This window comes from Mus caroli, unplaced genomic scaffold (assembly GCF_978045245.1).
Source record: "Mus caroli unplaced genomic scaffold, Mus_caroli_1 scaffold_6, whole genome shotgun sequence".
Lineage (NCBI taxonomy): Eukaryota > Metazoa > Chordata > Mammalia > Rodentia > Muridae > Mus > Mus caroli.
The window spans coordinates 119,166,830-119,292,399 of NW_028227261.1; the positions used below are offsets into that span (position 1 = coordinate 119,166,830).

Below are 125,570 nucleotides of genomic sequence, written 5' to 3' on the forward strand. Positions count from 1 at the left end.
ATTAGGGAAATTACACCATTCACAATAGTCACAAATAATACTACATAACTTGGTGTGACTCTAACCAAGCAAGAGAAAGATCTGTATGACAAGAACTTCAAGTCTCTGAAGAAAGAAATCGAAGAAGATCTCAGAAAATGAAAAGATCTCCCATGCTCATGGATTGGCAGGATTAATATAGTAAAACTGGCCATCTTGCCAAAAGTAATCTACAGATTCAATGCAATCCCCATCAAAATTCCAAATAAGTTATTCATAGAGTTAGAAAGAGCAATTTGCAAATGCATTTGGAGCAACAAAAAACCCAGGATAGTGAAAACTATTCTCAACAATAAAAGAACTTCTGGGGAAATCACCACCCCTGACCTCAAGCTGTATTACAGAACAATAGTGATAAAAATTGCATGGTATTGGTAGACAGGCAGGTAAGTCAATGGAATAGAATTGGAGACCCAGAAATGAACCGACACACATATTGTCACTTGATCTTTGACAAAGGAGCTAAACCCATCCAGTGGGGGAGAAAAACAGCATTTTTAACAAATGGTGCTGGTTCAACTGGCAGTCAGCATGTAGAAGAATGTAAATTGAACCATTCTTATCTCCTTGTACAAAGCTCAAGTCTAAGTGGATCAAGGACCTCCACATAAAACCAGATACACTGAAACTTATAGAAGAGAAAGTGGGAAAGAGCCTTGAAGATATGGGTACAGGGGGAAAATTCCTGAACAGAATACTAAGTTTTAAAAACATGAGGCCAATGACCTAGACAAGGATCCAATGTCAACATAGCTTGAATATACTATTATTCTTAGTTGCAACAGCCCAGGATAATTTGACATGGCTCAAGAATACATCTGCCAAGTTCTACTTGGCCATGTATAAGGGATGACATGACATACTCCCTGCTCCTGGGACAGAGCTAACAGGGTGTGGGCAAAAGGCTTATTTATATAATAATGTACATATTTTCACATTCCTCTTTCAAGGAATATCTTCTCTGCCAAGGTTAATGACCCCAGGACAATCAGAGATTGAGTCTGGAAGACGAAGGTGTGTCCATGTCTCAACAAAATCACATAATGCTGTGACCTTCAGGACAGTCCCTATAGCTGTGAGAATGAACTCTAAAAACATGAGCTAGAAAATATATAATTTCTCAACTATGCAAAATATAAAGATGCAATATGGATTATATGAAGCACTTCTCAAAGTTAGAAAAACAGAGACAACTGCTTATTAGAAAGATACAAATGCAAAGGCAAGAGATTCCTGAGTTCAAGGTCAGCCTGGGACAGAGAGAACTGAGGCCCCGAAGTGGTTGGAATGGTCATTTCAAGACGAGGTCCCACCCAGCTAAGTTTACAAAGGCAAGCAGGTTTCTGACTTCTTTTGCAATTTTAAAAAAAGAAAAGTGCTTGCAGTCTCTTCCTAGGAGTCAAGGGGCTGAGGTCAAAGAATGTTTGTGGAATGATCAAGAGGGAACCTGGAGACCCGCCAGCTACCCACGACCCCCGCCGCAGGATTTTGGGACTGCTGGTGAGTGGAACATAGCTTCTGCTCCAATCCAATTGCGCGGGACCTGAGACTGCATTAGTTAGGGAAGCAGAAACCGGCCTGAGTAGGGCCACAGGCCTCATCCGGCCGGATCAGCGCCGGGGTAGCGGGAGCGCAGGGTTGCCTGACACCCGCCAGCTACCCACGACCCCCGCCGCAGGATTTTGGGACTGCTGGTGAGTGGAACACAGCTTCTGCTCCAATCTTTAAACAGTGACAACTATAACAACTAACCCCAGAGATTACCAGATGGCGAAAGGTAAACGTAATAATCTTACTAACAGAAACCAAGACCACTCACCATCATCAGAACCCAGCACCCCCACTTCGCCCAGTCCAGGGCACCCCAACACACCGGAAAAGCTAGACACGGATTTAAAAGCATATCTCCTGATGATGATAGAGAACTTCAAGAAGGACTTTAATAACACACTTAAAGAAATACAGGAGAACACTGCTAAACAGGCAGAAGACAATAAAGAGAAAGCACAAAAATCCCTTAAAGAATTGCAGGAGAACACTGCTAAAGAGTTACAAATCATCGATCCATTCCTATCTCCTTGTACTAAGGTCAAGTCTAAGTGGATCAAGGAACTTCACATAAAACCAGAGACACTGAAACTTATAGAGGAGAAAGTGGGGAAAAGCCTTGAAGATATGGGCACAGGGGAAAAATTCCTGAATAGAACAGTAATGGCTTGTGCTGTAAGATCGAGAATTGACAAGTGGGACCTCATGAAACTACAAAGCTTCTGCAAGGCTAAAGACACCATCAATAAGACAAAAAAATCACCAACAGATTGGGAAAGGATCTTCACCTATCCTAAATCAGATAAGGGACTAATATCCAATATATATAAAGAACTCAAGAAGGCGGACTCCAGAAAGTCAAATAACCCCATTAAAAAATGGGGCTCAGAACTGAACAAAGAATTCTCACCTGAGGAATACCGAATGGCAGAGAAACACCTGAAAAAATGTTCAACATCCTTAATCATCAGGGAAATGCAAATCAAAACAACCCTGAGATTCCACCTCACACCAGTCAGAATGGCTAAGATCAAAAATTCAGGTGACAGCAGTTGCTGGCGAGGATGTGGAGAAAGAGGAACACTCCTCCATTGTTGGTGGGATTGCAAGCTTGTACAACCACTCTGGAAATCAGTCTGGCGGTTCCTCAGAAAATTGGACATAGTACTACCGGAGGATCCAGCAATACCTCTCCTGGGCATATATCCAGAAGATGTCCCAACCGGTAAAAAGGACACATGCTCCACTATGTTCATAGCAGCCCTATTTATAATAGCCAGAAGCTGGAAAGAACCCAGATGTCCCTCAACAGAGGAATGGATACAGAAATTATGGTACATTTACACAATGGAGTACTACTCAGCTATTAAAAAGAATGAATTTATGAAATTCCTAGCCAAATGGATGGACCTGGAGGGCATCATCTTGAGTGAAGTAACACAATCACAAAAGAACTCACACAATATGTATTCACTGATAAGTGGATATTAGCCCAAAACTTAGGATACCCAAGATTTAAGATACAATTTGCTAAACGCATGAAACTCAAGAAGAATGAAGACCAAAGTGTGGACACTGTGCACCTTCTCAGAATTGGGAACAAAACACCCAGGGAAGGAGTTACAGAGACAAAGTTCGTAGCGGTGATGAAAGGATGGACCATTTAGAGACTGCCGTACCCAGGGATCCATCCCATAATCAACTTCTAAACGCTGACACCATTGCATACACTAGCAAGATTTTGCTGAAAGGACCCAAATATAGCTGTCTCTTGTGAGACGATGCTGGGGCCTAGCAAACACAGGAGTGGATGTTCACAGTCAGCTATTGGATGTATCACAGGGCTCCCAATGGAGAAGCTAGAGTAAGTACCCAAGGAGCTAAAGGGATCTGCAACCCTATTGTTGGAACAACAGGATGTACTAACTAGAACCCCGGAGCTCTTGTCTCTAGCTGCATATGTATCGAAAGATGGCCTAGTCAGCCATCAATGGAAAGAGAGGCCCATTGGACTTGCAAACTTTATATGCCCCAATATAGGGGAATGCCAGGGCCAAAAGAATGGGAATGGGTGGATAGGGAAGTGGGGGGGCGCTATGGGGGACTTTTGGGATAGCATTGGAAACGTAATTGAGGAAAATATGTAATAAAAATATTAAAAAAAAAAAAAAGAGTTACAAATCCTTAAAGAAAAACACGATAACATAATCAAACAGGTAGAAGTCCTTACAGAAAAACAGGAAAACACATCCAAACAGATGATGGAAATGAACAAAACCATACTAGACCTAAAAAGGGAAGTAGACACAATAAAGAAAACCCAAAATGAGGCAACACTGGAGATAGAAACCCTAGGAAAGAAATCTGGAACCATAGATACGAGCATCAGCAACAGAATACAAGAGATGGAAGAGAGAATCTCAGGTGCAGAAGATTCCATAGAGAACATCGGCACAACAATCAAGGAAAATGTAAAATGCAAAAAGATCCTAACTCAAAACATCCAAGAAATACAGGACGCAATGAGAAGACCAACCCTACGGATAATAGGAGTGGATGAGAATGAAGATTTTCAACTCAAAGGACCAGCAAACATCTTCAACAAAATTATAGAAGAAAACTTCCCAAATCTAAAGAAAGAGATGCCCATGAACATACAAGAAGCCTACAGAACTCCAAATAGACTGGACCAGAAAAGAAATACCTCCCGACACATAATAATCAGAGCAACAAATGCTCTAAATAAAGATAGAATACTAAAAGCAGTAAGAGAAAAAGGCCAAGTAACATATAAAGGCAAGCCTATCAGAATTACACCAGATTTTTCACCAGAGACTATGAAAGCCAGAAGATCCTGGACGGATGTTATACAGACACTAAAAGAACACAAATTCCAGCCCAGGCTACTATACCCAGCCAAACTCTCAATTAACATAGATGGAGAAACCAAAGTATTCCACGACAAAACCAAATTCACACATTATCTCTCCACGAATCCAGCCCTTCAAAGGATAATAACAGAAAAAAACCAATACAAGGACAGGAACCACGCCCTAGAAACAACAAGAAGGTAATCCCTCAACAAACCTAAAAGAAGACAGCCACAAGAACAAAATGCCAACTTTAACAACAAAAATAACAGGAAACAACAATTACTTTTCCTTAATATCTCTTAATATCAATGGACTCAACTCCCCGATAAAAAGACAAAGACTAACAAACTGGCTACACAAACAAGACCCAACATTTTGCTGCTTACAGGAAACTCATCTCAGAGAAAAGGATAGACACTACCTCAGAATGAAAGGATGGAAAACAATTTTCCAAGCAAATGGCATGAAGAAACAAGCTGGAGTAGCCATTCTAATATCTGATAAGATTGACTTCCAACCCAAAGTCATTAAAAAAGACAGGGAGGGACACTTCATACTCATCAAAGGTAAAATCCTCCAAGAGGAACTATCAATCCTGAATATCTATGCTCCAAATACAAAGGCAGCCACATTCATTAAAGAAACTTTAGTAAAGCTCAAAGCACACATTGCACCTCATACAATAATAGTGGGAGACTTCAACACACCACTTTCACCAATGGACAGATCATGGAAACAGAAACTAAACAGGGACACAGTGAAACTAACAGAAATTATGAATCAAATGGATCTGGCAGATATCTACAGAACATTCTATCCTAAAACAAAAGGATATACCTTCTTCTCAGCACCTCATGGTACCTTCTCCAAAATTGACCACATAATTGGTCACAAAGCAGGCCTCAACAGATATAAAAATATTGAAATTGTCCCATGCATCCTATCAGATCACCATGGACTAAGGCTGATCTTCAATAACAAAATAAATAATAGAAAGCCAACCTTCACGTGGAAACTGAACAACACTCTTCTCAATGATACCTTGGTCAAGGAAGGAATAAAGAAAGAAATTAAGGACTTTTTAGAGTTCAATGAAAATGAAGCCACAACATACCCAAACTTATGGGACGCAATGAAAGCATTTCTAAGAGGAAAACTCATAGCTCTGAGTGCCTCCAAAAGGAAACTAGAGAGAGCACACATTAGCAGCTTGACAACACACCTAAAAGCACTAGAACAAAAGGAAGCAAATTCACCCAAGAGGAGTAGACGGCAGGAAATAATCAAACTCAGGGGTGAAATCAACCAAGTGGAAACAAGAAAAACTATTCAAAGAATCAACCAATCAAGGAGCTGGTTCTTTGAGAAAATCAACAAGATAGATAAACCCTTAGCCAGACTCACTAGAGGGCACAGGGAAAGCATCCTAATTAACAAAATCAGAAATGAAAAAGGAGACATAACAACAGATCCTGAAGACATCCAAAACACCATCAGATCCTTCTACCAAAGGCTATACTCAACAAAACTGGAGAACCTGGATGAAATGGAGAAGTTCCTAGACAGATACCAGGTACCAAAGTTGAATCAAGATCAGGTTAATGATCTAAACAGCCCTATATCCCCCAAAGAAATAGAAGCAGTCATTAATAGTCTCCCAACTAAAAAAAGCCCAGGACCAGATGGGTTTAGTGCAGAGTTCTATCAGACCTTCAAAGAAGATCTAATCCCAGTTCTTCACAAACTATTCCACAAAATAGAAACAGAAGGTACTCTACCCAACTCATTCTATGAAGCCACAATTACTCTGATACCTAAACCACAAAAAGACCCAACAAAGATAGAAAACTTCAGACCAATATCCCTTATGAATATTGATGCAAAAATCCTCAATAAAGTTCTTGCTAACCGAATCCAAGAACACATCAAAACAATCATCCATCCTGACCAAGTAGGTTTCATCCCAGGGATGCAGGGATGGTTCAATATACGGAAATCCATCAACGTAATCCAGTATATAAACAAACTCAAAGACAAAAACCACATGGTCATCTCCTTAGATGCGGAAAAAGCATTTGACAAGATCCAACACCCATTCATGATAAAAGTCTTGGAAAGATCAGGAATTCAAGGCCCATACCTAAACATGATAAAAGCAATCTACAGCAAACCAGTAGCCAACATCAAAGTAAATGGTGAGAAGCTTGAAGCAATCCCTCTAAAATCAGGGACTAGACAAGGCTGTCCACTTTCTCCATACCTATTCAACATTGTACTTGAAGTCCTAGCCAGAGCAATTCGACAACAAAAGGAGATCAAAGGGATACAAATTGGAAAAGATGAAGTCAAAATATCACTTTTTGCAGATGATATGATAGTATATATAAGTGACCCTAAAAATTCCACCAGAGAACTCCTAAGCCTGATAAACAGCTTCGGTGAAGTAGCTGGATATAAAATTAACTCAAACAAATCAATGGCCTTTCTCTACACAAAGAATAAACAGGCTGAGAAAGAAATTAGGGAAACAACACCCTTCTCAATAGTCACAAATAATATAAAATATCTTGGCGTGACTCTAACTAAGGAAGTGAAAGATCTGTATAATAAAAACTTCAAGTCTCTGAAGAAAGAAATTATAGAAGATCTCAGAAGATGGAAAGATCTCCCATGCTCATGGATTGGCAGGATCAACATTGTAAAAATGGCTATCTTGCCAAAAGCAATCTACAGATTCAATGCAATCCCCATCAAAATCCCAAATGAATTCTTCAACGAATTAGAAAGTGCAATCTGCAAATTCATCTGGAATAACAAAAAACCTAGGATAGCAAAAACTCTTCTCAAGGATAAAAGAACCTCTGGTGGAATCACCATGCCGGACCTAAAGCTCTACTACAGAGCAATTGTGATAAAAACTGCATGGTACTGGTATAGTGACAGACAAATAGACCAATGGAATAGAATTGAAGACCCAGAAATGAACCCACACACCTATGGTCACTTGATCTTCGACAAGGGAGCTAAAAACATCCAGTGGAAGAAAGACAGCATTTTCAACAAATGGTGCTGGCACAACTGGTTGTTAACATGTAGAAGAATGCGAATCGATCCATTCCTATCTCCTTGTACTAAGGTCAAGTCTAAGTGGATCAAGGAACTTCACATAAAACCAGAGACACTGAAACTTATAGAGGAGAAAGTGGGGAAAAGCCTTGAAGATATGGGCACAGGGGAAAAATTCCTGAATAGAACAGTAATGGCTTGTGCTGTAAGATCGAGAATTGACAAGTGGGACCTCATGAAACTACAAAGCTTCTGCAAGGCTAAAGACACCATCAATAAGACAAAAAAACCACCAACAGATTGGGAAAGAATCTTCACCTATCCTAAATCAGATAAGGGACTAATATCCAATATATATAAAGAACTCAAGAAGGTGGACTCCAGAAAGTCAAATAACCCCATTAAAAAATGGGGCTCAGAACTGAACAAAGAATTCTCACCTGAGGAATACCGAATGGCAGAGAAGCACCTGAAAAAATGTTCAACATCCTTAATCATCAGGGAAATGCAAATCAAAACAACCCTGAGATTCCACCTCACACCAGTCAGAATGGCTAAGATCAAAAATTCAGGTGACAGCAGATGCTGGCGAGGATGTGGAGAAAGAGGAACACTCCTCCATTGTTGGTGGGATTGCAAGCTTGTACAACCACTCTGGAAATCAGTCTGGCGGTTCCTCAGAAAATTGGACATAGTACTACCGGAGGATCCAGCAATACCTCTCCTGGGCATATATCCAGAAGATGTCCCAACCGGTAAAAAGGACACATGCTCCACTATGTTCATAGCAGCCCTATTTATAATAGCCAGAAGCTGGAAAGAACCCAGATGTCCCTCAACAGAGGAATGGATACAGAAATTATGGTACATTTACACAATGGAGTACTACTCAGCTATTAAAAAGAATGAATTTATGAAATTCCTAGCCAAATGGATGGACCTGGAGGGCATCATCTTGAGTGAAGTAACACAATCACAAAAGAACTCACACAATATGTATTCATTGATAAGTGGATACTAGCCCAAAACTTAGGATACCCAAGATATAAGATACAATTTGATAAACGCATGAAACTCAAGAAGAATGAAGACCAAAGTGTGGACACTGTGCACCTTCTTAGAATTGGGAACAAAACACCCAGGGAAGGAGTTACAGAGACAAAGTTCATAGCTGTGATGAAAGAATGGACCATTTAGAGACTGCTGTATCCAGGGATCCGTCCCATAATCAGCTTCTAAACGCTGACACCATTGCATACAGTAGCAAGATTTTGCTGAAAGGACCCAAATATAGCTGTCTCTTGTGAGACAATGCCGGGGCCTAGCAAACACAGGAGTGGATGTTCACAGTCAGCTATTGGATGTATCACAGGGCTCCCAATGGAGAAGCTAGAGAAAGTACCCAAGGAGCTAAAGGGATCTGCAACCCTATTGTTGGAACAACATGATGTACTAACCAGAACTCTGGAGCTCTTGTCTCTAGCTGCATATGTATCGAAAATGGCCTAGTCGGCCATCACTGGAAAGAGAGGCCCATTGGACTTGCAAACTTTATATGCCCCAATATAGGGGAATGCCAGGGCCAAAAGAATGGGAATGGGTGGATAGGGAAGTGGGGGGGGTGCTATGGGGGACTTTTGGGATAGTATTGGAAATGTAATTGAGGAAAATATGTAATAAAAATATAAAAAAAAAAAAGAGGGAACCTGGAATAAATGACTGAATTGACATATAAATTAAAAACTGGGCCTTTGATCTGCAGGAGATGAGCTATTCAGAGTTTTTAGAATAGCAAGAGAAAGCTGTCTCTACCAGAGCAGAACACAGAGAGCAATCTGGAAAGCCATCTCAAGCAGGCCATCAGCTTGTAACCCACGCTTTGACTTCAAATCCTTTGTTTCACCACTCCTGGACACCCATTCTTTTGGAATTCCTCTCCAAGCCAAGGCTAGTCCTTGGCATTCATGAAATCAGCTTCCTAGTCTCAATCTTATTAATATTTGGGCACATTATTGTGAGGCACTGTCCTGTAGGCTCAGAGAATATTTAATATCATCTCTCATTTCTAATCATGGTTGCCTGTATCAGTCTCCCAGTTATGACAACCAAAAATATCTCCAGATACTACAATAGCTCCTTGGAGGGCAAAGGATAGAAGAGAGATATTTAACCCTGCTGAAACAAAAGAAGAAGCTGGTTTCTTTAAAATAATGATTCCTATTTTAAAGCCTTCCACTAACTGTTTGTATAGGGGTGTTTACATGAGACTTATTTGGTATAGAACAAAGAAAACTGTGAATCAGCCCATTTACCAGATAACACTGGTGGGAACATACCACAGGCAGGTGACTGTAGCACATTACAAACTACAGAGGTTCCAGATGCTATCTGCTGAACATCTCAGCATCTGGACTGATAGAAGTTCATGTATTCCACTGAGAATACTTTTCAAAAATGTTGAAAGCCACAGTGATGTGAGATCAGACATGTATGGAAAGAAACTAAAATTAACTCAACATAATTTGACTCTGGCCTGTAACATTCTAACTCTCCATAAGCATGAAGTTCAATCACTTGGACTTCTAAACTCTTCAGCATACATTTAGCATTTTCTTTTCTCTTTATTTCTGGAGACTTCTGTTTGTGTGGATTGTCAGCCATCCCTTAGGAGCAGTAACAGCCTTTAGGAGCAAGTCTTTGATACTCTTCAAATATTTAAGAGCTCATACTTTGGATGCCTTTTCTGAGTCCTACAGAATGAGCAGTAAGGTGTCAAAGGTCAGCCTGCTGTCAAGTACTGGAGCTCCAATGCAGGCAAAACTGGCCTCTAAAGGAGGCTGTGGAGAAGTGCTCTGGAGAGCTTTCACAATGATTACTGAGAAAAAAAATTCTAAAACTCATTCTGGAAGATATAAAATGTTCGTACACTGCAGAAGGGACCTGAGGATTCAGTGTCTGTTATACCCATGAGAGTGGCTTAGTCTAACACCAGCCATTATCTTCAATTTACTTTGTCAGACAAACCAAACCTTTATTTGGGACCCAGGCCACACATTCTTCACCAAGAAACTTGAAATCAGCTTCAACCATTCCTCATTGGATTGGCATCCAATCATAGGCCATAACCTCCTGTCAATGCTAATCCAACATCTCTTTAGCCACTAGGTAGCCTGAGCCCACTTAAACTCTAAGGATGGGTGGCCAGCACCCTCTTCTCATTCTTACCACAGTAGAACTAGGACCAGGCTCTTGGCCTTTATAGTGTCTAGGCCAGATCTGACCATCAAATAATACAAAAACCCCAGGTATGAGGGGTGTGGGCCACACTCAGTAGATTAGACAGGTTTTTGGTCAGTTTGGGGAGATGCAGTACAAGTTGGCCACCACAAAGCAGTCCAACCCCACTGGAACCACTATAACAACAAGAATTGGAGGTCTTGAAAGACCCCAGAAGAGGGGAGACCCTCACTCAAATCTCAAGATGACATGACCCCCACCCCCCAAGAACTCACGAGAGACTGTCCTTGCTGCAATCACACGAGGTTTATTGATAGGAACCAGCGCGGTGGGACCGACTCTATCCCACACACAGGGGTAGAGGAGTTTACCCCGAGTAGCTGGAAAAGGGTGTATTTAAAGACTAAAAAACACAAGACAAGGGGGTAGGGATGGCATTATTGGAAAATACTGAAAATACCAGTGAAAAATCACAAGGGGAAACTAAAAATCACAAGGGAAAACTCCCTGCTTCTCAAGATTGTTCTCAAGATTTTAATCTAACTTTTGTGATCAGCCAGTTCCTGGGACAGGGTCACTGAACTGGCTAACCTACATTCTTGGCTTTACTTTGTTTGATAGGGGGTCTGAATTTTTCCTGGTCTTTCAGTCTGATGAGGTAATTCACCTCCTTAAATGCAAGGGTTTTTGGACTCTAACCTTTCTTTGAACCCATGCAAAATTCTCATATCAGCTGTGTTGAGATAAAATCATGGCTTTCATGTAGTCTGGGCCATGCAAAAACCTCTCACATGGTGAACCATACAACAGAACTTTTAGAAACAACACTGGATAAAGACCATGTTGTTACATGGCAGAAGGGAGCGAATCACTTCTATAACACATTACAATAATGTCATTCAGTACTCCTCCAAGAGAATGAGAAACTTAGTATCTCTTAAAATCATCACTCTTCATGTTATCTACCACCCTGGTGACCAACACATGGATAGTGTGGATGTACAGAGGACAGAAAGCACACACTGGAACATACACATGAAATGATATTTCAAAAACATGAATATTTACCACCTGGCCTATTGCCTCCTAAATTGACAGGATAAACTTCCAGAAAGGGACTGAAGCACACTGACAATCATTTCTCAGAGCCATGATGAATGTAGGAGCACAGGGGGCTGCTGGGCTCTGCTTGGACAACTGCTCTGGGGTGATCCTTTCTTTCAGTGTGCCTTGCTTAGAATTCAGGTTTTTCCAATCATCCTCCCCACCTGGGATGCAATAAAAATATACCCTAGGCCAGTGACTTCTCATCCACAAAAGTGCTTTCTCAAGTGCCGAAGGGTAGAAGTCCAAGATCAACACCCTGCCAGTTTCAGTGTATTTTGAGGGTTGTTTCCCTGGTACGTGGGTAGACCTACTCAAGGGAGTGCTTTTAACAGGGCACTAAGTCATTTTATGAGGGTTCTGCACTCATGACATATTCTCTATACAAAGGTCACACTCCTAAATCCAGGCATGTGGTACGAATCTGGGGTCCAAAGACATTTGTATATTTGGAGACCATGGTCTTAGAGGCTAGAATTCCAATTCTTGCTCTCCAGATCTGTTTCTCTCTACAGAAAACTTGGAAACAAAAGAGGTAGATCAGAAATTACATTAGAGATGGACTGGGACAGAGGAATCCAAATGATCCTGGGAAATTCCTTGAAAGTCAAAGGATGCTAACTGGACACTGACCACAAAGACACCATGGAAATCCTCATCTCAGAAACAGCAAAGATGATAGGCTCATCCTAACTTGAAGGGTGTGTGGGAGACACTGAATCATATCAGGACCACTTCATAAGAACCAAGTAGTCTGGTATGACATTAGCTTCAAGGATTATACAGGTAACTAGATCTTTATCTAAACCTAGAGAACATCTTCATCAATACAGCCAGAATCTTACACTCTAGCATCAAGGGAGTCCAGGATTCCTAACCATCAACAACCTACTCACAACTTAACATCCAGGGTTTGTTGACCATATGTGTCACTCTTCTGAGTTCAGGCCATCTGTCTTGAACATGTCCTGGACAACATGTACATCTCCCTTGTGAGGTAGGCAAACTCTATACCTAAACAATTTTAACTCACAAAAAGGTTTCTAGTGCAGATGTCTTAGGATTTCCATTGCTGTGAAGAAACACCATGACCAAGGCAACTCTTATAAGGGAAAACATTTAATTGGGGCTGGCTTATGGGTTCTGAGGTCCAGCCCATTATCATCAAGGCAGGAACATGGCAGAATCCAGGCAGGTATGGTGCTGGAGGAGCTGAGATTTCAACATGTTCATCTGAAACCTGCTAGGAGAAGACTGTCCCTTCCAGGGTCTCAAAGACCACCCCAACAGTGACTTCATCCAACAAAGCTACACCTACTAAAACAAGGCGACATTTCCATTTAGCACTACTTTATGGACCAAGCATATTCAAACCACCACAACAGCCGTCAGGGCAAAGGCCATATCCTGATATCAATACTGACTGCACCATTATTGACTATCAACTATCCTAGTCACACATGAGGTTCAAGTGTGTGTTGACTGGACCTTGTTCCATCTAAACTGATCTCATCATCACCTCTATATTGTGGCCCTACTGCTGCCCTAGTCACAATCAAACATCACAAAAACCTGGGAACAACCTTTTATCTAGGGTGCATAGGCTAAATGCACCTTGAAATAATCTGTTCACACCTCTTATCTTAGAGATATTATCTCTAAGTTGGCACCAAGATAATCTTTAAAGTTAGTAATACTAATATCTCATAAGATAATAGATGAAGATCACAAATTATTCTTAACTCTGATCTCCTCTAGATGTTGTACTCTAAGAGGGTAGGTCTAGTCTTAGCAAAAATGATTAGTTGTCTGATACTGATATCAGGAGGTAAGTCTCATCCTGGCAGTTATGGATAATACATGAGTATTGATCAACTGACAGCCTCAGCCCTAGTTCCTTGTTCTGAATCTCTATATGTGAACATACAATCTGGAATAACCACATAAATTAAAAAAGACAAACAGACCTATATAAGCAATAGGGATCTCTATAGATGGCAATAATGGAATATATGTCCTATAAAAGGGGAAATGGGAAAATTTTCCCAACTCTAACTAGGAGCACAGACTCTGGGGTGAGCAATACAGAGACAGGGAAATTCAATGCCTAGACAGTTGGCACCAAGATAATCTTTAAAGTTGGTAATACTAATATCTCAGACTACAGCCACATTTATTCTATAATATTTCAACAACCCTCATATTTCATTTTCGTGATATAACCAAGACATATTTGAATAAATATAGATGGCTATAGGAAGTGACTAGTAGTCTGAACTAGGTCTTCTGAATGTATGTTACATTTGTGAAGCTTGGTGTTCTTTTGGGACCCTTAACAGTGGGGCTATGGGTGTCTCTAACTCTGTCACCTGCTCTTGGGAACATTTTCCTTCTACTGGAATGTCTTTTCCAGCTTTGATATGAGGGGTTTTGCTGAGTTTTCATGGAACTTACTATACTATGTTTGGTTGATATCCCTGGGAGGCCTGTTCTTTCCTGAAGGTAAACAAAGGAGGAATGGATCTTGGGGATGTTGGGGGTGGGACTTGGAACAGTTGTGAGAGGGAAACTTCAATCAGGATATAATGTATGAGAGAAGAAAAAAGTGATTGGTAATATGTAGGGAGTGTGGATGGTGCCACCATATAGGCATGAGACTGGTGAGGTGGAGTATGCTTGAACCCTGAAAATCTCAGAGATTTCTGACAGTAGGGCTGGGGCTGCTCCCTACCTGCCTCCTTGCCTGCTCTGGAACATGGGACCATCAACTAAAGTGACCACAGGAATTCAGTCATGTAGCAAAGCACCTGGAGTGCCTCTCCATGCTAATGAGGCATCTCAATAGCTCTAGCCTTCAGCCAATGACCTTCCCTTCCTGGATAATCTCATGCCCTTCCTCAAAATTATATAACCTCTGGTTCATGCCAAATAAAGCATATGAATTCACATTCACTAACAATAGAGAAATATGAGCAAGCTAAAAATCATCTCAGAGAGATGTTTCATTAAAGATTGTCACAAGGAAGGCCTTTTCTAAACAAGCTCTAACACTAAGACTTCCAAAGAAGGCCTTCTCTCTTCTCTCACCCATACAGCATTTGGAACTCACCCCCAACCAGATAGGATCCTGATTGCCCCAGGCCTGTTCTCCCCTTCCAGCCTGGTATACAATGGTGTTCTGATGTCCCTAAAGGGAAACGGGGACTGTGGACGCCCACTGGGGACTTTAACCAGCCCTCTCTGAGCCAGTGTTGGTGGAGAGGCAGAACACAGACCACAGTAATATAGCAACTGTTCTTCCTAGAACAAGGCTGGTGACCATACCATACTCAGTTACACTCAGAACTACTTGGACCATAGTGCACTTTAGTTTGGACAAGGCTTTGCCTTCCCATTGCCCATGAAAACAATGTATTCACTTTAATTCTATTACTGGGGAAAGACCCTACAAGGCAAACATTGACCCCAAGGATCTTCTTGAGGTCTTCACACTTTTCCACTAAATGAGAGTGAATGCAACACAAAAAAGAAAAAAAAATCCCAGAAGTTTTATCCATGGAACAAGAAGCAAGGTGATCTGGAGCACAAGGGAAAGTGTTGTTGGGGATCTTGTGTCATGGCAGCAGGAGTGTTAATGCCTGGGAAACAGATGCCAGGAGAGAAGAGGGCAGTAAAAGAGAACCACTAAAGAAGACCGAGGATCAGATTGCTAAAACTTGGGTTGGGGAGAAATTTTATCAATAAAAGTTTAGCATCAGCAGGACAACTCATGTAACATGTAATAAAGCCTAGTCACTTGGTAGAAAGAAACACCAAGCAGGTGAGTCTTACTGACTTCCTGATAGAAGAGCTTTCTTAAACTCTTGCTATAAAATGTCTCTTTTATTTCCTCAGATGAAGGAATGAGATGAGAACTGTACCCAAGCTGTGTGAATATATAGCTTGTGCTGAGCCCAGAGTGTTTCTGTCTAACTATCCCTAGACTTAGGCCTAGAAGCATCTAGCCTCCATACAATCTAAACTCCTGCAAGCCTGGACCCTGAAGGCTTCAGCTTCCAGTCTCTGCTAATCTAGGGCAAGAATGTTCCAGCTTCCAAGACTTACTGCTGAATAAGCTCACCCTTTCTAGTTCTTTCTGAACTCTGGCTGGCTGGTTCAACTCAGCTGTTCTAGCTCAAACCTCTCTCCAAGCTGACTGACTCAATCTGGCTTCTTTCGGTGTCTTACTGAATTGCTCTGCTTGGCTTCAAACTAACTCTGGCAATCTGTTCTAATCTTCTGGCTCTTTCTCATTCTCTGACTTGTTCTTTCTTCACCTGCAACCTGTCTCTGTAAAACTGTCCCAGTAAACTGCCTCCTCTCTCCCTGTGCTGAGAGTAGCCTCTCTTTCCGGCCTTCTCATGAGAATTGAGTGTATTCTATCTTTGACTCATTCTCTCAAATCTTTCTCTGAATCATCACTTTTTATGCCCCTTAATTAGATGTCACTTTCAAGCAGGGTTACTCCTTCTATAAATTAACATTACCTTCATTGTTTGGGATTAAAGGTGTGTATAATATGTATATAATATATATAATATGTATATGTTGTATTCTAGCCAGAGCAATTAAAGGTATGTGGCATATCTGCCTTCCAGCCAGATCACACAAATCTAAAAGGTCTTTGGATGTGATCCTTTGGCAGAGCAGTTATCTTGCTGGGTTAGAATTCCTCCTCTTCCTCTTCCTCTTCCTCTTCCTCTTCCTCCACCTCTTCCTCCACCTCTTCCTCCCCCTCCTCCCCTCCCCCCTCCCCTCCTCGTCCTCCTCCTCCTCCTCCTCCTCCTCCTCCTCCTCCTCCTCTTCTTCTTCTTCTTCTTCTTCTTCTTCTTCTTCTTCTTCTTCTTCTTCTTCTTCTTCTTCCCCTTCTGGAACTGTTATAGAGGTAATTAAATAAAAACCATTTGTAACTCAATTCCAAAGGACTCAGACATTCATTTGGTAAAAATGAGCACCAAATAACAAATATTCTTCATAATCTAAAAGATTGGATGGAATTGTAAATATCTTAAAACTGCATTGAAAGCCACACAAAAGGTGTTCCTAGACCGGCCCCTGTTCTTCAGAGAGACTAATATATAAAAGACACAACAAATAAATGTTTTAAAGGATACGCGAGTGGCATTGTGCCCTGGGATCCATTGCTCAGCACTGGAACCAGTGGCTCAACAACATAAACATCTGCTTTCAGAATCCAGGCCATCCAAAAATGTTCCCCATGTCTCTCCCCCTGTAACTCTAAAACAGAAGTTAAGTGCCTCTGAATTCTGTGAAGGGTATGAGCAGTGTGGCTGCTTGAATGGGAGGCAGACACTGCTTTAGGTAGTGGGGAGGGCTGGCGTGGCAGAAGCACTGAGGTAACAACAAAGACACATTAATTAACTTGTCAGACCCTGCCTCTCAGATAACATGAATGCAATAGACTCTTGCATAATGAAGTGTAGTTTCCCAGGAGTACTATGCATATATTTCCTTCCTGTCTCCTTTGTGGTTTGGAGGAACTTCTGAATTAAATCCATTTTTGAAAAGGAAGCAGAGTTGTTTAAATACAGTTTGCAATAGCAAGTATTTCACACCAGCCTTAAATATGCATTGCGTAGATTAACATGTAATATGAATATTGAAGTATTTCCAGTTAGATGGGCACAGAACATAAAAATGTCTAACAAGATTTATTGAATATAAACAAATTAAAAATTCAGATTTATGTAAATGAGTCCATGTTCAGGGTTCACACTTACTTGTTAATTGATGTGTACATTAAATAAGCTTAGTAATACATATTTGATAAATGTGGTATTAGAAAAAAATTAAATCTATAAAATAATTTCATAAAAAATGTATATTTATACTTACTAAATTTTTCATAAAATGTTTTATATACTTTAAGTAAAATAATACCTTAGTTCTTAGCATACTTTTATTTTGCTCCCATAATGAATAACTCCTGGTAGTGCCTTTCGATGGTACACATTTATCATCATTTGTATGTTCTATAGGTTGGAAGTTCATTTGTATGTTCTATAGGTTGGAAGTTCAAAATGGCTTTCACTGGGCTGGAATCAAGAGCTGTATCCATGCTGCAGACTTCAAAGAAGAGTCCAATCTTTGTCATGTCTAGCTTCTAGAACTTTCTCACAGTTCTTGATCATAGCATCTATCCTCTATCTCCAAAGCCAGAAACAACAGGTTGACTCCTCATGTTGCATCTTAATTGTCTTACAAACTCAGCTGGGCAATGTCCTCACTTTTTAGGACTCGTGATTATAGTTGTGCCCATCAGAGTGATATAAAATAATCTTCCCCATTTCAAGGTGCTTAACACTAATCATCACATCTATAAAATCCCCTGACACATAAAAGTGTCTAGCTGAGGGTATGAAGATCTTGTTGGCTTCCTAATCTTTTGATTGTAATCAATGAGAATGAATACAAGCAAATTTTCTAATAGTACACAACTGTGGAAACTGGCAAGATATCTTAATAGTTAAAATAGCTCAGGCTGAAGACCTGAGTTCAGTTCCCAGTACCCATGATAGATCGCTCACAACTGTATATAACTACAGTACAGCTTCATGGGGGAAGCCAAAGTATCTGGTGTCCATGGGCACATACACTCACATAAAAATACACATACACATATATAATTAAAATAAATATAATTTTAAAATAAACATTTTTAAAGCTGTGCACTGGCCTTTAATTTCAACACTGGGGAGGAAGAGGCAGGTGGTTCTCTGTGAATTTGAAGCCAGCCTGGTCTATAGAGTAAGTTCCAGGACAGTCAGGGCTTACATAGAGAAACCCTGTCTAGAAAAACTATTAAATTTTTTAAAAAATATACAAGCATGAAAATCAAAGCAAAAAAAAAAATGCAGAGAAAGAAGAAACATTTTTTTTCTCTCTTTATTCGATTAATTGTCTCAGGTACATATACACATAAGTATATAATATAACCTTCTGAGTCCACTTAGTCTGGGGTTTTATGCATAATTTTAGGGTTGACCACTTGATGTTGGATAACCAATTATTCATCTCCAGAGAAGATTGATTCTCCCTCTTTCTATGGTCATTAGTTGCCTATGAGGTGGGGCCTTAAAAGCCTTTCCCTCATCTACATTGGCATATCAACTGGTGGTGACATTGTTCAGGTGTTGTTTAGACAAGCATATTTATGAGATTTCAAGGGTGCAACTTTCCTACATCCACCCCAGTAGTGACTGGCATGATAGGCCTGGAAAACCTGGAAACAGTCCCGAGGCAAAGAGTTTCACAGAAACTTAGCCTCCTAGAATCTTGATATTCCCATGGCTAGAATGCCCCAGATTTGTCCCTGCGATATTGTAGAGGATCTTACATGCTTTCTTACAGTATTTTACTTGAATAGAGCTAGAAAAGCTCAAGGCTAGTCTACATAGTAATTACTTAAGACAATAGCCAAGTCACACCCAAACACAGGAATACACAATGGCCTAGGAAATAGATGGGTTGTAGTATTATTCATGAAAGGGTTAGTAGAACAGAATTCCCCTTGCGCAGGTTTTTCACTAGACCCAGAGGAATTGCATAATCAGGTATTTACTAAAAGACCCCAGGTGGTGGGTTTAACAATAGACTAGCATTGCATCAGAGCATTCACCTGGCTCCTGTGTTTAACTGATCTTAATTAAGGGTTGTTCCTATTCTCAGTTGTAAACACGGCCTGGCTCCTGCTAACTTGTTATGTATGCATTTTCTTTGTTTTGAGAACCAGTGTACCTTGGCAAATGTATTTGCCTAGCCTTTTTGTTTTTCATTTGTATTATAAGACTGCTGCTCCCTTTGAGAAAATACATCCAGATACAGCACTCCCTTGTGTTCATGTCTGTTTGTCACCCTTTTCGTCACCAACTTCATGCCTGCCTGTAACGGGAACCCTGAAATTATTTGCCCTGGATTGAGAAAGGACAACTGAGGCTGGTCCGTGGCACAACTTCTCTGTCATTTACAGAAAATTATCTCAGCAGACTAACTGGTCCTCTTGCTCTTACAATCTTTCTAACGCCTCTTCCATAATGTTCCCGGAATCTTAGTCATAAGCATTTTGCTGTAGGTATATCAATTGCATTGTAAGAAACTATTTTCCAATTTGTTTTTTTATTGGAACATGCATAGTATGCATATTTATGGGTATATTATGTGATGTTCTAATGCACTGTGTAATGTTCAAATTATTAGCATATTTATTTCCTCAAATTTTCTGTAGCAAAAATAATCAAAGTTCTTCCTACCCTTTTTACAGAATATCTAATACATTATCATTATCTACTGTCACCTTACAATGTACTGGAACACCAGGAAGGATTCTTCCTACCTGAAAAGAACATAGAATCTATTCCTCAACCTTCCCCTTCCCAGCCCCTGCCAACTATCAGTCTATCAAATTTCTAAAGCATCAACTTTAAGATTACACACAAGTGATATTACACCGTATTTTTTGTTTTAAATATTTGTTATTTTTTCAATTTTATTGAAAATAGATTTTATACCATATATTCTGATTATATACAACATATTCAGAATTGAAATATATTCTGTAGTCCCAAAACCCTCTATTTTTCTCTCATAAAAATACAAACGGCATCTGAACAGTAGGAGAGAGACAGAGAGAGAGAGAGAGAGAGAGAGAGAGAGAGAGAGAGAGAGAGAGAAACAGATCAAAACTCATGGCATCCTCATTTTGATAGCTGAGTAGCATTCCAATGTGTAAATGAGCCACATTTTCTGTATCCATTACTCTGCTGAAGGACATCTGGGTTCTTTCCAGCTTCTGGCTACTATAAATAAGGCTAATATGAACATAGTGGAACATGTCCCCCCGTGGCATGATGGGGCATCTTTTGGCTATATTCCCAAGAGTGGTATTGCTAGATCCTCAAGAAATACTATGTCCAATTTTCTTTTTTTTTAATATTTTATTAGGTATTTTCCTCATTTACATTTCAAATGCTACCCCAAAAGTCCCCCATGCCCTCCCCCCCCACAATCCTATACCTGCCCACTCCCATTTCTTGGCCCTGGTGTTCCCCTGTACTAAGGCATATAAAGTTTGCTAGACCAAGGGCCCTCTCTTGTCAATGATGGTCGACTAGGCCATCTTCTGCTACATATGCAGCTCGAGACATGAGCTCTGGAGGTACTTGTTAGTTCATATTGTTCTTCCACCTTGTTGTTGCAGACCCCTTTAGCTCCTTGGGTACTTTCTCTAGCTCCTCCATTGGGGGCCCTGTGTTCCATCCAATAGCTGACTGTGAGCCTCCACTTCTGTGTTTGTCAGGTACTTGCATAGCCTCACAAGAGACAGCTATATCATGGTCTTTCATAAGAATCTTGGTGGTGTATGCAATGGTGTCTGTGTTTAGAGGCTAATTATGGGATGGATCCCCCGGTGTGGCAGTCTCTAGATGGTCCATCCTTTCATCTCAGCTCCAAACTTTGTCTCTGTAACTCCTTCCATGGGTGTTTTATTCCCAATTCTAAGAAGGGACAAAGTGAACACACTTTGGTCTTCGTTCTTCTTGAGTTATATGTGATTAGCAAATTGTATTTTATATCTTGGGTATCCTAAGTTTCTGGGCTAATATCCACTTATCAGTGAGTACATATCATGTGAGTTCTTTGGTGATTAGGTTACCTCACTCAGGATGATACCCTCCAGGTCCATCCATTTGCTTAGGAATTTCATAAATTCATTCTTTTTAATAGCTGAGTAATACTCCATTGTGTAAATATACCACATTTTCTGTATCCATTCCTCTGTTGAGGGGCATCTGGTTTCTTTCAAGCTTCTGGCTATTATAAATAAGGCTGCTATGAACATAGTGGAGCATGTGTCCTTCTTACTGGTTGGAACATCTTCTGAAGATATGCCCAGGAGAGGTATTGTGGGATCCTCATATAATACTATGTCCAATTTTCTGAGTAACTGCCAGACTGATTTCGAGAGTGGTTGTACAAGCTTGCAATCCCACCAACAATGGAGGAATGTTCCCCTTTCTCCACAATCTCGACAGCATCTGCTGTCACCTGAATTTTTGATCTTAGCCATTCTGACTGGTGTGAGGTGGAATCTCAGGGATGATTTTGATTTGCATTTCCCTGATGATTAAGGATGTTGGACATTTTTTCAGGTGCTTCTCAGCCATTCGGTATTCCTCAGGTGAGAATTCTTTGTTTAGCTCTGAGCCCCATTTTTAATGGGGTTATTTGATTTTCTGAAGTCCACCTTCTTGAATTCTTTATATATATTGGATATTAGTCCCCTATCTGATTGAAGATTGGTAAAGATCCTTTCCCAATCTCTTGGTGGCCTTTTGGTCTTCTTGACAGTGTCTTTTGCCTTACGGAAACTTTGCAATTTTATGAGGTCCCATTTGTCGATCCTCGATCTTACAGCACAAACCATTGCTGTTCTATTCAGGAATTTTTCCCCTGTGCCCATATCTTCAAGGCTGTTCCCCACGTTCTCCTCTATAAGCTTCACTGTCTCTGGTTTTATGGGGAGTTCCTTGATCCACTTACATTTGACCTTAGTACAAGGAGATAGGAATGGATCAATTCGCATTCTTCCACATGATAACTGCCAGTTGTGCAAGCACCATTTGTTGAAAATGCTGTCTTTTTTCCACTGGATGGTTTTAGCTCCATTGTCAAAGATCACGTGACCATAGCTGTGTGGGTTCATTTCTGGGTCTTCAATTCTATTCCATTGGTCTACTTGTCTGTCTCTATACCAATACCATGCAATTTTTATCACAATTGCTCTGTAGTACAGCTTTAGGTCAGGCACGGTGATGAAACCAGAGGATCTTTTATCATTGAGAAGAGTTTTTGCTATCCTAGGTTTTTTGTTATTCCAGGTGAATTTGCAGATTGCCCTTTCTAATTCGTTGAAAAATTGAGTTGGAATTTTGATGGGTATTGCATTGAATTTGTAGATTGCTTTTGGCAAGATAGCCATTTTTACTATATTGATCCTGTCAATCCATGAACATGGGTGATCTTTCCATCTTCTGAGGTCTTCTTTGATTTCTTTCTTCAGAGACTTGAAGTTCTTATCATACAGATCTTTCACTTCCTTAGTTAGAGTCACACCAAGGTATTTTATATTATTTGTGACTATTGTGAAGGGTGTTGTTTCCCTAATTTCTTTCTCAGCCTGTTTATCCTTTGTGTAGAGAAAGGCCATTGACTTGTTTGAGTTAATTTTATATCCAGCTACTTCACTGAAGCTGTTTATCAGGTTTAGGAGTTCTCTGGTGGAATTTTTAGGGTCACTTATATATACTATCATATCATCTTCAAAAAGTGATATTTTGACTTCTCCCATTCCAATTTGTATCCCGTTGATCTCATTTTGTTGTTTAATTGCTCTTACTAGGACTTCCAGTACTATATTGCATACGTAGGGAGAAAGTGGGCAGCCTTGTCTAGTCCCTGATTTTAGTGGGATTGCTTCCAGCTTCTCACCATTTGCTTTGATGTTGTCTAAGGGTTTGCTGTAGATTGCTTTAATCATGTTTAGGTATGGGCCTTGAATTCCTGAACTTTCCAGACTTTATATCATGAATGGGTGTTGGATTTTGTCAAATGCTTTCTCAGCATCTAAGGAGATGATCATGTGGTTTTTGTCTTTGAGTTTGTTTATATAATGGATTACGTTGATGGATTTCCATATATTAAAACATCCCTGCATCCCTGGAATGAAACCTACTTGGACAGGATGGATGATTGTTTTGATGTGTTCTTGGATTTGGTTAGCAAGAATTTTATTCAGTATTTTTGCATCGATATTCATAAGGGAAATTGGTCTGAAGTTTTCTATCTTTGTTGGGTCTTTCTGTGGTTTAGGTATCAGAGTAATTCTGGCTTCATAGAATGAATTGAGTAGAGTACCTTCTGTTTCTATTTTGTGGAATAGTTTGTGAAGACCTGGAATTAGATCTTCCTTGAAGGTCTGATATAACTCTGCACTAAACCCATCTGGTCCTGGGCTTTTTTTGGTTGGGAGACTATTAATGACTGCTTCTATTTCTTTGGGGGATGTAGGGCTGTTTAGATCATTAACCTGATCTTGATTCAACTTTGTTACCTGGTATCTGTCTAGAAACTTCTCCATTTTATCTAGGTTCTCCAGTTTTGGTGAGTATAGCCTTTTATAGAAGGATCTGGTGGTGTTTTGGATTTCTTCAGGATCTGTTGTTATGTCTCCCTTTTCATTTCTGATTTTGTTAATTCAGATGCTGTCCCCTGTGCCCTCTACTTAGTATGACTAAGGGTTTATCTATCTTGTTGATTTTCTCAAAGAACCAGCTCCTCGTTTGGTTGATTCTTTGAATAGTTCTTCTTGTTTCCACATGGTTGATTTCACCCCTGAGTTTGATTATTTCCTGCTGTATACTCCTCTTCAGTGAATTTGCTTCCATTTGTTCTAGAGCTTTTAGGTGTGTTTTCAAGCTGAGAGTGTGTGCCCTCTCTAGTTTCTTTTTGAAGGCACTAAGAGCTATGAGTTTTCCTCTTAGAAATGCTTTCTTCCAAAACACCATCAGATCCTTCTACCAAAGGCTATACTCAACAAAACTGGAGAACCAGGATGAAATGGAGAAGTTCCTAGACAGATACCAGGTACCAAAGTTGAATCAAGATCAGGTTAATGATCTAAACAGCCCTATATCCCCCAAAGAAATAGAAGCAGTCATTAATAGTCTCCCAACTAAAAAAAGCCCAGGACCAGATGGGTTTAGTGCAGAGTTCTATCAGACCTTCAAAGAAGATCTAATCTCAGTTCTTCACAAACTATTCCACAAAATAGAAACAGAAGGTACTCTACCCAACTCATTCTATGAAGCCACAATTACTCTGATACCTAAACCACAAAAAGACCCAACAAAGATAGAAAACTTCAGACCAATATCCCTTATGAATATTGATGCAAAAATCCTCAATAAAGTTCTTGCTAACCGAATCCAAGAACACATCAAAACAATCATCCATCCTGACCAAGTAGGTTTCATCCCAGGGATGCAGGGATGGTTCAATATACGGAAATCCATCAACATAATCCAGTACATAAACAAACTCAAAGACAAAAACCACATGGTCATCTCGTTAGATGCAGAAAAAGCATTTGACAAGATCCAACACCCATTCATGATAAAAGTCTTGGAAAGATCAGGAATTCAAGGCCCATACCTAAACATGATAAAAGCAATCTACAGCAAACCAGTAGCCAACATCAAAGTAAATGGTGAGAAGCTTGAAGCAATCCCTCTAAAATCAGGGACTAGACAAGGCTGTCCACTTTCTCCATACCTATTCAACATTGTACTTGAAGTCCTAGCCAGAGCAATTCGACAACAAAAGGAGATCAAAGGGATACAAATTGGAAAAGATGAAGTCAAAATATCACTCTTTGCAGATGATATGATAGTATATATAAGTGACCCTAAAAATTCCACCAGAGAACTCCTAAGCCTGATAAACAGCTTCGGTGAAGTAGCTGGATATAAAATTAACTCAAACAAATCAATGGCCTTTCTCTACACAAAGAATAAACAGGCTGAGAAAGAAATTAGGGAAACAACACCCTTCTCAATAGTCACAAATAATATAAAATATCTTGGCGTGACTCTAACTAAGGAAGTGAAAGATCTGTATAATAAAAACTTCAAGTCTCTGAAGAAAGAAATTCTAGAAGATCTCAGAAGATGGAAAGATCTCCCATGCTCATGGATTGGCAGGATCAACATTGTAAAAATGGCTATCTTGCCAAAAGCAATCTACAGATTCAATGCAATCCCCATCAAAATTCCAACTCAATTCTTCAACGAATTAGAAAGTGCAATCTGCAAATTCATCTGGAATAACAAAAAACCTAGGATAGCAAAAACTCTTCTCAAGGATAAAAGAACCTCTGGTGGAATCACCATGCCGGACCTAAAGCTCTACTACAGAGCAATTGTGATAAAAACTGCTTGGTACTGGTATAGTGACAGACAAATAGACCAATGGAATAGAATTGAAGACCCAGAAATGAACCCACACACCTACGGTCACTTGATCTTCGACAAGGGAGCTAAAAACATCCAGTGGAAGAAAGACAGCATTTTCAACAAATGGTGCTGGCACAACTGGTTGTTAACATGTAAAAGAATGCGAATCGATCCATTCCTATCTCCTTGTACTAAGGTCAAGTCTAAGTGGATCAAGGAACTTCACATAAAACCAGAGACACTGAAACTTATAGAGGAGAAAGTGGGGAAAAGCCTTGAAGATATGGGCACAGGGGAAAAATTCCTGAATCGAACAGTAATGGCTTGTGCTGTAAGATCGAGAATTGACAAGTGGGACCTCATGAAACTACAAAGCTTCTGCAAGGCTAAAGACACCATCAATAAGACAAAAAAACCACCAACAGATTGGGAAAGGATCTTCACCTATCCTAAATCAGATAAGGGACTAATATCCAATATATATAAAGAACTCAAGAAGGTGGACTCCAGAAAGTCAAATAACCCCATTAAAAAATGGGGCTCAGAACTGAACAAAGAATTCTCACCTGAGGAATACCGAATGGCAGAGAAGCACCTGAAAAAATGTTCAACATCCTTAATCATCAGGGAAATGCAAATCAAAACAACCCTGAGATTCCACCTCACACCAGTCAGAATGGCTAAGATCAAAAATTCAGGTGACAGCAGATGCTGGCGAGGATGTGGAGAAAGAGGAACACTCCTCCATTGTTGGTGGGATTGCAAGCTTGTACAACCACTCTGGAAATCAGTCTGGCGGTTCCTCAGAAAATTGGACATAGTACTACCGGAGGATCGAGCAATACCTCTCCTGGGCATATATCCAGAAGATGTCCCAACCGGTAAAAAGGACACATGCTCCACTATGTTCATAGCAGCCCTATTTATAATAGCCAGAAGCTGGAAAGAACCCAGATGTCCCTCAACAGAGGAATGGATACAGAAATTATGGTACATTTACACAATGGAGTACTACTCAGCTATTAAAAAGAATGAATTTATGAAATTCCTAGCCAAATGGATGGACCTGGAGGGCATCATCTTGAGTGAAGTAACACAATCACAAAAGAACTCACACAATATGTATTCACTGATAAGTGGATATTAGCCCAAAACTTAGGATACCCAAGATATAAGATACAATTTGATAAACGCATGAAACTCAAGAAGAATGAAGACCAAAGTGTGGACACTGTGCACCTTCTTAGAATTGGGAACAAAACACCCAGGGAAGGAGTTACAGAGACAAAGTTCGTAGCTGTGATGAAAGGATGGACCATTTAGAGACTGCTGTATCCAGGGATCCATCCCATAATCAGCTTCTAAACGCTGACACCATTGCATACACTAGCAAGATTTTGCTGAAAGGACCCAAATATAGCTGTCTCTTGTGAGACGATGCCGGGGCCTAGCAAACACAGGAGTGGATGTTCACAGTCAGCTATTGGATGTATCACAGGGCTCCCAATGGAGAAGCTAGAGAAAGTACCCAAGGAGCTAAAGGGATCTGCAACCCTATTGTTGGAACAACATGATGTACTAACCAGAACCCCGGAGCTCTTGTCTCTAGCTGCATATGTATCGAAAGATGGCCTAGTCGGCCATCAATGGAAAGAGAGGCCCATTGGACTTGCAAACTTTATATGCCCCAATATAGGGGAATGCCAGGGCCAAAAGAATGGGAATGGGTGGGTAGGGAAGTGGGGGCGCTATGGGGGACTTTTGGGATAGCATTGGAATTGTAATTGAGGAAAATATGTAATAAAAATATTAAAAATAAAAAAAAAAAAAGAAATGCTTTCTTTGTGTCCCACAAGTTTGGGTATGTTGTGCCTTTATTTTCATTAAACTCTAAAAAGTCTTTAATTTCTGTCTTTATTCTTTCCTTGACCAAAGTATCATTGAGGAGAGTGTTGTTTAGTTTCCACATGAATGTTGGCTTTCTATTATTTATGTTGTTATTGAAGATCAGCCTTAGTCCATGGTGATCTGATAGAATGCATGGGACAATTTCAATATTTTTGTATCTGTTGAGGCCTGTTTTGTGACCAATTATATGGTCAGTTTTGGAGATGGTACCATGAGGTGCTGAGAAGTTATATCCTTTTGTTTTAGGATAAAATGTTCTATAGATATCTGTTAAATCCATTTGTTTCATAACTTCTGTTAGTTTCACTGTGTCCCTGTTTAGTTTCTGTTTACACAATCTGTCCATTGATGAAAGTTGTGTGTTCAAGTCTCCCACTATTATTGTGTGAGTTACAATGTGTCCTTTGAGCTTTACTAAAGTTTCTTTAATGAATGTGGGTGCCCTTGCATTTGCAGCATAGATATTCAGAATTGAGAGTTCCTCTTGGAAGATTTTACCTTTGATGAGTATAAAGTGTCCCTCCTTGACTTTTTTGATAACTTTGGGTTGGAAGTCAATTTTATTCGCTATTAGAATGGCTACTCCAGCTTGTTTCTTCAGATCATTTGCTTGGAAAATTGTTTTCCAGCCTTTCACTCTGAGGTAGTGTCTGTCTTTTTCCCTGAGATGAGTTTCCTGTAAGCAGCAAAATGTTGGGTCCTGTTTGTGTAGCCAGTCTGTTAGTCTATGTCTTTTTATTGGGGAATTGAGTCCATTGATATTAAGAGATATTAAAGAAAAGTAATTGTTGCTTCCTATCACTTTTGTCCTTAGAATTGACATTCTGTTCTTGTGGCTGTCTTCTATTAGGTGGGTTGAAGGATTACTTTCTTGATTTTCCTAGGGCATAGTTTCTTTCTCTGGTGAGAAGTCTGGAGTAATTCTAATATGCCTCCCTTTATATGTTACTTGACATTTTTCCCTTGCTGCTTTTAATATTTTGTCTTTATTTAGTGCATTTGTTGTTCTGAATATAATGAATTGACATTCTGTTCTTGTGGCTGTCTTCTATTAGGTGGGTTGAAGGATTACTTTCTTGATTTTCCTAGGGCATAGTTTCTTTCTCTGGTGAGAAGTCTGGAGTAATTCTAATATGCCTCCCTTTATATGTTACTTGACATTTTTCCCTTGCTGCTTTTAATATTTTGTCTTTATTTAGTGCATTTGTTGTTCTGAATATAATGTGTCAGGAGGAATTTCTTTTCTGGTCCAGTCAATTTTGGTTTCTGTAGACTTCTTGCATGTTCATGGGCATCTCTTTCTTCAGGTAGGAAAGTTTTCTTCTATAATTTTGTTGAAGATATTTGCTGGACCTTTAAGTTGAAAATCTTCATTCTCATCTACTCCTATTATCCGTAAGTTTGCTCTTCTCATTGTATCCTGGATTTCCTGGATGTTTTGAGTTACGATCTTTTTGCATTTTGCATTTTCTTTTATTGTTGTGTCCATGCTCCCTATGGAATGTTCTGCACCTGAGATTCTCTCTTCCATCTCTTGTATTCTGTTGCTGATGCTCGCATCTATGGTTCCTGATTTCTTTCCTAGGGTTTCTATCTCCAGAGTTGTCTCCCTTTGGGTTTTCTTTTTTGTTTCTATTTCCCTTTTTAGATCCTGGATGGTTTTGTTCAATTCCATCTCCTGTTTGGTATTGTTTTCCTGTAACTCTCTAAGGCACTTTTATGTTTCCTCTTTAAAGGCTTCTAGCTGTTTACCTGTGTTTTCCTGTATTTCCTTCTTAAGGTCCTCCATCATCATCATAAGAAGTGACTTTAGATCAATGTCTTTCTTTTCTGGTGTGATGGTGTATCCAGTACTTGTTATGGTGGGAGAGTTTGGTTCTGATGATGCCAGGTAACCTTGGTTTCTGTTGCTTCTGTTCTTATACTTGCCTCCTGCCATCTGATTATCTCAAGAATTTGCTGTTCTCAATATATCTGATTGAAGCCTGTCCTTCCTATAATCCCAGTTCGTTCAGGACTCCTCATTGTCCAGCTTTCTCTGTGATCCTTTGCTTGTGGGCTCCTGTGAACCTGAGATTCTGAGTGTGTCAGAGTTCTTGGCAGTCAAGTTCCTCTGAGACACTGAAATACTGGTTTGACCAAGCTCTTTTTATCCTGGAATTTTGTTTTCAAAGATCCTGGGCGTGTTACAGTGCCTGGAAGTGGTGTCTCCTTTGAGGAGCATGGAGTTGTCTGGTCAATGGTCCTAAGATTGCATGGAGTGTCCTCTAGGGGCCTTGGTGGTGTCTGCCGACTTTGGGCCCAAGGTGACTAGGTGCTGGTGCTGACCGGAAGGGACTTGTGACCCTGGTCAGGACGGATTTTCTGCTTCCCTAATGCTGTCTCAGGTCCCGTGCGGTTGGATCCGAACAGAAGTTGTGTTCCACTCACCAGAGGTCCTAAGATCGAGTGGAGAGTCCTCTAGGGACCTTGAGGGTGTCTACCGACTCTGCGCCCAAGGTGACCTGGTGCTCTATGTCCAATTTTCTAGGGAAACTCCAGATTGATCTCCAGAGTGGTTGTACCAGCTTGCAATCCCACCAGCAATGGAGGACTGTTCCTCTTTCTCCACATCCTCACCAACATCTGTTGTCACTGATCTGCTGAGTTTTTTTTTTTTTATCTTAGCCATCCTGACTGGTGTAAGGTGGAATCTGTACCCACTAATAAGTGGATATTAGCCCAAAAAAATCCAGAATACCCAAGATACAATTCGAGATCACAATAAGCTCAAGAAGAAGGAAGACCAAACTGTGGGTGCTTTGGTCCTTCTTAGAAAGGGGAACAAAATATTCAAGAGAGCAAATACAGAGACAAAGTATGGAGGAGAGATACTGAAGGAAAGGCCATCCAGAGACTGCCCCACCTGGGGAGCCAACCCATATACAGACACCAAACACAGACACTATTATGGATGCTGGGAAGTGCTTCCTGACAGGAGCCTGATATAGCTGTCTTCTAAGAGGCTCTGCCAGAGCCTGACAAATACAGAAGCAGATGCTCACAGCCAATCATTGGACTGAGCACAGGGTCCCCAATGGAGGGGTTAGAGAAAGGACTGAAGGAGTTGAAGGGGTTTGCAACCCCATAGGAAGAACAGCAATACCAACCAGCCAAACCTCCCAGGGTGTAAACTACCAACCAAGTACACATGGAGGGATCCATGACTCCAGCCATATATGTAGCACAAGAAGGCCTTGTCATGCATCAAAGGGAGAAGTGGCTCTTGGTCCTGTGAAGGCTCAATGCCCCAGTGTAGGGGAATGTGAGGGCAGGGAGACAGGAGTAGTTGGATGGGTGGGGGCACACCCTCATATAAGCAAAAGGAGGGGGATGGGATAGGGGGCATCTGGGAGGAAATTGGGAAAGGGGATAACATTTGAAATGTAAATAAATAAAATATCCAAACTATCCAATTTAAATATGTATACTATATATGTATATGTATAATGTGTGTGTGTGTGTGTGTGTGTGTGTGTGTGTGTGTGTGTGTGAATGAAGGTCACTTTTACACATTCCTAACAAGAGAGCATGCCTGGTCTCTAAGCTATATGTAGAATGGCAGGATTCTAGACAGCCTTATCTCAGCTCTTCAGCAAAGCAGGATGAAAGATATGATCCAGACATCAGAACATAGTGCAGCTGGGTGTCCCTGCTGGCTTGGCTTATGGATTGCCTGTACAAAGGAATCAGAAAGGCTTAGTTTGTAGAAGAGAGAGAAGGGCATGATTAGAGTCCATGATTCATCAAAGAATGAAACCCCAGACTCAAGTATTATGTGAACGCAAAGAGTGTTATATTCTACAGAAGTCCAGCATGCTGACATTACCAAGATAGACTTCTGAAGTGAGCTTGCAGGCCTGATTTAAAGCACATTAGGGAAATTCCAAGGTGGGTGGAATATGCATTTTACCAGAATCATTGCATGGGGGCTGGAAACTGTTGCTGAAGAAGTCTGGAAACTATTGTTGAGGAAGTCTGGAAACTGCTACTGTCCCATTGTCCTTGCATCAGGCCAGGTGTTGGGGCAGCTTCTGATGGCAGGGCAGTTTCTGACTAGCTGCCTGAAGCCTGGAGTTTTTCTAGTAACTGGTTTATCTTAGCTTGCCTGGACTTGCCCAGTTCTTAGGTATAATCTCCTGAACTGCCAATTTGAAGCCTGTCATGGAATCAGTCAAGCCTTCTCAGGCAGGGGCTGGGAGATAGGCAGAGATGGAGCAGTGAGACCCTGCTGTTTTTAAATTTGCACATTCTGGGAAATAATAACAGCAATAAATGGCTGCCTTGTGTCTGTGTTCTCAGCATCATGGAGCCTTTGACATATGGCTCCTTCTGTGAATGGGGCCCCTTGTTGCATTTCCATCTTTTCCTTCAGCTACACACAACTTAGCTTTTCACACCTCCAGCAGAAGATGGCTAGAGGAAATAAAGTGTGCCAGAGTGAAAACATCCTCATTTGTCTATTTATTACTGATAGTGAGCAACGAAGAAATTGAATATAGTTTGAAGGGGAAGTTTGTCAAACTATTCCCCCCAGTGGTTTATTTAGGTAAGCAAACAAACAAATGAAAAAAAAAAATCTCTGACTAATCTACTTGTACTTCTACTTGTACACCACTTTCCAATAGAGGAAGAATTCAATATTATAAAATAATAATAGCAGCAATGACTATGGCTATTGTGGTTTATAAAACAGTATCCCCTTGAACAATCAAGCCATGTGCCATGCCTAATATAAAAGGGAGTTTATTTGGAACCTGGAGAACGAGTCTTTTGGAAGAGGGTAGACATGGGGCAGCGGGGACAGAGAAGGACAGAGAAAGAGAGGAAAAGAGGGGAAGAAGCCATCCAGGGACACATAGGAAATGGAGAGAAAGAGAGAAGAGAGGAGGGTAAAGAAGAGGAAAAAGAGGGAGAGAGAGGGAGGGGAGTGGAAGGAGGAGAGAGAGAGAAAGAGAGGGAGAGGTTGAACTGTTCAAGTCAGACTTGTACCTGTCTGTTGTTGGGTAACTGTTGGATGGAGCCTAGAGGAAATGCTAACAGTGATGACAAAAGAAAGGCAAAACCCAATGTATAATGAGTACACAAGCTTTGTAACCCACAACAGTACATGAGAACAGGAGCAAGTAGCTCTATGTCTGAGGGGGATATTAAAATCTATAACAACTTGTATTATCTTCTCACAAAAAATGATCATTCTACAAGGGACCCAAGGGAAGATTTTTATGCCACCTGGATTATTGATTACATGATTAGGTAATCACAGGTCTGATGGTGGCTTCATGACTTATATTCCAAGAAGTGTAAAGTTCTTCGGAATTTCCTGAATCCAACACTTATTTTAATCAAACTGGTTCCATTTTGTTTTCCTATATTGGGTTACTATGTGACATTTGACATAAAGAAAGGATTCCACAGCTAGAAGTCTGTGAATCAATAATTTCAAGTTAAATTTCTGTGGCTATACGTATAGCTTAGGAGTTGAATCGCTGTTTAGCATACATTAATCCACCATACAGAGTTGCATTTCTGTGTATTATTTCTGATTTGATTAATTCACATTAAACCATAGCCCATACATAAAGATGATACAGAACCCAGTTTAAAGAGAAAGTATTCTGAAATTCCTTGGCAAGGTGAAACTTGTGTTGCATGTGGCTTAGAACCAGAAATGAACATAAATTCTGAGAGCAGTGTAACTGGGAATAATAAATATTCACTAATGATGCATCCTAAAACTTGAGCTACTCTGAGATGTCCTTGCTTTAATGGCTGTTTTTAAAGACAATTTCATTGTAGTACATTGATAAGTCAGTGCCTAGGAGTATGAAATGATTCTATGATAAGAATATGATATGGTAGATAATGGCACTAAACGAAACTACAAGATGCTCAATTCTTATTGTTCATGGAGTGAGATCAACAGTGAATGGCATAATATATTAGATCACTGAGTGTACATCAATGTTTTCAAGGCTTACTTGTATAATCAATCATAATTTTTCACAGTCGGGCAACTCTCCAGCCAGCCTAAAAGGGACCTACAACAATGCTGGCAATCAGGCATCTTCCTAGTCAGCTCCTGAGGAACTGGAGGGGGCGGGGAGAGGGAGGGACGGACAAGAACTAGTTGCCCAGAGGCAACACATTGTCACCCCTGTCTCATGGTCCTCCTGGGCATGCACCACAGCCAAGATAAAAGGTCATTTCTCCTCCTGCTTCCACCCCTTCTCCCCTTCCTTCTCCCAGAGGCAGCCTGTGTCCCCCTCACCCGTCTTTTTAATAAACCTGCCAAGTGAAACTTGTTGCAGTGTGATTTTTGTTGGAACCCTGCTTAGTTCCATCAATGATATCAAATAAAGAGTTTGGGTTTTTTTTTTTTTAACTATTTTCTTTATTTGCATTTCAAATATTTTCTTTATTTGCATTTCAAATGTTATCCCCTTTCCTGGTTTCCCCTCCAAAACCCTGGTCCTGGCATACACTAGAGCACTGAGCCTTCACAGGACCATTCAGCCTCCCCTCCCATTGATGACCTACAATGCCATCCTCTGCTACATATGCGGCTGGAGCCATGGGTCCCTCCATGGGTACTCTTTGGTTAGTGGTTTAGTCCCTGGGAGCTCTGGGAGTACTGGTTGGGTCATATTGTTGTGCATCCTATGGGGCTGCAAACCCCTTCAGCTACTTTGGTCCTTTCTCTAGTTTCTTCACAGGGGCCCTGTGCTCAGACCAGTGGTTGGCTGAGAGCATTCACCTCTGAATTTGTGAGGCACTGGTAGAGCCTCTCAGGAGACAACTATATCAGGCTCCTGTCAGCAAGCACTTCCCAGCATCCATAATAGTGTCTGGGTTTGGTGTCTGTATATGGGATGGATTCCCAGGTGGGGCAGTCTCTGAATGGTCTTTCCTTCAGTCTCTGCTCCACACTTTGTCTCTGTATTTCCTCCCATGGGTATTTTGTTCCCCTTTCTAAGAAGGACCGAAGCACCTACACTTTGGTCTTCCTTCTTTTTGAGCTTCGTGTTGTCTGTGAATTGTATCTTGGGTATTCTGAGCTTCTGAGCTTCTATCCACTTATCAGTGAGTACATACCATGTGTGTTGTTTTGTGATTGGGTTACCTCACTCAGGATAATATTTTCTAGTTCCATCCATTTGCCTAAGAATTTCATAAATTCGTTGTTTTTAATTGCTGAGTAGTACTCCATTTTGTAAATGTACCACATATTCTGTATGCATTCTTCTGTTGAAGGACATCTGGGTTCTTTCCAGCTTCTGGCTATTATAAATTAGGCTGCTATGAACATAGTGGAGCATGTATCCTTATTACATGTTGGAGCATCTCCTGGGTATTTTTGCATTGATATTCATAAGGGAAATTGGTCTGAAGGTCTCTTTCTTTGTTGGATCTTTGTGTGGTTTTGGTATCAGTGTAACTGTGGTTCATAGAATAAATTGGGTAGTGTTCCTTCTGTTTCTATTTTGTGGAAAAGTTTCAAGAGTATTTGTATTAGGTCTCCTTTGAAGGTCTGATGGAATTCTGCACTAAACTGGCTCATCTGGTCCTGGGATTGCTTCTTCTTTTTTTTTTTTTTTTTTTTTTTTTGGATTGGGAGACTTTTAATAACTGTTTCTATTTCTTTTTGGGTTATGGGACTATTTATATGGTTTATCTGATCCTGATTTAACTTTGGTATTTGGTATCTGTCTAGAAAATTGTCCATTTCATCCAGATTTTCCAGTTTTGTTGAATATAGGCTTTTGTAGTAGGATCTAATGATTTTTTGAATTTCTGAATTTTTTGTTGTTATATCTCCCTTTTCTGTTTTTGTTAATTTGAATACTGTCTCTGTGCCCTCTGGTTAGTCTGGCTACGGGTTTATCTATCTTGTTGATTTTCTCAAAGAACCAGCTCTTGGGTTTGTTGATTCTTTGTATATGTCTTTTTGTTTCTACATGGTTGATTTCAGCCCTGAGTTTGATCATTTCCTGCCATCTACTCCTCTTGAGTGTATTTGCTTCTTTTTGTTCTAGAGCTTCCAGATGTGCTGTCAAGCTGCTAGCATATGCTCTCTCCTGTTTCTTTTGGAGGCACTCAGAGCTATGAGTTTTCCTCTTAGTGCTGTTTTCATTGTGTCCCATAAGTTTGGGTATGTTGTGACTTCATTTTCATTAATTTCTAAAGTCTCTAATTTCTTTGATTATTTTTTCCTTGACCAAGTTATCATTAAGTAGAGCATTGTTCAGCTTTCATGTGTATGTGGGCTTTCTGTTATTTTTGTTCTTATTGAAGATCAACCTTAGTTTCTGGAGACCTGATAGGATGTATGGAACTATTTCAATATTTTTGTATCTGTTGAGGCTTGTTTTGTGACTGATTATATGGTCAATTTTGGAGAAGGTACCATGAGGTGCTGAGAAGAAGGTATATTCTTTTGTTTTAGGATAAAAAGTTCTAAATGTATCTCTTAAATCTATTTGGTTCATAACTTCTGTTAGTTTCACTATGTCTCTGTTTAGTTTCTGTTTCCATGATCTGTCCATTGATGAGAGTGGGGTGTTGAAGTCTCCCACTATTATTATGTGAGATACAATATGTACTTTGAGCTTTAGTAATGTTTCTTTTATGAATGTGGATGTTCTTCCATTAGGAGCAAGAGAGTTCTTCCTGGTATGAAGTGTCCTTCCTTATCTTTTTTGATAACTTTAGGTTGAAGGTCAATTTTATTCAAGATTAGAATAGCTACTCCAGCTTGTTTGGGTGGGGACCATTTGCTTGGAGAATTATTTTCCAGCCTTTTACTTTGAGATAGTGTCTGTCTTTGTCACTGAGGTGGGTTTCCTGTATGCAGCAAAATGTTGGGTCCTGTTTACATATCCAGTCTGTAGGTCTATGTCTTTTTATTGGGGAATTGAGTCCATTGATATTAAGAGATATTAAGGACAATGATTGTTGCTTCCTGTTTTTTGTTGTTAGAGGTAGAATTATGTTTATGTGGCTATCTTCTTTTTGGTTTGTTAAAAGAAGATTATTTTGTTGCTTTTTCTAGGGATTAGTTTCTCTCCTTGTGTTCGAGTTTTCCACTTATTATCCTTTGAAGGGCTGGATTTATGGAAAGACATTGTATAAATTTGTTTTTGTCATGGAATATTTTGTTTTCTCCATCTATGGTAATTTGAGAGTTTTGCTGGGTATAGTAGCCTGAGCTGGCATTTGTGCTCTCTTAGGGTCTGTGTGACAACTGCTCATGATCTTCTGGCTTTTAGAGTCTCTGTCAAGAAGTCTGACATAATTCTGATAGGTCTGCCTGTATATGTTACTTGACCTTTTTCCCTTAATCCTTTTAATATTCTTCCTTTTTTGTGCATTTAGTGTTTTGATTATTATGTGACAGGAGGAATTTCTGGTCCAATATATTTGGTGTTCTGTAGGCGTCTTGTATGTTCATGGGCATCTCTCTCTTTAGGTTGGGGAAGCTTTCTTCTATAATTTTTTGAAGATATTTACTGGCCCTCTAAGTTGGGAATCTTCATTCTCTTCTATACCTATTATCCTTAGATTTGGTCTTCTCATTGTGTCCTGGATTTCCTGGATGCTTTGGGTTAGGATCTTTTTGCATTTTGCATTTTCTTTGACTGTTGTGCCAGTGTTTTCTTTTCTTTTTTTTTTATTAGATATTTTCTTTATTTACATTTCAAATGTTATCCCCTTTCCTGGTTTCACCTCCGAAAATCCCCTATCCCCTCCCCCTGCTCCCTAACCCTCCCACTCCCATTCCTAGTCCTGGCATTCCCCTATACTGAGGCATAGATCCTTCACAGGACCTAGGGCCTCTCCTCCCTTTTATCGACTAGGCCATCCTCTGCCACATAAACAGCTAGAGCCACAAGTTCCACCATGTTTTTGATTTTTGGTTTGGTTTGGTTTGGTTTTGGTTTGGTTTGTTTTTTGTTTTGTTTTGGGTTTTTTTTTTTTTTTTTTGATTGGTGGTTTACTTCCAAGGAGCTCTGGGGGTACTGGTTAGTTCATATTGACGTTCCTCCTATGGGGCTTCAGACACCTTCAGCTCCTTGAGTACTTTCTCTAGTGTGAATGTTTTCTATAGTATCTTCTGCACCTGAGATTATCTCTTCTGTTTCCTGTATTCTGTTGGTGATGCTTGCATCTATGACTCCTTATCTCTTTCATAGTTTTTTTTTTTTAATCTCCAGGTGTACTGGCTAATTTTGTGTCAACTTGACACAGTTGTAGTTATCACAGAGACAGGAGCTTCAGTTGAGGAAATGCCTCCATGAGATCCAACTGTAAGGCATTTTCTCAATTAGCGATCAAGGGGGAAAGGCCCCTTGTGGGTGGGACCATCTCTGGGCTGGTAGTCTTGGGTTCTATAAGAGAGCAAGCCAGAGGAGGCAAGCCAGTAAAGAACATCCCTCCATGGCCTCTGCATCAGCTCCTGCTTTCTGACCTGCTTGAGTTCCAGTCCTGACTTCCTTTGGTGATAAACAGCAGTATGGAAGTGTAAGCCGAATAAACCCTTTCCTCCCCAACTTGCTTCTTGGTCATGATGTTTGTGCAGGAATAGAAACCCTGACTAAGACACCAGGGTTGTCTCCCTTTGTGATTTCTTCATTGTTTCTACTTCCATTTTCAGATCATGGATGGTTTTGCTCAATTCCTTCATCTGCTTGGTTGTGTTTTCCTGTAATTCTTTAAGGGATTTTTGTGTTTTCTCTTTAAGGACTTCTACCTGTTTACCTGTGTTCTCCTGTATTTCTTTAAGGGATTTATTCATGTTCTTCTTAAAGTCCTCTATTGTCATCATGAGATGTGATTTTAAATCTGAATCTTGCCTTTCTGGTGTGTTGGGGTATCCAGGGACTTGCTGTGGTGGGAGAACTGGGTTCTGATGATGCCAAGTAGTCTTGGTTTCTGTTGGTAATGTTCTTGTACTTGCCTTTTGCCATCTGGTTATCTCTGGTGTTAATTGGTCTTGCTGTCTCTGGCTAGGGCTGGTCCCTCCTGTGGGCCTGAAAGCCTGTGTCAGCACTCCTGGGAGAGCAGCTCTCTCCTGGCACGAACCATGCACAGTGGGCTGTTGAACAGCTTCAGCTCCCACGTGCAGACAGCGACCAGAAGGATCCTGCCTCAGCTATTTCACTGTTCCTGTGTCCTGCGTGCACTTTGGACAGTTAGTGGAGAGAAAGTGGCGCTCTCACCTATTAGCCTGGGAGTAAGAGCACTCCTGGGAGACCAGCTCTCTTCTGGCAGGACCCGTGCACAGCACACTATGGAACAGCCTCAGCTCCCTGGTGCAGATGGCCAAATAAAGAATTTCTAATGATGGAGGTGAACTTTACAGGCCCCACTCTCCCATCTCCTAAATAGGACAGCATAAATAATAAATGCAGTAAAATACTAACAGGTTATTCAGTTTTCTAAAGTATAATTTTCCATTAATAATTTATCTCACAAAAGTGATGAATGTGCTGCAATGGCAACAGTAAGCAATTTCTCACCCTCAGGATCACATGAGCATTCCTAAGATGCTTTAGGAAACAATGCTATCAACTTCATCATGGAAATACCGAGAGTGTTCTTCTTAAACTTATGGCCCTTTCAAGTCCTAGATATGGGCATCACTTACTTTTCTATTTCTGTGATAAATTTTCATGGTCAAGGCAACTTGTAGAAGAAAGAACCTATTTTGACTTGTAACTTCAGAGGAATAAGAGTTCATCGTAGAGGGGAGGACTTGAAGTAAGCAGCAGGCACAAAGCAGAGAGCAGAAAACTGGAAGTGTGTTGGGTCTTTAAGCTCCCAAGCCCAGTGGTGTGCTTCCTCCACAAGGATGCACCTCCCAGTTGTCAGTTAAAATAGGGCCACCAACTAGAGAATGGGTATTCAAATACCTGAGGCTATGCAGGTAATTTCTCTCTCTCTCTCTTTCTCTCTCTCTCTCTCTCTCTCTCTCTCTCTCTCTCTCTCTCTCTCTCTCTCTCTCTCTCTCTCTCTCTCTCTCTCTCTCTCTCTCGTTTTTCGAGACAGGGTTTCCCTGTGTATCCCTGGCTGTCCTGGAACTCACTCTGTAGACCAGGCTGGCCTCAAACTCAGAAATCCACCTGCCTCTGCCTCACAAGTCCTGGGATTAAAGGCATGTGCCACCACCGCCCGGCTGCAGGTAATTTCTCATTCAAACCACAATATGGCATCTGTGTTGAAGGCAGCAATCTATAACTGCAAAACTTAAAAGGCTGGGATTGTCTGTGGTACCCTGTTCTTTTAGACTGTAAGTACTGTGGTTATATCCCTAAATAAAACTCACCTCCAGGGACCTCCCAGTGGGGGACCCTAGACAGGATCCTCAGGCTTACGGCTGATGAAACATGCAGTGGATTGCAAAAGGCATTGCTGGGTCTTGGGCGGGGGTGAGGGGATCCACTCCCTCCTTTGGTTAAATCATACAGTAAAGGCACATTCTTCATTTTAGGAGTCAAGTTAAATGCCAGTTCCTATGAGAGAATGCCCTCAATCTGAACTAAGCCCTCATACTATTTGCACCTACTGTTCTTTCTTTTTACTTCCTGTCTGTTCACCTGTTCATCCCACAGTTTAAATCCTATTTTCCCCTGTTTTGGTTTGAACCGTGTTCTCAAAAATAAATAAATTTGTAAATAAACAAATAAATAAGATTCAAGTTCTATTCCTGGTTCCTGTGAATGTGATAGGAATCGAGTTGCAGTGAGGTCAAATTAGTACTAAATCCAATATGGCCAGTCCCCTTATAAAAGAGGGAAATTGAGATACAGAGACAAACTCGATAACAGGGTGTCATGTGACAAAGCAGATGTTGTCAGTAATCACAAGAAGCTAACCAGAAGGCCAGACCTCTGAGCCTCTCCCAAGGAAGCAGCCTGCAAACGCCACAATTGCTGGCCTCCAGCATTTTGCACATAAAAAATAAATAAACAAATCTCTGTTGTTTAAGTCATTCAGTTTGTAGCATTTTTTATGGCATCCTTAAGAAACAAATACATGTTTTTACCTCTGCACTTATAATTTTATTTTGGCTTTACTTGGTGATTCCATGCTTATCTCTTCATCATACTCTCAGCTCAAAATAGTAACAATAAAATAATAATAATAATAACAACAACAACAACAATCCTTAGCACACACTGTTTACTCTTTCCCAGCGCAGTGCCTGGTCCATGATTACTCAGTCCACACTTGTTGACAGAGTGAATGTGCTTATCAAAAGAACTTTAAGTCTATAAAGTAAGTCCCAGGTCCCTAACAGCTCCACTTCTCTCAGTCTAGCATTGCTTGAGCCCTAGGTACGTGTACTTTGTGTCTCCTTCCTACTCCTAATTTTATTTTTAGGCAGGACCATCTCTGTGAGTCCATATAGGCTTCATAATACCTACAATGACCTCACATGCACACACACACATAAACACACACACATACATACACACATACACACACACAAGAGGCCCTATATCCAGGCATGGGGGCTCTTGCCTATAATCTCAGCAATCAGGAGTCTCATCCAGGAGGATGCCACAAGCTCCCTGGCAGCCTGACTGTATAATGAGCTCCAGGCCAGCCTGGGCTACAGAGAAAGACCCTGTATGGAGGGAAAACAAATATCCCAATGAGAAATGCATCTTTATGAGGGTTTGTCATTGTGTGATGTCACAGAGCATACTTACATAATGTTCAATGAATTTATCTGGTAGTACACTGGTCTCTACACCATACAGGCATAGCCTGTTTCTCCTAGAGTCATGATGAGCAGATAAACATGATATTAAATTAGACACCAAATAAATAGGAAGTTCAATAAATATTTTTGATAAGCAACGAACGAAATTGCTACATATCCTAAATGGTTGCAGCTTTATTAAAGTTATTTTTCTGTGTCCTCTGATAATAAGTCCTCTGGAGAAATGTGTGCTGTTGGGTTTCTTTTTAAATATAAGCATGCATGTGGGGGCACAATTTATTGTAGGAATCTGCTTTTGCTTCCTTGCACATAGACCATGGAAATCCCGAGAAACAAAGTACCACCCCAGAGCTAGTTCCTAACACAGACATTTTTAATCCTTGAAGTTTTTCTATGGCTGAGCAATGTTTTCTCCAAGTGCAATAACACTGATATGCAGACATATTTATTGTCCACTCACAAAGTCATTCCTCAATATGATTACCACATGCCTCCCTGAATGCCATTATAAAGCAAGGTCTCATTTTTCTGGGATGGGTTAACTGAAGTTCTGCTTGAGAGAAAATAATAGAAAATAGGATTTCTCAAGCTCCCTTTGGCCCTTCGAGTCTGTTCCAACCTTGCCAGTCTACTTTCAAAGTCAAGCCAAGCTGCTTGCAAACTCTGACATCTTTGGAGCAACTCGTTTTGTTCTAAACATATTCCCAAGAGCTTAATAAATATTACTCTTGCAACGTTCTTGGAGGGTGGGAAAATAATGAGTCCTTGGTGTCAGTTCAGCCTCTGCTTGCTTTGGGATTTGAGAAGACATATTCAAATCATCTTAAACAAAACTCAAGGACATGGAGCAATCTTAAAAACTGTGAAAATTCAAATGTTTTGTAACTGTCTGTGCCATACTATGTATTCTAAAAAAGGCTATTACTTTAAAAGATAAATCACACCTAGTTGAAGAATTTAAAATATAATTGAATATATTAATGACGAAATGTTCCATAGTTTACAAAAAATCTCTCAATGAAATTGCAACCTTGTCTAGCCAAAGGCCTATGGAAGGAGTTTTTAAACCCCTGCTTTGTTTCCTCATATGATCAACAGTAATGTCAGTGTTTTATACCAGCTGAGTAAACTTTCCCCACTTCTCCTGCCTTTCATTTGTCCATATGGCTAGCTCCACTGAGGTGCCCACATGCCCTTTACCTCACACCCTCTGCTTGCTTCCTCACTTCCTCCTTTACCCAGTGAATCTTTGTTTCAGAGGCAGGAAAACCCAATCTTTGTATCCTAGTATCTTAACTTCACATTGTATAATAGACTGAGAGTTCCTATAAAGTCATCAGCTGTCATTTGCATACAATGGGATAATTATCTATCATTTGGGGACATCATCAATATTCAACCGTTGCTCTCTAGTGGACAATGAGTTGTTTTAAAGTGTTGCTATTTTGATTAATGGTTCAATGAACAATTTTATACATCTAACTTTTTTTCTGTTATTTCCTAGAGATGCATCCCAGAGCTATAATTAGTCACAATTGACTCAGCACACAATCCTGATAAGAGAAAAGCAGCTTGAAGTGGCTAATCTTTTCCCTTAATTAAATATTTATCCTCATGTATTGCTTAACAACAAGGACACATTCTGAGAAATGCATTGTTAAATTTCCTCATTGTGTGATGTCACAAGACATACATACATAGAGCTCAATGGTAAATCCTGTGGTACACTGGTCTCTTTGCCATATATGTATGACACAACCTGTGACTCCTAGGCAGATAAATTCATGCCCCAAAACAAATGGTGCAAAGAACAAAGACGCTCGAGGCTGCTGCCCCCATTGCAAAATAACAACTGCTTTAAATTAAATGTTGGTGTTTGTTTGCTTGTTTATGTGTTTGTTTTATAATTATGGAATCCACTTAGCAATGAAATCATTATAATGCAGTAAATATGTAATCCAGATCACAGTCATCCTATACACTGTGAATAATTGGCCACTGGGATGTGCCCAGGAGAGAGGATACTGAGAATCTCGTCCCTTCCTGTCCCTCCTTTTCTTTTCCATCTGTCATGAGGTGGGCAGGCTTGGTAATATGTTCCTCCCATGATACACTGTACCACCACAGGCCCAAAGCAAGAAGCCCAAACAGCTATGAACAGAAGCGATAGCCAAAACAAGTCTTTCCACAGTTTACACTGTTTAGCTTAAAGATTTGGTGCATAGATGGAGAACTAACTGATTCATTTTTTGCCTGAGTGACTGCTTACACCACCTGAATGCACCAAGTTCTAAGTTCCTTTGCACTAGAAAAGATGGTGTGTTCTCCCTCCTCAGTCTTAAATACAAAAACCCATATTAGAAAGTAAATTCACGGCCGGGCGTGGTGGCGCACGCCTTTAATCCCAGCACTTGGGAGGCAGAGGCAGGTGGATTTCTGAGTTCGAGGCCAGCCTGGTCTACAAAGTGAGTTCCAGGACAGCCAGGGCTATACAGAGAAACCCTGTCTTGAAAAACAAAAAAACAAAAAAACAAAAAAAAAGAAAGTAAATTCACGTAAGGTCTTATTAGTAATTAGTAGTGAGTACAAAATGTCAGTATCCTTGCAGTGCTCCTCAGTGATGAGGGCTAAGCTTGGGTCTTAGTTAGAGTTTTATTGCTGTGAAGAGACTCTATGACCACAGAAACCCTTATAAAGGAAGACATTTAATTGTGGTTGGCTTACAGTCCAGAGATTTAGTCCATTATTGCCATGGCAGATAGCACGGCACATGCAGGCAGACATGGTACTGAGGAAGGAGCTGAGAGTTTTATATCCTTGCCCACAGGCTGTAGGAAATGAACTGACTGAGACCTCAAAGTTTGCCCCCACAGTGACACACTTCCTCCAAGGCCATACCTACTTCAGCAACACCACACCTCCTAATAGTGCCACTCTCTATGGGCCAAGCATTCAGACACATGAGTCTATAGGGGTCATATCTATTCAGACCGCTGCCATTTGTTAGTGGATTAAACAAGAACACCATGTGCTAAAAGTGCCCAAGATCAGGACCATCTGATGCTTGGAAGAATTTTATTGCAGAAAAGAGTTTTTAGCAAAAGAGCACATTGAAGAATCCAGTTGATTAACCTACCCAAACAAGGAATCAGCCTTGTAAAACAGACAATGACCTTAGGAGAACACACTTTATAGAACTTAGTGGCTTTAACTAATTGGATGGAAAGAAGAACCCTATTGTAGAATATAGTTACGCTTTAAATGTGGGGTTCTAAAGTAAGGAGCAGCTCATAGTGGTAACTAAGAAGAAAACTAACAGGGTGGAGAGATGGCTCAGAGGCAAATATACTTACTGCCAAGCCTGACCACCAGAGTTTGATCCCTAGAACCCTAGATGGTGAAAAAGAGAAGTAATCCCATGAGTTGGCCTTTGACCTTGGCCCTTGTGTACACATATCCACACACTAATTAATTAGTTAATTAATTGAAATAAACAAAAAGTAAATGCATTTTATTTTAAAAGGTATTACATAAGTTTGAAATTTTCAATATTGAAGAAATTTTACAGAAGGCTAATATTTTATATTGAATGCATTATATTATAAAATTACTGCAGCCCTGTACTTTCTGTTTTTTTGTTTGTTTGTTTGTTTGTTTGGAGTTTTTTGAGAATTTGGAGGCTTTAAAGGATTCTTGGGACCCACAAAGTTGCATGCTAGTCTTAAAATATGGGATCCACAAATTAAAACATACGAATGGAACAAATCCTTATAAATATATTGGCAATACTGAATTTCATAAAATAGAATATAAGGACAAGATCTTTCTTCTTCTTCTTCTTCTTCTTCTTCTTCTTCTTCTTCTTCTTCTTCTTCTTCTTCTTCTTCTTCTTCTCCTCCTCCTCCTCCTCCTCCTCCTCCTCCTTCTTCTTCTTCTTCTTCTTTTTCTTCTTCGATATTTTCTTTATTTACATTTCTAATGTTATCCCCTCTTCTGGTTTCCCCTCTGAAAAAACTCCCTTCTCCCCTCCCCCTGCTTACCAACTTACCCACTCCTGCTTCCTGACCCTAGCAGTCCCCTATACTGGAACATATAACCTTCACAGGACCAAGGGCCTCTCTTCCCATTGATGACTGACTAAGCCATCCTCTGCTACATATGCAGCTGGAGCCATGAGTCTCACCATGTGTTTTCTTTGGTTTGTGGTTTAGTCCAGGAAGCTCTGAGATACTGGTTAGTTCATATTGATCCTCCTATGGGGCTGCAAACCCCTTCAGCTCCTTGGGTATTTTTTCTAGCTCCTTCATTGGGGACCCTGTGCTCTGTCCAATGGATGGCTGTGAACATCCACTTCTGTATTTGTCAGGCACTGGCAGGGCCTCTCAGGAGACAGCTATATCCAGCTCTCATCAGCAAGCTTTTGTTGGCATCCACAATAGTGTCTGGTTTTGGTGGTTGTTTATGGAATGGATCCCCAGGTGGGGCAGTTTCTGGATGGTCATTCACTTTGTCTCTGTAACTCTTTCCATGGATATTTTGTTCCCTCTTCTGAGAAGGACCTAAGTATCCACACTTTGGTCTTTTTTTCTTCTTGAGTTTCATGTGTTTTGTGAATTGTATCTTGGGAATTCCTAGCTTCTGGGCTAATATCCATTTAGTGAGTGCATATCATGTGTGTTCTTTTGTGATTGGGTTACCTCACTCAGGATGATATCCTCCATATCCATCCATTGGTCTAAGAATTTAATAAATTCATTGTTTTTAATTGCTGCATAACAGCTGCACTTTGATGAAGACCTTGTTACATGAGAGGGAGTGTAGTCATAATGGTTAAAAGACTGGGTAAGAAGGTGTGCTATTAACACTCCATCCTTGAAAGTTGTGCATGTATTAACTCTATTTACCCTTAAGATTATCATCTAGTTTGCTCCAATGCTCTTATCAAACATATGAAAATCAGTAAAACCTTCAAAGTCTCTATAAATCAGCATATCGCTGCCTTCTCTATGCTGACCTATGTTCCTAAATTCTTAACATTCCCTATGGATAATCTCTACATGTTGCAGTAACAATTTATTATAGTCAATGCTACCCTTACTGTTTCATCATAGATTACTTATCTCCTGAAAATACAGCACAATTCATGAGTCTAGATTTGAGTCTTTTATTTATAATGTGAGGTCACGGTGCCTCTGTTACCATGCATTCTTTGGCTGGAGCATTTGGAGCAGAACGGCCTTTGTAAAAGCTCACACTTGCTGACCACATCTCCTTGGTGGTCTGCTTTCCCACTCGATTGGCAAAAGATCAGGCTGCTTAATCAACGGAGACTCCACTTCTCATACCAGTGGCAAAGGCACTGTTTTCCATGTCATTTTCTATCCTTCCTAAATACTCAGAATCTCATTTCCTTGCCTTCTTTCATCTTGCTGAGGTGCTGTGACAACTTCTATGCAAGCAGTATGACCATAGGGAATGCATATTACTTGTTCTTTACAAATTCTTTAAATATGACCCTCTCTTTCTTGACCCATATAGCCAGCGGGGAGGCTGTGTGGTAAGGAGCATCAAATGTGAAGTTCAGAGTCTCAATTCATGGTTCAGTTGTGAGGAAACCACTTCATGAGAACAGTCTGAGTTCTACTATATTCGGTGCCTAAGACATGAGTGTTGTGATTATGGTAACCAACACAAATTACATCGACCAGTATAACTTCTTTGTATCTGTTTTCTGAAAAAGTGGAGTACTTTCTACATGTTTCTTTAATACTTTTTTTTTTATATATATTCTATGTGTACTGATTTCTCTTTACCTCATTTCAAAGGGTGACCAAGAGCTAAGATAGTGCTTCCACAGCCAAGTGATTGGCTCCTGTTTTAGGGTTTTATCACCATGAAGAGGCACTATAACCAAGGCAACTCTTAAAAAGGGGCAACATTTAATTGGGGCTGGCTAACAGTTTCAGAGGTTCAGTCCATTATCATCATAGCGGGAAACATGGCAGCATCCAGGCAGACATGGTGCTGGAGGAGCACTGTCTTGATCGTGATCCAAAGGCATCAGGAGGAAACTATCTTCTACAGACAGCTAGGAGGAGACTCTCTTCTATATTGGGTGGAACCTGAGCACAGAAGGCCGGAAAGACTACCTACATAGTGACACACTTCCTCCAACAAGGCCACTCCTCCTCCAGTAAGTCCACACCTCCTAATAGTGCCCATATGACCAAGCATTCAAACCATCACAGCTCAAAACATTTTGAAAATGCGTATTCACGGGTGGTACCACCACAGATGATGCTGCTGTAGGTTTTCAGTTGAAACCCCAAAATGTATATTTTCTATAAAGCTTTCTGTTAGGTCTCAGGCTGTTCACATATCAAGAAATGGGTTCAAGCTGAACTGTAAGAGTTCTGACTGTTATATAAAAGTCATCGGTCCTCAGGAACTTGCAAACCCAGTTCCCATCTGCAAAAAGGAGTCATTCCCTTTACCTCTGGCAGAAGGGACATTCAATGATATATCATTGACATATGACATGGGCCATTGACAGTGGCTGCATATCAAAGCCCATGAGACTTCAGACTCCCTCATCCCCAAATGCTTGTTATACATTTCAAAGCCTCCATGCCAGGTCTCCTGGCCCGTCCCTCCCTGCAGCTACTCACCCTCCCTTTAACTGGCTATTCTCCACTATTCCCACCCTTGCTCTTTCTTATTCTTATCTCTTTCTATGCTGTATTCTCTCTCTTGATACCTCACTATCTCCACTATTTTCTCTCACTCCCCCACTTCTGTAGCCAAGTCCGTGTCCAGTCTGCTGGTCATATCCAGTCTTCTTCTTTCTCTCTGCTCTGGAATCTTCCTCTGGCTTTTCTCTCTCCTATCTACAATGAAAACATTAACCACATCATAAATCAGTCACGTCCACAGTCTCTTTACTGTGTAACCTTGCATGCACTTGCCATGTCATTTTTATGTACAGAAGCTAATTTTTAAAATTAAAATCTTAGCCGGGCGTGGTGGCGCACGCCTTTAATCCCAGCACTCGGGAGGCAGAGGCAGGCGGATTTCTGAGTTCGAGGCCAGCCTGGTCTACAAAGTGAGTGCCAGGACAGCCAGGGCTACACAGAGAAACCCTGTCTCGAAAAACCAAAAAAAAAAAAAAAAAAAAAATTAAAATCTTAACGCTTTTACAGGGAAAAAGTAGAGATTGTCTGGGTGACTTTATCACCAAGGACACTCACTGCCTTGAACATAGAGTCTGTTTAATGAATGCTCACAGAGTGGCAGAGCTGCTAACACATCTGTGACAGCCTCAGGAGAGACAATAAAGGTAGCTCCTTTCCACTGGAACTATTATTCCCTCTCCTTTGTTCTCTTTTGGTGTCCAGGGATCTGTGTTCCCTGGCTCTTGTCAAAATCTAGTCAAAAGCATAACAAAGGGAAAAGCAAAAGGAAAAAGAGATGAGATAAAATCAGGACAGAAGACCCATGTGAAGGCCAATGCTTTAGGTCACCACAAAAATAAATAAATAAGTGCTAAAAAGTGAAAATCAAAAACATTCAAAATGAAAAATCACAATTCCCTTATTTAAAATAATATAATAATATAAATTTAAAGTTGTATTCACAATAAAATCAAGGCAATAATGATGTAGAAAAAAATAAGTATCATAGACTGACCCTGTCTGAAAAATACACTCACATTGCCAAATACTAAAAAAAGTTACTAAAGACACCGGAAGCCTTCCATTTCATTTCCCAGTGACAAACTGTGGAAGCAGAAGGAGAGATTCTTTTGTTTTAGAATAGCGGTCACTTTCCACCAAGTGAGGATTGAAAAAGAGCTCTACAGGCCTCTCAGAGGTCAGCATGCATGTGTTGAAGCCTGCGTTCAAGACTAGAGAAAAACTGCAGACCGTGGACAACAGGCACAGGTAGGTCCTGGGAGAACAAATTACCAGCAACAGAAATCCCTAGCTCACAGTAGTCCTCCACCCCCCTCATCTGAAGGATGTGCGCTCACTTGTATCTTTGCTGTCAGGCAAATGGCCTTGACAGGAGGACCTGGCTCTCAGAATCCCACTAGCTTATAACAACGTTATAAAAACGTTAACAAACGTTTTAAATGGACAAGTTTCAAAAGCCAGATAAAAAGGTCTGTTCAGGAGCAGATACACTAACCAGAAGAGAAGGAAAATAATGGGGAATTAAGATTGATGGTATCAATAGGAAACAGAAGTAAGCCTCTAAAATTAAATTAAAACATTGTGTACTCCAGCCGGGCTTGGTGGCGCACGCCTTTAATCCCAGCACTCAGGAGGCAGATGGATTTCTGAGTTCGAGGCCAGCCTGGTCTACAAAGTGAGTTCCAGGACAGCCAGGGCTATACAGAGAAACCCTGTCTCGAAAACACACACACACACACACACACACACAAACTACATTGTGTACTTAATAAGAACTACTTGGTAAATTCTTAAAAATCCCTTGGACATTGGACTATAGGAAGACAACATTTGTCATTTAAGATAGTGATGTATGTAATGAGGGGGGAAACACCACAGACTTAGTGTTCGCCAAATTAGTTCCTAGAATTCTGTGCAGGGCACGTCTGCCTAGAAACAAATAGATGAGAGGACTGGAAACAGTGCGCGCATCAGCAATTTTTCCTTAGACTGTGAAATGAGTAAGGTTTCTGTGTCCTCCCTGCTCTTCCGATGTCAGCAAGCCTGACAGAGTTTAGTAGTTGCCTCATCTTTTCCAGTTTCAGGTTCCTCTCTGTGTCCTGCACACCCTGGGATGCCCCGCTCACTGCTGCTTTGTAAGCTACTCTTGTGCAGTGATGTGGTGTCCGCTTATAAAACTGTCTCTGCACTGTGATCAGATCTGAAAACCTCTGCTTCGCGTCTGCATCCTGCAAGCTGGACGTTTTTGCATGTCTATTAGGAAGGGAAAAGATAAACAGTGGGTGTAATCATACTGTTGATTTCAGCTGCACATTCATGGTGCCTGACTTCTCTTAATAGTGTCTGCGAAAGCGCTGCTCTCGGGTGCAACTGGTCTGAAAAGAATGCAGATTCCTTGCTCACAGCCCCATCCAACCACACAGAGGCTCCACCTTCAGTCGGGGTAGGAACACTGGGACTACTGAGTCACCTCTTGAGTAAGGAAGAGGAGGGAAACTCCAGCACTGTGAGTGTGCTCTGCGACAGAAGTGACCAACAAGGTTGATATCTCCAGTGCTTCAACAGAAAATTGAGACTGTGAGGCTTAGCAGTTAAGAGCAAGCACTGGCTGCTATTCCAGAGGACCCGGGTTTGATTAGCACCCGTAAAATAGCTCACAACAGTCTGCAACTCTACTTGAAAGGGATCTTTATGTCTTCTGGCTTTTACAGGCACCAAACATGCATGTGATGCACAGACCTATGGGCAGGGAAAACACTAACAGATGATGAGGATGATGAGGATGGTTATGATGGTGGTGGTGATGATGATGATGGAGGTGGTGGAAATTTTTAAACTGCTTACTGTGCACTCGGGAATAAAATATAAAATCAAATGGGGGAGGAACTAGCCTCCAAGTTTTATATAATTTGGGCCAAGTAAGTAGATTTAAATTTTTTAAGTATATGTTTAAGAGCCAGAGAATATGATAAATTCTTAAAACATTTACAGTTCACTAGCCCTATACTGTAGCCTATCCAAATGAAAAATGTACCATGGATTCAAATTATAAACCAAGCTTCCAAAACTTGGGGGGAAAATGAAAATATTTCCTTAATGATTTTCAACTGATTCCATACAGAGAGAATAGTATTTTTGGCATATTAAATAGAGGACACTACATATCAAAATCCATTTTACTTGTTTCAAGAAAATACAAAAATGTGTTTGAGGTTTCCATTTTATTTCCATGGGGCAGCACAGGAGCTTAGCAGCTGACAGCATGAGCTGAGTCCCCGGAAGAAGCAAACCTGGATTTTTCTGCTCTAGAGACACATAGAGGGAAAAGTCAAATGTGGAGAGAGGATGATAAATGAAGGTTGGGATATAAGAGGAAAGGAGAACAGAAGGGAGGAAAGAGGGAGTATGAGGGAGATTGCAATACAGAGCCTGACGAGTGTAGAAAGAGAGGGAGAAGGTAGTAAAAAACAAAAAAAACAAAAAACAAAAAACAAAAAACAAAAACAAAAACATGGCCAGAAGTTTCTTCACCAACCAGAAAGGTGGCACTTGGACAGGCATAAGCAAGGGAACTTTTTATTTCTTTATTTCTTTTATTGAAAATAGATCTGAAAGGGGCGGGGTGAAGAGATGGCTCAGTGGTTAAGAGCACCAGCTGCTCTTCCACAGGACCTGAGTTCAATTCCCAGCAACCCACATGGTGGCTCACAACCATCTGTGAGACCTGGTCCTCTCTTCTGGTATATAGGAATACATGTGAGCAAACACTGTAACATAGTAAATAAATAAAAATAGACCTTTCATCTATTTTTCATACAATATATTAAGACGACAGAGTCCTCTAACTCCCTTCGTACCCTCCCCACTTGTCCTCCCATCCAAATCCACACCCTTCTTTCTCTCTTTTTAGAAGACAAATAGGCATCTAAAAAGTAAAAATAAAATAGACCAAGATAAAACAAAGCCAAACAAACCAGAGTAGAAGAAAATAAACACATAGAAGAAAAAAAAACAAGGACAAAGTGCAAGAAATAGATACAAATAGACCCAGAGACACACAGGGTCACACACACAAAAACAATGAAAGCACAAAACTAGAAACAATAGTACATACAGAAAGGATCTGTAAGGTGATTTTTAAAATGCCCCAACAAGGCATTGAGACAAAGGACCTCCAAAAAGGCATTGGGTTTGTTTTGTGTTGGCCATCTATTTCTGGGAATGGGGCCTGACCTTAAGAGTGGTTTGAATTCCCAGTGAAACTCTATTGAAGAAAATTAATTTTTCACTTTCAAGCTGTTATCAACTAGGGATAGTTTCTAGGTTATCACGGTAAGTGGAGCACCCACATTAGGGATTGTGGCTTTTGTTCATTTCTTCTCTCAGTGCTGGGTCCCCATCTGGCCAGACTTGGCCAGATCCTGTGCATGGTGCCACAGTCTCTGAGAGTTCATGTGTACACTGGTCCTGTTGTGTTTAGAAGTGTTATAAAGGGGTGGTGAGATGGCTCAGTGGGTAAGAGCACCCAACTGCTCTTCCGAAGGTCCAGAGTTCAAATCCCAGCAACCACATGGTGGCTCACAACCATCCGTAATGAGATCTGGTGCCCTCTTCTGGAGTGTCTGAAGACAGCTACAGTGTACTTACATATGATAAATAATAATAAAAAAAGAAGTGTTATAAAATATAACATGGTGGCAGGCGGGGTACTTGATGGGTCCATGCCAAGGTATCTCCTGAGAAATCATGCCATGCAACAGGCCTGGTATAATAGAGGTTTATTTGGGAGGAAGGAGGGAGACAGGGGGTAGAGGCAGACAGACAGGAGCAAAAGTATGAAAGCAGAGAAAATGGGGGTGGGGGACAAAGAAGGACAGAAAGAAAGACAGAAAGGGGAGAAAGAGAATCACATAGGGAAAGAGAGAGAAAAGGAGAGAGAGCTAGAGGGCAAAGGGTCTTTTTCATATACTACCTAGTGCACTGGCAGCAGGTGATGGTGGCGGGTGATGACTCAAGCCATAGCTAGGTCCCTGATGTCTAGCTGAATAGCTTATAAGCCAACAAGAAGGTCTTATATACTTAATGTCCTCCATGTCCACTGACTTCTATACTTTTTATTCAGAGACGAGTTCTGCAGTGTTTTGTAGAAATCCCATTTAGGACTGAGTACTTCACTAGCTGTCCGTTGTCCAACTGTGGGTCTCTCTATTTTTTCCATTTACTGCAGGAGGAAGCTTCTCTGAGGATGGCTGAGCAAGGCACTGAACAACAAATACAACAGGATGTCATTAGGAATCATTTTATTGTTACATTCCTTTAAGAGACAGTAGCATTTAGTTATCCCCTAGGTCTATAGCCTACCTAGTGTCAGGTCCTTGGCTGCCTGAGCAGTGTGAGGGGTAGGGCCCATCTCATGGAGTGGGCCTTAAATCCAATCAAACAGAGTTTGGCTGCTCCCACTATTGTACTAGTTCATCTTGCAGGCAGGTCACTAAGGAAGACCAAAGTATTTGTAGCTTAGTTGGTGTTTCCCTTTCTGCTTTGGTAGCATGCAAAGTACCTTCCAGTACTATGAATGCTAGTCAGTATGGGTGAAGACTCTAGGTAGGCACCTGAAGTGGAAATTACTAGTATCTTTAGAGACTCAGTTGTGTTATGTGATGTTTTCCTAGAAACTGTCTTATGAGGGGATATTTTGCTGAAACAGGCACATGGGAGGATGTTTAGCAGAGAACAGACACGTGGTGTTTTTATGGAAGCTTCCTGGGAAAGGGGCATGGGATGTTTGGCTAGAACAGACACTTGAGAGGACACGTGATGTTTACAAAGGGTATAAATATAAACTCAACAGACAGTGGATGACACTATGGTATTGGTTCATCTTGCCACTCTCTGTTGATCTTTGCTAACTATGCTGTGTGGTATTATTTTGCCTTGCTGTCTTTGCTGATCATTGTTCATTGTGACTTTGTAGAGAGAAACACATCAAAGAACTTCTTGTAATATTCCAGTGGCTTCTTGCTGCTCCCTCCGCCTTGGCCCCGATTGGCAGAACCTCATGGCTTCTTCTGGATTGAACTGCCATTGCTGATTTGTGAGTGGTGATTTCAAGTGGATTGAGCTACTGCTGCTAATCTGTATGAGCTGAACTGCTGATATCCCGACAACGAAGATGGGAGTTGCCCCAAAGAACTATTTCTAAACAGGTCCATGTCGCCCTTTGCCCTATGAACCTTTCCTTTCCACTGTCTCTTGTGGGTGGTAGGCTAGAAGTGAGGTTAAAGCACTTATGAACCCTTATTAAAGTAGATTTTGAAAAATCTAAGCCTACAGACACCAGCTCAATTTCTCCATGTTAAATGAGTTGTGTGGTTGCTATCTTGAGCAATGATCCCTTTCTGTGGAGAGTAACCAATATCCTGGACAATAGCCTGGGGCCTCTTCAGCCAACAACTTGATTAGATATAAACCATTTCAGAAACTGGAGGTTACATTTGGTGACAGAAAATGGCCAGTTAACTTTTCATCTCTGCTGTTATTTTCCAATTTCATTTACATCACATTCATGTTTCTGTATAGTATAGGAAGTTTCTACTGTATTAGCTTCTCATGTGACCCCTCAAAAGGTCCTTAGGTTCAGTTCCCCTGCCCCATATTCCCTCCCCCAACCTCATTCCTTTGCCCCACCTCTAGTAGTCCTTTATTCTATACCTAACCTCTGTAGTTATACAGATTATAGTGTGTCACATACTTATGTTTCTGTGTATGGAATGCCTCACTCTGTGTGATTTTTTTTTCTAGTTCCATCAATTTACCTGGAAATTCCATGTTTTTACATTTTAACAGCTGAGTAATATTCCTTTGTGTAAATATACCCCCATTTTCTTTATCCATTCATCTATTAATGGACATCTAGGCTGTTTCTATTTTCTGACTATTATGAACAGAGTGAGTGCCAACAAACATGGCTAAGCAAGCATTTCTGTACTACAATATAGAGTCCTTTGGGTATAAGCTCAAGAGTGGTATAGCTGAATCTTGAGGTAAATCTATTCTCAGCTCCCTGAGGAACTTCCACACTAATTTACAAAGTGGCTGTACAAGTTTGTACCCTCAACAGCGATGGATGAGTGTCCTGTTCACTCTGCACCCTCATCAGTATAAGCTGTCATTTTTTTTTATTGATCTTGGCCATTCTGACTTATGGAAGTTGAAATCTCAAAATAGGTCTGATTTGCATTTCCCTAAAGACCAAAGGAGCTTTTCAATAAAAGACGATGCTAAGGAAAATGTGCCCAGCATGGTGTCACACATCTTTCATCCCAACACTTAGTAGAATGTGCCCAGTGTGGTGGCACACACCTTTAATCCTAACACTTAGCGGCAGAGGCAGGTGGACCTCTGCAAGCTCCTGTTCTACAAAGAGAGTAGATGATGATGAGAGAGCTGATGATGCTGTGGCATTGGTTGCCTTGGCAGCCGAGGGGAAGAAAAGACTGTAGAGTATGGAGGACACCAGGACTAGATGGCCCACAGAATGAACTAAACAGAGTTTGCATGGGCTAATAGAAACTAAAGTGACAAGCATGGGGCCTGCATGGGTCTGCACTAGGTCCTCTGCTTATATGTTATGGTTCTTAGCTTGGTGTTTTTAGGAGACTCCTAACAGTGGAAACAAGAATATCTCTGACTCTTTTGCCTGTTTTTTGGATTCTTCCTCCTGTGGACTGCCTTGTTTAACCCTCAATTCAAGTGTTTTTGCCTTGCTCTAGTATATTTCATTTTCTGTTTTTAGTCGAGAAAGTCTAGTAACTCTTCATCATACTGGAATAATTTTATGTAATATTAAATTCATATTTCCAAGTAACAGCACAAAAATAATACAGCTCAAACACTCTCAATAAGAAATTAACAGCACTGCCTCACCATGTATCCTGACCTAGGCCTGTAGGCAATGTTTAGGGGAGAAGAGGCTTCTGGTCATTTCCCAATATACTGTCCAGAGCATCTGTGACACCTAAATGGCAGGCGAATGAGGGTAGGATACAGTGAGGAGACAGTGGGAAAATTTCATAGATGCTGCCTGAACCCAACCCCCTTCCTTAAGCTGTCCATAAAAGGTGCTTCTTCCTGAAAACCCTGTGAAATGCTTAAGTGTCCCTCAATAAACATGAATTCATCTTAAGTCATGTTGCCAGCTTGTCTTCCTCTATCATCCTTTATGTGGGGCCAGGACGTGTTTGGCACCGATACCTGGGTGAGTAAGATTATGAAATTTAGTCATAAAGTAAGTGACTATTTCTAAACTCATTTTTGTCACATTGAAATGCTTCACAAAGCACCTTTCCCTCAGCTACAATTCATTTCAATTGATGCCATCAGCACAGTATCTATTTCCTGAGTGACTCCACCGTACCCTCTATTTCAAGAGAAGCCAGCAAGGTTATAGATTTGTTAGTAATAAGAATTGCCAAGGAGCAGTTTGCCGATGATGGGACCAATGCAAATTTTCAAGAGAAGTAATGAGAGGTAATGAGCATCCTTTTCGCTTCTGAGAAGTGAATGATTCTAAACTCCCCTAAGCAACACTTAACCTATTGTATTAAACAGTAATGCACAGATATTAGCAGTGTTGATGTCAGCTTTTAGACTCTGTTGGCATCAAAATGTCACTTCAAAGTTAAGTTCTTCAAAGTATTCTTGGTCAAGTTTCCTTCCACAATATTCTTTCCCTGTGAGGGCTGATAGAGCAGTAAGCCTCAGAAGAATTTTTCTGTGTGCTTATTGGTTCATTCCAGAGTGTGAGCTTGAGAAAAGGGGGGGGGGTCATGAATATGTTTTTTGCATCCCATGGCTTTTTTTTTTAAGTGTATGACAAAAGATAGCATTTTCCACTATAATGATCATGAAGATCCTAGTAAATCAGCACTCGGTTAGCTCTTGAGGAAACTCCAACACTAAATGGATCACAGCTTCACAATGTGTTCCTTCGCTGCAGCCTCCCTGGGAGGGAACCTGTTCTCCTTCTGTGGCATGGCAGAGAAAGCCTTGGCATAGTAGCCCATCTTACAAGCAGCTCTTCTTCCTTGCCTCTCTCTCTATGGGAGTCCCTGAACCTTGATGGTGAATTCTTTTAGGAAAGTGAGAAAGTAGAGACCGAATGAGACCAGCCTGGCAGGGCTTCATTCCAGAATATTTCAGGATGAAAAGATGCTTGAGTCGACTTGGGGGAACTTTTTGAAAAGGAGATCCCCACGAAATGGAAGGTGATTTCCAACCTCTGTTCCGGAGAGCTAAGGTGACTTGGTAAAAAGAAGACAAGAGTGAAATGATGTCAATATGCTGCACCTGCCAGCTTTCTGCCCATGCTCAGAGAAAACATCATTAGTCAGCCACGGCACTTAGAGTCCAGCCCTTCTCAGGGAAGGAACCCACAAACCACTACTACTTAAGAGACCTGCATCCTCCAGATGAGCTCCGTGTACCACGCCAGTCTGGACTTTGAACTTAGAATTAGTAGGAAATATTCATTTTCTTTTGTAAGCTAGTTGTTCTAATATCCTACAAAGAAAAAAGGTGATGGCCTTTTAATCCCAGCACTCTCAGAGGCAGAAAAGGGTAGATTTCTGTGACTTTGAGGCCAGCCTTGTCGACAAAGTGAGTTCCAAGACAGCCAAGGCTGTACAGAGAAACCCTGTCTGGGTGTGGGGACCAGGGGTGGGGGAGTAATGCCAGGACAAGTGTCAACCCTAACTTCATTTTGCACCAGGCATTCTCATCATCCTCCTTAAATATCCCCCTTATTCCTATGGTTACCCTTTGGCGTGGGCACTGACTCCGTGCCCTCAAATCTTCCCTTTTCCCTTTTAGATGAAGACACTGAGACTTAGAGAAGTTAAGTGATTTTTTTTTCTTAAACAGCAAACATAGAAGCAGCAGAGATGATGGCAAGTCTGGTCTTCTGATTCCAAACCCCTAAGCCATTTTCAAACATGGGCAAGAACTTTAAAGAGTTTTTCTTATTTCACATTTATCTTTTATTTTTAGGAAGTAATAATAGTTTTGTACTATAGACAGGACCTAAAATCTCCCTTTAAGACAAATGTCTAAAAACTAAGATTGATTTAAAAGAAATAGCTTAAATATATGCACAAACTATGGCAAATGACCCTCCATTAAATACATTCTCTTATTGATAGGTCAAAGAGAAATAATTTCAAATAAGTGCTATTTACTGTATTCCTTAAAGCTCATGTTAAAGAAGTAGTAACCAAAGCTAGACATATTGGTAGAGAGAAAGCTCTGTCAGTCTATGGGCTGTGGCTGCCACACTCTTGGGAAACCCTCTCTGTGTTAAGCAAGCACTCCCAGGCCTTTAAAGGAGTTTTCTATTCTCAGCAAACTGAGATCACAGTTGGTAATTAACAAGTATCTGTCCTGTGCTTCATTCCCTCCAGGTCAGGATCTGTGCTTTTAATAGTGACAATTAACTAACATACAATTAAGTTGTGCAAATTAACTGAGAGAAAGCTGAGGAGAAACCAGGGAGCCAGCTTCCTTTCCCAGACATCCTCAAATGGTAGGAAGACATGGTGGGGCACAGGGCAAACACTGAAGGGCATGCAGAGTTTCCCCACAATTCTTGTAAATAACTTGATAGCCCCATTATGTGGAAAGGTAACTTATTCCTATGCCCAGTGACAGCTAATGGGCATCACCCAAATTTCCAGAGTCAATCTGTTGGAATACCAATGTCGGAGTAATCTTCTAAAACTTTTGGTTATTGTTTTGGGTTGCAGTTTTGTGACCTTGTTTCTGGTTTTTAGAGGAACTCTACCAATATCAAGCCATATTTGGTCAATATCATCTGCATCTGCTACTACTATCAGCAAATGACACTACTGTGCCGCTTGCATTCCATAACATACTTTCCCAATGCCCCAGTACACACCACACGCACATGCACACACAATCAATCAATATTTCTGCAGCTCACTTATTCCTTATGCAACCAGTCAAGGTGCTTTTTCATTTTTTTTCCTCATTGCATCTCATTCTTGATTTTCCCCCTTGAAATAGAGTAAAAATAATGTTCACAAGAGTTTACAGGAATTGGGGGTCTGTCATAAATTTAGAAGTATATAATCAGTCATGTGCTGTGTTACTCATCTTTAATCCTAGCACTAGCAAGGCAGAGGCAGGCCAAACTCAGCCTAATCTACTACATAGTAACGTAGTAAGTTCCAGGCTAGCCATGGAACTACATGGAGGGGCCCTGTCATAAAAGAAGGGAAGGGGGAAAAGGTTGTAGGAGGGGGTGACTGAGCGAGAGGTAGTGAGTGGGATGTAAAGTGAATAAATAAAAGAATTACATTAAATTTAAAAGGGGGAGGTGAAAAAAAGGAAGGCAGTGAGAACAGTATGTAAGACCTCACCTGTCCTTGGAACCCTCCAACACTCTCAGTTCAGATCCCAAAGACCCGACCTGCTGCCACCCTTTCCTGCCCCACAGCTAGCCCCTGATGATGCATCCTCATCTCTACCTCAGACAGCTATCCACTGCTCAGGATATCAGTCAGAAGAACAATTGCAGACCATACCAGTCAGAAGAACAGGTACAGGTCAATCAGTCTAAAAGGCATGTATAGGCCATGCTATCCAGAAAATCAGATAAGCAAACTCAGGCAGAAATTCACTACTGGGCCAGACACCACACCAGCCACCAGAACCTGAGATAGGCAGCTCAGTTTTGAATCTCCTTCAATCTCTCAGTGCCCCCTCCCACACTATACCAAATCCCCAGTCCTCATCACCGTATCCCACTCCCCCAACTTGGGCAGAGACTCCCTGATCATGGTGGTTTGAATATGATTGCTCCAAGGAGTATCATTATTTGGAAGTGTGGCCTTGTTGGAGGAAGTACATCACTATGGGTGTAGGCTTTAAGACCCTCATCCTAGCTGCCTGAAGCCAGTCTTCTCCTGGTGGCCTTCAGATAAAGATTTACAATTATCAGCTCCTCCTGCACCATGCCTGCCTGGACATTGCTATGCTCCCACCTTGATGATAATGAACTGAACCTCTGAACATGTTAGCCAGTCCCAAGGAAATATTGTCTTTATAAGGGTTGTGTTGATCATGGTGTATGTTCACAGTAGTAAAACTCAAACTAAGATACTGCCACCAGAAATCCAGGCCACAAACACTAAAGAGGATACAGAAACCAAGTAATAAAGCACCCATCTAACAAAGACAAACTCAGAAATCGGCATCTAGACCTAAAATCACCCCAAACCAAATACCTAGACACCAGTGTAAGAATACAATCAACAACATCCAGGGAAATATGTCATTCTCAGAGCCTAGATATCATACTACTGCAAGCCTGAATATGCAAACATAGCTGAAGCACAAGAAAATGACCTTAAAACCAGCTTTATGAAGGTGTAGAGGTACTTAAAGAGAAAACAAATAAAGTCCTTAAAGAAATCCAGGAAAACACAAGCAAACAGGTGAAAGAAAGAAGTATAACTGTTCAAGACCTGAAAATAGAAATAAAACAATATGGAAACAAACCAAGGGAGTTCTGGAAATGAAAAATTAGGCAAGTAAACAGGAACTAGAAACACAAGCTTCACCAACAACCAACAGAATGCCAGAGATGGACGACTGAATCTCAGGCATTGAGGACTACGATAAAAGAAATAGACACATCAGTCAAACAAAACGTTAAATCTAAAAAGTTCCTGACTCAAAACACCCAGGAAACCTGAGACACTGGAAAAAAATAAAAACCCAAGCCTAAGAATAATAGGAATAGAAGAAGAAAAATCATGGTTCATAAACCCAGAAAGAATTATTAACAAAATCATAGAACAAAATTTTCCTAACATAAAGCATAGCATGCATATAAAGGTATAAGAAGCTTACTGAACACCAAATATATTGGACCAGAAAAGAATGTCCCCTCACCACATAATCATCAAAACACTAAACATACAAAACAAAGAAAGAATATTAAAACCTGCAAAGGAAAAACGGCCAAGTAACATATAAAGGCAGGGTTATTAGAATTAACCAACTTCTCAACCAAGACTCTAAAAGCCAAAAGGGCCTAGACAGATGTCTTGCAGACTCTAAAAGACCACAGATGCCATCCCAAACTACTATGCTCAGCAAAACTTTCAATCGTCATAGATGGGAAAAACAAGATGTTCTATGACAAAGTCAAATTTAAACGATATCTATCCACAGATAGATATAGAAGAAGCCCTATAGAAAGTATTAGAAGGAAAACTCCAACCCAAGGAGGTTAATTAAACCATGAAAACACAGAAAATAAATAATCTCACACCAGCAAGGCCCAAAGAAGGGAAACACACACACACATACACAGGAATTAACAATCATTGGTCACTAATATCCCTCAATGTCAACAGACTCAATTCCTCAATAAAAAGACACTGGCTAACTGAATGGATGCAAAAACAGGGTCCATCCTTCTGCTGCATACAAGAAACACCCAAACATCAAAGATAGACATTATCTCAGAGTAATATTGTCTTAGGCTTTTACTGCTGTGAACAGACACCATGACCAAGGCAAGTCTTATAAAAAAACAACATTTACTTGGGGCTGGCTTACAGGTTCAGAGGTTCAGTCCATTATCATCAAGGTGGGAACATGGCAGTATCCAGGCAGGCATGGCACTGGCAGGCATGGAGCAGGCAGAGCTGAGAGTTCTACATCTTCATCCAAAGGCTGCTAGCGGAAGACTGACTTCCAGGCAACTAGGGTGAGGATCTTAAGCCCACACCCACAGTGACACACCTATTCCAACCAGGTCACACCTATTCCAACAAGGCCACACCTCCGAATGATGCCACTCCCTGGTCCAAGACTATACAAACCATGACAAATACGTTGGAAAAAGATTTTCCAAGCAAATGGACCCAAGAAGCAATCTGATGTCCTACTCTAATATCTAATGAAATAAACTTTAAACCAAAAATAATCAAAAGGCATGGGAAGGAACGTCATACTCATCAAAGAAAAAACCCACAAGATGATGTTTCAATTCTATGCTCCAAACACAAGGGCTCACACATTTACAGAATGTTTAAATCACACATCAAACTTCACACATTAATAATAGAGGGAGACTTCAACACCCGACTCTCACCAATGAACAGGTTATCCATACAAAAACCAAACAGAAAAGTGATGGTACTAACATACATTATGACTCAAATGAACCTAACTGGTATCTACAGAACATTTCACTGAGACACAAAAGAATACACCTTCTTCTCAGCACCGAAGAGAACATCTCCCAAATTGACTATATACTAGGTCTCAAAAGATTAGAAAAACAAACAAACAAACCATGAAATAAGCCCCTGTATTCTATCAGATCACCATGAATTAAAGCTGGATTTTTACACAACAAAAACAAGAAAAAGCCTACAAACTCATGGAAACTGAATAACTCCCTACTGAATGACTACTGGATCAAGACATAGAATGAAAGAAATTAAATACTTTCTAGAACTCAAAAAAAAAATGCACATCATACCTAAATTTATGAAACACATTGAAAGTGGTGCTAAAAGCAAAGTTCATACCACTCAGTGGTTTAATAAAGGAACTGGAAATATCTCATACCAGCAACTTAACAGCACCCCTGACAGCTGTAGAACAAAACAGAAGCAAATACACCCAAGAGGAGTAAACAACGAGAAATAATCAAACTGAGGTCTGAAATCAATAAAATAGAAATGAAGAGAACAATACAAAGAATCGGATCTTCAGAAAATCTACAAGATAAGCAAACCCTTCTTCAAACTAACAAAAAAACAAAAAAAAACCAAAAAACAAAAAAACAGGGAAAAAAGTATCCAGAAGCTGGAAAGAACCCAGATGCCCCTCAACAGAAGAACGGATACAGAAAATGTGGTATATTTACACAATGGAGTACTTCTCAGCAATTAAAAACAATGAATTCATGAAATTCTTGGGCAAATGGATGCATCTGGAGGGTATCATCCTGAGTGAGGTACCCCAATCACAAAAGAACACACATGGTATGCACTCACTGATAAGCAGATATTAGCTCAGAAACTTAGAATATCCAAGATGCAATTTGCAAAACACATAAAACTCAAGAAGAAAGAAGACCAAAGTGTGGATATGTCGTTCCTTCTTAGAATGGGGAACAAAATACCCATGGAAGGAGTTACAGAGACAAAGTTCGGAGCTCAGACGGAAGGAAAGACCATCCAGAGACTGCTCCACCTGGGGATCCATCCCATATATAACCACCAAACCCAGACACTATTGCATATGCCAGCAAGATTTTGCTTACAGGACCCTGACATAGCTCTCTCTTGTGAGTCTATGCCAATGCCTGGCAAATACAGATGTGGATGCTCACAGTCATCTATTGGATGGAACACAGGTCCCTAATGAAGGAGCTAGAGAAAGTACCCAAGGAGCTAAAGGGGTCTGCAACCCTATAGGAGGAACAACAATATGAACTAACCAGTATCTCCCAGAGCTGTGTCTCTAGTTGCATATGTAGCAGAGGATGGCCTAGTCGGCCATCAGTGGGAGGAGAGGCCCTTGGTATTGTGAAGATCATATACCCCAGTACAGGGGAATGCCAGAGCCAGGAAGCAGGAGTGAGTAGGTTGGGGAGCAGGGGGAAGGGCATAGGGGGCTTTGGGGATAGCATTTGAAATGTAAATGAAGAAAATATCTAATAAAAAAATTTTAAAAAGCATCCAAATCAACATAATCAGAGATGAAAGGAGGACATAACAACAGACACTGAAGAAATTCAAGTGACCATTAGGCTAGACTTTTGAAAACTGTACTCAACAAACTTGCAAAATCTAAAAGAAACAAACAATTTTCTCAATAGATACCACTTTCCAAAGTTGGCTCAAGATCAGATAAACAATTTTTAAACTTTTTACTGTTTCTTTGTGAATTTCACATCATGCACTCCAATCCCCCTCATCTCCCCATTCCTTCATATTCACCCTCAACCCCTGCAACTTCCCACAAAAGAAAACAAACAAACAAATAAATAAATAAAAACAGAAACATCTCACCCAGGAATCTGTAGTAGCTCATGGTGTGTCACACAGAATCGACTTTTACCCAAACAGCTTTACTTACAAATTTCATTGTGATGAGTCATTGCTCTGGCTCAAGGCCTCTAGCTTTTACTACACTATTAATTGTCATCAGAGAGGCTTTATCCAGCAATTTACAGGAACAGATGCAGAGAACCATAGTCAAACATTAGGTGGAACTCAGGAAATACTGTAGAAGAGAAGGAGGAAGGGTTGTAGGAGCCAGTGTGTCAAGAACACCACAAGAATAACTGAATCAACTAACTAGAAGTCATATGGGCCTACAGAGACTGAACTGAGAATCAGAGAGCCTTTATAGGTCAGACCTATGTACTCAGTGTATATGTTATGGTTGTGTAACTTGATGTTCTTGTGGGATTCCTAACAGTGGTGTCTTAGTCAAGATTTCTATTCCTGCACAAACATCATGACCAAGAATCAAGTTGCAGAAAGGATTTATTCAGTTTACACATTCACAATGCTGTTCATCACCAAAGGAAGTCAGGACTGGAATTCACACAGGGCAGGAAGCAGGGACTGATGCAGAGGCCATAGAGAGATGTTACTTACTGGCTTGCTCAGCTTGCTTTCTTATAGAACCCAGGACTACCAGCCCAGGGATGGCATCACCCACAATAGGTCCTGCCCCCTTGATCACTAATTGAAAAAATGCCTTACAGCTGGATCTCATGGAGGCATTTCCTCAACTGAAGCTCCTTTCTCTGTGATAACCCCAGCTTGTGTCAAGTTGACACACAAAACCAGCCAGTACAAGTGGGAACAGGGGCTGTCTCTGAATCTTTTGCCTGTGTTTGAGACCCTGTGTTTCTTCCTACTGGGTTGCCTCATCCTGCCTTGATATGAGGGCATGTGCCTAGTCTTATTAGTACTTATTATACCATGCTTGGTTGATATTCCTGGAAACCCTGGTCTTTTCTGATGGGAAAAGGAGGAAGCGAGGATCTGGGGGAGGGGGACATGTTGGGGAGGGACTGGGAGGAGAGAAGGGAGAAATAACTGCAGTCAGGATGTAATATATGAGAAAAGAGTAAATAAAAAGGAAGGAAGGGAGGAAGGAAGGAAGGAGGAAATCAAATAGTCCCTTTCTACATATTATGAGCTTTTAAGTCCTCTCCCTTCCCACCTCCCTATCCCATTTGTGATGGATAGTTTTATGCCAACTTGGCATGCTAAAGTTTTCTGAAAGGAGGGCATCTCAGTTGAGAAAATGTTGCTGTAAAATATGGTTGTAGGGCATTTTCTTAAATAGGGATTGATGGGGTGGGGGGGCATAGCCCATTGTGGTGTTGCCATCCCTGGGCTGGTGGTCCTGGATTCTATAAGAAAGTAAGCTGTGCAAGCCATAGAAGCAAGCCAGTAAGTTGCATCCCTCCTTGGTCTCTGCATCAGCTCTTGCCTCCAGATTCCTGCCCTGCTTGAGTTCCTGTTTCAGCTTCCTTCAAAGAAGGACTATAATGCAAAAGTGTAAGCCAAACAAACCCTTTCCTACCCAACTTGCTTTTGGTCATAGTCATTTGGTCATTCTCATCACAGAAATAGAAATCATAACTAAGTCGCCATGGATGTGTGGCAAACATTTGACTCCTAAGCTATACCTCAAGCACTCAGAATCATCTATTTTCAAACTATTAGATACTTACATACTTTTTCAAGTAAATACCCTCCAAAAAGAGACCAAGCAAGAAAAAACAAAAATATTTCAATAATCAAACAACTACTACTGTGTCCCAAAGATTAAAGTTATACTATCCAAAAAGGCTAGAACACATAGAACTAGACACTCACAAATCAACGTTCTCAACACTCACTTGTCTTTAATCTTAATAATTCCATATTTTAGTGTGCTAGATCACAAGGTCAAAATGTTCCTCTTGATGCTGCCTTCTTATGTAGATAAGTTTTTATGGTAATGATTTATAGGGTAAGGCATTCATCTACATGTTGTGACATCCATGAACTGTGAACCTACAAATTGTGTACTTTTTTTTTAGGTGTGCTATATTCTCCAACTTAAAAAGTTGTGATCACCTGTACTCACGTTGTATATGCCTGTATGCAGATACAATGTATGCACATAATTATAAACAAAATAAACCCTAAAAACAGATGTAAAAGATAAGGATAATAGGCAATGACTTCCTATCATATTTTGTAGACCAAATTTGTTGAGCTTCATGTAAACTGTACCAGTGACTTCGATATTACATTGACTAAGAGTCGATTTTGATCCTAGAAGCATTAATCTTGATATTCTCCAAAGTCATTCTCTGTTCTCTATCAAAATAGAACACATCTCTACATAAATGACAATTTTTGTCATTATCAAAGAACAGCCATAAGCATGAACATAAGGATTATTGATTTTGTGTCATAATGATATCTCTATTGATGTGACATGATTTTTGTAGGATTAGCTGCTACATAACATACATAATCAGCTCTAGAACTGAGCTATTTAGAAGATGTTATTAGCTTTCTTTTGCCATAACAAAACCTCTGATATAAATAATTTATAAAGACAGGAGGTTTAGTTGGGCTCATTGTTCAAAGTGCTAGTCCATTTTCAGCTGGCTTTGAGCTTCTACAAGGAAGCACATCTCGAAACACATTACAAGCAAAACCAGTCAGGACCGAAATTCCTCTTACATGCCCTACCTTTCAAAAGTTACACCACCTTCCAAGAGTGATTCAGCCTGTTTCTAATGCTTGAAAGGGGCATAATGGTAGCTAAATTAAGTTATGATGTTCTCACTGAAGCAGTCCAGAAAAGCTTCAAGCTGAAGGTAAACTACAAACCCATCTTGGATGTCATATAAACAAAACCTTTTCCTAAAAAGCTTTGCTGCAAAGAGCACTTCTGATTGTGCTGATTCCCCAGCAACACAGGTACAGAGAGTGGTCTGCAGGCCACACTCTATGGTTACCATTCTGTCATCAAAATTAGCCTCCCCAACAGACCTCTCTCTTTCTCAAAAGCAGTCCAAAGTTAGAGTTGGGTTGAAATTTACATTTTAAACAAAAACTTATTTTAAAATTTATTTTATTCCATTCCAGGTTCAAAGCTTCTACCATTTTCAGAAGTTTCTTCTTTTTGACAGCCGTCAGGATGTTTCTCATCATGAGATAGAGGGATCAGAAGGGGATCCTCCAGTTTCTCTTCCTGTCTTAAGCTTACAGAGTTTTCTCCTGTGAATGCTCTCTGGCCCACAGCGAGGAAAAGAGGAAATACAACAGTTAAAGAAGCCATGGTGTGCTATTCTCAGTCCAGGCATGGGAAACACCTGAGTCCCTCTTTGGCATGGCCAGCCCACTCTTGAGCCACCCCTGACAAATTTATTACCCCAGTTGTCTTGATGTGGGTCTGACAGTCACAAGTCCTTGTGTGGAGATGGGAAATCTCTTATCTTTGACACATTGTACAGTAACCTTGGAGACTTGCAAACACTGTAGCACAAAGTCAAACCTATCACTCAGAGGAATGGCCTTGAAGTACATACAGTTCTACTGTCAGTATTCGGGGGATGTTTACAGGGGAGGGGACCATTTTTGCCCATTGTGGTTTGGTTTTAAGCTTGAATCAATTTTGTATTTAGAATTATTAACTGGGAGCACTGGGTCACCGTGGGCACAGAGTCAGCGGACACCGCCAAGGTCCCTAGAGGACACTCCACTCAATCTTAGGACCACTGGTGAGTAGAACACAACTTCTGTTCCAATCCAGTTGCGAGAGACCTGAGACAGCATTAGGGAAGCAGAAAACCCGGCCTGACTAGGGTCAAAAGCCCCTTCTGGTAGGCGCCAGTACTGGGTCACCTTAGGCACAGAGTCTACAGACTCCACCAAGGTCCTAGAGGACTCTCCACTCGATCTTAGGACCACTGACCAGACATCTCCACTCTCCTCAAAGGAGACACCACTTCCAGGCACTATAACACGCCCAGGATCTTTGACAACAGAATCCCAGGATAAAAAGAGGTTGGTCAGACCAGTATTTCAGTGTCTCAGAGGAACTTGACTGCCAAGAACTCTGACACACCCAGAATCTCAGGTTCACAGGAGACCACAAGCAAAGGATCACAGAGAAAGCTGGACAATGAGGAGTCCTGAATCAACTGGGATTATAGGAAGGACAGGCTCAAATCAGATATATTGAGGACAACAAATACTTGAGATAATAAGATGGCAGGAGGCAAGCGTAAGAACAGAAGCAACAGAAACCAAGGTTACTTGGCATCATCAGAACCAAACTCTCCCACCATAACAAATCCTGGATACACCATCACACCAGAAAAGCAAGACATGGATCTAAAGTCACTTCTCATGATGATAATGGAGGACTGTAAGAAGGATGAAAAGGAAGACACAGGTTAATAACTAGAAGCCTTTAAAGAGGAAACACAAAAATGCCTTAGAGAGTTACAGGAAAACAATACCAAAAAGGAGATGGAATTGAACAAAACCATCCAGGATCTAAAAAGGGAAGTAGAAACAATAAAGAAAACTCAGAGACAACTCTGGAGCTAGAAACCCTAGGAGAGAAATCAGGAATCATAGATGCGATCATCAGTAATAGAATACAAGAGATGGAAGAGAGAATCTCAGGTGCAGAAGATTCCATAGGTAACATAGACACAACAATAAAAGAAAATGCAAAATGCAAAAAGATCCTAACTAAAAACATCCAGGAAATCCAGGACACAATGAGAAGAACAAAACTACGGATAATAGGTGTAGATGAGAATGAAGATTTTCAACTTAAAGGTCCAGCAAATATCTTCAACAAAATTATAGAAGAAAACTTTCCATACCTGAAGAAAGAGATGACCATGAACATACAAGAAGCCTACAAAACTCCAAATAGACTGGACCAGAAAAGAAATTCCCCCCAACACACAATAATCAGAACAACAAATGCACTAAATGAAGACAAAATATTGAAAGCAGCAAGGGAAAAATGTCAAGTAACATTTAAAGGCAGGCCTGCCTACTAGAATTACCCCAGACTTCTCACCAGAGACTATGAAAGCCAGAAGATCCTGGACAGATGTTATACAGACACTAAGAGAACACAAAAGCCAGCCCAGGCTACTATACCCAGCCAAACTCTCAATTACCATAGACAGAGAAACCAAAGTATTCCATGACAAAACCAAATTCACACAATATCTTTCCACAACTCCAGCCCTTCAAGGATAATAACAGAAAAAAAAAAATACAAGGACAGAAACTACACCCTAGAAAAAGCAAGAAAGCAATCCTTCAATAAACCTAAAAGAAGACAGCCACAAGAACAGAATGCCAACTCTAACGACAAAAGTGATAGGAAGCAACAACTTTTCCTTAATATCTCTTAATATCAATGGACTCAATTCCCCAATAAAAAGACAGACTAACAGACTGACTATACAAACAGGACCCGACATTTTGCTGCTTACAGGAAACCCATCTCAGGGAAAAAGACAGACACTACCTCAGAGTGAAAGGCTGGAAAACAATTTTCCAAGCAAATGGTATGAAGAAACAAGCTGGAGTAGCCATTCTAACATCGAATAAAATCAACTTCCAACCCAAAGTTATCAAAAAAGACAAGGAGGGACACCTCATACTCATCAAAGGTAAAAACTTCCGAGAGGAGCTCTCAATTCTGAATATCTATGCTCCAGATGCAAGGGCACCCACGTTCATTAAAGAAACTTTAGTAAAGCTCAAAGCACACATTGCACCTCACACAATAATAGAGGGAGACTTCAACACCCCATTTTCATCAATGTTCAGATCATGGAAACAAAAACTAAACAGAGACACAGTGAAACTAACAGAAGTTATGAAACAAATGGATTTAACAGATATCTACAGAACATCTTATCCTAAAACAAAAGGATATACCTTCTTCTCAGCACCTCATGGTACCTTCTCCAAAATTGACCATATAATTGGTCACAAAACAGGCCTCAACAGATACAAAAATATTGAAATTGTCCCCTGCATCCTATCAGATCACCATGGACTAAGGCTGATCTTCAATACCAACGTAAATAATAGAAAGCCAACATTCACACGGAAACTGAACAACACGCTCCTCAATGACACCTTGGTCAAGGAAGGAATAAAGAAAGAAATTAAAGACTTCTTAGAGTTCAATGAAAATGAAGCCACAACATACCCAAACTTATGGGACGCAATGAAAGCATTTCTAAGAGGAAAACTCATAGCTCTGAGTGCCTCCAAAAGGAAACAGGAGAGAGCACACACAAGCAGCTTGACAACACACCTAAAAGCTCTAGAACAAAAGGAATCAAATTCACCCAAAAGGAGTAGACGGCAGGAAATAATCAAACTCGGGGGTGAAATCAACCAAGTGGAAACAAGAAGAACTATTCAAAGAATCAACCAAACAAGGAGCTGGTACTTTGAGAAAATCAACAAGATAGATAGATCCTTAGCCAGACTCACTAGAGGGCACAAGGACAGCATCCTAATTAACAAAATCAGAAATGAAAAGGGAGACATAACAACAGATCCTGAAGAAATATAAAACACCATCAGATCCTTCTACAAAAGGCTATACTCTACAAAATTGGAAAACCTGGATGAAATGGACAAATTTCTAGACAAAAACCAGGTACCAAAGTTAAATCAGGATCAGATTAATGACCTAAACAGTCCTATATCCCCTAAAGAAATAGAAGCAGTCATCAATATTCTCCCAACCAATAAAATCCCAGGACCAGATGGGTTTAGTGCACAGTTCTATCAGACCTTCAAAGAAGATCTAATTCCAGGTCTTCACAAACTATTTCAAAAATAGAAACAAAACTTCAGACCAATTTACCTTATGAATAATGATGCAAAAATACTCAATAAAATTCTCGCTAACCAAATCCAAGAACACATCAAAACAATCATCCATCCTGACCAAGTAGGTTTCATTCCAGGGATGCAGGGATGGTTTAATATACAGAAATCCATCAACCTAATCCACTATATAAACAAACTCAAAGACAAAAACCACATGATCATCTCGTTAGATGCTGAGAAAGCATTTGACAAAATCCAACACCCATTCATGATGTAAAGTCTGGAAAGTTCAGGAATTCAAGGCCTATACCTAAACATGATAAAAAGCAATCTACAGCAAACCAGTAGCCAACATCAAAGTAAATGATGAGAAGCTTGAAGCAGTCCCACTAAAATCAGGGACTAGACAATGCTGCCCACATTCCCCCTACCTATTCAATATAGTACTTGAAGTCCTAGCCAGAGCAATTCGACAACAAAAGGATATCAAGGGGATACGAATTGTAATAGAAGAAGTCAAAATATCACTATTTGCAGATGATATGATAGTATATATAAGTGACCCTAAAAATTCCACCAGAGAACTCTTAAACCTGATAAACAGCGTCAGTGAAGTAGCTGGATAAAAAATCAACTCAAACAAGTCAATGGCCTTTCTCTACACAAAGGATAAACAGGCTGAGAAAGAAATTAGGGAAACAACACCCTTCACAATAGTCACAAATAATATAAAATACCTTGGTGTGACTCTAACTAAGGAAGTGAAAGATCTGTATATTAAGAACTTCAAGTTTCTGAAGAAAGAAATTAAAGAAGATCTCAGAAGATGGAAAGATCTCCCATGCTCATGTATTGGCAGGATTAATATAGTAACAATGGCTATCTTGCCAAAAGAAATCTACAGATTCAATGCAATCCCCATCAAAATTCCAACTCAATTCTTCAACGAATTAGAAAGTGCAATCTGCAAATTCATCTGGAATAACAAAAAACCTAGGATAGCAAAAGCTCTTCTCAAGGATAAAAGAACCTCTGGTAGAATCACCATGCCGGACCTAAAGCTGTACTACAGAGCAATTGTGATTAAAAAAAAAAATGCATAGTACTGCAACAGTGACAGTCAGGTAGATCAATGGAATACAATTCAAGACCCAGAAATGAATCCACACAGCTATGGTCACCTGTCTTTGACAAGGGAGCTAAAACCATCCAGTGGAAAAAAGACAGCATTTTCAACAAATGGTGCTGGCACAACTGGCGGTTATCATGTAGAAGAATGCGAATTGATCCATTCTTATCTCCTTGTACTGAGGTCAAATCTAAGTGGATCAAGGAACTCCACATAAAACCAGAGACACTGAAACTTATAGAGGAAAAAGTGGGGGAAATCCTCGAAGGTATGGGCACAGGGGAAAAATTCCTGAATAGAACAGCAATGGCTTGTGCTGTAAGATCTAGAATCGACAAATGGGACCTCATAAAATTGCAAAGCTTCTGTAAGGCAAAAGACACCGTCAATAAGACAAAAAAACCACCAACAGATTGGGAAAGGATCTTTAGCTATCCTAAATCAGATAGGGGACTAATATCCAATATACTTAAAGAACTCAAGAAGGTAAAGTCCAGAAAATCAAATAACCCCATTAAAAAATGGAGTAAAGAGCTAAACAAAGAATTCTCACCTGAGGAATACAGAATGGCTGAGAAGCACCTGAAAAAAATGTTCAGCATCCTTAATCATCAGGGAAATGCAAATCAAAACAACCCTGAGGTTCCATCTCACACCAGTCAGAATGGCTAAGATCAAAAATTCAGGTGACAGCAGATGCTGGCAAGGATGTCGAGAAAGAGGAACACTCCTCCATTGTTGGTGGAATTGCAAGCTTGTACAACCACTCTGGAAATCAGACTGGCGGTTCCTCAGAAAATTGGACATAGTACTACTGGAGGATCCTGCAATACCTCTCCTGGGCATATATCCAGAAGATGTTCCAACTGGTAAGAAGGACACATGCTCCACTATGTTCATAGGAGCCTTATTTATAATAGGCAGAAGCTAGAAAGAACCCAGATGCCCCTCAACAGAAGAATGAATACAGAGAATGTGGTACATTTACACAATGGAGTACTACTCAGCTATGAAAAGGAATGAATTTATGAAATTCCTAGGCAAATGGATGGACCTGGAGGGTATCATCCTGAGTGAGGTAACCCAATCACAAAAGAACTCACATGATATGTACTCACTGATAAGTGGATATTAGACCAGAAACTTAGAATATCTAAGATACAAGTTGCAAAACACATGAAACTCAAGAAGAACGAAGACCAAAGTGTGGTCACTTTGCCCCTTCTTAGAATTGGGAACAAAACACCCATGGAAGGAGTTACAGAGACAAAGTTTGGAGCTGAGACGAAAGGATGGACCATCTAGAGACTGCCACACCTGGAGATCCATCCCATAATCAGCCTCCAAATGCAGACACCATTGCAAACACCAGAAAGATTCTTATTAAAGGACCCTGATATAGCTGTCTCTTGTGAGGCTATGCCAGTGCCTGGCAAACACAGAAGTGGATACTCACAGTCAGCTATTGAATGGAACATAGGGCCCCCAATGGAGGAGCTAGAGAAAGTATCCAATGAGCTAAAGGGGTCTGCAACCCTATTGGTGGAACAACAATATGAACTAACCAGTACCCCCGGAACTCATGTCTCTAGCTGCATACGCATAGCAGAAGATGGCCTAGTCAGCCATCCTTGGGAAGAGAGGCCCCTTGGTCTTGCAAACTTTATATGCCTCAGTACAGGGGAATACCAGGGCCAAGAACTGGGAGTGGGTGGGTAGGAGAGTGAGGGGTAGAGGGTATGGGGGACTTTTGGGATAGCACTTGAAATGTAAAATAAGAAAATACCTAATTAAAAAAATTATTAACTGGGTAACAGTGTTTAGCTATCTAAAACAGGAAATTACAGTATTTTATATTAAATATACTATTTAACACTGGAGCAATAGCTCAGTTGAGAAAGTGACTTAGTTTGATCACCTCAAACCCAAGTTAAAGAAAATCTAGGCCTAGTGGTGTGCTTTTAGAATCCTGGTGCTATGGAGGAGTAGCTTGGGGGTTCACTGGTCGCTCAGTCTAGCCTGTTTGGTGAGCTTCAGACCAGTGAGAGACCCTGTCTCAGAAGAAAAAGGGTTCTAACCTAAGCAACAACCGCGAAAGCTGTCCTCATATCCATATGTCCATGTATGCATATGGACCCACACACATGCACATACATAATAAATAACCATCTCACCGACTAAATACGCTAAGAAAACTATTGCTTTCAGAAGCATATCTAGACATACAGAGTGGTTAACAGGGTAATAATTGCCTTTGAAGGCCACACCCACAAATGTCTCGGCAGTACGGGACCACATTACTCAAAGAGACAAAATTTAATAGTGATAAATATTTTTAAAGATTTATCAAGGTGTCTGAGTGCTGGTGGTAGAGAACAAGAATTATTCTGGATAAAGGGCTGTCGCTTACGTTGGTACGACCCTAAGCAAGTTGTACGACTCTGGAAGGAAAGAATTAGCCTACTCATTTGGGAATTTAGTGGTGTTTGGAATGCAGAAAGTGACAATGTAGCTGAAAATGGATTGGCTTTGGGGCTTGTTCTGCTTTATAAATAATAATGAACCTTTTCCAATGTGAAGTAATGTGAAACGGAAAAAAATCTATCCCTAGGGTGCAAAATTACCTCAGAACCCAATTTGCATTTTCCACTCCAAGCATATTTTCTGAGAGTTGGATGTAGGGAGGGAAGTTGCTGTAAGATAATTAATTTTAACAAGCATTCATGAAACTGAGCTGGTCAGTGCTCAAATTGCCTTTTACCAAGTATGAATTCAAACTATATTTAAAAGAAAAAACTTTTTATTGATTGTGAATTTCACATCATAAACCCCAGTCCCATTCATCTCCCTGTCCCCCCATACCTGTCTTCTGCCCTTGCAACCTCCCCCCACCAAAAGAAAAAAAAATATATATATATATAAATACATACATACATCTCCAGTGGAAGCTGCAGTGTCTGATAGTATATCACGCACTATAGACCCTTTTTTGTTTGTTTGTTTGGTTTGGTTTTTTGGTTTGGTTTGGTTTGGTTTGGGTTTTTTCGAGACAGGGTTTCTCTGTATAGCCCTGGCTATCCTGGAACTCACTTTGTAGACCAGGCTGGCCTCAAACTCAGAAATCTGCCTGCCTCTGCCTCACGGGTGCTGGGATTAAAGGCGTGCGCCTGGATGGAAGCTGAGTTGGCCAGAACACCTACTCTCATGTGCCTGCACACAGGGTGAGCTCTCCAGCACTGCCCAGGTGAGGGGTGGGGCCAGCTCACCCATCGGCCACAGGTGATAAAGTACTGGGTGGTAGGGACAATGGGTTTTTTGTCAATGAAGAAAAATCATTATTTAGTTGTTTTAAATTATCTGTACTGCAACTTTTTGTGTTTTTCATTTGTTTCTTCTTCATTTGGATCCTTAACAAAAATGGGGGGGGGTGGTATGCCCAAGAAAAGAAGACATGGGGCCCTGCTCTATCATGCTCTGCCTTATTCCCTTGAGACAGCATCTGCTCGAGTGAGGCTAGCAGCCAGCAAGACCCAGTGATTCTCCTGTTTCCTACCGAATAGCGCTGGTGTCAGTCACTAACATGGCTGTGGTGGGTTGAATATGAATGGCCCCCATAAACTCATGTGTTTGAATATTTGGTCCACTCCGTACTCCTTGTTGAAGTAGGTGTGGCTTTGTACGAGGAAGTATCATTGCCTGGGCAGACTTTAATGTCTCCCATGCTCAAGATACAGCCATTGTGGCACACAGATGCCTTTTGCTGCCTGTGGATCAAGACGTAGAACTCTTCGCACCTTCTCCAGCACCACATCTGCCTGCACACCGCCATGTTTCCCTCTGAAACTGTAATCCAGCCCAAATTAAAAGTTTTTCTTCATAGGAGTTGCAGTGGTCATGATGTCTCTTCGCAGCAATAGATAAGCAAATGAAGACAAGCCTTCATGGACAAGGACCATACATGCCTTCTATGTGTATGCTGAGATCTGAACTCAGGTCCTCACACTTGTACAAGTGCCCTTATCTCACTCCCAATTTGTTTTCTTTTAATAATATGAGAGTGCAAGGACAGATGGTAAAAACTCTGCCCCCAGCAATTCCAGTTCTCTCTGTCAGTACTCTCTCCCTCCATCTTCCCCAGACTGGTTCGCTCCTGTTCCCCTTCCCATCCCCTCTCTATACAGTTCCCTTCCTCTATCCACCCCCACAATGTCTATTCTATTTCCCCTTCTAAGTGAGATTCAAACATCTCCCCTTGAGCTCTCCTTGTTACTTAGCTTCTTTGAGTCTGTGGATTGTAGCATGGTTATCCTGCACTTTGTGGCTAATATTTACTTATAATTGAATACATACCATGTTTGCCTTTCTGGGTCTGGCTTACCTCGCTCAGGATGATCTTTTCTAGCTTCATCGATTTTCCTGCAAATTTCAAGATGATGTTGTTTTAAACAGCTGAATAATACTCCATTGTGGAAATGTACCACATTTTCTTTATCCATTCAGTTGGGGGAAATCTAGGTTGTTTCCAATTTTTGACCATTATAAATAAAGCTGCTATGAACATAGTTGAGCAAGTGTCCTTGTGGTAGGATGGAGCATCATGTGGATATATGCCCAGGAGTGGTATAGTTGGATCTTGAGGTAGAATTATTCCTAATTTTCTGAGAAACTGACAAATTGATTTCCAGAGTCATTGTACAAGTTTACATTCCCACTAGCAATGGAGGAGTTTTTCCCTTACTCCACATCCTCACCAGCATATGTGGTTGCTTGAGTTTTTTATCTTGGCCATATCAATGGGCATAAGGTAGAATCTCAGAGCCATTTGATTTGTATTTCCCTGATAACTAAGGATGTTGAACATTTAAGTGCTTCTGGGCCATTAACATTCTCTGTTTGGAATTCTCTGTTTAGAGCTGTACCCCCATTTATTATTTAGATTGTTGATGTCTAGCTTCTTGAGTTCTTTATATATTTGGTATCAGTCCTCTGTTGAATGTCTAGCTTCTTGAGTTCTTTATATATTTGGTATCAGTCCTCTGTTGAATGTAGGGTGTCTTAGTCAGGGTTTCTATTCCTGGACATAACATCATGACCAAGAAGCAAGTTGGGGAGGAAAGGGCTTATTCAGCTTATACTTCCACACTGCTGTTTATCACCAAGGAAGTCAGGACAAGAACTCAAGCAGGTCAGGAAGCAGGAGCTGATGCAGAAGCCCTGGAGGGATGTTCTTTACTGGCTTGCTTCCCATGGCTTGCTCAGCCTGCTCTCTTATAGAACCAAGACTACCAGCCCAGACATGGCACCACCCATAAGGGGACCTCCCCATTGATCACTAACTGAGAAAATGCCTTATAGCTGGATCTTGTGGAAGCATTTCCCCAACTGAAGCTCCTTTCTCTGTGATAACTCCAGCTTGTGTCAAGTTGACACAAAACCAGCCAGTACATAGGGTTAGCGAAGCTCTTTACCATCCTGTAGGCTGCTATTTTGTCCTTTTGATGGTGTCCTTTGCCTTACAGAAGCTTTTCAGTTTCATGAGGCCCCATTTATTAATTGTTAATCTTAGTGCCTGAGCTATTGGTGTTCTGTTCAGGAAGTTGTCTCCTGTGTCACTGCATTCAAGGCTATTCCCTACTTTCTCTTCTATCAGATTTATTGTATCCAGTTTTTTGTTGAGGTCTTTGATCCATTTGGTCTTGAGTTTTGTGCAGGGTAATAACATATGGATCTATTTGCATTCTTCTACATGCAGGCATCCAGTTAGATCAGCACCATGTGTGAAGATGATTTCTTTTTTTCATAGTATAGTTTTGCCTTTTTTGTCTAAAATCAAGGGTTCATATGTGTTTTGGTTTACATATAGGTCCTCAATTCAATTTCATTGATCAACTTGTCTGTTTTTATGCCAATACCATGAAGTTTTTATTACTATTGCTCTAGAGTACAACTTGAAATCAGGGATGATGATACCTCCAGAATGTTTCTTTTATTATACTGGAGGTGCTTTAGTTATTCTGGGTTTTTTGTTTTTGCATATGAGGCTGAGAATTGCTCTGTCAAAGTCTATAAAGAGTTGTTTTAGAATTTTGATGGGGATTTTGTTGATCTGTAGATTGCGTTTGGGCAGACAGCCATTTTTACTCTGTTAATCCCACTGATCCATGAGCTTTGGAGACTTTTCTTCTTCCAATATCTTCTTCAATTTCTTTCTTCAAAGATTTGAAGTTATTGTTATACAGGTCTTGCTTAAAGTTACCCCAAGATAGTTTATGCTGTTTGTGGCTATAATAGTGAAGAGTGTGATTTCTCTAATTTCTTTCTCAGCCTGCTTGTCATTTATATAAAGGAGGCTGCTGATCTTTTTTGAGTTGATTTTATATCCAGCTACTTTGCCAAAGGTGTTTATCAGCTGTAGGAATTCCCTAGTAGAAATTTTGGAGTTGCTTATGTATACTATCATATCATCAGTAAATAGTGATACTTTGACTTCTTTTCCAATTTGTGTCTCCTTGATCTCCTTTAGTTGTCTTATTGCTCCAGCTAGAATTTTAAGTACTATACTGAATAGATATGGAGAGAGTGGACAGCCTTGTCTTGCTTATGATTTTTGTGGAATTGCTTTGAGTTTCTCTCTATTTAATTTGATGTTGGGTATAGGATTGCTATAAATTGCCTTTATTGTATTTAGGTATGTCCAGGTATGTCCCTTGTATTCCTTAATCTCTTCAAGACTTATGAAGGGTAGCTGAATTTTGTCAAAGGCTTTTCAGCATCATACGGGTGTTTTTCTTTCAGTTTGTAACATTGATGGCTTTTCATATGTTGAACCATCCCTGCATCCCTGGGATAAAGCCTACTTGATGATTGTGGATTGTTTTTGATATGTTCTTGGATTCAGTTTGCCAGTATTTTATTGGGTATTTTTGCTCTAGATAAGCTATTTAATATGGCTTATTTTAAGATGAAAGACAATGACATAGAAATGTTACTTATATTACTGCAAACACTTTCCATCTTACAACCTTTACTCTTACAGGGAGAAAAACCCCTGTGTGATAACAACTTATCAAATTTCCTTGCATCTGTTAAGACACTATGGAATATTTTATATAAAAATCTCAAACAGATGATTATAAGTGCAGGCTAAAGCTATGTGTTTGTGTCTCGTATTCATTTTGTGTGGCTGTGTGTGAATCTATCTAGAATCCTTGATTATGGAGTGGATTATTGTTTCATCACCTAAAATTGTTTAAATTAAGCTTTTCTGTATTATCACATAAGCACGTATCATTTTTGGAGCTTAGTAATGTTCTGCAAAGTGAGATGGGTCCATACAGTAATTAAAGATATTTTTATTATTTTTTATTTATAATGGAAATTTGTTTAACTTGAATTGCATCCACATTGAGAACCTAGCATAGATAATTCCTATTCTGAGATGCAGAGAGAGATGAAAGTGACTCAAACAAGGCCCTGCCTAGCAGAAAGCTTTCCCTCTGGGGAAGAGAGGTGTGACTCTGTGTGTGTGTGTGTGTGTGTGTGTGTGTGTGTGTGTGTGTGTGTGTGTGTAGATAATGGACACTGACTTGATTGCTGGAATAGAAAAATGTTACATATCTAACAAACCTCAAATGTGAACTTTACCAAGACCCTTACCTTCTCCTTGTTTCTATTTTCTCTTTCCTCTCTCGTCTTCTTGATCCTGCCCTTCCTTCTCTTCTTCCCCTTCCCCCCTCCCCTTTCCATCTCTCCTTCTCTCTCAGTGTCTTCATCTTGAGGGTCTCAGAATAGATATGTTTGCCAGTCACCAACTGAGTATCTATCATGTGGCATGTGTTAGCAGTGACTAACTTTACTGACCATGGGGAAGGCATCAGGCTAAACACTTCATGGATTATCTCATTTAGTTCTTAAAACAAGTTCACCTTCAAAAGAAAGAGTTTGAGGCTAAAAGATAATTGGTGACTCAACCAAGGTATAATATGTTTGAGTCAAAAATTTATCTCAGTTGACATGACTGCAAAGCTCACAGCTTTATATTCTATGTCACGAAGTCCCAAACATTTTCTAATGGTTTCTATTATATCTATCAATGTCAGATATTTATTACCCTAAAAATATTAAGTATAAAAACAGAGTTTGTCTTTTGTATTACTAGTAGACATTATGTCTACACAAGGAAATGAGTAATTCTATTGCAACTGGAAAAAAATCAAGAAAGCTTCATGAAAGAGAGTATAGGATAAGAGTTAAGATTTACCTACATCAGCAGGACATGGTAGTGCATGACGTGAATCCCAGCACTCGGGATGAAGAGGCAGGTAAGTCTCTGTGATTTCAGGCTCAGTATGATTTACAAAGTAAGTTTCAGGAAAGCCAAAGCTGTTACACAGAGAAACCCTGACTTTAGAAACAAACAAGCAAACAAACAGTGAACCCTTAAAACCTAGCTAGAGCCAAATTATGGTGAGGCTTTGAAGATATAGCAAGGACTCTAGACTCAAGAAAATGTAAGGTTACTAAAGTCTGAAGGACACCAAAGTGAAATGACAATTAGCTTTGGTTTGAGGCATATTTGTTTTGTTCGATTTTTCTGTTTTTTAAAAGCGTATAATCAGAACGAATTATAGAGCTAGATTGACAATTGCAAGGTGAACTTGTGAAATAATATTCCTAGGCATCAGACAAAATAGAAAATGTCAGTCATTCTTAGACAAATGAATTTTATAACACATTAAAATATAATAGGAAAATCTCACAAAATAAGTCTGGGGCAGGAAGATGGCTCCAAGTTTTAGGCCAACCTGGGCTACAGAGTGATATCCTGTTAGGTGTAGGTGAAGGAAGAGGAATAGGGAAAAAAAAGTCTCAAGGATAACACTTTTCAGTAACTGGAATGACAGTCCAATGAGACATCCGACATATTCCAATCACAATCTGCTAAAAAGGAAATGAATCCACAGGTAACCATATGGTCTTGGGTTTTAATTAGTATGTGACAACACTGACAGTCAATTATTCCATACTGCTACTAAATCCTGAAAACCCTGCTTACTAAGCCCCATTAAATACAATAAAATATCAACATAAACTGCAGAACGGCTGATGGTTGCAGATAGATGGTGACACTTGACAGAGATGCTCGGGAGCACATTTGGAGCTGGCCTGAGAAGTGTGTGGTTGGAGAGTGTGCACTACTGCTGTGTCTCCTCCCCATGGGACCAGCGCTATCAGCTTGCACTGCTGGCCGCATCTCTGGTCTATCCAAGTATTAGACATGTACAACCACAAATTATCTCTTCTTCTAAAGAAACACAATTTCATATTCTCTTTATGATTGTGCATTAACATCTAAGATTTAAGATGATGTTTTTGATTTCCTATGTTTTATGAGGTATATTCCTACCCCTGAGACTCTATTTGGTTTTTTTGTTTGTTTGTGTTTGCTTTTGGGTTGTTTTTTTTTTTTTTGGTTTTTGGTGGGTTTTCTTGGTTTTTGGGTTTGTTTGTTTGTTTTTGGTTATGTCCTTTAACAGCTGAGCCAAGTCTCCAGCCCAGCTTCTGTCCTTAGAAATAGTTACATATAAAGGTAAGGTGCACAGCAGCAGCAATGTGGAAGAACAGGGTCTAACACCTGGTCAAGGATGACATTCCTCTCACTCACTAAGGACGTTATTCATAAAATCACGAGTCCAAGGACAAGCAGAAAAGAAATGTGTATTGTGTCCTAATGACTTTTTTTTTTTTATAGTACTGAAGCAGTATCATGTGCTGTTAGGATTATAAAGTGTTGGCTCTAAACAGAAACTCAAGGGTTTTCTATATCATTTCGTCCTACTGGCTCAACACACCAAGATTCTATTCGTATTTCAAATGAAGGCAGTATATCATAAAATGCATATTTATTAAGTCTTCAGTGAATAAGGAAGCAACCACATAAAATTACATTTCCTAAGAGAAATGAAATGGGCTGTGGTTTATATAGCAATATTCTTCATCCGTGTCTGTCATGAAATAGTTCACATGACAGTCTCAGTCACAACTAATTTCCTGTAATCTTGGTAAGTAGGAGCTAATCAACAAGCCCTTGGTTCCAGCCCTGAAGCAATGCACATCACACTTCTGAAACATATTAGCAGAGAAAATGGAGAAAAGCCTTCCTGACAACTAGCATTTTTGATGAAGCAAGAAGGTTCTCCGTGTTCTGACATATTTATTGGAGTTATAAATACGTGTAGGGTGTAAGAGGGTTGTAAGTCATTTATTACTGTATTTATTATATCTGAGTAGTTACCAAAAAATGAAAGTAAAACCATCACTTCTAGAATGTACTGATCTAATTTTCTAGTTCGCTTGATTGCACACAAACCTTACAGCAACCAGGTGACAGATTACTAGGCGTGCTATTTTGCTGCTGAGCAACAGTGTCCTGCTAAAAGACTGCACTGACCAGCTTCCTGTGGGGTCAGGCAAGGAAGCCCCAGAGGAAGGGACTGTCAGAGGAGTGCAATGTACCTATGGGAGTCACTTCCACTCCTATTAGAAGGGCTGCAGCCATTGCTTTCTGTGGGTGTTCTGCCATCCACACACAAGGGGAACAAAATGCCCTTGTCATGGATACACAGTCTTACCTAAGGGTCACACTGGCCACTCTCTCCATTCCCTCCTTTAAGCCCCCACAGTAAGCTAGCACTGTGAACACTGAGTCACCAAGAAGTGAAGAACTGTCCAGTTCCGTGGTTAACCTAAAGCAGAGACAATACTTAATATCTGTTGTGGTTACAGAGCCCAACCTCTTATTTTGCTTTAGAAATCCCCCTTATCGAGGAGTGTCTGCATGACTGAACATTAGTGAAACATGATAGCTCACATTTTTCTATATCGGGTCTTTAAAGGTGTTGTTCTGGTTGGAAATAGGAGATAGAGTTCTCAGGTCTTGTTTGGGGAGATACTCCCTTTCTTTCTCTTTCTTTCTTTCTTTCTTTCTTTCTTTCTTTCTTTCTTTCTTTCTTTAAATGGGATCCCCCCGCCCCCTTGATAGCCTTCAGCATGTAGTGTAGCCTAGGATAATCTTGAACTTCTAATCCTCCTGTCTCAGATTATAGGTGTTTGCCATCTCGCCAGTTCGTTTAGTATTGGGGAGTAAACCAGTATGTGGTAGGCAAGCCCTCTGCCAAATGCCCTCCACTTTCAGCCCTGGAGATATAGATATAGCCATCATATTTTCACTTAGAGCCTGGAGTTATTTGAGGTAGATTATTTGTAAAGTTTGAGAGGACAGGGGTTAAAAATCTACCACACCAATAACATGGATCATATTTCTACATACAGTTAGCATCATTTTCTCTTTGGTTCTCTGGAGGAAAGATGTATTCTCCCTTACACCTTTCAGGCAATACAACAATTATGGACCAGCATACGTACTTATTATTTTCTTCCTGATTAATAAAAGTTAGCTACTTTTTAATCCAATTAAAATATATAAGCTACTTTACCTATGCCTAAGTAATTGTTCCATCTGATGTGAAGGAAAAAGTCTCCACTCATTGATCACAAAATATAAGTTGTATCATGGTTTATTTCATTTCTTGTGGTTAACAATATTTTAGATCTCGATGTTTCATTATTTTTCTCCAAAGAGAGCAAAAGAGAGGAATATGGTAGGGACCAAACCCAGGGAGTCACGCATGCTAGGCAAGCCCTCTACCCACGAAGCTACATCCCTAGTCCTTTCTTGGTTTGATTATTTTTTTTAAATAAAACATGTATTCTAGGACTGATATTACACAAAATAAGTTATTTGAGGGACACTGTTTTTGTCTCTAGGCAAAATTTTGAAGTTAAAAAAAAAAAAACCACTGAGAAGGTATATTCGTATATTCCTTCAAAGTTCCAGTCTTATGCTGAAGTGTAATGTTATGTTAGTTTGACTCACCACAGACAGGTTTTAAAGAAGGGCTTACTTCAAGAGGACACCAAACAAATACCTTCTATTCCTAGTGGGCTCTGGAATCACAGAAAACGGACCCAATCAATTACATTGATAGCTCTGGCTTACTACAGACAAGCAAATTATCTTAAGTGTGCATGCAGGTGTGTGTACGTGTGCGTGCACGTGTGTGTGTGTGTGTGTGTGTGTGTGTGTTAGTACCTAACACCTACCTAGGAACTTTTCAGTTTTTCAGTGTGGGATATAGTATAAACGTCTACTCCTCGTGCTGTGCATTAGCTGACTAGCCTCACTCAGCTGCCTTCCTTACCTGCAAACTCACCCACAGCATCGCACTCTTAACCCTAGCCTTCCAAACATGATCCTATGCTATTTCTGTGTGTCTGGATGTATTTTTAACTCTCAGATGTATACTTCATTTATGTGATATACATCTGAAAACCATGGTACAAAACACTGTAAGAACTTGATAGAATGACAACTGCTAGGTTAAAAAAAAAAAAAAAAAAAAGCATACATACAATACCTGGTGAGAGTTCTATTTTTACCGAAGGTGGTATTGATAGATATTCTGTTATTAATGCCTTTCTTTTCCCTATAAATGATGAAAAGTTGCTGGAAAATAATAAACACTACTCATTTGTAGTGAAAAGCCACAATAAAGTTACAAACCAATCAATCAATCAAGCAATCAGACGTCATGGTGTTATTTTCCCAAAGGTTAAAAAACAAAGTGCACTGTGCTATTTGGCAAAAATGACGTTTAGAAGAAAACACGGTGACTACTCACAGAGGGTCGGGGGATCATTGTGCTTGTTGCGGAGTGAACATGTACAGTGTGGACGCAGACTTACGGCAGTTAACCGTGTCATAGGGACCAAAGGAAATCCACTCACTCACTAAATATTTGTTGAGCACCCACTACCTGCCAACTCCCAAACAAAACAAAGCAAAACTACTTACAACCACTAACTACGCTTCGTAACCTAGATAGATAACGCAGGTGGCACTATCTATCTAGGTTGAGCTCAGCTCTGCCCATGCATTTCCGGAGCGGCTCTTGGAAGAAAAGCTACAAAGCCCATGACAGCCTCCGCCCGGCCAGCTACCACTGGCATCTCAAGGCTGGCAAAGCAAAGTGAAAGCGCCACGCCGGAACTTACGGAGTCCCACGAGGGAACCGCGGCGCGTCAAGCGGAGACCAGTTCCGCCCACGTGAAAGATGGCGTTTGTAGTGACAGCCATCCCAATTGCCCTTTCCTTCTAGGTGGGAAGTGGTGTCTAGACAGTCCAGGGAGGGTGTGCGAAGGAGGTGCGTTTTGGTTGCCTCAGCTCGCAACTTAACTCCACAACGGTGACCAAGGACAAAAGAAGGAAACGAGACTGCAGAGATCCGCATCGGGGAGCCCTGAAGAATCTGGGGCTGCTGTGGACTGGGGGCGGGACTGCGACGGGGCGGGCCCGGAGGCGTGGCCGGGGCGGGGCGGGCCCGGGGCGGGGCCCGGAGAGGGCTGCGGTTGCGGTCCCTGCGCCGGCGGTGAAGGCGCAGCGGCGGCGAGTGGGTGAGTGAGACGCGCGGGCGGAGCGGGGCTGCTGCCACGGTCGGCTCGCGGGCCGGCCGGCTCCGGGTACCACCGGGGTTTTTTTCTCCTTCGAGGTGGACTCCTCCCTGTCCCCCGGGCGAAAGAGCCCTTGGCCTTGCAGGAGTTGCGGGAGCCGCGGCGGTGCGGAGGGGATGGGGATGGGCCTCATCTTCGCTGTCCGCCCGCGCTCCCCGATCCCGACCCCGAGCTACTCCCGGGCCCTTGAGGGAACCCTCCGGGAGTACGGCGAGCGCGGCCTCCACCGCCACAAGCCTGGGCCCCAGGGGCCTGGCCCGGCGACAGCTGGTGGGTCCTGCGACCCAGTCAGGTCTCCCGAGGGTCCCCGCCCGGGAGGAGAAAGCGCGAGTGGGATGGAGTAAGGACGGACAGAACAGCACGCAGGCAGGATTTCGCAGAAGTTTGCAAGGAGTGCGGATGCCCACTTACATGGGCTTCTACTCTTACCAGATTGTTCCCCAGTTCTGTGGGACGTGACCTGGTTGCCTCACAGCTCCGCGGTTGTACAGACTTATTAAAGGAAGTGACCATTGTGACTTGGGCATCACTTGACTGATGGTAATCAGTTGCACAGAGAGAGAAGTGCACTGATTAAGTCTGTCCACACAGGGTCTGTCTGGCCAGGAGTGCATTTGCCTGGGAGGGATTGGTTGCGCTTTCTGGTGTGGGGACTATTAGGCTCTTGTAGAGTTTTGTCCCGGCAGATGGATAAATTTCTTGTTACACTGTTCCCGTTCGTCACCAGTTGAGAAAAACGGGTACACAGTCTGTCTAAGTAGTACTTTTACTTTATATAAAGGGCCCAAAAGGGACTGGAAAATACTTTGAGATAGAATCGTTAGTCCACTTGGAAAACTTACAATATAAGAGAGAGAGAGAGAGAGACTGAGATTATGTTAATAATATGGAATCAGAATATTTGAAATATAGTAATCTTCCCCTCAGTTAAAGAGGACATTCCAGGAGGCCCCCAGTATAACCTGAAATCTCAGGAAACGCCTACATACACACATCGTGTGGATATAGGTTTTTTCCCTTCACTACATTTCTTACACAGATGTTAAAGTTTAGAAAGTAGGCACAATAAGAGATTACAAATAACTGATAATAAAGTCGAGCCATTGCAGCTGCTCTGTAAAAGTCCTGTGAATGTGATTGCTTTGTGTTTCAAAGCAGCTTACTGTACTTCACCCCTGTTAAGTAAAACAAGATTCACCTGCATGCAGGCACCTTGGTACCTTGGCAGACACCAGATCTGATAACCAAGAGGATGGAGAAGTAGTGGCAGACAGTGTGGAGAGCATGACAATGCTAGACAAAAGGGTGAATCATAACCTAGGAACAGAAAGCAGGTATTTCATCACCCTCCACAGTAAAAACCTATGTCACGTAAAAAGCCTACAAGTCGTTTTTCTTTTACTCTTTTTGAATGAAAGTTTGCTACAGGCACTGAAAGTTAAAATAATCTGTGGATAAGGAGGAACTGGGGTTTTCTGTCTGAGTCACTGCTAACTAGCACCTCAGTGACCATTGGCACTGTGGGGAAACCCCAGAGTCAGTTGGAAACTTGGAAACTCAAGGTGACAGTGCTCTTATTTCATAGAACACAAAAAATAAGAGGGATTACAGCCTGCGCTGCAGATTGGACATTCAACAAGCATTTAAATTTCTGGGAGACAAATGGAAATCTAACTTGAAAAGTTGGTAAAATAGTCTGTTTGGCTATGTTGGCCATCCAATGTTTGCTTTTAGAAAATGACCAAATGGATAAAACGTCTATCTTTTGAGCCTGCCCTAGACCCCCATGTTGAGTGAATACTGTCAAAGTGTTAGGTTAGCCTGACTGAGAAACTTGGATCTAGGCAAGATGGCACAGTCCTGGTGTCATGAATATGCATGTGAGTTTCGGCTGAAATTGAACATTTGTAGAGAGTGACAAAGGCTGATCTGGCAAGTAGTCCACTGTCTTTACAGTGGTCTTGGTTAGTTCCTGTTTGGCTGAGAGGGCTGGTTGATGGCTGTCCTGCCCCTCTTCCCACAAGTGGAAGCCTTATGGTATAATTCTTGATCACAGTAGCAGTAGGCAAATGAACTTCCTCAAAGCAGCCTATAAAGCTCTCGCTGATTTTTTTTTTCTTTTTCTTTTTCTTTTTTTTTTTTTTTTCTTTTTTTCTGCACAGGGTTAAAGAAAAAACAAAGGGCTTCAAATGTGCCAGTCTACTAACAGTGTTAACATGTTTATTAACATAAATAAAATTTATTAGTTTTTGGAAGTATTGATTAAGCCCTTGTGACCCCTGAACTCAGTTTATAGAGCGATGAGTCGTAGCCTCACTCTGGTTTGGATTCTGGCTTCTCTCAGAAGACTCTGTGGCTAATGTTAACCTTCTGAAGTAGCCAGAAAACACATAAGCAAAAGTCTGTGAGGTTGAAATGAATTTTTTGGCCACATTTGTATATGGGTTCCCACCAATGCTAATTTCAGGTGTTAGTAATATCAGACTTACAGCTTCTCTGATTATACTTCTCTATAACACTTTATATTTTAGGTCATAGGAATTTCCCCTTTTTCATGATTCCTAAATCATGAAATAATACAGTCTAAAAATACTGTACTCCTGAAATAAACAATTTCTAAGTTTTAAGCTGCGTGCTATTCTGAACAGTCTGATGATTTCTTGTAGCTTCTGCTGTGTCCTACCCAGGACATGGTTGATTCCTTTGTCCAAACATCTGTCTGTTGTATCCACACTGGATTGCACCACCTGCTTGCTAGTCAGTCTCTCAGACATTTTAGTTATAAGGTAGCTTATATTTACTCTTTATTTTATTTAATAATGGCCTCATAGCAAGGCGGTAATGATACTGGTAATTTGGGTTTGCTTAAGAGGAGCCATGAAGTAGTTTTAAATGAAAAGGTGAAAATTCCCACTATAAATTGGAGGGGGAGGCTATTCTGGTACTACTAAGATTCACGGTAAGACTAAATCTTCTGTGAAATTATGAAGGAGAAAAAGTTACACTGGTCTGGTCTTGCTGTTGGATTAATTTTATAGTTATAACCACAGTACATGATAAATAATCCTAAAACAATGAATTTGTAGGTGGATGGCATAATCTGAAAACCATGTTCTGAGCAGTTGATGGCAGCAGGCTGTGCTGGAAGTATTAGGCATATTTATAGATTTCAGCCCAAGTTCTGAAGGGGCTAGAGAGATGGCTCAGTGGTTAAGGGTGCTTGCTATTGCAGAGGACCCAGGTTCCTCTACAGGCACCAGGCAAGCGTGGGTGACACTGAGGGTCACCAAGCCATTCACAAGATGGCTGCGCTGATGCAGGGATCTATGTGAACTAGAAAAAGGTTAAACTTAACAGAGAAGTTCCAAGTCATGCTGCTGCAGGCTTGGCTAGCATGCTTGACGTGCAGAAATGCTGACGGCCACTGGGAGGTTTTCACAAAGGAGGAATTAGAAGAACTTTTTTACTAATCTACAGAAAAAAAAGGGAAGAAGAAACTGAAGCAGCCTGCAATGTGGACCAGAAACACAGTGACAGTACCATGTGTGACATTGCAAAGGCATGAAAGGACAGAGCTATGGAATACAGACCGCAGGTGGAGCTCAGCATAGAGTCATTCAGGGGATTATACCTGCTGCAGCAACAAAAGGATGAGCTCAAAAGAGACACCAACTTCTCAATACAGTGGGGTGTTTGTTTTGTTTTGTTTCAAAAGAATTGGGCAGAAAACTTTTCAGCTGTGGAAGGAAGCTCCCGAACCATTTCTTCCTCCGGACACGTAACCATCAGGTGTGTCCCAGCTCGGTGATCTAGGATCATCCAAACAGATGATCCATGGCTGAGTATTTTGAATCTCAATCCTGAGTTTCTACCACGCCTTTGACCATTTAGTTCCCAGATAAAAGACACATACAACCTTTATATTTATAATAAACCTTAGTCAGCACAAGAGCTGAGCAAATTTCTATCCTCTATGCTATTATATCTATTACCCAGCCAATAACCCATTATATAATTTGCTGTGCTTCATCTGGGCTGCTCTTAACTTCAATCAGCCAGCCCACATAGCCATTATTTTAAGATTTTTTTTTTTAACCCCATGGTGTCTTCTCACTTTAAGTTTTTTTCTCTCTCTCCTCATGGTTCTACTCTGACCCCAAGCCTAGCAACCCTAAACCCCACCCATGTCTCTTCTGCCCATCTATTGGCTATAGGCATCTTTATTCACCAATCAGGATAACTTGGAGGCAAGGTTATATAGTCTCTTGGGTCTAGGTGCTGTCTCTGGGAGCAACCAGTATTTAGCATAGCAAAAGACCAGACCTCCACAATGATCTCTCTGACCATCAGGTCAGAAGGAACCTACTAGCCTGTGCCACTCACCTCACTTTGTTGAATCACATCTTATCCTGTAGTGTGTATCACTGCCTGTTATCACAGGAAAGAGTGAGTCCCATCAAATAAGATGTTTCAGAAAGAGACCATGTTCATATAATTCTTTATCATTCTGGTATGCTTTTAATGGTTATATTTTGTTATTAATCTCTTTGTTCCTATTTTGTAAATTATACCTTACAGTAAATATATATGCATCCAATGGGGTCTTTGAATTCATCCCCTGGGAATAGGAGGACTCTTTGAGGATGGGCTGCATTTAAAGGTAAACAACCCAACATGACCTTTAGTCCTTATAGATAGCCTAGGGATGATGAGACTAAATAAAAGAAATGGCATATAATGCTTTAAGTTTCCCAATCAGCTTAAACGGTTTCCCCATAAATCTTAAGATTATGCTCTGGGGCTCAATAGGGCTTCAAGAAGGGCTTTTCTTTTGTATTTAGAATTATTCACCTTTTTAAACAAAAGGAGAAAATGGAATAGAAATATGTTTGCAACATAGTTTTATGACTGTGTGTTTATTTTGCATGTTCTGGGCCTGCAGTTTGCTGCTGTTAATGAGGACAACAGTGGCACCAATACAGTTTCCACTCAGATTACATTCTCTGTTCCCTTTCTGAAAGCTGCCCTCTCCACTGGGCCCAAAAGAGTATCTTAAACAAGCTGTACAACTTAGATAACCATGGTCTCTTCAGACTAGTTAATTGACATATATTAAAAGGTAACTAGTACCAAAGTGAATTTCTGAAATTAAAAATGAACATTTAAAAACTCTAGGTAAACTATTCCTTAGAGTTAAGTGTTTTGCCAAGTTCTGTAATCATAATATGATAGAAACGCTCACTCAGCATTCTAAATATACAAGTTACTCCTTTGCATGAGACTCTAAACTCTTGATAAGGTGGAGAAAGAGAGAGAGACAGAAAACAGATGGTTCAAGGACCATTTGAGGGAATTGGTTATGTTCTTCCGTCCTCTGTGGATCTTAGGGATTGAATACAGTCACTGAGCTCGGTGGATGGCTGTCCTGTTGAAAGGTCTGCCCAGCAGAGCAAATAGACGTTTTTATTTACATGGACATCCGTTTGTGACTAATCTAATGTTCACTCCCAAAGTAACCACACAGGCAGAGAGGTAGCTTCCTTCAGTACTCTTACCTTACATGAATCCTACCATCTTGTTATGGTTTTTTTCCACTTTAAATCTTTGATTATGTGTTTTTAATTAGAAAATTTGCATACAAATTTCCACACAGTATGTAGAATTGACTGTGTTTGAATGGATGAAGATCCACATGTGTAACCCTAGCTCTGGTCTGGCTCTGTTTGCTCTTCTCTTTTGTGTTCTGAGTAACTAAAACTCTTTCACTTTAGCAACTTAGTACGCGCCCTTCACATTGCTGTGCTGCCCTCTGCACTAACAGTACACCTTCGCTTATGTCTCCCTTCCTGATTCAGTGTCATTTTAAGCAGCAGTACTGGACCTCACTGAGGTGACAGGGCTGAGGCTCTGCTGCTGTTTTTCTTTTCTTTTTTTTTTTTTAAAGATTTATTTATTGATTATATGTAAGTACACTGTAGCTGTCTTCAGACACACCAGAAGAGGGAGTCAGATCTCGTTACGAGATGGTTGTGAGCCACCATGTGGTTGCTGGGATTTGATCTCTGGACCTTTGGAAGAGCAGTCGGGTGCTCTTACCCACTGAGCCATCTCACCAGCCCCTGCTGCTGTTTTTTTGAGCTTACCTCTTTTTAATGTTTTATGGTATTTCTGCTGCCAGGTTTGGGGGTTTTGTTTTGGTTTTTGGTTTTTTGTTTTTTGTTTTTTTTTTAATTTTCTAGGAGCACCTAGAAAACACAAACTAGGAAACTTAAAAGAGCAGTGTCTTGTTCCCTCCGTTCTAGAAAGTCCAAGCCTAATGCCAGTGTCGTGATTGTCAGGAGCATGAACCTCTGAAGGCTTCTTGGGAAACCTTCCTTGTCTCAACACCTCTGGAGGCAAGCAATAGTCCATGATACTCTCTCTGTCCACGGTCAGCATCCCAGTCCCTGCCCTTTATCTTCGTGCAGCCGACCAGCTTTGCTTTAGTCTGTCTCCTTCTCAGGTTTCCTTCCCCGCTCCTCTTAAGCACAGCAGTCATTGGATTACAGCCCATCCTTCCCTCAGATGGCCCATTTGACCTAATTTTACGTATTTGTAACTAAGGTCCCATTTACTTACACAGGGCCCTCCCCTTCCTGTTTGGTTCTTTAGCTGAAATGGTTTGGAGACCAAATATCCAATCATTACAATTGTGCACAAGCTATGTTCATTTGGAGGTAATAAAGGCTCATTCTTTGCTTCTATTGGTATGTGACATTTTTCTAAGTCACTTGGGGTTTGATGGATATCTTTAAATGGCTGAACCTGATCACTGTTTTTTTGTATGTCCCTGTTTAGATATTGCAAGCGTTCGGATAATGTGAGACCTGGAATGCAGTGAGACCTGGGATGCAGGGATGTCGACTATCTGCCCCCCACCATCTCCTGCTGTTGCCAAGACCGAGATTGCTTTAAGTGGTGAATCACCCTTGTTGGCAGCTACCTTTGCTTACTGGGATAATATTCTTGGTCCTAGAGTAAGGCATATTTGGGCTCCAAAGACAGACCAAGTGCTTCTCAGTGATGGAGAAATAACTTTTCTTGCCAACCACACTCTAAATGGAGAAATTCTTCGAAATGCAGAGAGTGGGGCTATAGATGTAAAATTTTTTGTCTTATCTGAAAAGGGGGTAATTATTGTTTCATTAATCTTCGATGGAAACTGGAATGGAGATCGGAGCACTTATGGACTATCAATTATACTGCCGCAGACCGAGCTGAGTTTCTACCTCCCACTTCACAGAGTGTGTGTTGACAGGCTAACACACATTATTCGAAAAGGAAGAATCTGGATGCATAAGGTAAGGGGCTTTTGAGCTTGATCATGGTAGCCTGGCCAATGAAAGTTTTTTTTCTGGTACAGTTACGCTTAAGTTTTGGAAATTATATACTGCTAACACCCGACAGCTGTTATGTTGTGTCTCCTGGGCACAGAAAGCCCTGCACTCATGATTGGAGTCTTCACAATCCTAATGGAAGGTAAGATCTTATAAACATTTAGTCTGAGTTTGTTCTGGAAGCTTTGACTCTACCTTCTTGTTTTCCTTTTCCTGTGTGACTTTGTCCTTTGCTTACAACAGTGGAAACATATAAATATTCTCAGATTTTGATAAGCTGTCAGCCCCACAGCCTGAGTAACTAAGCTGCTTTCCCACGCTCCCAGTTTTGTATAACGAGGATGGACCAAGTAGACTCTAGGGAGTTATTCCTTTCAATTTGCAAATTTAGCTAAAGGAAATACTGTTTTCTCCTGATATTTACATTGCTGTTCATTTTCAGCATATCTAAAGAACAAAGCTAATTCTCCTCCCCACTTTCTAGTTTAATAGAATCCTAAAAACCCATTAAAACATGACTAATTTTATAAGGCCTCTAACCTACTACAAAGGGAAGTAGCATTTTTATTAAAAGAATAGTTTTCTCTATTATACCTATTAATGCAGACTTCCTTCCTTATTTCTGACATACTTAACAAAAATCATTTAGATTCCAACAGTTTAGCTGCAGGTGCTATTACAGACAAGTAATCCCAGTGCTCTAGTCTGAGGCAAAAGGATCTGAGCTCAGTGCCAGCCTGTTCTATCTACCTGGTGAGTTCCAGTCCCATAAACAAACAAGCTAAGACAACCATTCCTCGGTTCCTCAGATGCAAGGCGATCTTGTTTGATTTAAATAGCGTGTAATTATTTCCTTATGAAGCTGCAGGTGTTATGTGGGCTGTTTTAGACTAAATTATCTCTTTACTGTAGAGTAAAGGGTGCTTTGATTGTATTTCATGTTCTGTGCGAGAGCTTGAACTTGTTGGGCTAATCGCTTGTCTCCATCCTGTCTCCCCACCTGCCTAAAAAGTATTTTCCTGTGAGCTGTACATGATAGAACATACCTACATTGAAAAATGAACGAGCATCAAAATGGATTTGTTAAAGTAAAATTTTTTTTTCTTAGGAAAGACAAGAAAATGTCCAGAAAATAGTCTTGGAAGGCACAGAGAGGATGGAAGATCAGGTACAGTGCATATCACATGCTGCCTGTGGCAGGTCCTCTTTGCTTATGTCGGTATAAAGTGGGTGGGTACTTCTGGTAAGGACCTGAGGATATATTCATTTGACGGAAGGAGCCTGAAAATGAGTATTCTTGTTAAGCTGTATAGAGTGAACTGAATAAAAATTTCTGCAGCATAAGTCTGAAGACTTGAATTTTAAAAAAATTTAATTACACCTACAAATTAGTATTTGGCCACCCTTTTTCAATCAGCAAGAATATGTTTGAAGTCATTTGTAGTAAAATTGCATGCAGTTTATTTTATTGAAAATATGTTTTTTAATACTATATATTCTGATTATGGTTTTCCCTCCTCTGACTCGTCCTAGAACCTCCACCTACCCAAATCCATATCTGTTCTTTCTCTCATTAGGATGCAATCAGGCATCTAAAATAATAGTAGTAGTAGTAGTAGTAGTAATAATGTAAAATAAGTTAAAGTAAAAACAAACCAGAGTAGGACAAGATAAATAGAAGTAGAAAAGAGCCAAAGAAGAAATTCAAGAAACACATATAGACACAGACACAATATTTGCATACACAGAAATTGCATAAAAACACAAAACTGGAAACCATAATATGTATGTAAGGTGGAGTGGGAAGCCCTGACAGCACTGTGAGTAAAGCACTTTCAAATGCACCACTGACTTTGTGTCGTGTTACCTGTCTGCTGGGCATGCGGCCTGGCCTCAGAGAGTGGTGTGTATACCCAGGAAGACTTACGTAGACAGTTAGCTTTTCATCTGTGACCCGATAGCAATTGGAAATCGTGTCTGGGTTAGGCATTCGGGCTTATCGCCACTTCCCCTCAGCACTGAGGCCCCATCTGAATCAGATCCGTGCAAGCCTTGTGCATATGCAGTTTTTAAAAGTTATCCCTTCTGCAACTGTGCTCACAGGAACTGCCGTCTTAAGGGAGTGAGCACACCCCTGAGGCATGGCTCCAGGGGTGCAGAGCCAGCCATAGGCACAGTTTTTTTTAAAGGTTTATGTTCTAGTTTTGAAACTCAACTTTATATGTATTTGTGGCAGATTGTTTGAATGTTGAAATTTGCCGGTAACATCTTTTATCTTCTTCCCGTTAGCCTGGCATGCCACCCACCCTCATTTGTCCTTGTCAAACTCCAGTAATTAAACATGGCTATGTGGCCTTTTCTCTCATTTTCCTTAGCATGGCCAAGGAGAATGGGACTTAAAAAATAATAATAATCGTTTTAAGTATGTCTGAGGGTTTGAGGATATAGTGGTAGAATATCTGCCTAGCTTCCATAGCTTGATCCTACATTTGATCCCTGGCAAAATACAAACACACACACACACATATAAAATGACTTTTATAAAATTGTTGTGTTGTACTGTGATGAACAGTGCCATAGGAAATATTCTTGGAAAAGATCTGAAACTAAATGCTCTAAAAGGTCTAGTCTTTACTTGCTTGCTGATCATTAAGCAGAGTCTCCAAGTATAAAGTCACTTTCACCAACCTCTGGAGTAATTAGGGAGAGTCATTGCAACATAAGAAAATTTAGAACCAAATAAAATTTTCGTTCAGTGAAATTTTGTTTTTGAAAGTAAGAGCCCACTGTGCTGGTTTGAATATGCTTGGCCCAGGGAGTGTCCTGTAAGATTTTTGTTGTTGTTGAACTCCATTGAGACTTATGTTGACGATAAATGCCTGAGAGTCCATGTCTAAAGTGTTGTACCTGTCTGAACCCAACAGAGATAAAACTTACCATTTCTGAAAAGGATGAGGTGTTTATATTTACATAGCTGATGTAATGTGCTTGCAACAGCTCTGTTATGAATCTTAATACTACTTCAGTATATCACAGCGCTTCAGCCAAGGTTAGTGTGGGACTTTTACCTGACAAAGGCACTTAATAATGAAGGAAATGTAACATACATTGTTTAATTCCATGTCGTAATTGTATTTGTAAACAGACATTCCAGCAGTTACTCTAAAAAGTAGAAATAATGAGTGGTTGCTTCTGGACATTACTATAGGATGAAATATTGAAATGATAAAATTTTCTGGGCTAGAGAGATGGCTCAGAGGTTAAGAGCACTGACTGCTCTTCCAGAGGTCCTGAGTTCAATTCCCAGCAACCACATGGTAGCTCACAACCATCTGTAGTGGGGATCTGATGCCCTCTTCTGGTGTGTCTGAAGACAACTACAGTGAACTCATACAAATAAAAATAAATCTTTTTTTTAAAAATCTATATCTGCATAGGCATTTCTAGATTAGGATAAATTTTCCAAAGGAAATAAGCACCTCCATGATAAGGGCATTGGAAATGGAGCCCCCACCCCCACCCCCGGTCTGCACGTGTGTTGAGGATTAGACCTAGGGCCTCCACATACATGCCAGGCAGCTGTTCTGTCACCAAGTGGAATATAATCCTCAACCCTTAATTTGAGATTCTAACTTTAAAATAGATGTGAGGGGTTTAAATAATCATTTCATGAAACTTAAATGAGCAAGTTTATTACTGAGGTGAATATAAGTAATTGATAATTTTAAATATATTTAGCTGAGATTGATAGACACTTGGCAATGTCAGCATCTTATTTAGGTGATCATAAACTGATAGGAGAAATGGTGGTAAATGTTAGGGGGTGTCGCTCATGTCGCACACCACAGTTATGCTGCAAACCAGATGCCGGGAAATAGAAATTCAAGGTCATGTTTTGTGGGCGCAGACTCTTCTGTCTTACTGATTCTTGCTCTATGTGGTAACTTCAGTATGCATTTGGATAGATTATGTCCCATTTTGAATGTGGAAGCTGAGTGTTGAGAGGAGACTTCCTGGTGAATTCATTACCATCTGTCTTAGTCAGGGTTTCTATTCCTGCACAAACATCATGACCAAGAAGCAAGTTGGGGAGGAAAGGGTTTATTCGGCTTACACTTCCATACTGCTGTTCATCACCAAAGGAAGTCAGGACTGGAACTCAAGCAGGTCAGGAAGCAGGAGCTGATGCAGAAGCCACGGAGAGATGTTCTTTACTGGCTTGCTTCCCTGGCTTGCTCAGCCTGCTCTCTTATAGAACCCAAGACTACTAGCCCAGGGATGGCACCACCCACAATGGGCTCTCCCCCCTTGATCACTAATTGAGAAAATGCCCCACGCTGGATCTCATGGAGGCATTTCCTCAACTGAAACTCCTTTCTCTGTGATAACTCCAGCCTGTATCAAGTTGCACACAAAACCAGCCAGTACAACATCTTTTCACATTTAATTTTTCTCACTTTAAACGTGGCCTTTAACAAGCGCTTATAAAAACACTTAAGCTTAAATGTTATTTAAGCTTAATATACTTAATATACAGCACTGTAGCTTAAATGTTGCATGTGAGAGTATATGATAAGCCATGCTCACCAAGGAAAAGAAGCTTAAAGAGCATAAAAACCCTGACAGCGGTTTCTGAGTGGGAGGTTTGGGGACTGCACTGAGCAATTCCAATCAAGGGTGTTTTACTCTCTGCCTCCATTTGAAATGTTTTTCCTGCCCGACCTACCCACCCTGTGATTTCGTTCACTCCATTGTGTTTGATCCAGGGTCAGAGTGTCATTCCTATGCTTACCGGGGAGGTCATTCCTGTAATGGAGCTGCTTGCATCTATGAAATCACACAGTGTTCCTGAAGACATTGATGTAAGTGTCATGTATCTTTTATGGGTTCCCTTGAGTGGTGAGTGGGTTGATGTGTGGTGTGTGTGTGTGTGTGCATGCTTGTATACTGGGAATTGAACCCAAGTCCTCAGGAAGAGCAGCCGGTGCTCTTAGGCACTGAGCCATCTCTCCAGCTCCTCTTCCACCAGTTTCTTTGACCATTTGTTGAGAATATTCCAGTCACACATTTTCCGTGAGTAAATCTCTCTAGACACTGTTCCTAATGCTGATTTGTCATTAAGCTCGGACTCCTAATTCTGATAGCTAAGAAGGGTAAGTTATTAAAAAATGCCCTTTATGCTTCCTGGCCAATTCCCCTTTGTTCTTCTGAAAAGTGCATAGACAGCATCACTTTATAGATAGCCTTGATGCTCATGAGAGGGCTGGCTCGTGCTGGCTCTAGACTTCGGCTTACTTATTAAGAGTTCTCCCAACACTGTAAACAGACTAATTTTTATATTGTGCGTTTTAGATAGCTGATACAGTGCTCAATGATGATGACATTGGTGACAGCTGTCACGAAGGCTTTCTTCTCAAGTAAGAATTTTACTTCTTTTTCTGAATGCTCACCCATGACAAGATTTAGAGGGAAAAGATGGTAGAAAACCTACTTCCTCCAATTATTTAGGGTCAGCATGGCACATTTGAGCTTACACGTGTTGTTCTCACCCGTACAATAGTGGCATATCTGACATTACTCTTCCCACAGTCTAAAAAGGCGGAGTTTCCATAGTACCCAGGGAAGTTCTGGTCTGTGTTTGGGTCTGGTTTCTTCTTTCAATTCTCACTAAGTATAACCCTTAGGAATCGATCAAGTTGAGTTGCATTTTAAATTCCTGTGAATTCTTCAGGTCTAGGAATGGAAATCATTCATATTTTAGACTGACATTTTTCATCTGGGCTCTAATATCAGACTGTCTAGGTTACAACTGGGAAAACTTGGTGAAGCTACCCAAAGCAGAACCTCCATTTTCTTACCTGTGAAATGTGAACAGTGATAACAGCTAGTTTCTGGGTCCTTGGAGGCACCAAGTGACATGGATAATATAAAGCACCTAGGACAGTGGAGCCAAATGAGCCAGTAGCCAATGTGCCCTATTATATCTGCTCTAAGAAAGACAGTAAGTGGAATAAGCCAATACTGACTGTCTTAGTCAGGGTTTCTATTCCTGGACAAAACATCATGACCAAGAAGCAAGCTGGGGAGGAAAGGGTTTATTCAGCTTACACTTCCATGTTGCTGTTCATCACCAAAGGATGTCAGGACTGGAACTCAGGCAGATCAGGAAGCAGGACCTGATGCAGAGGCCATGGAGGAATGTTACTTACTAGCTTGCTTTCTTATAGAACCCAAGACTACCAGCCCAGAGATGGTCCCACCCACACGGGACCCTGCCCCCTTGATCACTAATTGAGAAAATGCCCCACAGCTGGATCTCATGGAGGCATTTCCCTAACTGAAACTCCTTTCTCTATGATAACTCCAGCCTGTTTCAAGTTGACACAAAACCAGCCAGTATGCTGACCGAGCAGCTGTGTGTTCCTCTGCAGGGCTGAGTGTTCTATGTGTGTCCCTCATCTCCTGTTGTAGTCTCCTTTACAGTTGCAGACCATCATCAGTAACAGGAGAGAAGTGAATAGGATTTCGTTAAAGTGTTTACTTCTATGTCACATTCCCTTCCTATAATAAGCTCACAGTGAAATACCAGGTGACCGTGCTTAACGGCATCTATTACCTAACTGGGGTATCTTTTTCTTTAAAATGTATTTAATTTTATGTGTGTTTGAATACCTGCATATGTGTATGTACACCATATTTATGTGTGCCTGGTACCTGGAAAAGGGAAAAGAGGGCTTTGGCTTTCTTGTAACTAGATGGTTGTGAGTCTCCATGTGGGTTCTGGATTGTCTCTGCGAGAGCAGCAGGCACACTCTTCAGCAGTGAGCCATCGCTCCTGTCCCGAGTTGTCTTAAGATCTGTGAAAGGTCCCTAAAAAATGCAGTGTTTTACCCAAATAAAAGATGACATCATGCAGATGGCTTTGGTGTTCATCAAGCTCTTGTGTGTTGTCCTAACCTTGCTGGGCTTTCTCATTGTGAAGCTGTAACCCCGCCAATGTTTTCCTTACCTACAGTGCCATCAGCTCACACCTGCAGACCTGTGGCTGTTCTGTTGTAGTTGGCAGCAGTGCAGAGAAAGTAAATAAGGTAATTCATTCTACAGTTCAACATGATCTGACTTTTATCATCACTAGCATATCATACTCTATCATCTAAATAATGGGCTGCAATTGAAATAACCCGATAGTATAAGGAAGCAATGTAATTTTACCAAGTATCTCTGACACCCTCTAGCAGAACGGACTCTAATAGAATGAGTAAGAATTCAATTACCACATTAATTTTGATAATCTATTTTTTTATTTTTGTTACTACTTTTTAAATTTTATTTTAATTAGGTATTTTCTTTATTTACATTTCTAATGCTATCCCAAAAGTCCCCCATTCCCTCCCACCACCTACCCACTCCCCTACCCACCCACTCCCACTTCTTGGCCCTGGCTTTCCCCTGTACTGAGGCATATAAAGTTTGCAAGACCAAGGGGCCTCTTTCCACTGATGGCCGACTAGACCATCTTCTGATACATATGCAGCTAGAGACACGAGCTCTGGGGGTACTGGTTAGTTCATATTGTTGTTCCACCTATATGGTTGTAGATCCCTTGAGCTCCTTGGGTACTTTCTCTAGCTCCTCCATTGGGGGCCCTGTGATCCATCCAATAGCTGACTGTCAGCATCCACTTCTGTGTTTGCTAGGCCCAAGCATAGCCTCACAAGAGAAAGCTATATCAGGGTCCTTTCATAAGAATCTTGCTAGTGTGTGCAATAGTGTCAGCCTTTGGAGGATGATTATGGGATGGATCCCCGGATATGGCAGTCTCTAGATGGTCCATCCTTTCGTCTCGCTCCAAACTTTGTCTCTGTAACGCCTTCGGTGGGTGTTGTGTTCCCAATTCTAAGGAGGGGCATAGTGTCCACACTTCAGTCTTCATTCTTCTTGAGTTTCATGTGTTTAGCAAACTGTATCTTATATCTTGGGTATCCTAAGTTTTGGGCTAATATCCACTTATCAGTGAGTACATATTGTGTGAGTTCCTTTGTGATTGTGTTACCTCACTCAGGATGATGCCCTCCAGGTCCATCCATTTGCCTAGGAATTTCATAAATTCATTCTTTTTAATAGCTGAGTAGTACTCCATTGTGTAAATGTACCACATTTTTTGTATCCATTCCTCTGTTGAGGGGCATCTGGGTTCTTTCCAGCTTCTGGCTATTATAAATAGGGCTGCTATGAACATAGTGGAGCATGTGTCCTTCTTAGCAGTTGGAACATCTTCTGGATATATGCCCAGGAGAGGTATTGCTGGATCCTCCAGTAGTACTATGTCCAGTTTTCTGAAGAACCACCAGACTGATTTCCAGAGTGGTTGTACCAGCTTGCAATCCCACCAACAATGGAGGAGTGTTCCTCTTTCTCCACATCCTCGCCAGCATCTGCTATCACCGGAATTTTTGATCTTAGCCATTATGACTGGTGTGAGGTGGAATCTCAGGGTTGTTTTGATTTGCATTTCCCTGATGATTAAGGATGCTGAGCATTTTTTCGGGTGCTTCTCAGCCATTCTGTATTCCTCAGGTGAGAATTATTTGTTTCGAACTTTACCCCATTTTTAATGGGGTTATTTGATTTTCTGGAGTCCACCTTCTTGAGTTCTTTATATATATTGGATATTAGTCCCCTATCTGATTTAGGATAGCTAAAGATCCTTTCCCAATCTGTTGGTGGTCTTTTTGTCTTATTGACGGTGTCTTTTGCCGTACAGAAGCTTTGCAATTTTATGAGGTCCCATTTGTCAATTCTCGATCTTACAACACAAGCCATTGCTGTTCTATTCAGGAATTTTTCCCCTGTGCCCATATCTTCGAGGCTTTTCCCCACTTTCTCCTCTATAAGCTTCACTGTCTCTGGTTTTATGTGGAGTTCCTTGATCCACATGGATTTGACCTTAGTACAAGGAGATAGAAATGGATCAATTTGCATTCTTCTACATGATAACCGCCAGTTGTGCCAGCACCATTTGTTGAAAATGCTGTCTTTTTTCCACTGGATGGTTTTAGCTCCCTTGTCAAAGATCAAGTGACCAGAGGTGTGTGGGTTCATTTCTGGGTCTTCAGTTCTATTCCATTTGTCTCCTTGTCTGTTGCTATACTAGTACCATGCAGTTTTTATCACAATTGCTCTGTAGTACAGCTTTAGGTCAGGCATGGTGATTCCTCCAGAGGTTCTTTTATCCTTGAGAAGAGTTTCCTGGATGTTTTGAGTTAGGATCTTTTTGCGTTTTCTTTTAGGTTTGTTGAAGGATTACTTTCTTTCTTTTTCTAGGACATGGTTTCTGTCCTTGTATTGTTTTTTTTTTTCTGGTATTATCCTTTGAAGGGCTGGATTCGTGGAAAGATAATGTGTGAATTTGGTTTTGTAGTGGAATACTTTGATTTCTCCATCTATGTTAATTGAAAGTTTGGCTGGGTATATTAGCCTGGGCTGGCATTTGTGTTGTCTTAGGGTCTGTATAACATCTGTCCAGGATCTTCTGACTTTCATAGTCTCTGGTGAAAAATCTGGTGTAATTCTGATAGGCCTGCCTTTATATGTTACTTGACCTTTTTCCTTTACTGCATTCAATATTCTATCTTTATTTAGTGCATTTGTTGTTCTGATTATTATATGTCAGGAGGAATTTCTTTTCTGGTCCAGTCTATTGGAGTTCTGTAGGCTTCTTGTATGTTCGTGGGCATTTCTTTCTTTAGGTTTGGGAAGTTTTCTTGTATAATTTTGTTGAAAATATTTGCTGACCCTTTAAGTTGAAAAATCTTCATTCTCATCTACTCCTATTATCGTATGTTTGGTCTTCTCATTGTGTCCTGGATTTCCTGGATGTTTTGAGTTAGGATCTTTTTGCATTTTGCATTTTCTTTGATTTTTGTGCCGATGTTCTCTATGGAGTCTTCTGCACCTGAGATTCTCTCTTCCATCTCTTGTATTCTGTTGCTGATGTTCGCATCTATGGTTCCAGATTTCTTTCCTAGTGTTTCTATCTCCAGCGTTGCCTCACTTTGGGTTTTATTGTGTCTAATTCCCTTTTTCGGTCTAGTATGGTTTTGTTCATTTCCATCACCTGTTTGGTTGTGTTTTCCTGTAATTCTTTAAGGGATATTTGTGTTTCCTCTTTAAGGTCTTCTACCTGTTTAGCAGTGTTCTCCTGTATTTCTTTAAGTGAGTTATTAAAGTCCTTCTTGATGTCCTCTACCATCATCATGAGATATGCTTTTAAATCCGGGTCTAGCTTTTCGTGTGTGTTGGGGTGCCCAGGACTGGCTGAGGTGGGAGTGCTGGGTGAGTGGTCTTGGTTTCTGTTAGTAAGATTCTTACGTGTGCCTTTTGCCATCTGGTAATCTCTGGAGTTAGTTGTTAAAGTTGTCTCTTGTTAGAGCATGTTCTTTTCGTGATTCTGTTATTCTCTACCAGCAGACCTGGGAGACTAGTTCTCTCCTGAGTTTCATTGGTTAGAGCACTCTCTGCAGGCAAGCTCTCAGGGAAGGTGGACAGATATCTGGCATTTGGACCTGCCTCCTGGCAGAAGATGAAGACCTGAAACAGGGCTTGTTCAAGAATCTGTGTAGCTTCTGTAGTCTACACTCTCATCTGCATAGACTAGTCATGGCGGAATCCTGGAACCAAGATGGCTCACCCAGATGCTGTGGAAAAGCCCTCCTGGGATGGGGCAGACACCTCAATTTTGATAATCTATAACTCCTAGTTAATCATAAATTGTTTTGAGAAAAATGTTTAAATGAGATTTTCCTTTTTTGAGTCAGGGTCTCACTATATTGTCTGGGTTGGCCTGCAACTCACTATGTAGATCAGGCTAGTCTCAAACTCACCATAGTCCACTTGCCTCTTATACCCAACTACAGAGATTAAAAATGTACACCATCTTGCCTAACCTTTAATTCTTTTCTCCTATTTTCCAATTGTTGGTTTTTATTCCTGAATGACTTTACCTACTAAACAGTTTGTTATGTGAAGACATGACAGTTTGGCCATGTGAGGTAGGAAACTGTACTGAAGAATATTACCATGAAGCATAGAGTGAATACACACTGCAGCTTTATTGTAAGGCAAATACTCAAGAGTCACAAAAGCAGAGAGAATAAAATGGCTAACCAGATGATTCATTCAGCTTCTGGAGGTGATTTCTACAAACTCTGTGAGTTTTTACCATGTCTATAATGGTGTGAGGGAGCCAACACATGTGATCAAACATTTCCAAACGGTTAGGGCCAAAAATCAGTGGCCATCTTTATAGTCACTGAAGACATACAAATACATATTCATATCAACTGGAACAAACCTAATTTCTTTTTAAATGTTTTACATGGAAATAAGTTAGGGGTTGTTATTTGCATTACAAAGTTACTCATCTCTTTTCTTTTTTTTTTTTCTTTCTTTTTTTTTTTTTGAGAGCAAGCCTGTGTACTTATATGAACTTTAATTTGCCAAATTCATAATTCTTATTCAATCATTTATGACAGAATGCTAAAACTCTCATTATATTTTAGCTAGGCATTTAGAGTTGTTATGCGTAACCCCAAAAAGTAGCTTTCCACTTGAGATGCTGAAGGCCTTGGGTTCTGTGGGTTGTCATCGTGGTTGGCTTTATGAAAAGAGAAAGGCTTCATTGTTTGAGCATCACTTAAATATTTTTTCACATTTCATCTTCTTTTAGGTTGAGTAGCTTATCCTTGATCATTTCATTTTTGGGAGACAAGTTGTCACTACTCTAGTTGAAAAGTGCTGTCTTGAAGCTGTCTCTGGCTGTGGTCAGAGTTCCAGCACAGCCGCACAGCTGGTTACCTTTCTCTGTACAGCTCTAGGCCAACTCTTCTTACTGGCGACCATTTCTAAACCCACCATTCACTTGTTCCCCATGAAAGTGAGTAGGGTTTTTTCTGTGGAAGATTTTGGGCAGTCCTGGTGCCACTTTGCATCAGATAATAGTTCCCTCATTGTAACACGCAGTTTATTCTCCAGAGCGGTCTGCCCACTCCAAAGGCAGTAGGTGCTGGGTAGAGATATGCCAAGTATCACACTAGGCTATGACTGCTCACTCGGGTCACTCGGATGAAGCTTTCATGGCCAAATACAGTTGGGAAAAGGACAAATATTCTTCACTTAGAGAGCAACAATAGTTATTCAAGTGTAGCAAGTTCTGAGATTCCATGCAGTTGATTTACCAGCTACTTCCTAAACTTAACTGGCCACAAAATCCCTTTGTAAGCAGTATGTTGATTTGACTCATGCCCTGCCAAAGGATACTCCTTACTTGGGAACTGTTTTAATGATGGCAACAAAAATTTCTATTTAAATTTATTTCATAAGCAAGCAAAGGTCTTTTTACTTCATATTCCAATGCTGACTCTTTTCCTCTCTAGATAGTAAGAACGCTGTGCCTTTTTCTGACACCAGCAGAGAGGAAATGCTCCAGGCTGTGTGAAGCAGAATCATCCTTTAAGTACGAATCGGGACTCTTTGTGCAAGGCTTGCTAAAGGTACACTTGGCGGTCATTTATCATGTGTGACGCAACAAGTAGAGAAGATGGAGGGTACAAATAATCACTGAGAGGCTTTGGAAAGTATATTGTTAGCATTTAATGTCTCATAGTTTTAGTTGTCTGGGGACTGGTTTGTTTTCATCGTTCTGTGCATGAAGTGTATGTCTTAGGGATTTATAGTTAGTATCATCTATGAAACACCATGGGATAATATTTATATTTCACTTGGTCCCCTCTAGCTATGTGTCTGGCCTCAGTGCTTTCTTTGTAAATACATGCTTGAATCAGACTGAGCCTCTGAAATGATAATGTTCCTTTTGCTTACTGAGTGGATATGAATATGCACCATACTTACTCATTGTAATAAATTAAAATGTCTCTTAAGGATGTAAACATAGCAAAATGAAACAAAACAAAAGTGATGCTGTTATAGGTACCCTAACTGACCTTGTGTATTCAAGGAGCATTCCTACTTCTGTGATACAAAAGCTGTCTACACTGGGCAGATCTACAACCAGCATTATACCAAATAGAGAACCACTGAAATCACTTTATCAAAGATGAGAAACAAGATAATAATGTCTACTTTCACAGCTTTTATTCAGGTCTAATATCATAAGTTTTTGCCAAAGCAAAAATGAAAACATAGACTCTGGGCTGAGGCTTTACCTTAGCAGTAAAGTGCTTACTTAGCATATACATAAATGAGAAATTCAGTCCAGGACAGGATGTAGAGCACCACCCCAAAACAAATTACTTTTTTTTGTATACCAGAGATGAAATTACTGAGGAAAAAAAAATGAAGAAAGTGATTATACTCCCAGTAGCTACAAACTAAACAGCCCCAAAGATGAAGTGAGTGATGCCTGCTGTGACAATTATAAAATGAAAGAAGTAAAGATGAACAAATGAAGGGAAGACATCCAGTACTCAGGACTGAAAGACTGCTGCTAAATGCCTATCCAACCCAGAGCTCTCTGCAGACTCTGGACAGATCCACTCTAGATGTGAAGATGGTTTTTTTGGTTTTTTTGGTTTTGGTTTTTTTTTGGTTTTTTTTTTTTTGGTTTTTGGTTTTTGGTTTTTCAAGACAGGGTTTCTCTGTGTAGCCCTGGCTGTCCTGGAACTCACTCTGTAGACCAAGCTGGCCTTGAACTCTCGAACTCAGAAATCCGCCTGCCTCTGCCTCCCAAATGCTGGGATTAAAGGCATGTGCCACCATGCCCAGCTTTTTGTGAAGATGTTCTTAACAGAACTAGAAATAAGTACCCCTTGGTTTGCTGTCCTTCTGACCTGCAGTGTCCCCAAAGGCTCACATGTGCTGAACATTTCATCTTAGCTGGTGCCACTGTTGGGAAGTGATGGAAATTCGAGGAATTGTAGTCTTGTTGAGATGTTTCTCATTAAGGCACTGGGGGCATGCCTATGGAGCATATAGTAGGAACCTGGTTTGCAACCTCTCCCCTCTCCATCCAGGCTCTCCCCTGTGCACCTGGCCTTGTTGTTCTGCCACTCCATGAACCCAAAGTAAAGTGGACTATGCCCTTAGACTGTAACAGTGAGTCAGAAGAGACATTTCCTCTTTAAAGTTGAGTTTTCTGGGTGCTTTGTCATGTTAATGGAGTCTGATTAGTACAGACCCTGAGTAGGCAGGGCAGTCTTATGCAGAAACATCAAAGCTGGTAGCATAGATGTACCTAATTTCACAACAGACACTGATGGACTCAGTTTGGAGTCCTCAAGACTTACAGTAAGAATATACATCAGAGATATGGAGCTCTCTTACAGTGGTGCTCTGGGAGAACTGGCCATCCTGTGAAGAAAAGCCAGAGTGGCTCATTCTCACCAGACACAAACTGAGCTGATAAGACGCTTGAACCTGAGATCCTGGTCACCAGCCACTAGAAGAAAACTTAGGAAAAATAATTCAACATGTCATTCTGGGGAAAAGGGTTGTTTTGGTTTTGTTTTTGTTTTTTTAGTATATTCCCCCAAATCAAAAACAACAAAACCCAAACTTGACAGATGACATCACACTGCATAGCTTTTGCACAACCAAGAAAGTAACCTGCAGAGTGCAGTAATAACCCACAGACGGAGAGGAGATACTTGTGGGCAGTTTATCACACAGGTCAATATAAGCAAGTACTGATAGTGTGGACATCTCCAAAGAAGATATGAAAATAACTGGTATATATGAAGTAGTACTTAGCATTGCTGCGTATATGGTAAATTCAAAACCATGATGAGATATTGCCCCCACTTAGATGGATATTATCAAAACAACATCAAAAAGTGACAAATGCTTTCAAAGATAAGGGGAAAGTGTACTTGCAGGAATTTAAATTATTAATTTGCCATTCAAGAGGATAGGATGACAGTTTAAATTATAAAACTAGAAGTGGTAGAGCAGTCACCTAGAACATACAAGGTTCAGCACTATAATAAATTAGCAATTAGACATTTGAAGCAACAATCTCACCACTAGACAAGTCCTAAAAGAAATGGACTCGGTATGTGGATGAAGCCCGGGCACCTTCATCTGTGTTGCAGCAGAGTCACCATGCAGGATCAGTCTAAACGCCCATGCACAGATGAATGGTATATAGCCACAGTGAAGTGTTTAACCACAAAAAGGAAAGTCAGTTGTGATAAGTGAAACAAGCCAGGCACAGAAAGATAAATGCTGCATGTTATCATTATGTGTAAAAGCTAAAACGTTTATCTCATACAAGTAGAAGGTAAATACGGAGACTACCAGAACTTATAAAGGGTTCTAGGAAAAAGCTATAGAAAGGCTCAGGGTTGAATAACTAAAATTATACCTAAAATAACTAAAAGAATAGCTTACAATGTTCTGTAGCACTGTAGAATAATTGTGACAGTTTGTTGTATTTTTCTGGTTTGTGTATGGGGGAGAGAAAGTATGTGGACAGAGGTTGATATCAAGTGTCTGACTCTGCACTGCATTATTTTAGGCAGGGTCTCTCTCTAACCTTTGAATGGACAGGCTAGGCAGTGGTGCCCTAACATCTACCTGTCCATACATCTCCCAATACTAGGTTATAAGTACACTGGGCTATAAGTACAGGTTGTAGGTATAGATATAGGTTACAGGTATAGGTATAGGCTGCTGCAACTGATTACATGGGTGCTGGGAACCTAACATAGGTTGGGTCCTCATGTTTACACAGAAATCAGTACTTTGCCTACTGAGTCATTTCCCCAGTTCTAGTTTTTGTTTTTTAAATAGCTAGTAATTGGAATTGTGAATGTTCCTAACAAAAGAAAATGATAACTATCTGAGATGCTAGGTATGATGAGTGAATCACACTTTGTGTGCATGTACTGAAATTCATTGTACCCTGAAAATACAAGAATTGCTCTGTGTTGATTGGCTAGATGCATGTGTATTAGTCAGCAATCTCTAGAGTAACAAAACTTAGATATATGGGATGTATTAGACTTTTGGCCTTACAGGCCAAGATCCAGCTAATCCAACAGTGGCGGGCTGTGAACAGTAAGTCTAAGAATCCAATAGTTGTTCAGTCCACAAGGCTGGATGGCTCAGCTGCCTTCTGTATACAGCAGAATCCCAAAGAAATAAGCGCCAATGCTAGTGAGGAATGGTCTTGCTAGCAAAGTGAAGGTGAAGGTAATCAGGCAGAAGACAAGAGCTTCCTTTTTCCGTGTCCTTATATAGGCTCCTAGCAGAACAAGTGGCCCAGACTAGATGTGGATTAAATGTTTTGGGTTTGGTTTGGTTTGGTTTGGCTTTTCGAGACAGGGTTTCTCTGTATAGCCCTGGCTGTCCTGGAACTCACTTTGTAGACCAGGCTGGCCTCGAACTCAGAAGTCTGCTTGCCTCTGCCTCCCGAGTGCTGGGATTAAAGGCGTGCACGCCACTACGCCCGGCTCAATGGCATTAAATGGCATGTCTTTTCCTATCTCAAATGATCTGGATTAAAACAGTGTCTTCCTACCTCAAAGGTATGGATTAGGAGTGGATCTTTCTACTTCAGATTAAGTTAAACTCTCTCACAGGTGTGCCCTCTACTTTTGGATTTTTGGTTCTAGATGGAGTCAAGATGACAACCAAAAGTAACTATTACAAGTCCACTCAATATCAGCTTGATACACAATGATATCTCCTTATGTCATAATTAATTTCCAAATGAAAACAATAACCAGGTCATAAAAATACCTAAACATGAATAACTATTCCACATACAATCAGAAATGCATTCATTATATATTTAACCAGGTCCTAATTACACCTAACGTGATATAACTATTCTTCATACATCAGCAAACATGATAAATTTACAATAGGTGGCAATGTCTTATTCTTTTAATATCTCAAACTGAAATATGATAACCATTGATGTTATCTTAATTGATGTTATATCATATGATAAAGAAATTGATGAAAGAAAGCACAAATATCTGTATAAATACATTCTTAAGAAAATAGGACAGAAACTCTGTCAATTATAATCATCTTTTCTGCAACTAGTCATGTGGCCTTAGTATTTATAACTACCTTCCTCTGCTAAACCATTTTGTATGTTCTCCACCCTTGGCAAGAACCTCAGCAGGTCTTGGCTCTTTTCCTGGAGGAGTGACCCATACCTTCATTCCTTACATGTACGTGCCCTTTGTCATCCTGCCTGGGCTAGGTTGTTGTAACATTGACTTTAATCACAGGACATGGTAGCACCAACACATGCCCCAAAGGATCTCCTGCACTGTAGACATAATCTTTCTTACCTCCATGGTGGGGAGGCAGTCCCAATTAATTCTCCTTGGTAATCTGCATCAGTCACACCTCCTAACACTGTTATTCCTTTCTTAGCCGGTTGACTTAAGGGTATCAGAAGTCCAAAGTTGCCAGAGGAAAATCTGAGCTTCCAGTTCAATGTAATGTTGTTCTAGGCAAACAGAATTTAAGGTCTCAGGAATAGGAAGCAAAAACTTCCCATGGATCACTACAGGGTGAGAGTGAATAGAATTATTCTCTTTTCTACCACTTGATTCCTGGACCTATGGATCCTGGTATCAAAGAAAATGGCTCATATATTGTACACTGATTCAGAGCATGCCTGCTGGAAAACCCTGCCCCAGCCCTTCACACTGCTGCCATCAAATTGTCACCTGTGTCTTCCTGGTACCAACTTTTGTCCTGGTTAGGGTTTCTATTGCTGTGAGGAGACACCGTGACCACCAAAGCAACTTGGGGAGAAATGGGTTTATTCAGCTTACGCTTCTACATCACAGCTCATCATCAAAGGAAGTCAGGACAGGAGCTCAAGCAGGGCAGGAATCTGAGGCCGCTGATTCAGAGGCCATGGAGGAAAGCTGCTGCCTGGCTCACTCCCTAGGCTTGCTCAGACTGTTTATAGAACTCAGGACCACCAGCCCTGGGGTGGCCCCACCTGCAATGGTTTGGGCTCTCCCTCAGGAATCACAATTGCCCCACAGACTTGCCTACAGCCTAAGCATTTTGGAAGCATTTTCTCTTTGAGTCTGCCTCCTCTCTGATGACTCTAGCTTTTGTCAAGTTGAAGCAAAAGTAGACAGGCCTTAAACTCACAACAATCCACCTGCCTCGATCTTCTGAGTGCTAATATTATATCAATTTAAAATTTAAATATAACATATAAAGGGTAATAGAAAGGACTAGATTCATGTAATGGATACAAGTTATGGAAGATGTGTGTGTGTGTTTCTAGTTTAATTCTGTCATGAATTTTTTCTTGTAGGTGGTAGGTAAGTGCATGGAATTCATTTGATACTGAAAGGGTAAATTGAATGTGGAGCCCCACAGCTTCTGTTCCACATGCCTATTATAACTGTAGAAATTCATGGATTAGTATAGACGTTGAGTCTGGTTAATTTTGGTGTGTGATATTTATATATATTTGCAAGATTTCTTATAATTAAGTTTACAAAATTAGAAACTTATCTTAAAAAATGAATTCTTGCAAATAAAAATTTAGCTTTTGGTGATTGGATTATTAATATGGTTGATGTTTACCTAGAAAGTTAAAGGCCCTGAGTTCAGTCTCCACTTTCACCCCCAAAATGAAAATCAGCTTTTGGGTTTCAGGTCATGAGCTCAGAATTAAAGAAAGCACATTTCAGCTGGGCGTGGTGGCGCACGCCTTTGATCCCAGCACTTGGGAGGCAGAGGCAGGTGGATTTCTGAGTTCAAGGCCAGCCTGGTCTACAGAGTGAGTTCCAGGACAGCCAGGGCTATACAGAGAAACCCTGTCTCGAAAAAACAAAAAAAAAAAAAAAAAAAAAAAAACCACATTTCTAGCTTTGCTTTTACAAATCTTAATTTTACCAATTTCCTTTAAAGTCACAATGAATTATACAGTACTTCCTAGCACCCCTTGTTCAATTAGATAATGTTATTTCTGAAAGAGCTCCCTCTACACAGGGCACAGAGCAAGTGCAAAACTGTGATTGAGTGAAATACCTGCGAGTTCTCCAAGCAAAGCTAGGTCATGTTGGCCTATTTGCTTTAGCTGTCACATTGGGTTCTTAGACCCCTACATCCCTTCCCACCTGTATCCTCTCTAATTCCTTCCAACCCCACAACACTAGGTAGGAGAGAAAGAAGGTTAGTGGTGGAAGTTTGCACACATCTCTTTAGACTACTTCCTACTGATCAGGGGTGTTAGGTCCCTGAGGCAAGTCCAGGCTTCATTGTCAGGATATCTCCAACTTCTTCTTCTTATCTCTTTGCTCACAAAGTTTATCACAAGTTGATAAACTACAACAACAGGAACCAGCAGTAGCAAGGACATCAGAGTTGTATAGCTTTCCAGAAAATACTCTGATATACAGTAATTATCCTAGCCTTTAAGAGTGAAAGATTTGGCAGCCTCTATGTTCTACAGTCAGCATAATACCTTGTATACAGCAGGTATTTGCTGCATGGTAAGTGGCTGCCCGGCTACCTAGAAAGAGGTAAATATTTTTCCTATTAACACACATATTCATTTAGATATAGGAAGAAGATAAAACAATGGAGAAAGGCAATCATAATTTTACAGACCAGCAAGTAAACGCATTAACTTGGCATGGGTCTTTGTAGTCTTTTTCCTTCAGTGCCCACACCCTACAGTTGGATTGCATGTGGCATGCTCTGACCCACTTTTTATGGTATACTGTGTACTTTCACTGTCAACACAAACAGTAGTGGCTGGATTTATATACAGTAACAGCTTGAAGGTTATTTCTGAACAAGCCCTGTACCAGATTCACAGGAGTATGCATCTCTTATCATTATTATATTCTTTTAGCAATTGCTTCCCTCAGTTGGCATGTGGTCAGTGAGTTCTCTCTTCCTTCTGACAGGATGCAACAGGCAGTTTTGTCCTACCCTTCCGGCAAGTTATGTATGCCCCGTACCCCACCACGCACATTGATGTGGATGTCAACACTGTCAAGCAGATGCCACCGTGTCATGAACATATTTATAATCAACGCAGATACATGAGGTCAGAGCTGACAGCCTTCTGGAGGGCAACTTCAGAAGAGGACATGGCGCAGGACACCATCATCTACACAGATGAGACCTTCACTCCTGATTTGTATGTGACGCTTGGCCTTAGGTGTCATTGTTAAACAACATAAAACTTTTCTCATTTATGAGTAAAAATAGTGCAAGTTGTATTTAAAAGAAAAGAAATATGACAAGCACATACTCAGGCACTTTTTCTTTATTTTCTTAACTTTAAGGTTTTTTAAAAAGATTTCTTTATTATTATATCTAAGTACACTGTAGCTGTCTTCAGACACACCTGAAGAGGGCGTCAGATCTCATTACAAAGGGTTGTGAGCCACCATGTGGTTGCTGGGAATTGAACTCAGGACCTTTGGAAGAACAGTCAGTGCTCTTACCTGCTGAGCCATCTTGCCAGCCCCAACTTTAAATTTTTTTATACTATTATTTTTAGACAGTCTCACTGGGCCTGATGACTTATATAGGTGGCCTGGAACTCACTATATAGATCAGGCTAGCCCTCAACTCCCAGATATCCACCTGCCTCTGCCACCCAAGTACTAGGAATAAAGGCGTGTGCCTCCATACCTAGCCTAAATCTTCATTTCTTAAAAATACTGCTTCACTAAGATAGGTAAAGATTTCCACTTAAAAATAAATACTTAGCAAATATACCGATCTCCTTATTGCTTAATGCAGGGCCAGCTTAATAGTTATCAGTCAGTTATCAGTGCCAGCCCCTACTGCTGGGAATTTAGTGTATAACGTTCATTGTATGCTAGACTGAAGTAATTCTAAGTATTTTTTCCTGGGTGTGAATATCAAACACAGAAAAGTAGTTGAAATTTATAAAGAGAACAGTTTTTTTCTTTGCATTTTATATTTTGCTATTTATTTCTTACCATAAGATGTGAGCAGCAAAGTAAAAGGCAGTAAGTGCTGATGGGTTTGGAAGAACTTAGGATTTTTAATTATAAAACTTCAAGAAAGCATTTCAATGGTGGTCTAGAGTCTAAAAAAGAATAGCGAGGCCGTATTCCTGTTCTCTCGGATCAATCAAGAGCTTGAAATGGTGTGAGTCCTTAGTATACACTGAAAAGACGCTAAGTGTGGTCATCCCGGGTGGAGGGCTTTAGGCAGCAGTGATCCTGGAGCAATGGGTGTCACCGTGTGTCTGAAGAAAGCAGAGCTGAAACAAGAAGCATGGTAGGGACACCAGCAGCCACAGTAACCTGCTGCCTAGAGGCACAGTAGGAACACGCTGCCCAGAGGTCCCTGTGTGGGGCTGCAAAATTAAAAGAACCCATTCTACACAGCTCTGCTGTGCTCTCGTTCGTGCTTAGAAAGGTTGAGAGGAATTGTTTCAGAAGAGGAATCGTTCAAATTGAACTCTTATGTCACTAGTTCACATACTGGCAATCTTGGAAAACATAGAAGTTTTCTCACTGAGCCTGCGTGCCTGCGTCTTCCTCATGACTAATATACTTGAAGTCCTGTTTATTTTTTGAGTTGATTGTTTAGAATCTCTTCTCAGGAAATGAGGTAAACTTGAATGGATTTGCACCATGTTAGTGTTCTTGTTTTGAATATGTTTGTTTGGACGATTTGAAAAAAAAAAGCAACTGTTCAGCTCTTCTGGCATGACAAAATCATGTCATGAATTTTAGAATTTTATTTCCAGTTCTAAGTAAATGTTTTGAATATAAAATTGTCAGAAATATTTTCAGCCACAAGATTATATCTTCTATCATTGTGGGCTCATGATAGTATCAGTGTGGTTTAAATAATATTCACTTTTGAGTCTGGGAGGTTTGAGGTTTCAGACTCAGGGACTCACACACTGGGCAATTACTGTACCACTCCGCAGTTGTTTATTAGTACCACAGAGTAATTCCCAGTTAAGTTGGTTTTAATTTTAACCTTTTGAAGATAAAAGCAGTCTGATAATACATTAAAGTCAGACATTTCCTTGGAGATAGTCTTTCCCTTTCCAGCTTTTTGTGATCCAGATCTCATTCAGTAAAACAGAAATTGGAAAATAGTGGACTTAAGTTCTAAGGGATCCACAAACCCTGTGACTGTGCTGTCAGTTTTCAGCCAGTAACCATGAAGTGCTGGCGTCCCTTCCATTTGGTGCACTCATCCCTTAAGGCTGAGAGGTGTGCTGCTCTCCTGTCTATTTCCCTCTTCCCCATGGTTCCTGGGCAGTGATCTCTACCATCTGAGTCTTGCTTTGCATTTATCTTACTGTGATAAATGTTACATTTTCCCTCTGACATGAATACAGTAGCCTAGGGAAAGACAGAAGTAAAACATTGAAAGGGAATGGGGGCTGAGAAAAACTAGTCTTGGTCATTAGCTTCTGGTCTGGCCAGCATGCTGAAGTGGGTCACCTCAGTTGGCCATTTTGTCTGAACGTTACATGCCAGCCAGCCTTAGCTGAGGTAGTAATAACTTATGCTGCTGGCTCATACTTACAGATGGTAAGTCTCTTGACCTGAGGCAAATGTGTAAGGTGAGGGTTCTAAACGCATTGATAGACAGGCACATGCCCTGCCTGGATAGCCTCAAAACACAAACAGTGTAAAAATGTACCCTTGCGTTACAATGGATCTGTGTGTGTTTGTGTTTATTTTGTGTGCATTAAGTATGTATATGCATGCATGTTTATATTGTGCACATTGAGTGTATGCATGTGTGTTTACACTTATTTTGTGTGCACTGAATACTGAACCCAGGGCCTCCTGCAAACTAAGTATGCATTCCAAATACACACATCTGTATTCTTACACATCTGTTTATAAAACCTCAACTTTTTTACTAGAGCAAGAAGTTGTGGAATGTAACTCTGTAAAACTGTTTAATATCTGAACCTTTTTCTTCTTAGGAATATTTTCCAAGATGTCTTACACAGAGACACTCTAGTGAAAGCCTTCCTGGATCAGGTAAATATGATGCCACCCATTGCCAGACAAAAGAACATTAGAGATTTTCTTTTAAAATATGTCCCACAGTGCCTACAGAATATATAAAAAGCACCAAAGAAAGTGCTAGAGGCCTTTCTAAAGTCTGTAAATGGATTCCTCTTTGAATTATTAATGGGAAATAGCCTGTATATTAACCGTTAAAGCAGCATTCTCCATCCTAGAGGTTGCTTCAGGTCCAACCCTATGCCTTTAGAATTTTTGTGGTTGATGAAGAGAGGGGTGTGCTTTCATTTGTGTTAATTGAATTGAAAATATTCTTAAAACTTAGGTTACTTCTGCTTAAATGGTAGCATCCCTATTGTGTCTGTTTTTAAAAGTATCTGATGAGTTACACATGTGGAGATGGTAATGGGTTGTATGCGATTTGTTTCTGTACGTAACCAGAGCTTTGTCATAACAGCACTCTGGAAATCAGGCCAAGATCCGGTGCCATAGACATAGAGTGGAGATGAGGAGAGCCTCGTGTTCACTGGGACTTGTGGGTCTGGGTCTGTGTGAAGTGAGGACAGCCTGTTGTCATATAATCCCATGTCTCTGAAGCTGAAAAGTCCCCTCCTCCTCTACTCCACACAACCTGAAGTCATTGACTTAGTTATTTCCATAATAAAATAAGGAGATTTTTAAGGCAGAATACAAGATCTAAGTGCATTAAAACAGGGAATCTGAAAAGCGGACAGTGGGTTTCCAGACATTTGCCACTACCATAGTCTTGCCCTTTGGAAATCAGAAGAAATGGCTGTAATGGGTGTTGTGTGTCAGATCAACAATGTCACGAAAGCTGCACTGTCTTGTGTCCTTGCAGGTCTTCCATTTGAAGCCTGGCCTGTCTCTCAGGAGTACTTTCCTTGCACAGTTCCTCCTCATTCTTCACAGAAAAGCCTTGACACTAATCAAATACATCGAGGATGATACGTGAGTCCCGCTTCTCTAGAGGAAAGCCTTTATGTTCGTTCCCTTTGAACATTGTCTGTATTCTAATGCGGAGGTTTTTGTCTGTTTTGTTTTGTTTATAGGCAGAAGGGGAAAAAGCCCTTTAAGTCTCTTCGGAGCCTGAAGATAGATCTTGATTTAACAGCAGAGGGCGATCTTAACATAATAATGGCTCTAGCTGAGAAAATTAAGCCAGGCCTACACTCTTTCATCTTTGGGAGACCTTTCTACACTAGTGTACAAGAACGTGATGTTCTAATGACCTTTTGACCGTGTGGTTTGCTGTGTCTGTCTCTTCACAGTCACACCTGCTGTTACAGTGTCTCAGCAGTGTGTGGGCACATCCTTCCTCCCTCATCCTGCTGCAGGACAGGGTACACTACACTTGTCAGTAGAAGTCTGTACCTGATGTCAGGTGCATCGTTACAGTGAATGTCTCTTCCTAGAATAGATGTACTCTCTTAGGGCCTTATGTTTACAATTATCCTAAGTACTATTGCTGTCTTTTAAAGATATGAATGATGGGATATACACTTGACCATAACTGCTGGTTGGATTTTTGTTTTGTTTTGTTTGTTTTTTTGGAAACTTATGATTCCTGGTTTACATGTACCACACTGAAACCCTCGTTAGCTTTACAGATAAAGTGTGAGTTGGCTTCCTGCCCCTCTGTGTTCTGTGGTATGTGCGATTACTTCTGCCACAGCTAAACATTAGAGCATTTAAAGTTTGCAGTTCCACAGAAAGGAACTTAGTCTGACTACAGATTAGTTCTTGAGAGAAGACACTGATAGGGCAGAGTTGTAGGTGAAATCGTTGTTAGCCCTTCCTTTATAGATGTAGTCCTTCAGATTCGGTCTGTATAGAAATGCTGAGGAGTCATGCATGGGCCCTGAGTATCGTGACCTGTGACAAGCTTTTGGTTGGTTTATTGTAGTTCTGTCAAAGAAAGTGGCATTTGTTTTTATAATTGTTGCCAACTTTTAAGGTTAATTTTCATTATTTTTGAGCCAAATTAAAATGTGCACCTCCTGTGCCTTTCCCAATCTTGGAAAATATAATTTCTTGGCAGAGGGTCAGATTTCAGGGCCCAGTCACTTTCATCTGACCATCCTTTGCACGGCTGCCGTGTGCCTGGCTTAGATTAGAAGTCCTTGTTAAGTATGTCAGAGTACACTCGCTGATAAGATCTTTGAAGAGCAGGAAAGCGTCTTGCCTCTTTCCTTTGGTTTCTGCCTGTACTCTGGTGTTTTCCATGTTACCTGCATCATAGGAACAGCAGAGAAATCTGACCCCAGTGCTATTTTTCTAGGTGCTATTATGGCAAACTCAAGTGGTCTGTTTCTGTTCCTGTAACGTTCGACTATCTTGCCAGCTGTGAAGTACTGATTAGTGGAGTTCTGTGCAACAGCAGTGTAGGAATATACACAAACACAAATACGTGTTTCTATTTAAAACTGTGGACTTAGCATAAAAAGGGAGAATATATTTATTTTTTACAAAAGGGATAAAAATGGACCCCATTCCTCACCCACCAGATTTAGCCAGAAAAAGCATTCTATTCTGAAAGGTCACAGGGCTTTGGCATTACAAATCAGAACAACACACACTGACCATGATGGCTTATGAACTAACTGCAAGGCACTCCGTCATGGTAAGCGGGTAGATTCCACCTTCTAGTGTGCCGCTCATTGCTTTACACAGTAGAATCTTATTTAAGTGCTAATTGTTGTCTTTTGCTGGTTTACTGTGTTGTTATAGAAAATGTAAGCTGTACAGTGAATAAGTTATTGAAGCATGTGTAAACACTGTTATATATCTTTTCTCCTAGATGGGGAATTTTGAATAAAATACCTTTGAAATTCTGTGTGTGTTTTAGTTCATTATTTAGGAAAAATGCTGCTGTGAAAGGGGGCGTGATCGGCTTCCTATTCTGCTGACAGTCATGTTGAACGCAACCCATTGGTTTTCATCTTCGCCCCCAACACCCTTTGGTTTTTTGTGACAGGGTTTCTCTGTATGACTCGGGCTGTCCTGGAACTCACTCTGTAGACCAGGCTGGCCTCGAGCTCAGAAATCCGCCTGCCTCTGCCTCCCAAGTGCTGGGAGGCAGTTGCCCCACCAACTAGTCTTCTTTTTTTCAAAGAAGATATTTAAAGCTAATGAATAATGCTAGACTCTTACATCTTAAAAAAAAAAAAAAAAAAAGGAAAAGAAAAGAAAAGTAATCACACTGCCCAGTGTGTAGTGTGTTATGCATGCTTCTACTTCCGGTACTTGGGAGATGGGGGCGGAAGGATGTGAAGCTCCAGAGCAGCTTCAAATACAGAGTTCAAGACCCGCTGAGCTACATGAGGCTACACGAGCCTGCCTTTAAAAACATAAAGATAAAGCGTTCGTCTTAACTTCCAGTATTGCACCTTGATTCCCCCTTCATATTTCACATACAAAATAATTCTTAAATTTTTTTTGAAAAATGTTCTACTGAGGCCAGAGAGACAGTTCACTTGGTAAAGGTGCCTGTTGCCAAACGTGCACCTCTGATGCCATGTGTGCACTAAAACATGCACATGTGTGCACACACATTTTTTAAGTTCCTATTACAATGATAGTAATATAATTTAAACTGATTTATTCTCCCCAAGTCATTGATACGGGTGCCCAACGTAAAATCCAGACGCTGAACAAAGCAGTTTTAGGTGCTTTAAGTTGGAAAGCAAGAAACGGAGATTGACACTGTCACTCCAAGAGAACTCTCTTCATAGTAGCGAGATCGGCTGTGGAGTGAAGATGCTCAGAGGCTGGGAACGCACACAGCTCAGGAGTGGACAGCATCCCCTGGCCTCAACTCCTAACACTGGGAAAGCATAGGGCTCTCAGATCTGAGGAAACAAAACCATACAAAGCTGTTGCAAGCTAAACAGAAAAATAGTGGCATTGCACAGACTGATTCTCCTCCCAATCTGCTGAGTGTGGGTGGCTTGAGAGAATGAAGAGAGCTACTGGCCTCAGGTAACAGTGCTTCCCACAGGACTGTCTCAGGCTGCCATCACCATACCTAGCATTTTAGATGTGACAGAGCTAAGGCTTGACACACAGCCAAAAACTACTCACATTCCATTTCATCCCCAGCTGTTCTGTCATCGCTAAGCACATAGCATTTATCACAGTTCTTCCCTGTGGTAGGAACTCAGCACTGTTGAGTTGAAAGGCATTGAAAAAGCTCAAGACTATGTTCTCAAACGTTTTTTAAGCTCTTTTTAAAACCAGCTTATAATGAAAGCTTTGGATTGCTTATTAACATGCACTAACTTCATATACACATTTAGTGGTTTTGTACATGCACTAAGCATACTCTGGTTAGAACCTGTCTCCTTTGGTCCACCCTCCCCACTGTTTTCAGCCTCTATTCCACCTTCCATACGTCTCTAGATCCACACGTGAGAGGGAACACTCAGAGCCTTGTCTTTCTGTATCTGGGATATCTCACTTAACATGATATTCTCCAGTTCTGTTCCATCCATTTCATTGCAAAGAGCAAGATTTCACTCTACAGCCAAATAACACACTTGTCCATGTATATTCATATTTTTCCTTATTCATCTGTTGAATGGCACAAGACTGATATCTTGGGTAATATCTATGTGGACTTCTAGTCTCTGAGAACAGAGACACAGTAAATATGACAGTGATCTTTTTGGTATAATTTCACTTCCTTTGGTTATATGTCCAGAAATGGGATTGATTGATCATCTGGCAGATCCATTTGTGGGTGTGTGGGTGTGTGTGTGTGTGTGTGTGTGTGTGTGTGTGTGTGTTCACATGTGTAGGCATAAATGTAAGAGTATGTACATAGACAAATGGCCCATTCCTGTAAAGGACAAGTTGACACTGGATATCATCCTCAGTGACTATTTACTGAGGCTGGGTTGTTTGCTGAACCTGGAGCTTGTAGACTCAGCTAGTCTAGGGAACTTATCACAAGGGTCCTCTGTCTTCAGCTTTCAAACACTGGGATTATGAGGTGCCTGGTCGGCTTTTTTTATGTGGGTGCTAAGAGTCTGCACTACAGTCCTTTTGCTGGCATAGCAAGCACATTACCCAGATCCATTTCCCCATCCATCCCCCATGTTTAGCTTGTTAAGGAACCTCCCTATACTATTCTCTATAATAGCCCTACTGGTTTACACTTAATTACACTGTAGCAAAACACCTGAGAAAAGTCACTTTACAGAAGGACATACACATTTGGGTCTATGAGGTCCACAGTCACTTGGTCTGTTGTTTCTGAACCTGTAGTAAAACAGAGCACCCTGCTTGGGAGCGGACAGAGGAGCAAAGCTGTTGATTAAGGCCGTCCCTGCAAGCTCTATGCTAGCAAAGAAATGAACTCCGTCAAGCAAGAAGGGGACAGAGCTCAGCATGAGCCTGACACCAGGCCAGTTTAGTTTAGCGGTATTTAAGTACAGTACAATTTTGGAAAAAAAGGTTTTCCGGAAAAAACTATCCCAATCCTATGTGCACAATAAAGTTTAAGGCATTACTGCATCAAAAGTCTTTTGCAAAGTACATGAGACCTCTACCATGAAGATGGATCTATAGCCCAGGTTCCTGTGGCCTCTGATGGAAGTCAGCAAGTTATAAAATACATGTGATATACTCCTCAGGATGGGTTCCACTGGCTGCAAAGCAAAGATAAAGATAAAGGTCTAATTGGGGAGAGTCTGGGATAAACATTCTGGGGAATTTCAGTGAAGCCCAGCCCTACAGGGCGCAAAGGTCACCAGGTTTTTAACCACATCCACTTGCAGCCTTCTGAGTGGGAAACAGGTACACTGCTCCTTCACTGAGGAGGTGACAGTGCCTGATTAGCATTCCTGGTTTCTCCAGTGCTTATCTGTGAGCACTCGTGTCCACTACTAGTATATCATGGTAGCCAGAATGCAGAGATAAAGGAGCCAAGGACAAACTCCACCTTCAACAACACTCTCTCGAGAACTGCTTCCTCCAGCTAGAACCCACTTCCTAAATCTACAAACTTGGCCTGGTTGGATTTTTGTCAGCTTGACACAAGCTAGAGTTACCTGGGAAAGGGGACCTCATTTGAGAAAATGCCTCCATCAGATGGTCCGTAGGCCAATCTAGGGGCATTTTCATGATTAATGATTAATATGGAAGGGCCCACTGTAGGCTGTGCCACCCTTGGACTGTGTAAGAAAGCAGGCTGAGAAAGCTGTGGGGAGCAGGCCAGTAAACAGTGTTTTCATTGTTTTGGTTGGTTGGTTTGTGGCTTCTGCATCAGTTCCTGCCATAAATGCCTGCATTAGCTTCCCTCCGGGAATATGGTGACTGTGGATATGTAAGCCACACCAACCCTTTCCTCCCCAAGTTGCTTTTGGTCAAGATGTTTTATCATAGCAATAGAAACCCTAACAAAACTGGGGACCAGGTTCTTGGGATGTTGCCGTGACAGATTTGGCCATGTTCTTTGGTGGAATATTATGGAGCTTGGGGCTGGAAAAGCCATTGAGTGTTAAGCATAATGAGCTATTGTGGGAACTTAGAAGATAGTGCTGAGAGCAGTGCATAGGGTGCAGGCCTGGCTTGTGACATTTCAGGAGGAAGCACAAACTACAAGGTTCATTTAAGTGGTATTTTGAATTAAAAATCTGGTTCTAGTCAGCTATGTTTGAAAAATTAGCCTTGGAAGTGGTATTTTATCACAACAATAATAATTATCATATACCCACATATCTGCACATACATGTACCATATTCTAAGCCATAGAACAAGTCTCAGCACATGTAAATGAATTCAATCTATGGAAACTATGATAGACACCATGACCAAAGCAACTCTTATAAAGGACAACATTTAATTGGGGCTGGCTTATAGTTTCAGAGTTTCAGTCCATTATCATCATGGCAGGAAGCACAGCAGCATGCAAATAGACATGGTGCTGGAGAAGGAGCTGAGAGTTCTATATCGTGATCCACAGGCAGCAGAAGGAGACCATGTCAACACTGGGTATAACTTGAGTATATATGAGACCTCAGATCCCACCTCCACAATGGCATTGTTCTCCAACAAGGCCATGCCTCCTAATAGTGCCACTCCCTATGCCCAAGCATTCAAACACATGAGTCTATACGGACCATTCCTATTCAAGCCACCACATGTGACTACAGAGAAATTCAATTATAAATCAAGTGTTAATATTGGGGAAACCTCAAAAGCCTAGAAGTGAGATAGCACTTTGAAAAGGTGACATATGGGGATGCAGAGGTGGCTCAGAGTTAAGATCTCTTGCTACTCCTGCAAAAGGCTGGAGTCTGGCTATCAGTACCCACATCAAACAGTTCCCAACAGCCAGTGCCAGGGGATCTGGTGTCCTCTTTTGACATCTGTAGGCTCATGTACGCGTACACACACACACGCTAAAAATAAATCTTAAAAAAGGAATCTATAAATTACTTATGTCTTAGGGCAAGGGAAAATTGACTGAAGAACAGAAATGGAGACCTCGGAACATTCTGGAATGATTTTTATGAAGAGTGGAATACACTCTGCTTGTGGTGCTTCCCTACCCTCTAGCCCATTCTTCATTGATAATAGCATGTCCTTCTAATATTGTGTGCTTGCCTATTCTGCTTAATGGCTCTCTATCACGTAAAGACAAGTCCAAAATCTTAGCAACACAGTATGGGTTCACCCCTCAAGCCTTGCTCCCCAGGTCACTAGAACATATTTCTTTTATCACACAATCTTTTATTACATGATTTCTTTGCTTGTTCATCTCCCCACATATGCTAGGCAATAGGATCTATACTTTGCAGTTTCTGTATTCTAGTACCTCGCATGGGGCTAGGCACAGAGTACATTTCCAGTGAACAGTACTTGAGTGGATATAATAATTGTAATCAGCATTTTCTTTCTATAAAACAACAACAACAAAAACCTCTCCTTCAAATTGAGGAAATTGCTTTCTTTATGTAATCAGAGATTTCCCCCACCCCAGAAAATCCTTCATTGAATTTAAGACTATACAAAACCTAACTCTAAAATTTCAAAGATCTTACGCAGTGATTTTAATCTTTCTGAAGTAGTAATCCCCTATCATTTTCTGGGTTGCATTTGTACCTTACTATCTCATCTCTTGCTGAAATGTGCTTTTAAGATTTATTAATTAGTTGATAAATTGCTAAGCACATTTCATCGGGCCAATTAAAGACAATGGAAGTATTCATGTATGGTGTGTGGACTTTGAAGAAATCTGATCCAGTATTTAGAAAATTGTTCCTGAACTCGGAGTTGGCTCAAACTGGCACCTTCTGGCATTTGCTTGTGGGTGGGGAATGTGGAATGCTTTGAAAGCTGGATGGGTTTGTCAAGTTTTAAAATTCCCTATGGCTAAAAGAAAACAACATTCATTGTTTAAAACCACCATTGCTTGTTTTTTCTCCTTTTCTAATCTTTAGAGCCTGAAACTGCAAAAAACACAGCATACTTTTTTTTCTTCTTGTACCTCTCCTAGGACTTTTCTAGAGACAAAGTGGAGTAGAAGACTTTGTGTTGCACTTCTTGAGAATACCAGAACAAATGGGGAAAGACATCTTTGATGTTAATACGGAGTTATATGAAGTGGTAGATTTCTGTGTGCCATGCCAGGCAAATAGAACTGTTGAGTGTAGAGGTCCTTGAAACCAGATTTTCAAGCTGCTCTGCTTCCTCGGGGAGTGACCTTGGCCAAAAATTCCGTGCTATATCCTATTTCTGTACTGATACGAGACGCAAGCCTGCATCATAGGGCTGCTTGAAGATGAAGTGCTCTAATGCACATGAATGCCTGAAGGCAACTGGTGCAGAGTCAGTGCTCTGTAAAATTGTGTTCACAAGCGGCTGTCATCATCATCATTATGGTCATTAAGTGATTTAATGTAGAGTTCCTATTTCTGATAATTAAATCATAGCAAGTCTTCCCCCTTGATTCTACATGATACATACATAATACATACACCCTCAGTAACAAGATTATCTTGCTAGCCTGACCCACCACTGCCTCACTGCACAGTGCAGAGCATTTCCTTAGGTAAAAGTCACTGGAAAAGAATGTGTTGGGTAGTCTGCAGAGATCTCCTGTTTCTCAGCTATGTCTATGCTACTCCATGGCAGGGTCCCTGCAAGCACTGGTGCCAGGAAAACTGTCCATGTGAGGAAAGGAGAAAACCTGCTTCAACACAACTCAGT

The 125,570-nt window shown here is 40.7% G+C and overlaps 1 protein-coding gene and 2 long non-coding RNA genes across 7 annotated transcripts; 1 reads left to right on the plus strand and 2 right to left on the minus strand.

Moving 5' to 3' along the window:
• Positions 1-55,737: 55,737 nt before the first annotated feature.
• Positions 55,738-80,865, minus strand: LOC147004389 (uncharacterized). Of its 3 annotated transcripts, none has more exons than XR_015047257.1 (3): positions 80,656-80,865; positions 76,770-76,807; positions 55,738-57,606 (listed from the first exon to the last, which is right to left on the minus strand). It is a non-coding gene; the product is annotated as an uncharacterized LOC147004389 (long non-coding RNA). The 3 variants fall into 3 exon arrangements; XR_015047256.1 differs by having other exon boundaries at positions 80,652-80,865; XR_015047255.1 differs by lacking the exon at positions 55,738-57,606 and adding an exon at positions 75,596-76,234.
• A 2,000-nt stretch (positions 80,866-82,865) lies between these two features.
• Positions 82,866-85,457, minus strand: LOC147004390 (uncharacterized). The gene is made up of 3 exons (XR_015047258.1): positions 85,132-85,457; positions 84,327-84,397; positions 82,866-83,136 (listed from the first exon to the last, which is right to left on the minus strand). It is a non-coding gene; the product is annotated as an uncharacterized LOC147004390 (long non-coding RNA).
• Positions 85,458-85,830: 373 nt separating this feature from the next.
• C9orf72 (C9orf72-SMCR8 complex subunit) lies at positions 85,831-119,182 on the plus strand. Of its 3 annotated transcripts, XM_085839430.1 has the most exons (12): positions 85,880-85,903; positions 90,539-90,620; positions 92,798-93,300; positions 94,445-94,504; positions 98,103-98,198; positions 98,689-98,753; positions 100,352-100,424; positions 105,771-105,887; positions 113,259-113,494; positions 116,294-116,351; positions 117,196-117,305; positions 117,407-119,182. In XM_085839430.1, the coding sequence occupies exons 3-12, from the start codon at positions 92,857-92,859 to the stop codon at positions 117,591-117,593; spliced, it is 1,446 nt and encodes a 481-aa protein (XP_085695556.1). In that variant the 5' UTR covers positions 85,880-85,903; positions 90,539-90,620; positions 92,798-92,856; the 3' UTR covers positions 117,594-119,182. The 3 variants fall into 3 exon arrangements, with proteins under 3 accessions (XP_021015801.1, XP_085695556.1, XP_085695557.1); XM_021160142.3 differs by lacking the exon at positions 90,539-90,620 and having other exon boundaries at positions 85,831-85,903; XM_085839431.1 differs by lacking the exons at positions 85,880-85,903; positions 90,539-90,620 and adding an exon at positions 89,477-89,749.
• Positions 119,183-125,570: the final 6,388 nt, after the last annotated feature.

What these genes read in the sequence shown, in the direction of transcription:
- C9orf72 (XM_021160142.3), top strand. Translation starts at nt 92,857, where the DNA reads ATGTCGACTATCTGCCCCCCACCATCTCCTGCTGTTGCCAAGACCGAG. An exon ending in CACGAAGGCTTTCTTCTCAA is followed by an intron (nt 98,754 to 100,351) that starts GTAAGAATTTTA and finishes CCTTACCTACAG; the next exon opens with TGCCATCAGCTCACACCTGC. An exon ending in GTGCAGAGAAAGTAAATAAG is followed by an intron (nt 100,425 to 105,770) that starts GTAATTCATTCT and finishes TTTCCTCTCTAG; the next exon opens with ATAGTAAGAACGCTGTGCCT.